Consider the following 136,209-nt stretch of genomic DNA (forward strand, 5'->3'; position numbering starts at 1 on the left):
TTGAATCTATAGATTGCTTTGGGTAGTATAGTCATTTTCACAATATTGATTGTTCCAATCCAAGAATATAATTTATCTCTCCATTTGTTGGTATCATCTTTAATTTCTTTCATCAGTGTCTTGTAGTTTTCTGCATACAGGTCTTTTGTCTCCCTAAGTAGGTTTATTCCTAGGTATTTTATTCTTTTTGTTGCAGCGGTAAATGGGAGTGTTTCCTTAATTTCTCTTTCACATTTTTCATCATTAGTGTATAGGAATGCAAGAGATTTCTGTGAATTAATTTTGTATCCTGCAACTTTACCAAATGTATTGATTAGCTCTAGTAGTTTTCTGGTGGCATTTTTAGCATTCTCTATGTATAGTATCATGTCATCTGCAAACAGTGACAGTTTTACTTCTTCTTTTCCAATTTGTATTCCTTTTATTTCTTTTTCTTCTCTGATTGCCGTGGTTAGGACTTCCAAAACTATGTTGAATAATAGTGGTGAGAGTGGGCATCCTTGTCTTGTTCTTGACCTTATAGGCATTGCTTTCAGTTTTTCACCATTGAGAATGATGTTAGCTGTGGGTTTGTCGTATATGGCCTTTATTATGTTGAGGTAGGTTCCCTCTATGCCCACTTTCTGGAGAGTTTTTATCATAAATGGGTGTTGAATTTTGTCAAAAGCTTTTTCTGCATCTATTGAGATGATCATATGCTTTTCATTCTTCAATTTGTTAATATGGTGTATCACATTGATTGATTTGCGTATATCGATGAATCCTTGCATCCCTGGGATAAGTCTCACTTGATCATGGTGTATGATTCTTTTAATGTGTTGTTGGATTCTGTTTGCTAGTATTTTGTTGAGGAGTTTTGCATCTATGTGTATCGGTGATATTGGTCTGTAATTTTCTTTTTTTCTAGTATCTTTGTCTGGTTTTGGTATCAGGGTGATGGTGGCCTCATAGAATGAATTTGGGAGTGTTCCTTCCTCTTCAATTTTTTGGAAGACTTTGAGAAGGATGGGTTTTAGCTCTTGTCTAAATGTTTGATAGAATTCACCTGTGAAGCCATCTGATCCTGGACTTTTGTTTGTTGGAAGATTTTTAATCACAGTTTCAATTTCATTACTTGTGATTGGTCTGTTCATATTTTTTATTTCTTCCTGGTTCAGTCTTGGAAGGTTATAACTTTCTAAGAATTTGTCTATTTCTTCCAGGTTGTCCATTTTGTTGGCATAGAGTTGCTTGTAGTAGTCTCTTAGGATGCTTTGTATTTATGCGGTGTCTGTTGTAACTTCTCCTTTTTCATTTCTAATTTTATTGATTTGAGTCCTCTCCCTCTTTTTATTGATGAGTCTGGCTAGTGGTTTATCAATTGTGTTTATCTTCTCAAAGAACCAGCTGTTAGTTTTATTGATCTTTGCTACTGTTTTTTTTTGTTTCTATTTCATTTATTTCTGCTCTGATCTTTATGATTTCTTTCCTTTTGCTAACTTTGGGTTTTGTTCTTCTTTCTTAGTTCCTTTAGGTGTAAGTTTAGATTGTTCATTTGAGATTTTCCTTGTTTCTTGAGGTAGGCTTGTATAGCTATAAACTTCCCTTTTAGAACTGCTTTTGCTGCACCTATAGGTTTTGGATCGTCATGTTTTCATTGTCATTTGTCTCTAGGTGTTTTTTGATTTCCTCTTTGATTTCTTCAGTGATCTCTTGGTTATTTAGTAACGTATTGTTTAGCCTCCATGTATTTGTGTTTTTTACGTTTTTTTCCGTGTAATTCATTTCTAATCTCATAGCGTTGTGGTCAGAAAAGATACTTGATATGATTTCAGTTTTCTTAAATTTACTGAGGCTTGATTTGTGATCCAAAATGTGATCTATCCTGGAGAATGTTCCATGCGCACTTGAGAAGAAAGTGTAATCTGCTGTTTTTGGATGGAATGTCCTATAGATATCAATTAAATCTATTTGGTCTATCGCATCATTTAAAGCTTGTGTTTCCTTATTAATTTTCTGTTTGAATGATCTGTCCATTGGTGTAAGTGAGGTGTTAAAGTCCCCCACTATTATTGTGTTACTGTCGATTTCCTCTTTTATAGCTGTTCACAGTTGCCTTATGTATTGAGGTGCTCCTATGTTGGGTGCATATATATTTATAATTGTTATATCTTCTTGTTGGATTGATCACTTGATCATTATGTAGTGTCCTTCCTTGTCTCTTGTAACTTTCTTTATTTTAAAGTCTATTTTATCTGATATGAGTATTGCTACTCCAGCTTTCTTTTGATTTCCATTTGCATGGAATGTCTTTTTCCATCCCCTCACTTTCAGTATGTATGTGTCCCTAGGTCTGAAGTGGGTCACTTTTAGACAGCGTATATATGGGTTTTGTTTTTGTATCCATTCAGTAAGCCTATGTCTTTTGGTTGGAACACTTAATTTATTCACATTTAAGGTAATTATTGATATGTATGTTCCTATGGGCATTTTATTAATTGTTTTGGGTTTGTTTTTGTAGATCCTTTTCTTCTCTTGTGTTTCCCACTTAGAGAAGTTCCTTTAGCATTTGTTGTAGAGCTGCTTTGGTGGTGCTGAATTCTCTTAGCTTTTGCTTGTCTGTAAAGCTTTTGATTTCTCCATTGAATCTGAATGAGATCCTTGCTGGATAGAGTAATCTTGGTTGTACGTTCTTCCCTTTCATCACTTTAAGTATATCATGCCACTCTCTTCTGGCTTGTAGAGTTTCTGCTGAGAAATCAGCTGCTATCCTTATGGGAGTTCCCTTGTATGTTATATGTTTTTCCCTTGCTTCTTTGCCATTTAATTACTATGTGTCTCAGCATGTTTCTCCTTGGGTTTATCCTGTATGGGACTCTCTGCACTTCCTGGTCTTGGGTGGCTATTTCCTTTCCCATGTTAAGGAAGTTTTCAACTATAATCTCTTCAAATATTTTCTCTGGGCCTTTCTCTCTCTTTTCTCCTTCTGAGACCCCTATAATGCGAATGTTGTTGTGTCTAATGTTGTCCCAGAGGTCTCTTAGGCTGTCTTCATTTCTTTTCATTCTTTTTTCTTTATTCTGTTCCACAGCAGTGAATTCCACCATTCTGTCTTCCAGGTCACTTATCCGTTTTTCTGCCTCAGTTATTCTGCTATTGATTCCTTCTACTGTAGTTTTCATTTCAGTTATTGTATTGTTCATCTCTGTTTGTTTGCTCTTTAATTCTTTAGGTCTTTGTCAAACATTTCTTGCATCTTCTCGATCTTTGCCTCCATTCTTTTTCCGAGGTCCTGAATCATCTTCACTATCATTATTCTGAATTGTTTTTCTGGAAGGTTGCCTATCTCCACTTCATTTAGTTGTTTTCCTGGGGTTTTATCCTGTTCCTTCAGCTGGTACATAGCCCTCTGCCATTTCATCTAGTCTACCTTTCTGTGAATGTGGTTTTTGTTCCACAGGCTGCAGGATTGTAGTTCTTCTTGCTTCTGCTGTCTGCCCTCAGGTGTATGAGGCTATCTAAGAGGCTTGAGCAAGTTTTCAGATAGGAGGGACTGGTAGTGGGTAGAGCTGACTGTTGCTCTGGTGGGCAGAGCTCAGTAAAACTTTAATCTGCTTGTCTGCTGATGTGTGGGGCTGGGTTCCCTCCCTGTTGGTTGTTTGGCCTGAGGCAACCCAACACTGGAGCCTACCTGGGCTCTTTGGTGGAGCTAATGACAGACACTGGGAGGGCTCATTCCAAGGAGTACTTCCAAGAACTTCTGCTACCGGTGTCCTTGTCCCCACAGTGAGCCACAGCCACCCCTACCTCTGCAGGAGACCCTCCAACACTAGCAGGTAGGTCTGTTTTAGTTTCCCCTGGGGTCACTGCTCCTTCACCTGGGTCCCGATGCGCACACTACTTTGTATGTGCCCTCCAAGAGTGGAGTCTCTGTTTCCCCCATTCCTGTCAGAGTCCTGCAATCAAATCCCACTAGGCTTCAAATTCTGGTTCTCTAGGAATTCCTCCTCCCGTTGCCAGGCCCCCACGTTGGGAAGCCTGACGTGGGACTCAGAATCTTTACTCCAGTGCGTGGACTTCTGTGGTATAAGTGTTCTCCAGTTTGTGAGTCACCCACCCTGCTGTATGAGATTTGATTTTATTGTGATTGCGCCCCTCCTACCACCTCACTGTGACTTCTCCCTTGTCTTTGGACGTTGGGTATCTTTTTTGGTGAGTTCTAGTGTCTTCCTGTTGATGATTGTTCAGCAGTTAGTTGTGATTCTGGTGTTCTCGCAAGAGGGAGTAAGAGCACGTCCTTCTACTCCACCATCTTGGTTCTCCTCGCACTTGACAACATCTAACATCCCTCCGGATAAAAGCTTGCGCTGAACTAGATATAGGTGAGAATTTCCTCAACTTGATGAAAGGTAGCAATCAAAAATCTACAGTTAACATCACACTTAATGGTGAAAGACTTAAATGTTATCTTCCTAATATCAGAAATGAGACAGAGTTGTCCTCTCACCACTTCTATCGAATATTGTACTTCAAATTCTTGGTAGCACAGCAAAGTAAAACCAAAGAAATAATAAAGGCATGCAAACTGGAAAAGAAGAAGTAAATCTATGTTTATTCATTGATGACATGATTATCTGTACGGAAAATCCACGTTTGCACGTGGAATGTGCAAAAAAGTTATTGTAACTAATAAATGAATTTAGCAACAGTTCCAGGGTATTAGATTAACATACGGAAATTGATGGTATTTCTTTATACCAGCAAAGAAAAGTCAGATATTGAAAAATTTTATAAATACTGTATATAGTAATATCAAGATTATCAAATGTTTATATAAATCTGACAAAAGCTGAGCTGTAACTGTGCAACAAAAACTACCAACATAATGTTGACAGATGTTAAAGAAGACTGAATAAATGGAGAGATATATTGTGTTACTGGATTCAAAGATCAGTATTTTTAAGATGTCTATTCTCTCCAAATTATTCTATAGATCCAGTGCATTTGAATAAAAATCTCACAGACTTTATTTGTAGAAACTGACAGACTTATTCTAAACTTCAAATGGAAATGCAAATGATATAGAAAAGCCAAAGCAACTTTGAAAAAGAAAATTAATGTTTGAGGATTAATGATGTATTTTAAGATTATAGCTAGAATAATGAAGATACTGAAAAAATTCTGTACCGGTACACAAATAGATCAATGGAACATAATAGAGATTACAAAAATAGAACCATTCATATATAGACAACTGATTTTCAACAAAGTTGCAAAAGAAATTCAGTGTAGAAAGAAGTCTTTTTAACAAATGGTGCTGGAATAGATATCAGTATACCCAAAAAATGAAGTTAAATTCATACCCTGCACTGTATAAATTATTAACTCAAATGGATCATAAATATAAATATAAAACCTAAAACTCGTATTTGTCAAGTAGAAAGTATAGGAGGAAACTTTTTTTGTGAAACCTCAGGCAAAAGACTTTTAAATGGGGTGTAAAAGGCATGAACCATAAAAGAAAAAAATGATAAATAAGACTTAAACAGAATAAAGTACTTTGAAAGACATTCTTAAGAAATCTGAGGGGGAAAAGCAGACAAACTGAAGCCCAGGAGAAAATATTTGCAAAGCACATATTGATAAGGACCTTTTATCCAGAATATATATAAAAAGAGCTCTCAAAACTCTATAAGAAAACAAAAAAACCATGCAAAATAGGCAAATGATTTGGATAGACATTTAAGCTGTATGAAGGCAAATTAGCACTTGAAAAGTAGCTCATTATTACTCATTAGGGATATAGAGTCAAAACCACAGTGAGATATTTCTACACAGATATTAGAATGTCTGAAATGAAAATGTTTTAGCTTACTAAGTGTTGATCAGGCTGTAGAGCAACTGAAACTCTCATTCACTGTTAATGAGAATAAAAAGTTGTCCTAGCACTTTGGAAAACATTTTGGGAGTTTCTTTCAAAGTTAGATAGATCCTTACCCTATGACTCAGCTATTCTATCCCCAGCTATTTATTCAAGAAAATTGAAAGAATATGTCCAGGCAAATATTTGTACAATAATGTTCATAGCAGCTTTACTTATAATGACCAAACACTGGGAAAACACTAAAATTTCATTAAAAGGTGTGTGGATAAACAAGTTGTAGTATATCCATTCAATGTAATACTACTTATCAATATAAAGAAATAAACCCTTTCTTTTTGTTTTTAATTGGGGTATAGTTCTTTTACAATGTTGTGTTAGTTTCTACTGTACAGCCAAGTGGAGTTCCCTGTGCTATACACCAGGTTCTCATTAGTTATCTATTTTATACATATTAGTGTATATATGTCAATCCCAAGCCATTTCTACTTGCAGCAAAATAAGTTAATCTAAAAATAATTATGCTGAGTGAAAGAAAACAGACCAAACAAAAGTGCACATTATATGATTCATTTACATGGAATTCTAAAAAATGCAAATTAATATATAATGATAGAAGGAACTGTCAGGATTTGCTTGGGGACAGGGGTAGGGCAGGTGTGGTGGGGAGTGGCAGGAATGAGGGATTCAAAGGAGGACACTTTGAGGGTTGATGATGTGTTCATTATCTTGACTGTGGTGATGATTTCTTAGGCATATACATATGTCAAGACATTAAATTTTATACTTTGAGTTTGTACTGTTTCTAATTATTATATATTATACTTCAGTAAAGTTGTTTGAAAAATAAGATATTCTCAAGAAACTCTCTGAGTCACCTAAAGAGCATTTAAATTTGACTAATAATAATATTTATTATTGATATTAGACAGTGAAAGAATATACATACATGCATATATATATGTGTGTGTGTATATATATATATATATGTATATATATATATATATATATATATACACATAAGCTAATTCTGAATTATTTACCTTGTCATGAAGTAAGAAGAAACAAAAAGGACCCATATATTACTTGTGAATGCCTCAGTTGTAGATATTTCTGTATATGCATGTTGACGAACCTCTATTTTTAGTCTAGTAAATAAGCATGCTTTTACTTTTTTTTCCAAAATCTTCTGCAACCAAGTCTGAGCAGGTGTCAAACAGTTCATGAAAGCACATCAGAAAACAATCTACTGGCTTTGCTTAAAGCAGAAGAGGAGCTGCTGAAGCAAGTAGGATAGTAAATGGGTGGGTTAGCCTTTGACCGGTGGTTTAAATAAACCCTAGCAAGAAAATAATTTGTATTTTCTAGTCCTTTTATTCTATCTTCTAAAATCTGTTGAACCAATCTTTTAACCCTCAAATGCATTTTTAAATAATTAAGTTGCTTTAAGAAAAAAATCCTCATTCGTATTTACTAATCCCTTCCTCATTCTGGCTCCATAATGAAGCTCCAGTAATCCCTATATTTACTCCACCCTTCTCCTAATCTAGTGTGAGGAAATATACCAAGCATTGAGCCTGGGAAGAAAAATGTTGGACTCTTTGAAAAGTTTCCATTTTGCTAAATGAGGTCCCTGCCTCCTCCTGCACCTTCCCCTGCTCCACTTGACCCTGTGCTAATGCTCCTGTTTTATATAAAAAGGATGGATTGACCTTTAAATTCTATTTGCAGCTTAATGTTGCCCTGCTCCCGCAATTGGGTCTGCCCCTTCCCTGCCTCTGGCAGCAATACTGCTGGATTAATTGTCTTACACACATTCTAGTATTTGTCTGACAGCCTCTGGAAGGTACAAGGGCAAGCTTGAGGTATTGGTAGCAATACAGGGAGATGCAAAAGGCAAAACAAAACAAAACAAAAACAAAAACCTGAAACATTAAAGAACTTCTCAATAGCTCAGCAAATCATCTTTTAGTAAATTAAATATTGGTGAATGTGTCACTCATCAAATTGACCTTTAGCACATTGGTAGTTTAAGGATCCATCAAATGTAAGAGTCAGTGGGGGATGGCCAGTTGCAGGAGTTGAAAGACCCACCTACCAACCTGCTGATGTTAGAGCCTGAGGACTTCTAGGGGAGAGGCCCAGCAGTGAGTCCCAGCAGTGACATTTCTGTCACATGTGAGCTGAGGGTCCCTCAGATATCAGGCAGAATCACTCATCAGTCTTCCAGTAGGTGCTCTCTGTTAAAGGAGGGCAGGCTGGTCCCCTTGGTGTTCTGCTGATTAAATGAAGCCAAGGAACTACTCAAGTTTCTTATATGCTTGAGGTGGGCCTACATCCCTCCCATTCCACCTGATACTACAATTGACCATTGTGGTTATGTGAATACAGGATTATCACATCATATATCCTAATCCTTTAGTCTTAATATTGAGGCTAGTGAAGGAGACGTGCAACCAGTTAGGACTCTGTGGGGTAGTGATGGGAGGGAATGGTGCAGGCCAGGGTTCAGTCTTGGGAGAAAGGAAAAGAAGGCAGAAGTTTTCCTGGGGTATTAGCTTGGTCTCTAAGCATCACCCAAGGAAACTCTTCTTTATTTAATGGAAGGTCCAGGTAGGATGGTTATGGAGATGTGAGAGATATTGCTTATGCCTACCAAGACTCCCTGATGTGTATGGACCTGGAGAATGTATGCCTTATTGGCTATGGTTATCTATTTCTGATTTACCTACTTTGAGCCCTTTTGTTTGCCATGCAGCTTCTCTAAATCTTGGCCTGCTATTAGAATAGCCTCAATGACATTGAAAAGGATAAAAAAATGTTACAATGAAGAATATGTACTTAGTAAATGCCTGGAGAGAATTAGACTATGCTAACTTTGTCCCACTGAGGTAAATAATACACTAGGTGATACAGCACTGAGGTACCCCTCAGTTTACAATTTTCTCTGCATTTGTTATTGGCGTAGGAGGGGGTACCATTTAGAGCTGTATAAGTACATGGAATTTTTGAAAAGGGCCCACCAAGAGAAGAATATGAATTAGAATTCTTTAGTCTTATCATGTGATCTTGGAAGCCAGAGAACATAAAGACCTAAGTGTGACAATCTGAGGTTTTTTCATATCAGGGGGTTGAATTGGGCAACCTTTGCTCATATGAGTGTAAAGACTTATATGTAAGACTGCTGAGACCAGATTCCAGTGTACTTGGGGTTGAAGAGCAGGTAAGAAAACTATTTAGTTCACTTGGTCTAGATGACAAGGTCAGGTGGGTATCGCCAGGTGACCCTGAAGCCCAGATTGTATGCTTAATTTCACTGGTGATCTACCAATACTATGCCAGGGCGCAGGGAGAGCGCCATTCATAAGCTTCCCTGGTGAGAAATGACTTAATTAACATTCCCTCTAGAGCCTTGTCAAAGATGGTCCTGAGTTGCATGAGGCACTCCTGTGCCTAAGCTTTGACAAATTATGTGGTCAGATGGCAGCAGCGAAGCTAACCGTGCTTCTGCCCTCCCCTGGGTAAATCCTCTAGCCAGAGGTTCTGTCAGCGTGTCATTGCTAGAACTCGTGTCTCTCGTATTCTGATCTTTATACAAGGGTGTCAGTCACTGTGTTTATTCTGGTTCTCATTTTGTTGAAACAGAGCCACAGAAACTGGCATTGACTGTCTGTTGGAAACTCACAGCTGTGATGGAGTAGCAGGCTTTCTACATCTGTTATTGGGTATCTTTCATTAACAGTAAAATACATAATCAAATCTGTATTCTATTCATGAAATTTCCACATTGAGAAAGGTCCATATTAGGCCTTTTGTAATCTTTCTAAGGGTTCAAAAGCTGATTTAAAAAGTCGACAGGTTTTTCCTGTTGGCATGCATCAGAAATTCCTTGTCTGTAATCTTTAGGTTTTCATTTGGTATTATATTATGCAGTTCATGGATATCAACTAGTAAACAAGGCAAAATTTGTATGTACCTCCTGTAGCAAATAAGAACACACATTCTTATAATAATTTGGAGAACAGTATCTCTTTGAAGTGTGGCCTGGATTTAGAGGCCACGTTGCTGCCATATTTCTCAACTCTGAAAAGGTCTGTTAATTTGATTTAGCTTTTGTTTTAAATATGTTTTTCTAATTTACTGTATGATATAGGCTGGAAAGTCAGTATCATCAAAATCATAAAACAGATGAATTTTGAATTAAATAGTATCTTGTAAAGTAAAAGGAAAATTTACATTTGATAGGCATGAAACACTTCAATAATAGCGTTACAAAACAGAACAAAAACCTTTACAATATATAACGTGAACTAACTTGTACATATTTGTGTAAATATTATACGTATTCCCTGATATTTCCAATTTAATGAATGTCGTTAGTAACTGCTTTTGTACTTCCCAGATAATTTCATACACTGATGGTGAACATGCCAATGATACAGCTGATATGGAGGGTAAATTGGCAATATCTAGAAAAATCACAGATATGTTTACTCTTTCACTCAGCAATCTCATTTCTAGGAAGCTATCCCAAAGTTACACTGGCAAAAGTATATACTATTTGCACGTGCTCATTAACTGTAACAATATTTGTAATGGCAAAAGACTGAAAACAAACCCCTCAGCAGAGAGTGAGTTGAGTAGGTTGTGATAATAGCACACAACGGAGTATATGCAACCACACACACAAAAAATGAGGATTTCTGCATAATGACAGATTGTAATCACAGGGACACATTAGGTGGAGGAAGCAAGGTGCCGATCAGTGTATACGGTAAGCTACATTTCATCATCAATAGTGATGTTCTATTTCGGGACAACTAGGTATTATGTTTATCTGGTACTACAACCTAAAGTACATAGAATCACCTATAGTCTCCCCCAGAATGTTTAACCTGAGCCTCATCAAGTCCTTAAGTCTAATTCCCAGTTTATTTGGAATACAGGGGACAAAGGAACATGTTAAAGGAGACATGGGGAAGCATCAGACCAGTGCAGAAGTTGGGACACTCTGCAAGACCACTGGCCTTTAACTAGAAAATGTCTTGGGAAAAGATACAGCGGTTGTGATAAGGTCTATTCAGATTAAAAGAGAAAGAGCTTGAGTTGATTCTGGTTTAGACCAACCAACTCTAAAAAACATTTTGGAAGGAATCAACGTTGGACTAAGTATTAGATAGTACTAAAGAATTATTGTTAGTTTTATCTGATGTAATTATTGTATGGTGAGTAGGTAGGGAAACATCCTTTTTTCAGAGGTACCCAGAGGTATTTAGGGTAGAAATACTCTATGTTGTCTGTAATTTAAATACTTCAGGAAAAAAATAGTTGAAAAAATTGGGCAGAATGTTAACAATCATGAAACCTAGATGATGAGTATATGGGATGGATATTGTGAAACCAAGTCCCCTAAAACCAAGTTCCCTTGCCAAGTCTGTGATGAACCTTTCAATCAAAAACTTTATTTTCGGGCTCCCCTGGTGACGCAGTGGTTGAGAGTCTGCCTGCTGATGCAGGGGACGCGGGTTCGTGCCCCGGTCCGGGAAGATCCCACATGCCGCGGAGCGGCTGGGCCCGTGAGCCGTGGCTGCTGAGCCTCCGCGACCGGAGCCTGTGCTCTGCAACGGGAGAGGCCACAACAGTGAGAGGCCCGCGTACCACAAACAAAACAAAACAAAACTTTATTTTCTTTCTTGCCCTGCCCTTGTTCCTCTCAGGATTGAGGAGTAGCAAAGAAAAGGGAGGATTGAAACTAAGTAGAACCCTGCAGGGCCTTCCTGGGTAAAAAAGCCCCTCCATGTCCCCTCTATATTTGTAGAAAAAGGCTTTGGTCTTCTAGGCCTTCCCCAAGTTCCAAAGAGCAGACTCAAGCAGTTACTAATTAGAGAAGTGGGGGAATGCAGAAACAAAGGAAAAGCAGTTAAGCAAGAAAAGTATGATAGCTTGAAAAATAGTTGAACAATGAAAGAGTCCTAGTTCCTCCTGAAGGGATATGTATAATAATCTGATACATATCTTTGAGTTGTTCTGTAGAACCTAAGACCCTCACCCAGGTAGAGGATGGGGACTACACACTCACCACGGGCAGTAGACACCAGACTGATCGGAATCAGAAGGCTGATAATTGAGATTTGCAAAACATCACCCTGTTACCTCACCACCAGCCCATCAAAGAAAGTCCATGAGCTGATCAGGTACCCTACAACCCTCACCCCTAAGGTCGACATTAAAAACCCTTCCCTGAGAGTCATCAGGGAGTTTGGGTCTTTTGAGCATGTTCTCCTTGCTTGGCGTCCTGCAATAAATACTGAAATTTGTTTCACCTCAACCAGGTGTCAGTAGATTGGCTTTGCTGCATTTGGGCAAGTGGACCCAAGTTTGGTTTGGAAGCAATATTTGTATTATTTCTATCTTTATGTATGTTTGAAACTTTTCACTTAATAAAAAGCTAAAAAATGAAACCTAAACAAAGAAACACCAACTGAGGTGTTGCCTGGTCCCCTCCTCTCTCGGTCGATGACTGGGTACAGGCAAGAGCTGTAGCAGCTGCCTTGCTTTTCTAAGTGGAAGGCACAGGTTGAAGTCTGCAGAGTCATGCCAGCTCTGGACCACCTACCTGCCCAGGGAGAAATGATTATTATAATTAAGGCATTGGTGTAAATTTTTAATTTTAAGTGTTATAAATTTGCAGGATGTGTCAAGAAATAAGATACACACTCTGAATCTCAGAAGTCCCACTCTCCCTGCCCATACCTTCTACCTTATCAGATATGCAAAAATAGGGGCCCATGGAACAACTCACTGCAATATTCAGTACATTGTTAATTCCTAGTAAAAGCTGCCAAAGAGTTTCTTCGATTTATCTCATTAATGATCAGATGACCTGCCTCCACATAGGTGGCTTATAAAATAGAAATGAGGCTTACACTGAGGACTCAGAGTCAGTGATAAAACTTTATATAAACATCTTTTCCAAATAGTACATGTCACCAGCACTGAGGAAGGGGAAGTTATCATAAACAGAAGTATCCAGATGTATGCAAACTGTTTTTAAAAGCCGTGAATAAAATATGAGTGTAAAATGTCTTGGCAGAATTCTGACTGGCATGACTTTCTAGGCATAGTTTGTATTCTGTGGCAAAAATGATAATTATATATTTAATTTGTTTGGGAATTGTTCCCCAGACCATTATTACTGAATCACTTATTTGGTGCTATAAAATTTTTATATTTCAGGAAGTGTTTGGTGTATCTAAGACATGTGGTAATGTTAATACCACCCAACTCTCTAACAGGAAGCCTCATCTTTAATGTCGAGTTCACTTCATGAGTCCTTGTGAGGAATACTATCGTGGGCAATAATTGTTCATTAATACAAACAAACAGATTGTAGGATGAGTAAGCTTCCCATTAAAAACCGAACTCCGATCAGAGAGTAAAACAGTAATTAAAACCTGAAAAAAACCCTGTTCTTGGACAGAATTTTAAAGTGGATGAGTCTTACTTACATTCAGCATTTCTCACTCTCATTTCACCATCTCTCTTCCTCATATATTCCACTCAACCCCAACCCCTTCCCCAAGTGCCAGCTGCAGTGTAGGAACTCAGTGCTTCTTGGCCCAGTGCAAACACCTGTTATGGTATTTTGGTGCCAATGTAGCATCATCTGGGGCTTTCTAAACCTCTACCTTCTTCCCCAAACCTCCCATAATCCAAAATGTGACTGCTGTAGGATTTCATCAGAAAACATAATGGACACAAGTAACTGATCTCCACAAAGTAAAAATTTTCAACTTACAGTGCTAAAATCCTATGGGCATAAGTCATGGCTCATCATATGATGCTTTGTTTCAGTTTTACTTTGATCTACTCATCAAACAATTCATCCCCAACGTAACTGAGGGTAAAGAGTGGGGTGGGAGTGGGTTAGAGAGGAAAGTCAAATCGGAAATGGGAAAGGGGTAGAGTAGAGCATATTTGGACTGAAAATAAAGCAAGATTTGTCTTTTACATGGGGCTAATGTAGGAATACACACAATACTTCTAGCTGTGCCAAGATGATCATTGATTCCTTCTTTGTGGTGAGATTTCAGGCATGGAATTGGCCTTAGCCAATATAAATTTTTGGCAACATATGTTTTTAGTTCTCCTAATAAATCAAACTGTCTCACATTTATGGTGCCAAATATTTTCTTAGCTCACTTATATCAATAGTTGCTAAAAATTTTGTTCCATGACCTGGGATGATGTTAGGAGGTCCGTGATATGAAAAATCAGTGTAACACATGAGTTTTTCATGAAGTTAATTTTATTTATTCTCAAAGACTGTCTTTTATTATAATGGTATTCCCTTCCTTCTTTAATGCTGAAATAAATTCTTCCCTTTATGAAATAGTGGTGACAGTAGATGGTAATTGTTTTAATGTGTGCTTAATGTTTTTAATTTTACACATTAAAAAGATGGCAAACCTATGTTTTGTTACTCATTTTCCAGTAGAGGTGGACAGATTTTACTTGTATTGGAATTCAAAAGTCTGAGACCAACTGCTCCATATTCTATTCTCTGCTTCAAATATTGTTTTCTTGGAGGTGACTGATTCAGACTAGATCTAGGAGAGAAAAGCATAGAATGTCAAAGATGCTTTTCAAGCTGTAAACTAACTTCTCAGTTGTAAACTACTGGGTACTAATACTTTTCTTTAAATGGAAAGGTGTTTCTGAATTGAAAAGCCCAGAGTTTCCAAATAAATTTAGAAAGCATTTTCTTGATCTACACAAAAGGGTTTTAAGGGCTTGTCTTTCTTTTGGGCTCTTCACTGTGACTTCAAAGTAATCATTTTCAGATTATTAAACCAGTCTGCCTTGGAGTTATCAGTCTTTTCTTTATGAGGAAATCTGAGGTTAGCTAGAACCCAGTTGCAGAACATAAGACTGAAGGAGGAAAAGCTGACAAAGTGAGGCAATGCTTAATCATTTCAATATGTGCAATTAACCATTTATACACTTCTTAAAAGCAGAGAGCTGGGATGGTGGTATGTGAAAGAAAAAAATGTGTAATTAAACACCCCTCAGTTTATCTTCAGTAAAATTTCACCATTGTCTAAAATTTATTGTTATTTGCAATTACCTGTTTCAGCTCCTCTTTGCCTTCCCCCCTTTTGGAATCCTTAGTTTGAAGTTCTGTTCATTTTTTAAATTATTTCAGTGGAAAAAAATTATTTTATGCTTTTAAAAAATATATGGATGTGGGTATGGACTTAAGCTCCCACATCAATCAGTACTGGAAAATTTTATAAAAAGCACTATCAGGGCTTCCCTGGTGGCGCAGTGGTTGAGAGTCCGCCTGCTGATGCAGGGGACACGGGTTCGTGCCCCGGTCTGGGAGGATCCCACAAGCCGCGGAGCGGCTGGGCCTGTGAGCCATGGCCGCTGAGCCTGCGCGTCTGGAGCCTGTGCTCCGCAACGGGAGAGGCCACAGCAGTGAGAGGCCCTCGTACCGGAAAAAAAAAAAAAAAAAAGCACTATCAAGGCACTCTAAGGATAGAATTCTAGTATAAATGTCAATACCAACCTACTGATATAAGTTTTCACAAATACTTTTTGTAGAACGGCAAACCAACTTTGTGATGTTTCATGAACAAAGAGTTCAAATATTCCTTGATCTGTCCAATTCATAAATATCTTTTTTGTTGTTGCCTGTCTCCCTGTTCCCTGCCTCCCCCCTGCCCCCTACGGCAGTTTGGGGGTTTTTTCTTTAATTCTTCCCCTCGCCTCTCTAGCCTAGTTTCCTTTATTGACTATTTATTGAATGAATGAAGTCCCCGACCCTGTTCCAGCAGCCTAGTTCCCCTCGACCCCATGCCATGCGACTTTCCCTCCTGGGAGTCCGATCGCAGCACCCTCGCCGGGGGGCTGGACGTGACGTGCGCCAAGGGAGGAGCCGGCGAGGGGGCCAGAGTCGCTCAAGCGGCCGCGGTCTGAGCAGGGGTTGGCTGGGAGCCTGGAGGCGGGCGGGAGGCGGGCAACAGCTCCGCCGTGGCTCGGAGGAGAGATACACCGGCTCCAGAACTCTCGGAGCGGAGCCGCGGCCGGCGTAGAAGGCAACTCTTCCAGCGGGCGCGGCGGTCACCTGGGAGCCCCGCGGGGACCCGACGTGCCCGAGGGGAGCTCCCGGGCGCTGGGCTGCGGCTGCGGCGCGAGGCGGCGCTGCGGGGCCCGGATCCCACGAGACCTGGGACACCCGGGACGGAGGTGTGGCCGCGTCACCCTACGCGGTTTGTGGTTGATCAAGCCGAGAAGCCGGTGCGTTTCTGAGCAGTCGCCACCCCAGCTTCTCTCAGCTCGAATTCAGCCTCCAAGTTGCAGGCACCGGAAAGACTACCTCGACGAGGAGGGCATCTATCTGCCCTTGACCGTGGTGGGGTTTGCTCAGGGGCTTAGAAGGCACCGGGGACTGACCCAACCAGCCCGGGGAGGGCTGGCAGGCGCCTGAGAAAGCCGCAGGGCGTGGGCCGCCGTCGGGGTTCAGAGGCGAGGGGGCTGTGCTTGATTCATAGATCCCGAGGCCCTGAGCTTATCTCACGGGCTGTCTGCTCATCCACCAGGTGTCCCACGCCTGATCCCCGGCACTCCTTGGGGCGACTTTTGTGCAAACTTCTGATTCTGTTTCGCAAGATTCCCTTCTTCCCGGAAAGGTTGGGACGAGCTGCAGGTGCTAGCCTTGCACGTTGCGGACCAGTTGTCTCCGAGGAGAGGTGCACCTAGAAGAGGACAATGGCAGGGCCGGGATCAGAGCTGCCTTCTGGCCCTGTGGCCCCCATGCTCTTGTCATGGCTAACAGGACTAGGGGCTGGAATGGTCTTCCTGAGCTTCATGCAGAAACTCCTGTACCCTTACTTCTGGGACGACTTCTGGTACCTGCTGAAGGTGGCACGCTGTGGACTTCGGATGGAGATGTACAGACTGAAAGGGGAGCTGGTCACTGTCCTGGATAAATTCCTGTTGCATGCCAGGAAGCAGCCTCAGAAACCTTTCATCATCTATGAGGGAGACATCTACACCTATCAGGATGTGGACAAGAGGAGTAGTAGAGTGGCCCATGTCTTCCTGAACCATTCCACGCTGAAAAGGGGCGATACCGTGGCTCTGCTGATGAGCAATGAGCCCGATTTCATTCACGTGTGGTTCGGCCTGGCCAAGCTGGGCTGCGTGGTGGCCTTCCTCAACTCCAACATTCGCTACGTCTCCCTCCTGCATTGCATCCGCAGCTGTGAGCCCAGGGCCCTCGTGGTGGGTGCAGGTAGAGTATGGGGTGTGGTCGGCTTGTGCAGAATGGCAACCCTGCCTCCTACCCCTGCCCCCTCATTTTTTTGTTAGAACCAGTTCACAACTAATATTCTGGGTGTGTGATGAAGTGTGCATGTTAAGGGTACAAAATAGTTTCATAATTCTATGCCAATGGTTTAATTCCCCCTCTCCCATTTCAATCACTTTCTCTGTTGTAAATTACTAATTATTAGCACAGCTTTTGAAGAATTCTGAAATCTCTGCTGTTTATTTTAGCGAAGGCGTGGGGGGGGGCGGCGGGGAGGGGTAAGGGCGCGCATTTTACCTTTCTTGATACCTTCAGTGAGTGCAAGAACGCAGAGATATAGAGTTTGGTAAGTTCTAAATTTTGTCAGATCTGACAAGATTATTTGACGAGGAGGAAAGTGATCCTGATTTCATTGTGGAATACCTACTGCCTCGAATAGTAACATTATCCGGGTTGACTGCCTTTGCAGAAAAAACATGTTTAATCGCAAGTGCATGAATGCCAGTCTTCATGTCTGCTCTTATTCTGCACTGCCTGCAAGCTAGGATTTGCCTGGCAAGGTTGGGCTCCCACCTCCCAGCCAGTGGTGGGCTCTTGGCAGACTCTCAGCTTCTTTCTCTCCCTTCTCCCACCCCAACCTGTGCATCATTTTCTTTATTTCAGTAAGTGCTAACCTTCTTCCCGCTCCCCTTCGATTTAGGCTTTGCATAAATATACTGACAGTGAACTACAAAGAAAAGTCTTTGGTTGAGTGCCTAACTAATGAAGGACCTAGTAAGATGGGTTGCATAACAAAGTGGAAGTGCAGTATGAAAACTGATGCTTTGGTTTAATCTAAATGGTTTATGCTTATGCTTCTTGCATGGGGGTAGGAAGGTGGAGCATGAGGAGGATCATGGCAAGGACCTTAGTGAAAATATTCAAGTATTTTAGGTTAATAGATATATACTGACACCTCATATAGAAGTTTTAGATTCACAGAGAAATATGGGGGGGGGGGAATCTACATTTCTACCAGTGGTGTCTAAAGTACAGTACCTTCCGTGTAACCTTTATTATATAATAATTGCACATCACATGAAAATGAATTAGGCAGTATATAGTAGAAAAGTTAGTTATTCAAGGCTTTCGCTTTTGCTTGTTCCAGTTGTCCTTCCAGCTCAGTTTGTGACCTGATGAAATAGCTAAAATGCTTACTCTTTTTATTTAATGATGATATTTTTTTCATAGAAAGGCATTTTATTTTAAATATAGCAGTGTGTACATGTCAATCCCAAACTCCCAATCTATCCCTTATTACTCTTAAGCACTGATTTTATCTTATGTTATAGGAGTGGAGAAGCCAGAAGGCCTCTATTGTGTATTTTTGTTCTTTTTTTTTTTTCCATTCAACGGTAATATCCTCCAAGATTGAAATTCAGCTCCTCTTCACCTTGGAAGGAAGTTAACTAGTAAGATAAAATTTCTCTGAACTGTAGCAATAAGTAGGATAAAGGAGTCACACAGAATTTTGATAACATGGTGAAGCAATATTTACCTCTAGTGCAGGGGCAGTGATAATATGAATGCAGCAGGGAAAACTATCACAGTGCATCTCTGGATATATTCTGACATTTTAGTTGCTCATTCTAATTTAGATTGCAGTTTCTGGAGCAAATCTAAACCTTAAATTGTGCAAAAAATTAGTAAAGCCATAAAGTCCCTTTAGAAGAGCAAACTAGAAGGGCCACGATATCTCTGAAAAGATTTCTGTGGCCATGATGTTGAGGCCAACCTGAGAAACGTCCCATATCCTGAGGGACTCGGCTTGAAGTGCATAGGGCTGGTTACCTCTCAAAACAGAGTTTTCAAACTTTTTTCTTGACCATGTTTTTGCCTAATTAGGACCAATTAATTTTGCAGTTTTACTTGCGCCAGTTTTTGCTTTGCTTGCCAATAACTAATTGCATAGTTTCCTTGTTTTTGTTTTTACCACTACCAGTCAGGTTTTGTTGGAATTTTAAGCCAAAAACATTTAATTGCTTTGCTCAGTAAGTAGGTACCTGGAGAAATCAACTTCAAATCCTAGTAACAGTTCTTTTTAGCATACCTCCAAAATACATAAACTGCTTATGTTTTTCAAAGGTAGGACAGTTCTATTTTTATTAGTTACTAGTTTTGTTTTGTTTTGTAAAACAGCACAGCTTAGATCACGGTCACTTTTTTGTATTTAAAGCTCTTACCCTGAAAACTGTATTCTTGGCATCTTGCGTCTCATCCATGAACAATTTATATATATAGCTTTTAGAACTTTCCATTTCAGAGGTCTTAAATTCTCATTGGATGTTTCTAATGGAGATGTATTATGAAATCATTATATTCCCAGGGAGAGTGTATCAGGTGGAAAGACCAGTCAAGTGGTTTAGATCAAGATAAGCCAGACAGTCCCAGGTTTCACTTCTGATCTGCCACTTCTTAGCTGTGTGATTGAAGATAAGATTATCAGCTGCCCTGAGTCTCGCTTTACTCAGCTGTAAAATGATGATAATACCATCTCCTTCACAGTGTAATTCTGAGGATTAAATGACAGCTTTTGTAAAGTGACTAGCTGAGTGCCTAGTATGTACGAAGTAAATCCCTGGTGAATTAACATAATTGCTGTTATCATTATAGGTTCATGGAGGCTTTTACTAAGGGATCTCATTTGGATTTTGCTGCTGCATTCTAATTTGGTGTTAGCTGTAAGAAAGACTAGTAAGTCGGACTATCTGTTTGGGATAGGACCTTTAACGTTTCACTTTGCTGTGTTTTAGCAAAATGTTATTTTTCATAAATTATATAAAAACAGTGTCAAACAGGTTTTATAGGCAGGCCAGATATTGTCCAAGGTGGTCCATGGTGATAGGTGACGTTTTAATCATGGCAGGTGTCTTGATAGTTCTGTCTGTATCAACTAAGCCAACAGGGAAATAGATGTTATTCTTGCTCTAATTGTCATTAACAGAAATACGAATGTTGCCATTTACTCAAGGCTGACTGTGTAAAAGGTACTCCCAGTGATTCTGAGAGGCAGGCACAGAGCTATATTTTGGAAACTGAAAGGGAAAGAAATTCATCTAGGGTGTCTAGGATGACGCAGCTTAGTAGGTACAGAGCAGACTCAAAACCTGCTATCTGATGTTAAGACTCTGCTGTATTATATACACTATAGCCCAATGGTTTCTGGCTCTGTTAATCCCCTTTTGATATAACCATGAAAAAAATTGCATTCCAGTTATATAAAAATAGTAAAATTAAAGTTGCCAATATTAAGACATCAGGTTTTTCATGCACAGATAACTAGAAAAAATTTAAATGTTTATAAAACTATTATTCCTATTTCTCATTCTGAAGATTCAAAAATAGTTGCAAAAAAGCTTTATATCTGTATAGTTTCATTTAGAAGATGTATCAGGTGGCATCCCAACATTCCCTGGAAAATTTCAGCACTTACTGAAAATTAAATAGTCTTGTATTAAACCTAGTTCTTTCCGCCCAATATTTCAACTCTGATACTGCAAATAGTGCCTGCTGCCAAGATTATCATCCACCTAGATATGCTCTTCTCTTTACTTGGAACAAACAGAAAAATGTTGAGATGTTTGTGTATGGCTTTTAAAAGTTTTTGTAATTATATCCTTTGACATATTTAGCAATAATAAGAATAATGCTAATAATAAATAATAATCTCTTCCATTTTTAAAGTACTGTGTAAATAACAAGCTGCTTTTTAGACACATTATCTTATGTCATCCTCACCACAGCCATAGCCTGGTTTTAAAGATGAGGGAAGCATGGTTGGGAGTGGGCAGGTAATCTTGTTAAGCTCCTACTTCTAGGAGAGGCAGTATGGGAACTGGAGCCTGGATTTTCTGATGCTAAATCTCAAAACCTGTTGGGTATACCTTTGTCTTTGTTCTCATTCATCTTTTCCTTTCCTCTTCCCTTCACTTTCCACCCCTCCCTCTGCCCTGCTCCTTTTCCTTCTCTCTCTGTCATTTTCCATCCATTCGTCTGCTTTGTTTCATCACTTTCCCACCAATCCTCTGGCCTCAGTCACTGTATGCTGTGGCTATCCCAGTGACTCAATGGAATGGTAAAGATCTGTTTGCCAATTCACGTATAGATATTTGTGTGGCTCTGAGGAATAGGTCAAGAACTCAGATGTAAGCTCTTAGAGAAGGAAGTTTGTTTTGTTTGCTGCTAAATTCTCAGAACTTAGTGTAAAGGAGATGCTCAATAAATATTTATTGCCTAGATGAATGAATAGGTGATTGAATGATCTAATGAAAAACTGTAAGGTACATCTGGGCATTCATTAACTGTTTACTTACTTGCCTATTTTTGCCCATGAATTGTCCCTCTGCTGTTCTTTTGATAGCTGATTTTGGCAGTAGATATATCAATGGAATTTCTGGTTGTGTTATTTTATATCAATGTCACTAAATGTTAGAATCATGACTCCCCAAAAGTCAAAGCATTTTAGACTTTGTAGTCTTTAGTGTTTAGACTAAACATCCACAGAATCTCAGATTTCCTTGCATGTGTGTATTTTGCACTCTCTCCTTTCTCAATATATCACATATTAAATCATTATAATTATAAGTGGATAACTAAAAAATATATATTGATATTATCCAGAACCTTTTTACTTTATATTCAGTAGTAGTTTGTGTCTCCACATTCTCAGAAGGGTTTTGTGTTTCTCTTCACAAGAAGCACAATCCTATGTCAGCTCTCTAAACTCACAGTAATGCATGCAGCATTGCCCTGTTCGTTGCATTCAGACTGTGCAGGGCAAATATTCCAGTTAACAATCAAGCCGTTGTAATTCTCCAAATGACTTTCAACCATAAAGGCATCTTCTTTTCAAAGACCGAAAGGAAGAGGTAGAGGAAAAATAAGACCCTTTAAATTCTGGAGAAAGTTCTATAGAAAGTGATACATATTCGGATAGATAAGACATGGCTCATGTGAACCTGTAGTATTGTATCCATGTACTATGATAGCCTCACATATCTATTTTAATTTTTATGTGTAGTGGAATGAATGGCTGTTTTGCAATTTTTTTTCCCGTTTTAGACTCAGCTCTGTCAAGGATTACCTCCATTCCAAAAGAAAATAACTGATTTTGATTGGAAGTTTAAGTGGCTTCCTGGTTTACTAGTTGGAAACGGTAGTATTCTAGGCATGTGTTATTTTCTTCAGTGATCATGAGGATACCGACCCTGGGATTCTTATGTACAGTATATGTTGAACATGTGTTTACTGTGAGGGAATGGTGCTTGAATACTGACAGGAGCAAAAACAATTTAAAGAGGGATTGTGCCTCCTCAGAGAAGTGGCAAGGCTGAATGGGAGAAACACACATCTGAGTAATAATTATTTACTGGCAATAGGAGATGTGTTGGAAATAATGTCAAATGAAGTATTCTACTTTTTATTTTCTTGCACAATTTTGCCAATAATAAATACACTGTCTACTCCCCAAAAGATGTGGGGACAGCTGAAAGTGAAAACCCATAAACCCATTTACAAACTTGTGTGCTCGTATTCAGGGCAGTTAATAAAGGTGCTTCAGGGAAGAATATGTTATCACAGTTGAAAGGCTTATGCCCCAGTGTACTTTCTAGGATTATCAATAAACTAATATTTGTAAAAATAGCTGGCACATTGTTGATGATGAAATTAGTTTCTGGCCTGATAAGAAGTATTGTTACCTACATCATGATATACGTTGCTTTAGGACATTGCTTACTTAAGCATCAGTTTTCTTAGACACCATAGCCTACCCACTTGTTCTTTGAGAAACCTGTTGAGCTGCTCTTAAGCAGTAGGATGGTAACTATGAGCATGTGATGAGATCTATAACTTCACTTTGGTTTCTGTGTGAATATTGCTTTGCATTATGGAAAGCTCAAGTGAACCCTGTGCAGATGAATTTCACATTAGTTGTATTAACACATAAAAGTTTAAAGTTAAATGTTTGCCAGTGTTTTAAGAGCTACAAGCAATACCTTTGAGATACCTATTAGTTTGTTTTATGTAGAATAAGATAATTTAAAAATAATTTGTGTAAGTCAGAGAAACACAAACATCATATGATATTACTTATATGTGGAATCTAAAAAAATGATACAAATGGACTTATTTACAAAACAGAAACAGACTCACAGACATAGAAAACAAACTTATGGTTACCAAAGGGGAAAGGGGGGAGGGACATATTAGGAGTTTTGGATTAGCAGATACACACTACTATATATAAAATAGCTGAACAGCAAGGTCACAGGAAACTACATTCAATGTCTTATAATAACCTATAATGAAAAAGAATATATAGGTATGTATAACTGCATCGCTTCTCTGTACACCAGAAACTAACACAACATTGTAAATCAACTATACCTCAATTTTTAAAAAAAAGTTTTGTTTGTTTTTTTTTGCGGTTCGCAGGCCTCTCACTGTTGTGGCCTCTCCTGTTGCAGAGCACAGGCTCCGGACGCGCAGGCTCAGTGGCCATGGCTCATGGGCCTAGCCGCTCCGCGGCATGTGGGATCCTCCTGGACCGGGGCACGAACCCGTGTCCCCTGCATTGGCAGGTGGACTCTCAACCAGTGCGCCACCAGGGAAGCCCCAAAAAAGGAGTATTTAATGCAGAATGAATAACATAATTCACACTAATGGCATATTAGAGGAATATATTACATTTTTACTCATTGATTTCATAGTCTTAGAAATGTGAATAAGAGGCATAATAATGGTGTAGAAACAAGAAATTAATTAGTACAAACAGAACTAATAGATTGTAAGCAGAGATCATAATTTACCTCTTTTTATGCTTGCAACCCCTCCTAACACAGTGCCTTGCATATGCATATTTCCTGGAAGAATCTATTGCTTTGAAAAGAGAGATTCAGTCTTCTGTAGTGCAGACTTTGTTAAATCTCGTATAATTGTCGTCTGTCTCATTTTCTTATGGTAATTTACTGATAAGACCTGCACCTACAGTGGATCCCTTGGACAGAGCTCCATTCCATATCCAGCACCTGGTGTGTGTGCCAGGCACAGTCAGTGGAAGGATGGAGTAGGACAGGCATCATTTTGAGATGCTTACAGTTCTATGGGTTTCAATGGTAGGACACTTCACTAAAGAGTAAATCTTCCTGAAACACAAACACGTTTCCATGAAGTATTTAAACACATGCTATTTTGTGGTGGGACTTAATATTTAAAATTAACTTGCAAAATGACACTAAAACTTTCCATTTGATTAAGAAAGATTGACAGTGATAAGTAAATAATGATTCTTTATCCCGTACAAGACTTTTCAAATTTTTATTTCAATTTTCACTATCCTCATCCACACTTCCTACCACTATTGAAGAAATAATTTGGTTAGATAAAATTCTATTTGATAATTCTAAATGTCTCAGCTAAGTCAATTTAATTGTAATGTATGAAGGAGATTAAATTGTATCTCCTCTGATTCCTAGGAAATCCACTCACTTCCTTTTTCTTGTAAAAGTCATCACTCTAAGTACTCTGATTTTTTGGACTCTACAATTCTAACAAAGATTTGGGACCACAGTTAATCATATTGTAACTTTCTTTGTACTTATTTTGCCAATTTTGACACACATATTATTAAGAATACATGAAGTTTGTGCTGTGAATTTACAATTCCAGGTGAGAAATTTGAAATTAAGGTAATGAAATGGGTCAAGTCAGAGACTTAACCTTATATGTTCAGAATGCCCAGGAGAATCATTTAAACAAAATCTAGTGCTAAAAGTTAAAAGAAGATACAAAGTACAGATCATGTGCTTGTCCTGCTTTTTCATTTATTTATGACTCGTCCTTCCCCTGGCATTCCTTGTAATTTTTCACTTCTCCTTCTCGCCAAAACAATCTGTATACAGCAGCATGCTGTGTATGCTCAGTACAAATAGATTTTTCTCTGGAATCTTACAGGTTATTTTATTTGAATTTGTTAAAGAAATAAAAATTAACTCAAAAAATTTCAAGCCCCAGTTTGCCTCCCCAACCCTGATATTTCAACTCCTTATCATTTTTCTGTGTTTTTGCAGTTTTCTTGCAGGTTTTCTTGTGAATTTCCTAGTCCTATTTGATGTATTTCTCTTGCCGCTTCTTTGTGAACAATTTGGGTTATAGATTTTGAGGAGGTAAATCATGAGTTTTTTTCAAATGTTTTATATTATAGTAGAACTAAGGGCTGACAGATGGCTTTTTGAAATAACGAGACAGTGATTTACATTTCCGGGAAGATGTTTAATGCAGCACCCTGAATTCAGCTTCAAAATAGAATATATCTGGTGATTATTTTTTATTTTTTGTTTAAAAATTATTTTAAAATGTAATTATTTAGATGGACAGGTTTTATTTATATGGACCTTATCATTCTGACCAGGGTATATTTTACATTTAATAATATTTTTTATCATTGATTTCTTTAATGAGGTAATATATAGATTTTAGAGTTAGGTTAGACTAACAGTTCTGTCCACCAACTTGTGACCTTGGTTGAATTAGTTTCCTAGGGCTGGTGTAATAAAATAACACAAACTGGGTAGCTTAAAATGACAGAAATTCATCCCCTCACAGATCTGGGGGCTAAAAGTACAAAATCAAAGTATCTGCAGGGCCATGCTCCCTCTGAAGAGTCTAAGAAAGAATCTTTCCTCACCTCTTCCTAGCTTCTGGTGGTTGCTGGTAATCTTTGGCATTCCTTACATTAACTCTAAAAGGCCACTGCTTAATATCCCCGTGGATGTTAATGTAGATTTTAAGATAAATAATATAGCACTCAGAAATCGCTTTTATCTTAGAAAAGTGTGATGTATTATAATACGATAATAAAACTGGAGCACCCATGTAGAACTTGAAAGTGGATCTTCACTGTTAAAGATCCATGTTAAAGGAAAGGAGTGTTACATATTAAAAGAACTTAAAGAATATAAATAACTGTTTGTCTCTCTACTCTGGAAAAAAAAAATGATGCCTCGATCGCTTCCACCTCATCCAAGGAATGCCAATGCTCTGCTTCTTTTGTACCCCATAGAGTGCTAGATACCTTCACGCTGAATATTTCCTTCTCCAGGACCTGCACCCACTCTCCATCTCCCTCCTTCTCTACTACCCTCCTCCTGGACAGACGACAGTTTCTCCTACATTAAAGATCAAATTAAGAAGGTCTAATTCAATCTCCCAGAGTGACTCAACACAGTCTCCCTTCCACAGTTGCTCGTTTGTTAATGTGTACAGTAGATGCTTCCTGAGAGAAGTATCCCTTTTCCTTTCTCCAGTCTGAATTTCAACCCAGACCCTTGACCTTGTGAGCACCCCTAAGCTCTCCATGCCTGAAGACACCCGTGTTTCTGGCTTTTCTACTCCTCTGCCTTCTTTTTTGCTTGATGTGGGTTCTAGCCAGGCCTTGGATCCCACTGCTGCTGACACAGGCTCTGCTTTCACCAGCCCGCTCTCACCTGCCATTGTCATAGCCTGCTGTGCACTGTGGATTCTACTGCCTTTTCTGGAAGGTGTTCTTTTTCTCCTTTTGCTTTCAAAGACCTTTTACCTTCAATTATTCTAATCCAGAGGAAAGAGCATCTCTGAATCTCCTCATTTAACTTTTCACTCTGAAATGGTCTCTAAGCCATAATCTTGTGAATCCAGTCAGGTGTTTCTCCTGGATCATTACATTATAGTAGAACTAAACAGTGACAGACAGATGACTTTTTGGAATAATGAGCTACTGAGTTGTATTTCAAGGAGAATGTTTAGTGCAGTGTCCTGAATTTAAATGTAAAGCAAAGTATGAAAATAGAGTTTTATTTAAAAGTTGGGAAAAAAACACAATCCGGATAATGGAATCTCCAAAGTTCAATTTGAATTGGGCTATTTGCATTGATTAAATCAGGTAATAACTACATTTTCCTTTCTGTTGGCCATGTTGAAACATACTCATAAAATGGCTGGGATGTTACTTATCCAACATGAAAAGGAAGTAAGCGTTGTATTTACATATCATCCCTGTTCCAACATGCAAAAGAACACACAAGGTGAGTGCTTTGAGATTTATGTCTTATTTACTTACTCCTAACCCTTTGGCTTTCAGATTTGCTTGAAACTATAGAAGAGATCCTTCCGAGCCTCCCAGCAGATATCAGTGTTTGGGCAATGAAAGAGTCTGTTCCACAAGGCATAATTTCACTCAAAGAAAAGCTGAGCACAGCATCTGACAGTCAGGTGCCACATAGCCACCATGTTGCCTCAAACCTCAAGACTCCTTATCTTTATATTTTCACTTCTGGAACAACAGGTAAGATACATCTGTTCTTGAAACTTAAGAAGAATGCAGCGTATTTGCAAAGCAGCAGTTTCAGGCAAATCTCTGCCATGTGTAGTTGTAGCTGAGCAAAGAACTCATGTGCCCTTGACACAGAAAGCCAAACTCTGACAGTGGGAGTCTGTAGCCCAGTAAGGATTTATTGCAGGGTGCCCAGCCTCAGATCCACTCCAGCTTGATCTTTGAGTCAGGGGTTTCTTAAAGGGGAAGAACAAAGAAGCTAGGGTTAATCATCAGCTTGTGACATTTCTGTGACAGTTTCCGGGGAGTCAGGCTGTCTCTGGTTTACAACTCTCTGACCAGGTGGTTCATGGCCTGAGGGTCTGTGAGCTCATCTCACCCTGGAGAAACAACCCGAGTTTACACGTTAATGATATGTATAATAGCTACTTTAGTTAATGATATGTATAATAGCTACTTTAGTACATTAACAATGTTATCCGCAAGAGCAATTTTAGTCATCGGACTCTGGTTGATTATTGTTCAGTTAGCCCACAATTGAGATCAGAGGGGACAAGAAAGGGAACAAAGCTTTGGATGTAGAGAGATTAATCATAAAGTTGGTAAGAGAACTTGGTTTTAGGGGGGCTCGGTTTCATAGTCACCAGACATCTCAGAATGCATGCATCCAAGAAGGCCTGGGGTTCTTAGATCTTTGAACTCCCAAACTTGGATGAAAAAGGTAATTGTTTTAACTTTAACTTGACGAGTCACCATGTTCACTTGGCCATTGTCTCATGTGGAAAGATTTTCTTCAAGTTTGGTAATACAAATGGCACAGGAATGTGTGAAGACTTGACCCAACCCGGTTGCTCAGAGTGTGGAATTTGGCCAGCTTCTTTGGCAGGATCTTTGCTAGCTTCCCTTAGATGCCTAATGTATAAAATGAAAAGATTAGTTTAAGTAGTTTCTAATTATCCTGCTGGATTAAAAAAATCCATTAGTCTACTTGAAAGCAGTTTTCTTCATTCTTGTATAAAATGTTAAATCTTAAGCACAATCCAAGTGTAGCTGCAATTTAAGCACCTGTAGCTGGCTCTCCTCGTTTTGCATAAGTTGATTGGAACATGTGAGAAACAGGAAATCTTGAAGGCATTGCAGGTTTGAGGAAGGATACAGAATAGAATCAAGTCACTAAACTTTCCCTGTTTTAGGTAAACAACAACACACACACACAAAGAATGTGAAACTACCTGAGAATTCAAAAGAAATGTTAAACTTAATTGATTCTTAAGAAAAATTGAATGATATCTTTGGTAGTCTAAGTAAGCTTTTGTAATTAATTTGAAGATGACTGGAAGTTTGAAATAGAGGCATATTAAAAATATTGGTACTAATTTCTTACGCACAGGTAGTATTGTAAGCAAAACTACTATTGCATTAGTAAAATTTTCTTACTTTTTTCTTTTCCTTTTTCCTATTTGGAGGCTAACAATGATCTCTATGCTGGAGAGTAGACTATGGTTTTCTTTTTGACTTTGTTTGCAACAGCTTTGATAAATGAACTAGGAAATGCTAATAGGTATCAGGTCGCCAGCATAAATTCAGACTGACTTTGGACTTTGAAAGAGACAATAAAATTTTGGAAATTATATGCTTTGAAAACTTCCAACGGAAGGTACTTGACAAATTTGTTTTTATTGTGTTTTCTTGTAAAAATAGAAAGTGACTCTGCTCTTCAAAACAATCTTTACCTCTCCCCACTCCCTCCGACCCCCCTCCCCACCCCAAAAGAGAATAGTGTGGAGCAGACTATTAACATCTTTTGTTCTTGAAGATTAAAACCAGAGTGTTTGATACATTTGCACAACAGGCTGAAAGCAAAAGCGCTATTAATTTCTTCTGTTTGATATTTATTTGTATTAAAGTTATACAGCACAGAGATGAAAAATTCTAATAGTTTTAAAAATTTTAGAGAAAAGTACCCTGCTTACCCCTCTATTTCTCCATCCTGAAACCAATTACATTCAGTATTTTTTAGATCTTTCCTTCTGTAATCACCTCCATTTATCTAAATAGATTTATTAATAGTATTTTACTGGATACTTAATAGATACCTACTAAAAAGTACGTACTGCTTTTCCGCAATGGAAGGTGAGGATTTTATCTTCTTTCTTTACCACTCTCTCCCTCCACTCATTTCTTTCTCTCTGGTGCAGATACTTTCTTTCCCCAATATCACCCTAATATTGTTTCATCATACATTTTTGTTTGATTGGTATCAGTATCATAACTTAGTAAATACTATTTCTTGCTGAGCTCTATAGTATAACAAAATTATATTTATTTCCTTTCATGTAAAACTCTCCCCAGCCTTGGATTAATCATTTGGTTTTGTTAGTTTGCTTGCTTAGTTTTCTATACACCTATAAATGGTTCGTACCCAACCCTGTATCAAAAAGTAACTCACCTTTAGATGTTGAAAAGCTGGTCTGTATTCTGTCAAGGCCACGTTCTTGGCTGCACCCTTCCCAGAGCTTTCCTCCCTATGATTCCAGTCTTGACATGTTGCTGTCTTACTGTCCTGGGTTCATTCCTCACCATCACCCTGAGAATTCCCTTCAACTCTTTTCTTTTTTTCTGATCCCCTGATTCTTAGATTCTAAATTCATTTCCTTAGTTTGCTTTTCATTTTATCACTGCACTGCTTTCATTAGCTGCTTGATAAAGAGTATTTAGCAGGTATGTTTTAAGTCCTTATATGCCTGAAAGTGTCTTTTTCTACCCTTACACTGCTTTGTATAGAATTCTAGATTAGAAATGATATTGATGCAGGGGCTTGAAGGCATTGCTTTTTTATCTTCTGTCTTCCAATACACATATTGAGAAGTCTTTTTCTTTCTGATTTCTAATACTTTACTTGCAACCTGGTATTGTTTTTCTTTCTTTCTTTTTGGGGATTTTTAGAATCTTTTATTAGCCTTCAGTAGTCTGATATCATGATTATTTGTACTGGAACCAGTCTTACTTATCCATTTTGCTGGTAAATTTGTAAGCCTTTTAAATCTAGAAACTCATGTCTTGCAAGTCTAGGTACTTGAATTTTTTTTTTTAAAGGTGTCTACATATTCTTCTTTTTCCTTCTTTATTTCCATTCTTTCTGCCCATTCCCTCCTTCTATTATATTTGTTTGCTTGTTCGTTCTTTTATCTTTGGAACTCTAACTTTTTAAAGATTGGCCTCCTTGCACTTAGTTATTAATTTTCTAATCTTTTATATCCTATTTTCCTTCTCTTACCTTTTGATTTACTTTTTTTTAAGTGCAAAACAATGAATTTTTATTTGTTCACAGTTAAACACAAGCAACTGCCTTGACATTTTAGAGCACTCTAGGAAGGACAGCAAACCCTTTTGATTCCAGTTCCCATTCACTAAGATTGTACCGTTTCCTCTTGCAGTTCACGTTTATGGCATCTGATGTGGATTGTTTGACATGCTTTTAAAACCAACATGGGAAGGTGTAAACCTTTTGACAAGAGATGACTTTCTATAATTTAGCTTTTAGCAGTCAGCCAAAAAAAAAAATCTGTTTTTCACTGATGGGACCCCTTGATTTACTTTTTGAGAGATTTATCTTTTAACCCTTGTGTTCTCTTACTATTTCTCATTTTGTAGCATGTTATTTTTGTATTATTGATACTTCATCGTCTCATATCTCTCAGAATATTAATATTTTTTGAAAATTTCTCCTCTCTACCCTGTCTCTATTTTCTCTGACATCCTTTTATCTTTTGTTTTATGTTGCTCTCTGTTCTTTACCCTAGAGGATTTTCTCAAGTATCTGGTGACCTTTGGCTGTGCATATTTAAAATGCAGCCACCAAAACACACACACACAAAAACAAGCCAAATCCTAACTAGAAGCTCTGTGTGATTGAGTGGGATTGTGGGCTGGTTAGTTTCATTGCTCACGACATTTTGTTGGGAGATTCGTGACTGTCAGTTTTTACTTCTGGGCGCCTTAGATTCCTCAGATAAAAATCCTGAAGGGAAAACTAGTCAAGTGTGAAAAGGGAGCTGGAGAAGGATGCAGACTTTGTTTTATTCTCCCTACTTGTTCAACCTCTCTTCTTCCTGGTGTTTCCAGAGGCTCATCTTTTTCCAGAGAATACACATCAGATCTTATACCAGTGTGGAGGAAGCAATCTGGGGCTGTCATTTTATTTTATTTTATTTTTTGCATTTTAAAATATCAAAAGCATTTCTTGACATTCTTCCAAATTTGGATTGTGAATGATCTTATACAGGGAAATTTATACAGATAGCCTCTCCTGTTAGCTTAAAGTTCTGAGCAACATGGGGTCTTGTAGAGATCAGAGCAGAGCAACATACAGAATTAGGCATATAGTAGATGTCATGCTTTAGAAATACAAAGCTATCAAAGAATGTAACAAAATCACATTTTTTTACTGACTAGGGCCCTTGGACTCTTTAATCAATAGAAATTGATTAGGTTCTACTCAACAGAAATTGATAAGAGGTCAGATGAGGGATTCATGCTAGGCTTTACTGGGACTCATGCTGCACATGAGGAAGTGAAAACAAGTTAACAGGTGCCCTTACTCCCTGAGGAGGGACTGGTTCCTTAAATGGGGTGAGGGTGGGGGTGGGTGGGTTGGGCTGGAGGGTGGCTTAGGTGTTCTGCCCACCCCCTTGGTGGTACTTCGTGCAGGGATCACATGCAGTACCCTGCTTTTGCTCCGGGCACCTCAGAAATGGCAGTTGATCTGTGGCCTTTTTGTATTTTATTGTTCATAATTGCCTCAACTGTGCATGCACTATAAGTTTTAGTCCCTTATAGTTTCTTTGTATTCTGTTGCTCAAGGTGAAGCAACTCCAATAAAGGATCCCAGGCGCCAGCTCCCAGCCTGTCTCACGTTGAGCCTTGTTAGAGGCTTCATTGACATTTTTTATTAAAAGCATCTCTCTTGTTCTCTGTCTCTAATATAAGCTGATGTTTTGCAACTCAAAACCCAGAGCTGAATTAAGTGATGATAATTGTAATGAACATGAGAATTAATATTACTATGTCACCTATTATCATAAAAATCACTTGATTCTCACATAAAAATCTTATAATGTTGATAACGATGAAGGTGTTGGTGCAAGTTACGAAGTGATGTAAAGAAATGAGACTTGGAAAAGTTAGATGACGGCAGTAGAGTTTGCTCATAGGCCCTTTCAGGCAGGTTATAAGGGATCATTTTGGATTATATTGAATCTTGCCTAATCATTTTACTACTGTGAAGTCCTGTTTGCCCAAGCTCACCAAAATATTATATCCATGGACCCAGGAACAGACTTAGAATGTCTCTGAGAAAGGAAAGGATTGAGGTCAGTTTTTATACCATTCACATGTCTTTGACCTGGGAGATTCTGTGAGATCTTGATGAACAAGGGGTGATTCCCTTATCTATGACTCTGATGGAATTGCTTCTTAAACATAACTCCCACTTAGCTCCCTCTTTATAGTTCCATATTGATATTCCACCTGGGGGGGGTACCTGGTCATCAAGTTTCTGAGCCTCGCTGGGGTTCTGTGGGAGCAAACCAACTTTCTTCAAGGCTTCAGCTTCGGTTTCATCTTCTTGGGTCTGCTGTGTCAGTCACCAGTTGTCCATCTGCCTTTCTTTTTTTTTTTCTTCCTTCCTTCCTTCCTTCCTTCCTTCCTTCCTTCCCTCCCTCCCTCCCTCCCTCCCTCCCTGCGCTGGGTCTTAGTTGTGGCATGTGAATTCTTAGTTGCGGTATGCATGTGGGATCTAGTTCCCCGATGAACCCGGACCCCCTGTGTTGGGAGTGCAGAGTCTTACCCACTGGACCACCAGGGAAGTCCCCATCTGCCTTTCTAAAATTGTGTTGCTGTCATCTCCAATTCCATTCTTTTGGCCTATGTATGTGTTCAGTCTGCCAACTTCTGGTTCTGTTGTTGCTCACTGAAATTGGTTAGGTGCCTGAAGATCTCTAGGAAAGGCTATTTAAGCCTGGTCAGAGCAGCCTTGCCTTCAGCCACTCCGGTAAGTAGTGAGAGGGGGAAAAAGACAGAACTGCCTTCCACGCTGTGCCTGGGGCCAGTTGCTATCACCATCTACGTCTCTATTTACTTTTGTCTCTCCTTCTCCTTAATCTTATGGATTTTTTCCTTTTTCCAAAATTATCCCCAAATTCCCCAGATTTTTTTCATCCCTGCCCCTAAATTGATTTTCTCTTGATATCATCTGTTCCTCCTTCTTCCTGCTAATCCCCAATTCACTGGACACAGCCTCACTCCCACCTTTACGCCTGGACCTTATCCCAGTGGTCTCCTCACATCTGCGGACATGTGGGGAGTTTCAATGCTAGGGATTCATAGAAGGTTAGAAGAACAAAGGACTTCAGAGACCATCTAAGGTAGCATTTCTCCAAGCATGTGGCACAGCATGTCCCTTCATGTCTACAAAGAAGGGAAATAAAAGTTGTAAAGGGGCTTTATGACCACATGAGCTTGAGAAACATCATTGAAAAAATAGTAACATTTCTGTACTGTTGGGCTTGTCGAAAGCTTTAATATGTTAATGTGCTTTCTAACTCTTCCAAGAAGGGACTCTAACTTGCAGTTTTAACACGCTTCATTTATTCTGTTGGTTCTTCTTTCCTTCTTTAAAACTTTAAACTCCATGAACCTTTGATCACTTTCATTTGTTGGATAAGCTCCTATCTGTTGTCTCATTTATCAAAAAGTCTGAGTACCTTGAATGGTTTAATAATAAATTAATGAGATCATTATTCATTTAAAGCTAACCAAATTAGGAACGAAAACATGACTAATTTGCTCACTAAAGTGCTTTACAGGAGTGACATAAGCACACAGGTGGAAAATAACTAGATAAAGCATCCTTCTTTTTTCGACATACCTCCAACTGAAAAGTTATTTTTAAGGCTGGGTTGCCATGAGGTCAGGAACAATATGGAAAGTAGGGAATATGGTGACTGAAGAGCAGTAGGTGGGAACTTCTCGGAAGCAGAAAATGCATAAATATTTGATTCTCTCAATGAAGAAGAGAAAGGCATTGCATTATCAAGAATCAAGGATGCTAGTCTCACTCAAAATCTTTATACATGGCTTTGAGAAGAAATTTTGGAGGGATTCCCAGTACATGTGGATGACAATAAACTCTTTTAGGGTGTGAGATGCCACTCTATCAGGAAAAGCCACAGAAACTTCTTTTGAAAAAATGTAATAAATGAATTTTGGTTAGGATGGTAGGCAAGATCATGCCAATTTTGTGTATGAGATCTTCCAGTTAATGGAAATGGAGCACAAACCCTGTCAGAAAATATCAAAGCAGGTGCAGCAGCAAGGCGGACTTGAGGCTCACCCTGGTGAGTGTCTGGAAGTCACTGTAGACTGGGGTTCATAGCTACATGTGCTGCTGTCACCAAAAACCCATGACAACTTGGGCTTTATTCGGTAAATATGTTGAACCAGAGAAAGAATGATATATTTTTGGCATCTTTATAGCAGATATGGCTCTTTGAACCTTACAAGATCTCAAACTCTGTGTAATTTTATAGTTTTAATCCTTCTGGGTAGATCTAAGATTCTAGAGATTAATTACAGTTGTAGCTGACACTTGTATGGCCCCTTTTACCAAGGATATAGACCATTTTGATGTATTTTTTTCTCAACTGCTGTTGTAGTTGATACCAGCATAGTATCTATTCTATTCCTTCTTTCTTTCTTTCTTTTCTTCTAGGTCTCCCAAAAGCAGCTGTGATTTGTCAGCTGCAGGCTATGAAGAGTTCTGCTGGATTATGGGCTTTTGGTTGTACTTCCAATGACATCATTTATATATCCCTTCCTCTGTATCACAGTGCAGGATCTCTCCTGGGAATTGGTGGATGTATTGAGTTAGGTAAGCTTTTGTTTTCTGTTTCATAAGTTCTCAAAATGCCTAATAATTGGAACTTGCCTTCATTAAAGTGCAAAACTCTCTATCAGTAGAATTCAGAGTGATCGTGTGCATGTTATACAATTATAAAAAAAATATTTATTAAAAGGACACAATTTCATCACATACTTCAGTGTATGCCTGAAGTGGAAAGAGCAGTAATTTGGCCTTGTGGTTGGATCTGGCTGTAGACAGGGCTTCCCTCTCCATGTGGTCGCTCACCCTTGAGTGGTTGCTGCCCCTGCCCTTAAATGGTGGTAGGAGCCTTCCCAGAGGGTGAACTCAGAAGCTGTGTAGCTCTTAAGTCTTAGCCTCCTCGGAAGTAACATGGATCATTTCACCTGCACTTTGTTGATCAAAGCAAGTCACAAGCCAGTTTAAATTCAAGATTTGAAGAGTGGGGAAAGAGACCCCACTCCTTGAAGGGAAGGGTGGCAAATTCACACTGCAAAGGTAAGGGCGTAGGAGAAATTGTTGAGGCTATCTTTGCAAACAGTGTACCCCAGATACCCAAGAAGTCAGTTGGTAGAGCTGGTGACTCAGTAGATTCCATTCATAACCATGCTGAGATTATGTGTCTGTTACTGGTTAGTCCAGAAATAATATACAGAGATAATTCACCATTATTTATGTCTGTCTAAAATACTATAAAGTGATCTTATAGAATAGTATATTTAAAATATGGTCAATGTCCACAATAAATAAAGATGAGGGTCAAGACATTAGCATTTTCCTTGGAACATATTCATATGACTTACATTGTTATTAAAATTAGGTTGTTAAAATTAGCAGTCATCAATGAACCTTTTTGTTGGTGCTTTCATCCTAACTCTACCTTACCAGCTCTCAATCTCAAACTATATTGAGACTGCTTAAAAGTTTTTAAAAATGAATACTATGTATATATTCAACGTTGAAAGTAAGTGAATATTCTTGGTTTCTGTGAGCAAGGATGACCTTATCTATATTTATGCTCTAATACTTGTAATTCTCCTACATATTTTGACTGCTTCTTTCATCCCATATATTGCAAAAAGTATATCTACGGTCAAAATATAAAATTACAACATGAATATTTTTAAAAGACTTATTGGACTGTCAGATTAATGTTTTCAAATGAGCTTGATATAAATGGCCACTGATGGTTTATAAAAGCCTTGAAAGTGAGCAAAAGTGTTCTAGACAGAGCAACATCATTTGTGTTTTATGTTAATTCTGCCCTTGAATTTTTTTTCCCTTTTGCCTTTTTATACCTTTTCTTGTAGGTGCTACTTGTGTGTTAAAGAAGAAATTTTCAGCAAGCCAATTTTGGAACGACTGCAAAAAGTATAATGTGACTGTGTTTCAGTACATTGGAGAACTTTGTCGCTACCTTTGCAAACAACCTAAGGTAAGAGTAATCGTTGTCAGAGAGAAAACGTAACTTCAGAAAGAAAAAGAAAATAATTGAGAGAAAATAGTTTTTCTTTGCTTATACTCCACTTTCTTCCAGAACATAGTTTAACTGACTTACAAAGATGTATGCAAAACCCCAAGATAAAATGAGTACAAAACAAGTCAGAGAAAATAAAAGGAAGATATCAGGAATGTACTAATGTGTTTTATATTGAGGCAGGAGAAGACAGACTGGCAATCCAGTCCACTTCATGTTTAGACGGATTAAAATTTCTGTAAACATAGCATGCATCTGATTATGAAATTATTTTGTGTTTACAGAAAGCAGTTATTCCAAGGGTTGAATTAGATCATCTTTTAAAATGCTGGTCTTTAAATAACACACAAAAACTAATAACAATGATTATACTTGTTTCTCTATTTGTTTTCTTTTGAATAAGTGATTACATCAGAATATCTTTTTGTTTGGTTTTGCTGTAAACTTAAAAAGAAACTTTGCTTTGATTTGCACTTGTCTCCCCACCACCTCAAGCAATCATTTCCATGAATTTTTGATAAATTGCCCCCTTCTGAAAATAGACCCGCAGAGACAGTTGCATTAGCCTAAAGCTTGTCTTTATTAGTTCGTTTGCTTTTTTGCCCTCAGAAGTTGTTGTCCTTTTCCTGGTCTCATTTGTATTTTGAGAAGCTTATTTTTTCACTGTCTGATTGTCTAAGCATTCTTGAGGCTACAAGGAAGTTTCTCAGCCTGTAATCAAATCAAAACCAGCCGCCCTTGAAGGATGGTGACAGAGGTTGCCTTTCTTTACCCACAGCACAACTGAGACGAGGCTGGAGGCATTTAAATAAGACTTTATTAAAGATATGGAATTACACAGGAGAGATAACACTGAGAAGAATCTGAAACTGGATAATCTTATTTACAAAATGCTTGTAAATTTAAGCTTGGAGTTTGCCATGGAGAGACCTTCCATCTAACTCCTGACCTGCCTCCTTGTGGGAGAAGCCATCCTTCCTCTTTCTTTGGTCAGGAGTACTTCAAATAGCTAAAGATTCCCGACATCCATAGCTAAGACAAGGAGTCCCAGAAAGACCTTTATTTTCCTCCAGGAGATTTTGCCAGTATCAAAGTTGTGGTCTTACCTGAGGATTCCCAGTAGAATAATTATAATGCCACAAGCTACATATTTTCTCTTATAGTTTTCATTGTATTCTTTGATGATATGATATCTGGACTATGTAATTTAAGGAATTAATGCCCTCCAGTAAAATGAAAGCCTCCTTCAGTATAGGACATAGTAAGCACTACCTAATGAACTTCTTCATGGCTTTTCTAGACCATGCCCCCAGCCATTCTTATTTCCTCTCATCCTTTATTAGCAACATTAACTTTTGCAAGATCATTTGCTCTGTAAGTATCTATTGAATGGTTGGATTCATGCATTAATTTTTTTCTGTAGGGCCTCAGAAGTGAAGGTAGTCAAAGGGCATGGGTATTTTGGTGATTTTTTTATGGCGTATTTCCAGACTGCTGTTCAGAGTGGTGGATGTGATTTAGAATCTCATCGACAATGTGGGAGTATGCCCACTGCACAGTCTCTTATTGATACTGAGTGGTATTAAAAATAGTGGTCTTCCAGTGTCCTTCATGGAAAACTAGACACTAGTTGTTTTTGTTTGTTTGTTTGTTTGTTTTGCTGTACGCGGGCCTTTCACTGTTGTGGCGTCTCCCGTTGTGGAGCACAGGCTCCGGACGCGCAGGCTCAGTGGCCATGGCTCACGGGCCCAGACGCTCCGCGGCATGTGGGATCTTCCCGGACCAGGGCACGAACCCGTGTCCCCTGCATCGGCAGGCGGACTCGCAACCACTGCGCCACCAGGGAAGCCCGACACTAGTTGTTTTTGTTGTTGTTGTTGTCAGTCAGTAACGCTTACATTTTACTTACGTGGGTAACACCTAAAACACGTTATGCTTTTTAAGCTTCCTCAAAAGTCGCTGTAGGATGGAGAACAGGGAGAATAGGCCAGTTTCCATGGCCCACCCTGTCAAATACGGTTGATGAAACCCAACTTGCTTGGGCTTCATAGTGATATTCTGTTTGAACAAAGAATGTCCTATTTTTTAAAAAAAAAATGAGGAAAAGATTTCTAATTTTATTTATAATTTTATAGACTAGAAACAAACATTTTAAATTTCTTTGTTAAGATTACTGGCAAGGTGGGATAGTTTTCTAGCTGTATTTCCCTTTTAAAATACCTCTTCTGAGTCTTTTACTCATTTATCTCCTTGGCACATAATGTTTTATCTTATTCGTTTGAGCTCTCATTTCATATAATAAAGGAATTAACAGTTTGTCATATTTGCTACAAGTCTTTTTTCAAGGTGTTTTCCTTTGACATTTTTAAATGAAATGAAATAGTCTTTTCACCTCTCTGAATTTGTAATGCACTGATTTGGGGGAAATACTATAGCTGCAGAGAATTTGAGAGAACTGAGAATTGAAAGCAGAACTCCTGTTTGCTTTTAGTTATTAAGTATTCTAACTCTTAATTAAAGTTCTTTGAGGAAAGACTAGTGTTTGTGTAATAATCTCTAACCACTTACCTGAAGACAAGTTGAGGAGGAGAGAGAGAAATAAATATAGATTTGCCAGAGGAAAACTGAATGATTTTTTTTAGCAGAGATGCGTTGTATTACCTAATCCTCTTTGTTGATTTCTCACAGAAAGAGTACAAACAGTTCTTGGCATTAAAGATTGGGAAAGGGAGAAAGTCATTTTGTTATGACATCTTATCCCTTCAAGGAGATCTTGCTTTCTTGCTGTCCAGTGTTCATTCCTTTCAGTGAACTTCCCCTGAAAGGAAGTGTCAGTGTCTGCTGTGCAGCCAACATAGCAGGGGTTCAAGTAGGGCCACGGAGTGAACAAGTGACATGGTCCACATCCTCAAAGAAATTAAATTGCGTGTCTCATGAGTCATGGTTTGAAGCCCCATAGATATTTACTATAAATCTTTAAAAGAAAGCGAAGCCACATATTCCCTAAGTATATCCAGAGTTGTTGTCAATCTCAGGTAAGTAATATATTCCAAAGGACATTTACCTGCAGGCAGAAGCCACAGTCTGAGTTGAGTGTTTGTATATAGCTGTATAAAAACATCCTAGGGTTGGTTTTCCCTGGCTGGAAGCACTTAGCACCCCCCACCCAACCCCATCTTTTTTCTCTTTTTAAAAACTCCAGTTACAAAATTTCCTTTCGCATAAACACTGGATGTGCCTCAAACTGCTGGCAGCCGCACTGTCCTTAAGAAAAAAGAAGCTGAGGTACTGGCTTCTCTTAGTCATGGAGTGTTGGGGTAATTATCCTCTTCCCCTGAGACTAGGAAGGCAGCTCTTTCCCCACTTGCCAATCTTCTATATTTTCTACATTACTGAAGACCATCATACATTTTATGATTGGGTCTAGCTCTACATTTTCTTAATGCTGCATTTAATATCAATAGGTGAGGAATGTGGTGGAACTCTAGACATCAGTGATCCTCTGGGGGACTCTTGCTGCACAGTTTATCTTATTTAAATAACTCTGCCATACCTAGGGATTTACCTAGGAATAGGATCATGTCACTCATTCATTCATGCAGGTAATGTTGTAGGTTTGAGTTGAAAGGGGCACAGAAGACAAACAAGACCCCTTTTCTCACGTAACTTACACTCTGGTTTGAGGAGAGAGAAAATAAGCCAGCAAACACATGAAGAAAAGTGATTACAGATAATGACAAATATTATGAAGAAACAAAACCAGCTGAAGTGATGGAGACCAATGAGTGGCGAGAGTGGGGCATTGCTAATTATAATAGATTGAATGGTCAGGGAAGACTTCAATTGACATGGTGACCTGCGAGCTGAGGAATCGTTATGACAGGTGGGATCCAGCCATGGAAAAGCTGGGGGACTGCAGTCTGCATGGAATAAACTGAAAACGGAGCAACCCACAGAGGACATAGCCTGAGTGTTTAAAGAGAAGGAGCTGGGTCATCCATAGACCAGATCTTATGGGGCTCAGTAGACCCTGGAGGAGAAATTTGATTTTGTTCCCATCAGAGTATTTGGAAAAAGATGAAGGCAAACTGGAAAATACTATACCAATTTGGGATCTATTTTGAAGGAAAGATAACAAGACTTGTTAGTTCAAGAATAGGGAGTGAAGAGTGAAGAAATGGATAGAATCAAGGATGCGTCCCAGGTTTCTGGTTCAAATGTCTAGGCAAATTGCAAACCATTTGCTGAGATAAGGAAAACTGAGATTTGGGGAATGAAAATTAAATTTCTTTTGGACCTGTTAAGTTTGGTTTGTTAATTAGACATCCAGGGTAAGAAGTAAAATAGGCAGTTGGATGCAAGAATCTGGAGCCCAAAGAGTGCAAGGGACGGGACCTAGCTAGCAAAGACCTATGTTATAATGCATAAGTATGATGCCTGTTTTTCAAGTTAACATTATAGTTTATCATTTACACTATATAGTTTGTCTATAGCTCTCAATGTGGAATACCCACGTTTTGACATTCTCAAGGCATAGCTTATATTCTTTAGTATATATTTGTATATATGTTTTCTATTAATTATATCCTGTTTCTTTATTCTATTTTCTTAAAATCTAAGATATTTATTGGGAGCCAGAAAGTATACTTATGATTCTGGATACTGTAGTGAAAATATATTAAAACTTCGACAAAATGGATTATGCTCAACTCCCATCATGAAAAGAGACATTTTTAAACACCTGAATGTTTGATGAATATTTATTAAATATTTTTCATTAAATATTGTTCATTAAATTCCATATGGATTGTACTAAATTTGTCACTAGTAATGTTTAGACAGTCCTGCAGTGAACCCCTAAGTGTTTTTTGAGGGTAAAAAAATGAAAATGTTGAAATTGATGACGTGAGATTGTTTTCAGACTTCAACATGAAAGGACACCTACTTTATTTTCTCCAAAGAAAGTCTATCATTTCTTTCAAGCTTTAAGAGGTTTCCTTGTTATATTTAGATAAGATGTAAGGATGAAGGCAATGCAACAGTACCAGAGAATAAAATTCCAGTAGGGGAGACTAAATGATGCTGACTTAACCTAAATCTCTTGAATTTGTTGTTTATTTGTTTTACCAGTTATGTTTTGAATGGGTCTGAAGACAGGTAAAGGCTAAGTGCATTGGCATTACCTTGTCCCTGATTCAGGGCATTACCATTTATTCTTTTCTAATTGAAAATGGATATTTTTAAAGCATTTGTTCTTTTTATCGTGTTTTCATTTTCTTAGTTTCTATATAACTTCAAGTGTTTCACCATTATGTTTTCCCCATTTCACATCTTGTGAAAGATGTAGTTTCTCAAAGCATTAAGCTGTGGAAACTTTTTCATCACACATAGTAACCTCTAAGGAATGCTGTTTTAAAACTATTATGAATTTTAGTTGTTATTAAGGTGTTCTGATTTAGTTTCATTACCATTGTTTTCTCGACAACACTCAAAACAATTGATTTTACCTCCAAGACCTAGTCGTTTAAAGATATTTTTAAATTTTTTCTTTTCCCCAAATATTTGAAGCATATTATTACATGGTTGAGAAAATCAACTCTCTTTTAAAACCCAGTTTTTCTTAAATAAATCAAAGATGTGTTTACTATTCTCACACTAAATATGAAAGCATTTAGAAAAGTCAGCAAGGAACCAGAACTTTCTTTTCTGCTTAGAAACTGCAAATATAGAAATATGAGGGATGACAGAGGAGAAGGCCATGTGAAGACAGAGGTAGAGGTTGGAGTGATGCAGCCACAAGCCAAGGTCGCCTGGAGCTACCAGAAGCTGGAAGAGGCAAGCAAGGATTCTCCACTAGGACCTTCAGAGGGAAGATGGCCCTGCCAACAATCTTGATTTAAGACTTCTGGCCTTCAGAACTTTGCTGATCATCTGAGCTGTGATCCTCAAACATGGTTCTTTGTCCCTCCTAACATCAAACAGTGAATTTCCTTGCTGCAGAGAGGAAATTGCACCTTTAAAGAGAAAATATCACAGGCTGCTTTCCACAATGCAGTTGCTGTGGTTATCTACAATAACAAATCCAAAGAGGAGCCAGTCACCATGACTCATCCAGGCACTTGACATATTATTGCTGTCATGATTACAGAATTGAGGGGTAAGGATATTTTGAGTTACCTGGAGAAAAACATCTCTACAAATGACAATAGCGGTTGGAACTCGAACACTGCCAAAGAACTTCAGCTGTGGCTCTCTAGTCTTCATGTCAATATCCTTCATTATTTTGACGATTATTTCTTCAGCATGGCTTATATTCTACTTCATTCAGAATATCAGGTACACAAATGCCTGGGACAGGAACCAGAAGAATTCCAACTAATAAATGATGAAGGGGACTTCCCTGGTGGTGCAGTGGTTAAGGATCAGCCTGCCAATGCAGGGGACACAGGTTCATTCCCTGGTCCAGTAAGATCCCACATGCCATGGAACAGCTAAGCCTGTGTACCACAACTAGTGAGCCTGTGCTCTAGAGCCCGTGAGCCACAACTACTGAGCCTGCGCACCACAACTCCTGAAACCCGCGCGCTCTAGGGCCAGTGTGCCGCAACTACTGGGCCTGCGTGCTGCAACTACTGGAGCCTGCGCGCCTAGAGCCCATCTTCCTCCACCACAAGAAAATCCACTGCAACAAGAAGCCCACGCACCACTCCCGCTCGCTGCAGCTAGAGAAAGCCTGAGCGCAGCAACAAAGACCCAACGCAGCCAAATAAATAAATAAAGGCAGAAGGAAAAAAACAAAAAGAAATATGAGGGAGTAAGATAAAAAAAAAAAAAGCTATTAGCAACCTAAATGTCAGTAGAATTAGGAGGGAATTAATGTTTTGGAAAGTTTTAGAACTGCGTATATATTAAAGACTTTTTATAAGTGCTAATTTTAATACTTAATGATTCGTAGTTCATGGGTAGTGGTACATTTAAGTATACATATCTTTTTCTGTCTATCTGCTTATACCTTTCCTGCTGTCATTTCCATTAAGAATACATATATCCTTTATTTATTAAATTTCCCTACAAATTTAGCTTTATGTGGGAAGCCATCAGATAGTGTGTTGGCTGTAGAATCAAAAGACAGGCTCAGTTTCAAGCTCTTGTTGTATGACTCTGCTGGTCTTTTCTCTTTGAGCCATAGTTCCTGTCTTTATATAAATACCTACATCTCCTAATTCGGCCTTTGATTCTCACCATCTGGTTATGAGATATATGTGAAAAAATGTAAACTGGTAAGCCAATACAAATGGAAGGATTTTATTTTTATGCAGAACATGGTAATGTTTTCCATGAATGTCATTATAAAATTAGAGTAATTTTTGTGGCGTTAAAAAATAATTGGCCTTTGACTAACAAAAATCATACAACATTGATTGTAAAAGTCAATTTAGATCATGATTATTTTAAAATAAAACTTTTTAATAATGTTAAAATATTAACAATTTTATATTATACTTGTCACACAAAAACATTAGAAATAAAAATAAAATAAAAAACCCTGAAAACATTATACCTGTTTCCCCTTGGGGTATATCCTGCTGTTACTGTAAATGTGGTATGTTAGTAAGGTTTTCCTACATTGCAGACTGATTTAACATTTAAAAATTTACCTTCAAGATTATTTATTTTATTGTTTATTTGCTGTTTTTCACATTGCCTATTCCTTTAATTGTGTGTTCCTGATACTCATGCTACAGACATAGGAAGTCAAGGTCAGAAATGGTTGATCTTTGCCCTTCCAGTAAGGCTTACCAGCAAATACAAGAATCTTTAGCAAATTATTACCAACTAGAATTTTCCAAAAGATTATTTTATTCCCAATGAAAAAAAGTAACAATGAATTTAAAGATGAGAGTTTTTTTTTCAGTACTCGGGCCTCTCACTGTTGCGGCCTCTCCCGTTGCAGAGCACAGGCTCCGGATGCGCAGGCCCAGCGGCCATGGCTCATGGGCCCAGCCACTCCGCGGCACGTGGGATCTTCCCGGACCGGGGCACGAAGCCGTGTCCCCTGCATCGGCAGGCGGACTCTCAACCACTGCGCCACCAGGGAAGCCCAATATGAGGGTTTTAATTCCATCTTTTCCATTAATTCATCATGCGACATCAGGCAAAGCCTTTAATTTCTTTGCCCCCTAGAGCTGGGGAGCTTGAAGTTCAAGCCTGTCTTCCCTGTCTTACAAGCTCTGTGATCTTGGACAAATTTTTGCTTTTCTGAGCAGCCTCCACCCCAGTTTTCTCATCTATAAAATGAGTGTAATAACAATTACATCCAGAGCTGACATAAGGATGAATGAGTTAAGTACTGAAGTACAAATGAAAACAGATTGACCGTAATGCTGGGGGCTCTCTGGAAGAGGAGACAGCCTTCTCCCAAGAGGCCTTGCAAGACAGTTTTGTTATCATAGTAGATGTGCCAAAATTGTTCTAGCTTCCAGCCTGACAGGTTCAGAACTGCATTTATCAGTACCTGTCTTTACATTAGACTCATATAAACCAGGTTCAGGAATGCCAGTTTATAGCTTTAAGTTGTCTCCATTGCTGGGTCTTCCTCAATCTTCCTGACCTCTAATTGTTAGTGTGTCCAGGACTCTCAATCAAGCTTTTCCCTTTTCTCTCTGGACATGTTCCCAGCTGCAAATACCATCTACAACTTAACTCTCAAATTTATATCTGTAGCCCTGTCTTCTCCCTTGATGTCAACTTTTATGTGTCTAGATTCCTACTTGGCATCTCCACTTAGAAATCTGATTGACATCTCGTCTCAAAAGTGGCGAACTTTGGGCTTCCCTGGTGGCGCAGTGGTTGAGAGTCCGCCTGCCGATGCAGGGGACACAGGTTCGTGCCCCGGTCCGGGAAGATCCCACGTGCCGCGGAGCGGCTGGGCCCGTGAGCCATGGCCACTGAGCCTGCTTGTCCGGAGCCTGTGCTCCGCAACGGGAGAGGCCACAACAGTGAGAGGCCCGCGTACCGCAAAAAAAAAAAAAAAAAAAAAAGTGGCGAACTTTGTCAGCACCTCCCACCTCAGCATGTACTCCTTGCTTCCATCTTGACTGTCTCAGTCAATGACAACTCCATTCTTCCAGGTACTCAGTCACAAACACTCTAGAATGTCCCTTGCAGCTTCTCTTTTTCTCATACCTCCTGTCCAATCCATGAGCCCATCCTGCAGTTTCAACCTTTAAATATATCCAGACTCAAACCTCCTCTTACCACCTGACCTGCTGCTGTCATCTCCATCAGCACTACTTCTCCCCTGAAATTCCAGCAATGGCCTCTTCTTAATTCCATTTTGCCCCCCTAACTTCAATTCTTACGTAGCAATTGGAATGATTCTGTTAAAATGTAAGTCAGATTATGTTACTTCACTACTCAAATCCTTCTGATAGTTTACTTGGAGGAAAAGTCCAGATTCCCTTGGCATGGGTCACATAGCTCTATGTGATCTGCTTCCCCTGCTGGGACCTCCTCCCCTATCCGCTCCGTCACCCCACCAGACTACTTGTTTACTCCACCCCAGCCTCACTGGCCTCCTCTCTTTTTCTTCAATGTGCCAGGGCTCTCAGTTTCCTCCCACTGAGTGTTCCCCCCCGTATATTTGCATGCCTCACTCCCTGATCCATTGAAATCCCGTCCTCCTCCTGTTTGGAGAGCGTTTCTCTGGCGACAACCCCTATAAACGTCTGGTATGGTCACCTTCCCAACTCTAGTGGACCCCGTACCCGAAATCTGGTTCAAATGTGGAGACTGATGACGATGCCACACATGCAGTAAGAGAATATGAACAGGTTTATCACTCCTATGATGGGGCTTTCTGAGGAGAGTAGGGCAGGGGCCCAAGCAGGCCAAAAACTGGCTTGAGAAAGCAGGGGAAAGAGACAGGTTCAGCTTTTATTGTGATAAGAGGCTAGCACTAGGCTGAGGGGCCTTGTGCATGCAGGGTTGCTCATGCGCTTTGAATTTCCTGTTGCTGCCAAAGGAAGGAGCCCTGGGCTTTCTCAAGAGCTTGCCCAGATATAGGGCAGAAGAGGAAAGGGGATTGGGGGTGGTTTGAAAGCTCTCAGCAGTCAAACATCAAGAATAGAGTCAGAAAAAAAAAAAAAAAAAGAATAGAGTCAGCTCTTTATTACAGTGTCTCTGAGTCTTCTTTCCCTGCTCTATTTTCCTCATAGAACTTATTACCCCATTACATATTTTATAGATAATTTTTATTTGTTGTCACTTAATCTCCCCACCCTATTATATAAGTTCCAGGAAAGCGGGGAGTTTATCATTTTCATCTCTAGTTATATCCTCAGTACTCAGAATGGTGCCTGCCATAGTAGTGCTCAATAAAAATTTGTTGAATTATTTTAAAAATTAAAGTAACAAATGTAATGAGACCAGTTGCTGGGACACCTATGTGTTCATGATGGGCACAATCTTTGCCTAGTCCAGACCTGAAAGGAAAGCTCAACTGTAATGAGAAAGTCAGAGTTCCTGGGGAGGACAGAGTTCAGGGAGACATTTTGGAAAAATCAAAGTCAGCATCATTGCGGGAAGGGTGTCAGGCCATTGCTGCTTCCAGCTCACAGCAGAAATTATCCTGCACTTTTAATGGGCCCCTGAACTTTTCAGAACATTCATTAGTGACTTGTGGTAGCTGTGGCTCAGGTGACCTCTTTCTGGGTTTCCCGGGAAGATCATCCTCCCTTTACAACTGCACAGCCTTTTCTTAGGTGAGTGAAAACAGTCATTTGGGTCAGAGGTGAGTCCTGCAGACTCCTGGAGCTGGTCTTTCTCTACAAGGCAACTGTGCAATGCCTCTGGTCTGAAGCATTGATTTCCTCCCATTTTCAGTTCTCACCAGTGCTGCCAGGATAGAAAGCACCTGTGCAGAGTGAGTGGTCTGCAAATGGTAATCTCAATTACTTATTATTTCTAGAAAATGAATTGGAAATAAGTCCACTATGTGGTACATCTTTCTGCTGTAACATTTGCAATCACAGAGGTCTTTTCTAGCTGTTATTTGTGACTTAAAATGGTTTGTTGAACTGATGACTGTTATCTCTGAAACTGTGGCCTGCCCGTAACCAGACTGGAAAGGCAGCTACACCAAGACTTGGGCAGCTGAGCCCACGCTATCTTAGCCTTGGGGGCCTCTCCTTTTAAATCCTCTTATGTCCTTTCTCAAAAGAGTCCCCTGCCCTCTCCCCTCCACCATGCCTTTCCTGCTTCAGTATAAGAAACTGCTGTTTTGTGCCTATTTTCTTAACAGGATTCTCTCGTATCCTGTTTGCATTTAAGGTTTCTTTGTCCCTGCTCTGTGATACCCACTGGGCTTGCTGCCTATATTTTTCCAGTGAGTAGTAGTAGAGTGTCCATGAAAGAAGCAAACTGTTGGAATGTGTAGTTATTCTGCTTATTACAGGGATGTGTGGTTGTGATACATGTGCGTATGTGATTATCAGTGGGTGTTAGGGGAAAGAGGTCTTCTGTTAAATAGAATCATGATGGAAGAATCATAATCCCTAACACATGTTGTTAATATGTTTTAATAAAGGAATTAGACCATACTTTTGTTTTGTGCATTAAGCTGCTAGTTATCCAGGGCTGAAGGCAGAAATGATTTATCCCTTTTTTTCCACTTTGAGTTTATGTTTCTCTTCTGTCTCTCCATGAGTTTATGTTTCTTTTCTGTCTCTCCATCTATCAACCGTCTTTGTTTCCTGAGAAGTCAGGGTTGATACACAAAATTACCTGTATTGAAACAGAGCCTCCAGAGTTTCACTTTTCACAGGCATACAAAGAGCCTCTTCAGCCTGGGTGTGTTATAGATTCACTGAGTAGGATTAAGCACATGGTCTGGAACAAAGAGGTTTTGTTTCTAAGAGGTGTTGTTAGAGACCTGCATATTTGGCAAGTGAATAAATCTGTGACTGGGTAGGAGGTAACTGTAGTTCAACCACTGCCTCAAATATAGCAGCTCAACAGACACTCCTGGAAAACAGCTCTCAAAGGATGTTTTGAAGAAACAAGAGCCTTGGTACAAAATAACGTGACTCCTTCACTGCTATCCGCACACCATTGTGATGCGTGGTACTGAAAGCCAGAGGGACTGTCTACTGCAATCCATAACCCTGGGGTCGCTACATTAAAAGCTCTGACCCATTCAGTAAATTCTCTCTTAAATTTCAAATGGGATTTTAAAGGGCTGACAATAAAATGAGTCCTTTCTGTGTACTGTAAAATGGCTTACTGTGTGTGTGTGCCAGTGTGTAAACATTTAAGCACTTACTGCTGAATTAGAAACCCAGGTTTCAATTGCTTCCTATTACTGAAATCACGCGGAAAGGCTTGGAAAAATAGAGCAGGGGCTGTTAAGGGTTTTTGAGCTGGTTTTCTCCCTCTGCCCCTTTTTCCTTCTTTCCTTCTTTCCTCTCATCCCTCGTTCCTTCCCTCCCTCTCTGCCCACAGAGCACTTACACTTTGATGAGTTCAAATTCTATCTTTGTTTATCTGGTGTATGACTTTGGACCTGAACTTCATTATCCCAATGTGCAAAATGGGGATAATGCTGCTTATTTCATGAGGTTGTCATGGTGATTAAAATGAGATAATATAATAACCTGGTCATGGAGGTACAGACATATTTCACTCCCTTGCTTCTTCTGATACGGCTGCAGACGTGTCTTTTGTTCCCGTCCCACTCTCTCTGGATTTCTGCTTTTCCCCCTTTCTTGGACTCTGCTTGCCTTGATTTCTGTTTGTAAGTCTCTTTATTTGCATGTATCTCTTTCCGTGTGTCTCAATACTGATGTCTCTGTGAGCAGCTGTGTGTCTTTATGTGTGTGCCTCTCTGCCTTCTGGTATATGTGTCTAGTTTATATCATTTTTTTTTTTTGCTCTGTGTGTGTGTGTATGTGTGTGTTTGTGTGTGGGTGAGAGAGAGAGTGACAGAGAATATCCCTCTGTGTGCATGCTTCTTTGTCACTGTCTTTCACTTCGTGTGTGTTGTGGATCTCTGTGCTGTGTGAATGTGTGTCACTTTGCATCTCTGTGTGTGTGTGTGTCCAGCTCTCTGAGTGTCTCTGTGTTTCTCTCACATGCAGTGGGTCTCTTTCTGCCTCTGCATATGTCACTCTGTTTCTGTTTCTGTGTATCTCTTTTTCACTCTGTCCCTTTCTCTGTTTTGTTCATATTCTCTCTCTCTCTCTTTTACTTTCACTCTCTGCCCTTCCTGCTTTCTATCTGTCTTTTTGTCTCTCATGTACTCTCTCAGACTCTCCATCTCTGTCTCTCTGTATCTTAGTCTCTGCCACTCTGTGACTTTCTCTTGTGTATGTACATATGAAGGTGCTATGTGTTCATTAGTTCATTTAATCGTACATGTATTTATGCATGCTCTTCTCATACTGTCCTCAACACAGCTTAGATATCCAGTGACAGTTAGGTAGTAACTTCATAACTCAGGAAGAAGTGAAAGGAATGAGAATTTGTTCTAAAGAAGCCTTCAGGGACTTTCCTCGTGGTGCAGTGGTTAAGAATCCATCTGCCAATGCAGGGGACATGGGTTCGAGCCCTGGTCCGGGAAGATCCCACATGCCGCGGAGCAACTAAGCCCATGCGCCACAACTACTGAGCTCATGCACCACAACTACTGAAGCCTTTATGCCTAGAGCCTGTGCTCCACAACAAGAGGAGACACCGCAGTGAGAAACCCACACACTGCAACAAAGGATAGCCCCTGGTCGCCACAACTAGAGAAAGCCCGCATGCAGTAACAAAGACCCAACACAGCCAAAAATAAATAAATAAATAAATAAATTTATAAAAAAAATAAAAAATTAAATTAAAGAAGCCTTCAGGAGACTTATGGACAGAGAGGAGATTCTTTTTTTTTTTTTTTTTTTTTTTTAAACATCTTTATTGGGGTATAATTGCTTTACAATGGTGTGTTAGTTTCTGCTTTATAACAAAGTGAATCAGCTATACATATACATATGTTCCCATATGTCTTCCCTCTTGCGTCTCCCTCCCTCCCACTCTCCCCATCCCACCCTTCCAGGCTGTCACAAAGCACCGAGCTAATATCCCTGTGCCTTGCGGCTGCTTCCCCCCAGCTATCTACCTTACTACGTTTGTTAGTGTGTACATGTCCATGACTCTCTCTCGCCCTGTCAAAACTCACCCCTCCCCCTCCCCATACCCTCAAGTCCGTTCTCCAGTAGGTCTGCGTCTTTATTCCTATCTTACCCCTAGGTTCTTCATGACATTTTTTTCCCTTAAATTCCATATATATGTGTTAGCATACGGTATTTGTCTTTTTCTTTCTGACTTACTTCACTCTGTATGACAGACTCTAGGTCTATCCATCTCATTACAAATAGCTCAATTTCATTTCTTTTTAAGGCTGAGTAATATTCCATTGTGTATATGTGCCACATCTTCTTTATCCATTCATCCGATGATGGGCGCTTAGGTTGTTTCCATGTCCTGGCTATTGTAAATAGAGCTGCAATGAACATTTTGGTACATGACTCTTTTTGAATTTTGGTTTTCTCAGGGTATATGCCAAGTAGTGGGATTGCTGGGTCATATGGTAATTCTATTTGTAGTTTTTTAAGGAACCTCCATACTGTTCTCCACAGTGGCTGAACCAATTCACATTCCCACCAGCAGTGCAAGAGTGTCCCCTTTTCTCCACACCCTCTCCAGCATTTATTGTTTCTAGATTTTTTGATGATGGCCATTCTGACTGGTGTGAGATGATATCTCATTGTAGTTTTGATTTGCATTTCTCTAATGACTAATGATGTTGAGCATTCTTTCATGTGTTTGTTGGCACTCTGTATATCTTCTTTGGAGAAATGTCTATTTAGGTCTTCTGCCCATTTTTGGATGGGGTTGTTTGTTTTTTTGTTATTGAGCTGCATGAGCTGCTTGTAAATTTTGGAGATTAATCCTTTGTCAGTTGCTTCATTTGCAAATGTTTTCTCCCATTCTGAGGGTTGTCTTTTGGTCTTGGTTATGGTTTCCTTTGCTGTGCAAAAGCTTTGAAGTTTCATTAGGTCCCATTTGTTTATTTTTGTTTTTATTTCCATTACTCTAGGAGGTGGGTCAGAAAGGATCTTGCTGTGATTTATGTCATAGAGTGTTCTTCCTATGTTTTCTTCTAAGAGTTTGATAGTTTCTGGCCTTACATTTAGGTCTTTAATCCATTTTGAGCTTATTTTTGTGTATGGTGTTAGGGAGTGATCTAATCTCATACTTTTACATGTACCTGTCCAGTTTTCCCAGCACCATTTATTGAAGAGGCTGTCCTTTCTCCACTGTACATTCCTGCCTCCTTTATCAAAGATAAGGTGTCCATATACTGTTGCTTTGTAATATAGTCTGAAGTCAGGGAGCCTGATTCCTCCAGCTCCTTTTTTTGTTCTCAAGATTGCTTTGGCTATTCGGGGTCTTTTGTGTTTCCATACAAATTGCGAAATTTTTTGTTCTAGTTCTGTGAAAAATGCCAGTGGTAGTTTGATAGGGATTGCATTGAATCTGTAGATTGCTTTGGGTAGTAGAGTCATTTTCACAATGTTGATTCTTCCCATCCAAGAACATGGTATATCTCTCCATCTATTTGTATCATCTTTAATTTCTTTCATCAGTGTCTTATAATTTTCTGCATACAGGTCTTTCGTATCCTTAGGTAGGTTTATTCCTAGATATTTTATTCTTTTTGTTGCAATGGTAAATGGGAGTGTTTTCTTGATTTCACTTTCAGATTTTTCATCATTAGTATATAGGAATGCCAGAGATTTCTGTGCATTAATTTTGTATCCTGCTACTTTACCAAATTCATTGATTAGCTCTAGTAGTTTTCTGGTAGCATCTTTAGGATTCTCTATGTATAGTATCATGTCATCTGCAAACAGTGACAGCTTTACTTCTTCTTTTCCGATTTGGATTCCTTTTATTTCCTTTTCTTCTCTGATTGGTGTGGCTAAAACTTCCAAAACTATGTTGAATAAGAGTGGTGAGAGTGGGCAACCTTGTCTTGTTCCTGATCTTAGTGGAAATGCTTTCAGTTTTTCACCATTGAGGATGATGTTTGCTGTGGGCTTGTCATATATGGCTTTTATTATGTTTAGGAAAGTTCCCTCTATGCCTACTTTCTGGAGGGTTTTTATCATAAATGGGTGTTGAATTTTGTCGAAAGCTTTCTCTGCATCTATTGAGATGATCATATGGTTTTTCTCCTTCAATTTGTTAATATGGTGTATCACATTGATAGATTTGCGTATATTGAAGAATCCTTGCATTCCTGGAATAAACCCCACTTGATCATGGTGTATGATCCTTTTAATGTGCTGTTGGATTCTGTTTGCTAGTATTTTGTTGAGGATTTTTGCATCTATGTTCATCAGTGATATTGGCCTGTAGTTTTCTTTCTTTGTGACATCCTTGTCTGGTTTTGGTATCAAGGTGATGGTGGCTTCGTAGAAGGAATTTGGGAGTGTTCCTCCCTCTGCTATATTTTGGAAGAGTTTGAGAAGGATAGGTGTTAGCTCTTCTCTAAACGTTTGATAGAATTCACCTGTGAAGCCATCTGGTCCTGGGCTTTTGTTTGTTGGAAGGTTTTTAATCACAGTTTCAATTTCAGTGCTTGTGATTGGTCTGTTCATATTTTCTATTTCTTCCTGATTCAGTCTTGGCAGGTTGTGCATTTCTAAGAATTTGTCCATTTCTTCCAGATTGTCCATTTTATTGGCATAGAGTTGCTTGTAGTAATCTCTCATGATTTTTTTTATTTCTGCAGTGTCAGTTGTTACTTCTCCTTTTTCATTTCTAATTCTATTGGTTTGAGTCTTGTCCCTTTTTTTCTTGATGAGTCTGGCTAGTGGTTTATCTATTTTGTTTATCTTCTCAAAGAACCAGCTTTTAGTTTTATTGATCTTTGCTATTGTTTCCTTCATTTCTTTTTCATTTATTTCTGATCTGATTTTTATGATTTCTTTCCTTCTGCTAGCTTTGGGGTTTTTTTTGTTCTTCTTTCTCTAATTGCTTGAGGTGCAAGGTTAGGTTGTTTATTCGAGATGTTTCCTGCTTCTTAAGGTGGGCTTGTATTGCTATAAACTTCCCCCTTAGAACTGCTTTTGCTGCATCCCATAGGTTTTGGGTCGTTGTGTCTCCATTGTCATTTGTTTCTAGGTATTTTTTTATTTCCTCTTTGATTTCTTCAGTGATCACTTCATTATTAAGTAGTGTATTGTTTAGCCTCCATGTGTTTGTATTTTTTAAAGATCTTTTCCTGTAATTGATATCTAGTCTCATGGCGTTGTGGTCGGAAAAGATACTTGATACAATTTCAGTTTTTTTAAATTTACCAAGGCTTGATTTGTGACCCAAGATATGATCTATCCTGGAGAATGTTCCATGAGCACTTGAGAAAAATGTGTATTCTGTTGTTTTTGGATGGAGTGTCCTATAAATATCAATTAAGTCCATCTTGTTTAACGTATCATTTAAAGCTTGTGTTTCCTTATTTATTTTCATTTTGGATGATCTGTCCATGGGTAAAAGTGGGGTGTTAAAGTCGCCTACTATGAATGTGTTACTGTTGATCTCCCCTTCTATGGTTGTTAGTATTTGCCTTATGTATTGAGGTGCTCCTATGTTGGGTGCATAAATATTTACAATTGTTATATCTTCTTCTTGGATCGATCCCTTGATCATTATGTAGTGTCCTTCTTTGTCCCTTTTAATAGTCCTTATTTTAAAGTCTATTTTGTCTGATATGAGAATTGCTACTCCAGCTTTCTTTTGGTTTCCATTTGCATGGAATATCTTTTTCCATCCCCTTACTTTCAGTCTGTATGTGTCTCTAGTTCTGAGGTGGGTCTCTTGTAGACAGCATATATAAGGGTCTTGTTTTTGTATCCATTCAGCCAATCTGTGTCTCTTGGTGGGAGCATTTAGTCCATTTACATTTAAGGTAATTATCGATATGTATGTTCCTATTTCCATTTTATATATTGTTTTGGGTTCGCTACTATAGGTCATTTCCTTCTCTTGTGTTTCGTGTCTAGAGAAGTTCCTTTAGCATTTGTTGTAAAGCTGGTTTGGTGGTGCTGAACTCTCTCAGCTTTTGCTTGTCTGTAAAGGTTTTAATTTCTCCATCAAATGTGAATGAGATCCTTGCTGGGTAGAGTAGTCTTGGTTGCAGGCTACTCTCCTTCATCACTTTCAGTATGTCCTGCCACTCCCTTCTGGCTTGTAGGGTTTCTGCTGAGAGATCAGCTGTTAACCTTATGGGGATTCCCTTGTGTGTTATTTGTTGTTTTTCCCTTGCTGCTTTTAATATGCTTTTTTGTATTTAATTTTTGACAGTTTGATTAATATGTGTCTTGGCGTGTTTCTCCTTGTATTTATCCTGTATGGGACCCTCTGTGCTTCCTGGACTTGATTAACTATTTCCTTTCCCATATTAGGGAAGTTTTCAACTATAATCTCTTCAAATATTTTCTCAGTCCCTTTCTTTCTTTCTTCTTCTTCTGGAACCCCTATAATTCGAATGTTGGTGCGTTTCATGTTGTCCCAGAGGTCTCTGAGACTGTCCTCAGTTCTTTTCATTCTTTTTTCTTTATTCTGCTCTGCAGTAGTTATTTCCACTACTTTATCTTCCAGGTCACTTATCCGTTCTTCTGCCTCAGTTATTCTGCTATTGATCCTATCTAGAGTGATTTTAATTTCATTTATTGCATTGTTCATCGTTGCTTGTTTCATCTTTAGTTCTTGTAGGTCCTTGTTAACTGTTTCTTGCATTTTGTCCATTCTACTTCCAAGATTTCGGATCATCCTTACTATCATTATTCTGAATTCTTTTTCAGGTAGATTGCCTATTTCCTCTTCATTTGTTAGGTCTGGTGGGTTTTTATCTTGCTCCTTCATCTGCTGTGTGTTTTTCTGTCTTCTCATTTTGCTTATCTTACTGTGTTTGGGGTCTCCTTTTTGCAGGCTGCACTGTCGTAGTTCCCGTTGTTTTTGATGTCTGTCTCCAGTGGCTAAGGTTGTTTCAGTGGGTTGTGTAGGCTTCCTGGTGGAGGGGACTAGTGCCTGTGTTGTGCTGGATGAGGCTGGATCTTGTCTCTCTAGTGGCCAGGTTCACGTCTGGTGGTGTGTTTTGGGGTGTCTGTGGCCTTATTATGATTTTAGGCAGCCTCTCTGCTAATGGGTGGGGTTGTGTTCCTGTTTTGCTAGTTGTTTGGCATAGGTTGTCCAGCACTGTGGCTTGCTGGTCGTTGAGTGAAGCTGGGTGCTGGTGTTAAGATGGAGGTCTCTGGGATATTTCCACCGTTTAATATTATGTGGAGCTGGGAGGTCTCTTGTTGACCAGTGTCCTGAAGTTGGCTCTCCTACCTCAGAGGCAGAGCCCTGACTCCTGGCTGGAGCACCAAGAGCCTTTCATCCACACAGCTCAGAATAAAAGGGAGAAAAAGTAGGGAGAATTAGTAGAAGTATGAGTAAAGAAAGAAGGAAAGGAGGAAAGGAAGGAAGGAAGAAAGAAGCAAAGAAGGAAAGAAAGGAGGGAGGGAGGGAGGGAGGGAGGAAGGAAGGAAGGAGGGAAAGAAGGAAAAAAGACAGAAAGAAAGATGATACAGTAAAAATAAAATAAAGTATAATATAGTTATTGAATTAAAAAATATTTAGAAAAAAAAAAAAAGGGACGGATAGAACCTTAGGACAAATGTTGGAAGCAAAGCTATACAGAGAAAATCTTACACAGAAGCATACACATACACCTTCACAAAAAGAGGTAAAGGGGGAAAAATCATAAATCCTGCTCCCTGAGACCACCTCCTCAATTTGGGGTGATTCGTTGTCTAAAGGAGGGAAGGAAGGAAGGAAAGAAAGAAAGAACGAAGGTAAAGTATAATAAAGTTATTACAATTAAACTTAATTATTAAGAAAAAGAAATTTTAAAAAAAAGTCATGGACGGATAGAGCCCTAGGACAAATGGTGGAAGCAAGAGTATACAGACCAGATCTCACACAGAAGCATACACGTACACATTCACAAAAAGAGGAAAAGGGAAAAAAATCATAGATCTCGCTCCTAAATTCCACCTCTTCAATTTGGGATCATTCCTTGTCGATTCAGGTATTCCACAGATGCAGGGTATATCAAGTTGATTGTGGAGCTTTAATCCGCTGCTTCTGTGGCTGCTGGGAGAGATTTCCCTTTCTCTTCTCTGTTCTCACAGCTCACAGGAGCTCAGCTTTGGATTTGGCCCTGCCTCTGCGTGTAGGTCGCTGGAGGGCGTCTGTTTTTTCGCTCAGACAGGACGGGGTTAAAGGAGCCGCTGATTCGGGGCCTCCGGCTCACTCAGGCCGGGGGTTGGGGGATGGGGGAAGGAGGGGCACTGCGTGCGGGGCCGGCCTGCGGCGGCAGAGGCAGCGTGACGTTGCGGCAGAGGCCGGCGTGATGTTGCACCAGCCTGAGGCCCGCCGTGCGCTGTCCCGGGGAAGTTGTCCCTGGATCCCGGGAACCTGGCAGTGGCGGGCTGCACAGGCTCCGCGGAAGAGGGGTGTGGAGAGTGACCTGTGCTCGCACACAGGCCCCTTGGTGGCGGCAGCAGCAGCCTTAGCGTCTCCCGCCCGTCTCTGGGGTCCGCGGTTTTAGCCGCGGCTCGCGCCCGTCTCTGGGGTTTGCGCTTTCAGCCGCGGCTCGCGCCCGTCTCGGGGGCTCGCGCCCTCAGCCGCGGCTCGCGCCTGTCTCTGGGGTTCGCGCTTTTAGCCGCGGCTCGCGCCCGTCTCTGGAGTTCCTTTAAGCAGCGCTCTTAAACCCCTCTCCTCGCGCACCAGGAAACAAAGAGGGAAGAAAAAGTCTCTTGCCTCTTCGGCCGGTGCAGGCTTTTCCCCGAACTCCCTCCCGGCTAGTCGTGGTGCACTAACCCCTTCAGGCTATGTTCAAGCCGCCAACCCCAGTCCTCTCCCTGAGCTCCGTCCAAAACCGAAACCCGAGCCTCAGCTCGCAGCCCCGCCCGCCCCGGCGGGTGAGCAGACAAGCCTCTCGGGTTGGTGAGTGCTGGTCAGCACCGATCGTCTGTGCAGGAATCTCCCCGCTTTGCCCTCCGCACCCGTCGCTGTGCACTACTCCGCGGTCCCGAAACTCCCCCCTCTGCCTCCCGCAGTCTCCGCCCGCGGAGGGGCTTCCTAGTGTGTGGAAACTTTTCCTCCTTCACAGCTCCCTCCCATTGGTGCAGGTGCCGTCCTTATTCTTTTGTCTCTGTTTTTTCTTTTGCCCTACCCAGTTACGTGGGGAGTTTCTTGCCTTTTGGGAGGTCTGAGGTCTTCTGCCAGCCTTCAGTAGGAGTTCTGTAGGAGTTGTTCCACGTGTGGATGTATTTCTGGTGTATCCGTGGGGAGGAAGGCGATCTCCGCGTCTTACTCTTCCGACATCTTCAAGGTCCCCCCCGAGAGGAGATTCTTTAAATTATAGATGGGCATTAGGAAGATTTGGTTGTATTTTAGATGATTTACCACTAATTTCACAAATCACCTTCAAAATGGACGCATATAAGACCAAATATAATTAGCAAACCTCAGACCCTCCTCTTAATTTCCATAAACTCCAGGGTGACGTTTGAAGGCTCCCTTTGCCAATCTTGATGATTTTTTTTCTTCCATACATTTGTCGTTCTGCTGACCCTCCTTTTCCATTTCCCTGACCATAATCTGGGTTCCTCCTCTAATCATCTTTTATCTGGACCACTTTAGCTGCTATCTCTGACTCCTGCCAACCTCCCAGTCCATCGTGCCAGTTGATGCTGGGTTAATGTTGCTATTACTTCAGGCTCTGCTTGATCCCTTCCCTTGGCTTCCAGTCATCTTCCAGGGTTACCAAGAGAGCTTCACAACATCACTACCTGGGTAGGATTTTTAAAAAGGCTCATCTGAACAATATTTTGCCCTCCTACCAAAATGCTCAATGAGTATAAGAAACTCTACACCTGCTTTACAAATAAAACCAACTCGCAGTTATTTCCAATGAGATAAAGCATTTCTTAAGAAGACATAGAATGAACTTAAATGGGAATCTGGATGAGGAAGCTTCACCAATTTGTAGCACCAGTGTGTTGTCCAGTTTACCTGGTGGTGCTTAACGCGTGTAAATATTAAGTTGATTTTTTTTTTACTTTTTTTTTTTATAATTTAGGGCAGAGGTCAGCAAGCTTTATCTGTAAAGCACTAGATTAGTAAACATTTTAGGCTTTGTGAATCATGCTGTCTCTGTTACAACTACTTAATTCTACCTCTGTATTGCAAAAGCAGGATAGAAAATCCATATAAATGGGTGTAATTGTGTTCTAATAAAACTTTATTTACAAAAACAGGAAGTAGGGACTTCCCTGGTGGCACAATGGGTAAGACTCTGCACTCCCAATACAGGGGGCCTGGGTTTGATCCCCAGTCAGGGAACTGGATCCCACATGCATGCTGCAACTAAGAGTTCATATGCCACAGCTAAGAAGCCAGTGAGCTGCAACTAAGAAGCCCGTGAACCGCAGCTAAGGAGCCCACCTGCCACAACTAAGACCCAGTGCAACCAAAAAAAAACAGGAAGTAGGCTGGATTTAGCCCCTGCTAACCCTTGATAACATTTATGATAACACCTTATTGTGTATTATATATCTTTTAGGTAAAGTTTCCATTCCTGGGCAAACTAGTTTTTTTAAAACTTCTGTTTATCTCTCTCTCTCTCCATTATGTATATACATGTGATTGTGTGTGTGCCAAAAATAACTATAGGCATGTACTGTATGTGGAGCAGTGTACAGTGAAGCAGAGGCAGAGCGGCTCCGCGAGCTCCTCTCTCTCCACTTTGCCATAGAGAACCCCTGACTGGCCGCTGAGGGCGAGCCACACATACGCCGTCATGCCCGGCAAACCCGTGAGGTCACTATCATTTGACAAAGGCTTTGCTGCAGTTCATCTTCCTCCCTGTATACTTTCCGTTTGCCTTCCTGGAATTCTGCTGCATCACAGAAGCTGGAAGTTCTGATGTTCCATTGAAATCACAATGGAAACTCTCGATTTGACTGGCTCTTCGTACTGCAGCCAGGAGTCAGTGCTGTGCCTCTCAGGTGGGAGAGCCAACTTCAGGACATGCTCCACAAGAGACCTCTCAGTTCCATGTAATATCAAATGGCGAAAATCTCCCAGAGATCTCCATCTCAACACCGGCACCCAGGTTCACTCAACGACAAGCAAGCTACAGTGCTGGACACCCTATGCCAAGCAACTAGCAAGACAGGAACACAACCCCACCCATTAGCAGAGAGGCTGCCTAAAATCATAATAAGTCCACAGACACCGCAAAACACACCACCAGACATGGACCTGCCCACCAGAAAGACAAGATCCAGCCTCATCCACCAGAACACACCTCCACCAGGAGGTCTACACAACCCACTGAACCAACCTTAGCCACTGGGGACAGACACCAAAAACAACGGGAATTACGAACCTGCAGCCTATAAAAAGGAGACCCCAAACACAGTACGATAAGCAAAATGAAAAGACAGAAAAACACACAGCAAATGAAGGAGCAAGATAAAAACCCACCAGACCTAACAAATGAAGAGGAAATAGGCAGTCTACCTGAAAAAGAATTCAGAATAATGGTAGTAAAGATGATCCAAAATCTTGGAAATAGAATAGACAAAATGCAAGAAACATTTAACAAGGACCTAGAAGAACTACAGATGAAACAAGCAACGATGAACAACACAATAAATGAAATTAAAAATAATCTAGAGGGGATCAATAGCAGAATAACTGTGGCAGAAGAACGGATAAGTGACCTGGAAGATAAAATAGTGGAAATAACTACTGCAGAGCAGAATAAAGAAAAAAGAATGAAAAGAACTGAGGAAAGTCTCAGAGACCTCTGGGACAACATTAAACGCACCAACATTCGAATTATAGGTGTTCCAGAAGTAGAAGAGAAAAAGAAAGGGACTGAAAAAATATTTGAAGAGATTATAGTTGAAAACTTCCCTAATATGGGAAAGGAAATAGTTAATCAAGTCATGGAAGCACAGAGCGTCCCATACAGGATAAATCCAAAGAGAAACACGCCAAGACACATATGAATCAAACTGTCAAAAATTAAATACAAAGAAAACATATTAAAAGCAGCAAGGAAAAAACAACAAATAACACACAAGGGAATCCCCATAAGGTTAACAGTTGAACTTTCAGCAGAAACTCTGCAAGCCAGAAGGGACTGGCAGGACATATTTAAAGTGAAGAAGGAGAAAAAGCTGCAACCAAGATTACTCTAGGCAACAAGGATCTCATTTAGATTTGATGGAGAAATTAAAACCTTTACAGACAAGCAAAAACTGACAGAGTTCAGCACCGCCAAACCAGCTTTACAACAAATGCTAAAGAAACTTCTCTAGGCAAGACACAAAGAGAAGGAAAGACCTACAATAACGAACCCAAAACAATTAAGAAAATGGAAATCAGAACATACATATCGATAATTATCTTAAATGTAAATGGACTAAATGCTTGCACCAAAAGACACAGGTTGGCTGAATGGATACAAAAACAGGACCCATATATATGCTATCTACAAGATACCCACTTCAGACCTAGAGACACATACAGACTGAAAGTAAGGGGATGGAAAAAGATATTCCATGCAAATGGAAACCAAAAGAAAGCGGGAGCAGCAATTCTCATATCAGACAAAATAGACTTTAAAATAAAGGCTATTAGAAGAGACAAAGAAGGACACTACATAATGATCAAGGGATCGATCCAAGAAGAAGAAGATATAACAATTGTAAATATTTATGCACCCAACATAGGAGCACCTCAATACATAAGGCAGATACTAACAGCCATAAAAGGGGAAATCGACAGTAACACATTCATAGTAGGGGACTTTAACACCCCACTTTCACCAATGGAAAGACCATCCAAAATGAAAATAAATAAGGAAACACAAGCTTTAAGTGATACGTTAAACAAGATGGACTTAATTGATATTTATAGGACACTCCATTCAAAAACAACAGAATACACATTTTTCTCAAGTGCTCATGGAACATTCTCCAGGATAGATCATATCTTGGGTCACAAATCAAGCCTTGGTAAATTTAAGAAAATTGAAATTGTATCAAGTATCTTTTCCGAGCACAATGTCATGAGACTAGATATCAATTACAGGAAGAGATCTGTAAAAAATACAAACACATGGAGGCTAAACAATACACTACTTAATAATGAAGTGATCACTGAAGAAATCAAAGAGGAAATTAAAAAATACCTAGAAAGAAATGACAATGGAGACACGATGACCCAAAACCCATGGGATGCAGCAAAAGCAGTTCTAAGAGGGAAGTTTATAGCAATACAATCCTACCTTAAGAAACAGGAAACATCTCGAATAAACAACCCAACCTTGCACCTAACGCAATTAGAGAAAGAAGAACAACAAAACCCCAACGTTAGCGGAAGGAAAGAAATCATAAAAATCAGATCAGAAATTAATGAAAAAGAAATGAAGGAAACGATAGCAAAGATCAATAAAACTAAAAGCTGGTTCTTTGAGAAGATAAACAAAATTGATAAACCATTAGCCAGACTCATCAAGAAGAAAAGGGAGAAGACTCAAATCAATAGAATTAGAAATGAAAAAGGAGAAGTAACAACTGACACTGCAGAAATACAAAAGATCATGAGAGGTTACTACAAGCAAATCTATGCCAATAAAATGGACAACCTGGAAGAAATGGACAAATTCTTAGAAAGGCACAACCTGCCAAGACTGAATCAGGAAGAAATAGAAAATATGAACAGACCAATCACAAGCACTGAAATTGAAACTGTGATTAAAAATCTTGCAACAAACAAAAGCCCAGGACCAGATGGCTTCACAGGTGAATTCTATCAAACATTTAGAGAAGAGCTAACATCTCTCCTTCTCAAACTCTTCCAAAATATAGCAGAGGGAGGAACACTCCCAAACTCATTCTACGAGGCCACCATCACCCTGATACCAAAACCAGACAGGGATGTCACAAAGAAAGAAAACTACAGGCCAATATCACTGATGAACACAGATGCAAAAATCCTCAACAAAATACTAGCAAACAGAATCCAACAGCACATTAAAAGGATCATACACCATGATCAAGTGGGGTTTATTCCAGGAATGCAAGGATTCTTCAATATACACAAATCAATCAACGTGATACACCATATTAACAAATTGAAGAAGAAAAACCATATGATCATCTCAATAGATGCAGAGAAAGCTTTCGACAAAATTCAACACACATTTATGATAAAAACCCTGCAGAAAGTAGGCATAGAGGGAACTTTCTTCAACATAATAAAGGCCATATATGACAAACCCACAGCCAACATTGTCCTCAATGGTGAAAAACTGAAAGCATTTTCACTAAGTCAGGAACAAGACAAGGTTGTCCACTCTCACCACTGTTGTTCAACATAGTTTTGGAAGTTTTAGCCACAGCAATCAGAGAAGAAAAGGAAATAAAAGGAATCCAAATCGGAAAAGGAGAAGTAAAGCTGTCACTGTTTGCAGATGACATGATACTATACATAGAGAATCCTAAAGATGCTACCAGAAAACTACTAGAGCTAATCAATGAATTTGGTAAAGTAGCAGGATACACAATTAATGCATAGAAATCTTTGGCATTCCTACACACTAATGATGAAAAATCTGAAAGTGAAATCAAGAAAACATTCCCATTTACCATTGCAGCAAAAAGAATAAAATATCTAGGAATAAACCTACCTAAGGAGACAAAAGACCTGTATGCAGGAAATTATAAGACACTGATGAGAGAAATTAAAAATGATACAAATAGATGGAGAGATATACCATGTTCTTGGATTGGAAGAATCAACATTGTGAAAATGACTCTACTACCCAAAGCAATCTACAGGTTCAATGCAATCCCTATCAAACTACCACTGGCATTTTTCACAGAACGAGAACAAAAAAATTCACAATTTGTATGGAAACACAAAAGACCCCGAATAGCCAAAGCAATCTTGAGAACGAAAAATGGAGCTGGAGGATCAGGCTCCCAGACTTCAGACTATACTACAAAGCTACAGTAATCAAGACAGTATGGTACTGGCACAAAAACAGAAAGATAGATCAATGGAACAGGATAGAAAGCCCAGAGATAAACCCATGCACATATGGTCACCTTATCTTTGATAAAGGAGGCAGGGATGTACAGTGGAGAAAGGACAGCCTCTTCAATATGTGGTGCTGGGAAAGCTGGACAGGTACATGTAAAAGTATGAGATTAGATCACTCCCTGACACCATACACAAAAATAAGCTCAAAATGGATTAAAGACCTAAATGTAAGGCCAGACACTATCAATCTCTTAGAGGAAAACATGGGCAGATCACTGTATGACATAAATCACAGCAGGATCCTTTTTGACCCACCTCCTAGAGAAATGGAAATAAAAGCGAAAATAAACAAATGGGACCTAATGAAACTTCAAAGCTTTTGCACAGCAAGGGAAACCATAAACAAGACCAAAAGACAACCTCAGAATGGGAGAAAATATTTGCAAATGAAGCAACTGACAAATGATTAATCTCCAACATTTATAAGCAGCTCATGCAGCTCAATAACAAAAAAACAAACAACCCAATCCAAAAATGGGCAGAAGACCTAAATAGACATTTCTCCAAGAAAGATATACAGACTGCCAACAAATACATGAAAGAATGCTCAACATTATTAAGCATTAGAGAAATGCAAATCAAAACTATAGTGAGATATCATCTCACACCAGTCAGAATGGCCATCATCAAAAAATCTAGAAACAGTAAATGCTGGAGAGGGTGTGGAGAAAAGGGAACACTCTTGCATTGCTGGTGGGAATGTGAATTGGTACAGCCACTATGGAGAACAGTATGCAGGTTCCTTAAAAAATTACACATAGAACTACCATACGACCCAGCAATCCCGCTACTGGGCATATACCCTGAGAAAACCATAATTCAAAAAGAGTCATGTACCAAAATATTCATTGCAGCTCTATTTACAGTAGCCTGGAGATGGAAACAACCTAAGTGTCCATGAACAGATGAATGGATAAAGAAGATGTGGCACATATATACAATGGAATATTACTCAGCCATAAAAAAAACGAAATTGAGCTATCTGTAATGAGGTGGATGGACCTAGAGTCTGTCATACAGAGTGAAATAAGTCAGAAAGAGAAAGACAAATACCGTATGCTAACACTTATATATGGAATTTCAGAAAAAAAATATGTCATGAAGAACCTAGGGGTAAGACAGGAATAAAGACACAGACCTACTAGAGAATGGACTTGAGGATATGGGCAGGGGGAAGAGTAAGCTGTGACAAAGTGAGAGAGTGGCATGGACATATATACACTACCAAACATAAAATAGATAGCTAGTGGGAAGCAGCCGCATAGCACAGAGAGATCAGCTCAGTGCTTTGTGACCACCTAGAGCGGTGGGATAGGGAGGGTGGGAGGGAGGGAGATGCAAGAGGGATGAGATATGGGAACATATTTATATTTATATGTTTAACTGATTCACTTTGTTATAAAGCAGAAACTAACACACCATTGTAAAGCAATTTTGCTCCAGTAAAAAAATATAAAAAATAAGTATATCTGTATATTTTGATCTTGCTACAGAGCTTCATATAATTTTTATATGATTATTATAGATAAAGGAATCATATTATTTTCATATATATATATTTCCATGCTCCTGATTTTAATCTGGTAAACAAAAATCTGAATAATGTCACTGAAACTAGATTATATCTCAATAAACTGAAAATAACTAATTTATATCTCTTATATCAATTGTCATTTGTATTTTACTGTTTTAGGAGTGCATGCATATCAACAACAGAAGAAATATGCATTTTCTTTTTTCCCACAACACTAAGTAATGAATCTGTTGATCTTTCTTCATACTCCTCAAAGCATGATATTCTGGGCTTTCTTTTAAATGAAAGGAAAATAGAATAAATATTTAAATACTTTAAATAAATACATATCTTGAGAATTAAATGCATGACTTTGAAATTTCTAGACAAAAACCTTATCCTAGTTTTGATGATTTTATTTTCTATATCAGTTGAATGACTCTGGATGAATATTATTATTTAGTAAGCTGGTATAGCTATATATCCCACACAGGTTAAAGTCTATGGAATTTGGTTTGTAAACCACCTTCTTATTGGTTTTCCAGAGTGTGCCAATTCATTTTATAAATAATACTTGCTAAAACTCATCTCTAACCTGAAAAGCATCCAAGAATCATGCCATATAAAAGATTGTTCTTTGGACTTCCCTGGTGGTGCAGTGGTTAAGAATCTGCCTGCCAATGCAGGGTTTGATCCCTGGTCCAGGAAGATCCCACACGCTGCGGAGCAACTAAGCCCGTGCACCACAACTACTGAGCCTGTGCTCTAGAGCCCATGAGCCACAACTACTGAGCCCACGTGCTGCAACTACTGAAGCCAACGCTCCTAGAGCCCATGCTCAGCAACAAGAGGAGCCACCGCAATGAGAAGCCGCAACAAAGAGTAGCCCCTGCTTGCCACAGCTAGAGAAAGCCTGCGCGCAGCATTGAAGACCCAATGCAGCCAAAAAAACTTAATTAAAAGAATAATAAATAAAAATAAAAGATTGTTCTCTGTTAAAGCAGAATAAATACTTAGATTTTCAACACTACTGTTTTATATATGAAAATGGCAGTGAAAAATCCAAGAGCTAGTTCCATGCCAGGTCGGCAATACTGGACATGCCCATGGGAGTTGGAACCAGGACAGAATTGCTCCTGGTAGTATTTAGTGGTAGAAAATAATCCTCTGTCTTGGAAGTAGCTACTTTGATTGAGTGAGGTTTTTTGTTTGTTTGTTTTGTTTGTTTGTTTTTTTCTATCAGTGGAATATTTACCTTAAACCCTTAAGGGTTTAAGGGCCTAATTAAATCCACAAGTCAGATTCTGATGTATCCACACCTCGGCTCTTATTTTATTTTTTTAATTTAATTTTTATTTTGTTAAATTAGTACTTTTACAATTCTGAAAAATCAAATAGTACTCTCAGGAAAACAATACCCCCTCCTATCAATACTTGACCTCTAGAGGTAAACATATTTAATTATTTTAAGATATTTTGGTTTTTATTTACTTCCATATTTCTTAATAAAACATATATGTTACTATTTCTTGATTTTTCAGTCTTAACTATCATCTACCTGGCTTTTTACTCACATATTCACACACATATGTTTCTTCTCCCTCTATGGCACCAATCTAATTATGATCATTTTAAAATACTTTGATAATAAGTTTTTTCATTATAAAAATTATATATATATTATTCATAGCTGACACATAATGTATTTAAAATATAATAACAATTTTTAACTTTTTATTACTGAAAATAATTGACTTTTTAAATTTTGCTTTCTAAATGCCTGTTACTAATTCATCTCTCCATCATAACCCAAATTTCTGAATATGATTTAACAACACTTCAAGTATTTTTAATCAATTTTATTTGTTTTCTTCTTGAAGATATTCCTCCTGGTTGTCATCAAAAAATCAGTCATTGTCCTACCAAATGTGAACAATATTCTGATTTCTACCTCTGTAGATTAGTTTGGCTCTGAGATCTCACCATTTAGTATTCAGGCTTGCATTGAACTTACTGTTTTCAGTAGATTCCTGCATCTGAAATGGTGTCTGGTTGGGCTTCTCCAGAGAGTGTCTCCAGTATTTGACCAGTGTGCAGAGGTGAGACTCCCAGATGTATTATCTGAATCAGGGTGTCTAGGGGTACAGATGCTTCTTAAACAAATTTCCAACCAAGTCTTCTGCCTTGCTCATTTTTTTGTTGTTTCCTTGACACTCTTAGGAGCATGTGTTGCATTCCCAACTGTGGGCTTAGATTTCAGAATTAACTACTCTGCTTAGTCTCATGCCTTTTATCTATTCACCTTTCAGTTTGTAAAATTACCTTTCTTTCACATTCTCTTTTTTCTTGAGAGTTAATAGATTAAAATCTCCTTTAAGACGGAAAAGGAACTAAGGTAAAGAATGTTCATTGGACCATTTTTAACTGTGTCAGGGACAATTGATTTCTCTATTATTGTTGCCTATTTATTGTTATTTCTTGTTGTTTTGTATTACTTTTGTAAGGTTGGAGGTACTTCAGAAGGAATCATGGATTTACCATGACTAAGCTGATATTATATTCTTACTCTAATTTTTTAATTGAGGTATAACTGACATAAAACATACAGTTTCAGGTGTACAATGTAATGCTTCAATATACTGTATATATTGCAAATTGATCACCAATATAAGTCTAATTAACATTCAACACCATACATAGTTGCAAATTTTCTTTTTCTTGTGATGAGAACTTTAAGATTTACAGTTGACCCTTGAATAGCATGGGTTTGAGCTGTGCCTGTCCACTTATATGCAGTTTTTTTTCAGTAGTAAATATCACAGTACTACATGATCTGCAGTTGGTTGAATCTGTGGATGTGGAACCGGTGATACTGAGAACCAACTAGAAATTCCATTTGGATTTTCTACTTCATGGAGGGTCCTTGTCCCTAATCCCTGGTTGTTCAAGGGTCAACTCTACTCTCTTAGCAACTTTCAGATATGCAATTCAGTATTGTTAATTATAGTCACCACGCTGTACAGTACATCCCCAGGACTTATTTATTTTATAACTAGAAATTTGTACCTTTTGACCCCCTTTACCCATTTTTGCCCACTCCTCACCCTGCCCCTGGCAACCACCAATCTGTTCTCTGCTCAGGGTTTTGGGTTTTTGTTTTGGCTGTTGTTTGTTTTTTTTAGATGCCACATATATGTGAGATCATACAGAATTTGTCTTTCTTTGTCTGACTTATTTCACTTAGCATAATGCCCTCAAGGTCCATCCATGTTGTCACAAATGGTAAGATTTCATTCTTCTTTATGACCGAATAATATTCCATTGTGTATATACCACATTTTCTTCATTCATCTATTGATGGGCATTTAGGTTGCTTCCATGTCTTGGCTATTGTAAATAATGCTGCAATGAACATGGGGTGCAGTATCTTTTTGAATTAGAGTTTTTGTTTTCTTCAGATAAATACCCAGGAGTGGAATTGTTGGACCATATGGTAGTTCTACTTTTAATTTTTTGAGGAACCTCCATTCTGGTAAGGAAGAAAGCATATTTCAGGAAAAATAAGACTTCAGCATCTCAAATTTAGGAAGCGATTTTGCCAGATATAGGGAAATAAAGCTGTATTACTCTGGACCAGTGTTAGTTTCATTAGCTATTGGACTTAGTTCTGCCATGGACTTACATGATATTTTTTTTACTCCTTTGCATTATTGCACACATGCAACTTACTTCTGGATGGTTCTTATTTAAGTAATAGCAATGAAAGAAAAAACTGGGAACTGGAAATAATAAATTACTAGTAAAATCTTTTCTTCTAACAGAGAGAAGGCGAAAAAGATCATCGGGTACGTTTGGCAGTTGGAAATGGCATGCGGAGTGACGTATGGAGAGAATTTTTAGACAGATTTGGAAATATTAAGATGTGTGAGCTTTATGGAGCTACTGAAGGAAACATTTGTTTCATGAATCACACTGGGAAAATTGGATCAGTTGGGAGAGTGAATTTCCTTCACAAAGTAAGTAAAATATTTTCTTTACAAAAGAAATATATTGAGATCTGCTAACCTCTCCTCTAGACTTTGTGCTTGTAAATTATGCTAAATATTATCACCTTTTTTAAAATTTGAGAACATCTATAAATAACATAGTGGCCTCTAGATGAACTGTGGTGCCATAGACTGTGAAAACCTCAATTATCTCCCATCTTTTCCCCCTGTCATATGGGAATAATGATAGTTAGTTCTTTTGTTCAGTTTTCAAATTTAATGATATAATGTATAAACAAGCATAGGTCCCAATATATATTAATTTGACTCCATTTTCTGTGTTTTCAATCCACTATTTCTACTTTCCATTCATTTTTATATCACTCAAAAATTATATGTAGGCTTCTAATACATGGTTTCCTTAAAAATATGTCAAGATATCACTAAAATTTTTAAAGTAGCCAAAAAATTACCTTCTTAGGAGTAAAAGACAGCTAATTTCTCAATAGCAACCATGGAAGACAAAATATAGTGGACAGATATCTTCAACTTGTTTGGAGGAAATAATTATCAAAATAGAATTCATATTCAACAATAATATTTTTAAATAATAAAAATGAAAATTTTAAAAAAGTATCAAAATTTATATAACCTCAAGGGGAAATAAACAAATCCAGAATCATAGTAGAATATTTTATTTTAGCTCTTTACTATTTGATAGAACATGCAAAAAGTTTTTTCAATGACATAGTATATTAGAATAATACAATAACTAAACTATTTGAACTAATGAACATATATAGGACACTGCATTTAAAAACTGCAGAATATCCATTATTTTTAAGCGTTTATCACACATTCACAAAAGTTACAGGACTACATAGGGAATTCCAGCAAATTTCATAGGCTTGAGTATATATGGATTATGTTCTCTGACCATAGTTTAATTAAGATAGAAATGTTTAAAATAACAGCTAGATCATCTCCTATATATTTGGAGATGAAACATCTCTAAATTTCTGAGTCAAAGAAAAAAATCATAATAGAAAAATAGAAATAGAAAATAATTTAAGCTGAATCATAATGAAAATGTTACACTTCAAAGCTCAGATAAGAATAGCTGAAAATTAGTGAGCTAAATATCCATTTCTGTAAGTTAATTTTAAAAAACAACTAAAATAAACTCAAAGAGTATAAAAGGTAGGAAGTAATAAAAGCATAATTTAAAAAAGTAAAAAGAAACATTTAGTGAGGATTATCAAAAGAGATAAAAGTATAATTTTTAAAGAGTAAAGAAATAGATTCAAAGCTGGTATAAATTGCCCTAATGTTTGAAACTTAAAGAAGGTACAAACTATTTTTATAATGTGTTTTATGGGACTGTGAGGGTCTTGTTGACATTTCAGAAATACATGTGTGTTGCGAACAAAAATAATTGGGGGAAAGTAAGTGCTGATATTACCGAGTATTATTACATTCTTTACAGTTAATTTTCTCAATGGATTGCACTGGTTCCATTAAAAATTTGGTATTCATAATTAAAGCTTTTTGGTGAAGCTGAGTCATTCCTAAGTAATCATGTAATAGGAATACAATGAAGATTTATATTTTGTATTACTGGCTTGACCTCATTATAATTTTCTAATATCTTAAAGTCCCTGTCAGACTGTTATAATGTCCATAATGCAGGAAGTTATGATTGTCTCCAATTTATTTGGGCAACTTCTGATTTTTTTTTCTGTTTTTTTTTTTTTTCAGTTTGAAAATGAAAAAAAAGTACCCAATGTCATATGAATTCTAGTCTTTTATCATTTCATTTGCATGTTGTTTCATCACATAGCAGGTAATCAGAAAAAAATTGGACCAATAACTGTTTCATAACTATGTGAGGAGATTTAAGTGCGTCTCTCAAAAATTTAAACTTATTGGAGGCTTACACTTACCATCTGAGAGAGGAATCAGCCTCTAAATGGAGATAGGATGTTAAAACTGAAAGAAAAAGATGAAGCAGCAACAGAGTTCCTCTGACCCAAATGTCCTTCTTCTGTGCTATGCTTACTATTTAAATGCATGAAACTGAAGGGAGGTGTGTCCCATATACGCCCCCAAAGCAAAAAATATAAAAAATTTAGTGACAGTGCATTTGAGAGACAAATCCAAGTAAAAATTGGGGACTGTCATCTCCTTTTCTATGCCCAGTAATAATAATTGGGAAGGAACAAACATGAACTCCATAGAGGAAATAAAACTTGAAAGAAAGGGAGAAAATGAATCTAAATAAAAAGCAGCTAAAAATATATGGATGAATATCAAAATAATAAGTCCCCCCAAATGGCCAGAAAATGTTTAGAAAAACAATATCCCATAGGTTCAAAAAATTGTAATAATATTCTCTTTAAACATAAGAGCTCAAAGGAAAATGCAAGGAAATCATAGATCAACAAATGGAGTTGGAAAGTAGACACGCTCAACCCAAAGGAAAAAGAATAAAAGGGAAAAATGAAAATATTACAGAGTTGAACACCACACTGAAGGACTTAAAAATAAACAGGACTGAAAACATTGTTAGCAAGATGGATGGGATTAAGGAGTCACACAGATGTAAAGAATAAGCAAATAATAATATAAAATAAATTAAAAAGGTAAAATTTGAAAGCATAGACAATGATCTGACATGTGCTTCATTCATGTTCTGGTAGAAGAAAACAAATCAAAGTGAAAAAAACTATTTGAAACCTAATAGAAGAAAACTTCCTGAAAATAAAGATTTGAATCTTTAGCAAAAGAGCACATTATGTTCCAGGGGGAAAAAATATGGTACAGAATGATCATCAGGAAATATATATATTCTGGTGAAATTACTGAACGTAAATTGAAGAACCATAAGAAGATGCTAAGGCAGAAAAAGCAAAAGATGTACAAAGTATACGGTGAAGATGGGAAATGTCTCAGGCATCTTTCAAAACAAAAACATTACACTCAGTGCCCCCCCAGAAAGAACGTAATGTTTTCACCTAAGAATATTAGTTCTAACAAACTTGTCCTACAAGTCCAAAGGCAACAAAGTAGTGTTCTCAAACTTTTAAGAAATCAGAGAATATAATTCCCATGTACTTACAGGAATATACTACTTCTTTATATTCACTGAATGAAAAATTCTAGTGAACCTGAAGATAAAGCAGTTTAGAAATTGAAGGAACCACCTTCAGTTGAAAGGTTTGCTTGAATCCACTTAAATATAGAGGATTGAAAAGCTCTGAATTATGTTTGTAGATCGAATGGAAGTATAAATCCTGACAATATAAAAATACTTAGAACTAAAAAAATGAGAATTGTTTGGGAGGAGAGAAGAAGGTATAAGTATTGATTATCTCATCTTTTATGGTGGTAAATCCATAGATACAAAGTAAAGATAAAGTATGAGACTTAATAAAAAGGCTCCTTTTGCTCACATTTGTATAAACATTTTTTATTGTCTTAAAGTAGGCATCTTTTAGAGACTAAGAAATTTAGCCAACTGTGAAGTTAGAAAACAGTTCACGTGGGACCGCCTTCACATCTAACATCAGTTGCAGTTTGGGAGTCCCTAAGACCACCTTTAAGTTTGATAATTCACTGGAAGGAACACAAAACTCACCAAAAGCTGTATAATAGTTACAGTTTATTACACCTAAAGAATATAGATTAACATCAGTCAAGGGAAGGAACAGTAGGGTAGAATCCAGGAGGGTACCAAATGCAAGGCTTCCAGTTGTCCTCTCCTGTGAAGTCAGGAGGATATGACTCTCCTGGAATTGATGTGTGACAATACATGGAGTATTGCCAACTCAGGAAGCTCACCCAGCCTTGATGTCCAGAGTCTTTTGCGGGAGCTCAATCTTTTAAATCTAGTTGGCTGCCTCTGTGGTCAGCCTCCACCTCCAGTCCCTCAGGAGGTCAAGCTGGGTGACCCAAAGCCCCAACTCTACATAACATTATTGGCATGGCTCAGAGACCCACTCTCAATCATAGAGTTACTATCTGGTTGCCCAAGGTCCTTAGGCAAATAAAAAGTCCTGTCCCTCATGACATTGTGAGAGATTATCTCCCAGAAGCTGAGAGCAAAGGCCAGGTCTCTAATTAAATTTGTGGTTAAAGTTAAATTCTTTGACCCCATAGGGACTGGTATCTCTTATGCTAAACACACATTTTAGTTTAACTTTGGTTCCATTTTCTTTTGTTAAATTCAAGACAATTTAAATTGATTGCATTTACTAGAATGGTGTGGTTTCATTTTTCATAAATTATTTTACTAATCAGTTTCATACCTTTCCCTCTTGATTTAAGTGCATTTGTAATGATGTTCATCAAATGACTTTCTTTATATATATTTATAAATTTCCAGTGTGCCTGACACAAGTGAGCACAGTGAACAAAACGCACATAAATTCCTGCCCATGTGCAGGTCATGTTCTATTAAGGAAGACAGAAAACAGACAAGATCAATAAATAAAATACAGTCTATAGCACATACTCATTAGTGCAAAAGAGGAAAATTAAACAGGGAAGGGAGATTGTGTGTACGTGCATGTGTACTGGGAGGCGTTTTTGAAAATTTTAGGTAGAATGGCCAGGGATCACTTTATATTGAGAATATATTACACCATGTTAAGAATGGTTTACTTTTGGTTAAAATTTGGGGAAATTTAACTTTTTCTTCTTATTTTTCTGTTTTACTTGATTTTTTAAAAATGATTATTTTTTAAATACAAGTCTGCGAACCATTCAGAAAACTATGCTGTTGCATAACAGTGCATCCTAGAAATGAGTATTCATAATGTCCCAACTTTATATAATATTACGTTACTATAGGTGTATAAATGTATACTTATGATAGAGAGAGAGATGATAAGTTTATGAGTGTGTGTGTGTGTGTTTGTATCTTTTAAGGGTCTTCTGTTTAAGGAAACAGAGAAACCACCCTTTATCTATGGTGTGGGATAAATGAGCCTGTACTGTATAGGTCAAAGCAATGTAGTATAACGCTGAGGCAGAAAATCCTGAGTTGGAATCACTGTACCTACGGCTCTAGTTCCAGCTCTGCCACTACTTGACTTTTTGACTTTGACAAGTCACTTTCTTCTGGATTCAAAGTCTACTCATTTATTTATAGAGGAAATAATTTTTGTGTTCCCTTTCTAACTTCTAAATTTACAAATCTCAATATGCAAAAGCGTACAGGTATGTGTGGAAACTCCAAGGGCCAGTGTGCACAGTCACATAGATATACGCTGTACAGTTCTGGGGACCCATTTGTCTAGACTGTTACAAATGAGACCCCCTGCAGCTGTGTTCTGGCCATGTATACCTCTTCCTATACCTATACCTGTACATGTATGTATAGTATACATTTAGGAGATACTGAAGTGTGGCATCTGTTTATTTGTGTTATTATAACATAATCATTTTTGTAACCTCATGGGTCCTCTTGAAGGCAGGAAAAAAAAATAGAAATCCGTCTAGCTGAAACTTAATGCTCTGATCCAGGCTACTTCTAGAAGGTGCAGTGATATATTTAAATTTCATTTGTATTATAAAATTACTCAATTTCTGACCATCAAGTCCCCTCTATCTGATAACAGGCACACTGAACAGTGATTTGGTGTGGAATTAATCTTACCCATGTGTGTGGTTGCCAAATTGATCTAAAAGAAATAATGTTAAAGATGATATTACCAGTTGCTGGGCAAATTTTTCAAAATATAAAGCATGTTAAAACACGAGAGAGTAATAAACAGGACTCTGTTCTAGTTTGGCCGAAATGATAAATGCAGTTCTGGAACCTCTGGAATCTTTCTTTTGACCAGTCATTAGGCAAGTAGCCAATATCCTATTAGCCCAATTACAGACAAAGACCAACAAGATGCAAGCTTGCATTTTAATAAGAATCTTTATGTCAAGAGTAACAATGTTTTTGTTTTGCTGTCTCTTTCATTGGCCCTCATCTTAAAATAGGATAATATTAATTTCTACCTTATAGGGTTTTTGATGATTAAATTAAAAGCTCTTAGCACAGTGACTGAGACACAGTAAGTACTCAATCAATATTAGTTGCTCTCAGACTTCCCTGGTGGCGCAGTGGTTAAGAATCTGCCCATGAATGCAGGGGACACGGGTTCAATCCCTGATCCGGGAAGATCCCACATGCTGCAGAGCAACTAAGCCCGTGTGCCACAACTACTGAGCCTGTGCTCTGGAGCCCACGAGCCACAACTACTGAAACCTGAGCGCCTTAGAGCCTGTGCTCCACGTCAAGAGAAGCCATCTCAATGAGATGGCTCATCTCACCGCAACAAAGAGTAGCCCCCATTGCCCCAACTAGAGAAAGCCTACACGCAGCAATGAAGACCCAATACAGCCAAAAATAATAAATAAATAAGTAAATAAATAAATTTATAAAATATATATATTAGTTGCTCTCATTTGTATTTTAATTCAAAGAATGAATTGTGATTGTAGTTACATGCTGACTTTCCTGAGATGTTTGTTTAGTCTTTGATAATAAATTATACTACTACATTTATCTCATTAATTTTATTTGTATTTTCCCATTTGTTCTTTATTTGTTTCTCTCCTTCTCCTCATGCTCCTCCTTCTTCTCTCTTTTGTTTGTCCTTCCTAATTATTTTTTCTCACTTCATTTTATCACCTCCATTTTAGTTTACTATGTGCTGGTTCAGCTTAATAAGATTGCTTGTTTAATTGATTGGGAAAACCTCAATTTTCTTATGCATGAAATGAGGGAGTTGGATTGAACCAATCTGCAGTTCTCTCCCAGGGTCAGATTTTGAGGATCTGTGAATCTGCATGACATGGTAATATGAACATTACAAGAGCAGGGGAACTGGAAATATTGGGGGTCAAGGAGAGATGTCCAATTAGCTTGTTTCCTGATGTGATGAGGATGTTCCAACAAATTTCCATCTTACACCACAACTGTGTACAGAAGTACTGAGGGTTAGTTTAAGGACATTAAGTTGAAAGGCCTGGGGAAAAGGTCTAAGTAAGTGACAAAAACAAGTACTTTTGAGGCATCTAGTCCCTTTACAAGGGATGGTAAGTTAAAATACACAACACAATCCTTGCATTCACATAGTTGACGTTTTAGTTCTATTAAAACTTTCCATTTCAAGGGATGTTTGAAAGATTGCAAAAAAGAGAAGGCAAGAAAGTGTCCTCTTAACTATAGTTAGCAGAGTATGTGATTTCGTGCAGGGATTGCTTCCTGGTACTCAAATTAGGGGAGTTCCCTGGCTGTCCAGTGGCTAAGATTTTGATCCCTGGTCGGGGAGCTAAGATCCCACATGCCTCGGGGCCAGAAAACCAAAACATGAAACAGAAGCAATATTGTAACAGATTCAGTAAAGACTTTTAAAAGTGATCCACATCAAAAAAAAGAAAAAACTTAAAAAGAAAAGATTAGAATTAGTAAGGCTTTTCTAAGGTAAGGTGCAACATAAAAGAAGTGAAAGTAAATGCCAGTACATGAGCGCTGGTTACTAACACCTTCAGTTTTGATTTTTAAATATTTATTTAACTTTTTACCAGGAAAGCTTACTTGTTTTAATAAATCCACATTCTAATTCTGTATTTCAATTGACTGAGATTTAAATCTACTACCAGGAGATGTCATTGCACAAATAAATAACTAAATCTTGTTTTTGTTTCATTCTGTTTTTGCAGCTTTTTTTCACTTTTGACTTGATAAAGTATGATTTTCAGAAAGATGAACCCATTAGAAATGAACACAGCTGGTGTAGTCGTGTGAAAAAAGGTAAGATTCTTGTATTTGAAGATGTCTCCTCAGGCAAAGTTCTTGAATTTCTCTTTAATTACTGAATTTAGAAGAGAAAGAGTGGTTATTTCTAATAAGTGACTTATTTGGAATTTTAATGCAGGTAGAATGCTTTAATTATTAGAAGTTAGAGGCCCCACGTGGGTCACTCAGATGGTAATTACGAAAATTTTAAAGTGATTACTGTGGGCTTATAGTTCTCTTAATCCACCACTCTTACACTGGCATATGTCTGATGTCCTGTACCACCAAGATATAATACAAAAATGAATGGCAATTTATGATTCTATGTATAGTGGAAAGTGAGACAGACTTGGATTCAAATCTGGGCTCTCACACTTAGAAACTGTCCAACTTTGGGTAGGCCACTTAACCTGTCTGAGTCTCATTTTCTTCATATGCAGAGTAGAGGTAGCAGTGTTTCTTTCGGGAGGTGATTGTTGATAGTTTAATGAGATGATGTATGCAGAGCCCTCTGGAGGGCCTGTCATGTGGCCAGTTACCTCCCTCCCTTTCTCTTCTTCCTCCCACTCCCCCTCCACCAGGCTAGTCTTTCTCATAGTTTTGGGTTAGAAATTTTAATGAAAGCAAGTGCCCCAGTTAACATGCGGCTGCATATAATCAATCTAGAAAATTAAATGTAGAGATGTGCCCTTAGAATTGGTTTGAGATCCAGTCTGAAAGAATCAGGCCAAAGTTACTTTTTACTGCCTCAGAATATGTTTAAACTACATTTCAGAGATGACTTCAAATATGGAGATAAAGGTCACAGACCCGGGTTTCTTTGTTTTGGTTTTGGGGTTTGGGTTGTTTTCCTGGTAGCTGAAAGATTGGACAAAAATATAAGCCTTGTCTTTTAAAAAACAAATTTCCCAATCCTCTGAATTTCAAGAGCATTTATCAAATATATTTCTCTAATTCAACTCTATAGACAGCATCTAAGAAAAAAGTCACTTCTAAGGAGATTGCAAAGAACTTTATTTAAGCACTCTTTTCTAGTGTGTTTTATTTATTACAATTACAATAATATCTGATATTGGAACTTGAATCCCAGAACTGCTTATGCAACCTCAGGGTTTTTCAAAAACAGATTGTCCCCAAATATTTGCTTTACAATTTTGTAATTCTCATTATGGATTGCTCAATTTTATTTTACATTAAAGCATTGTGTCTTTCATAAAGTATGCCTGGGAGGGAAAGATAAGTATACACTCTGACCTTTTTAAGTATTTGTAATAATTAGTCAGTGAAGAAACTATCACCTGTGTCCTGAAGAAGAAAAATAAAGAACATAAATTTTAAGGGAAATATAAGAGGCTTAGAAAATTCTGAAATGTATATAGGGGCTGTAGATGGATGGGATATGCGAGGGAGGACAGCCTTTGGAGTCAGGTGGACCTGGTTAAAAACATTCCAACTTCAACATTTGGCAGCTGTGTAATATTGGGCAAATTACTTTTTCTTCCTCAATTTCACTTGTAAAATGAATACGATATGAGGCCCTGTCTTACAGGTTTGTGATGAGGATGAGATGGGATACATATGTAAAGTGCTCAGAATAGTGACCCAGAGAGTGCTCAATAAGTGTAACAATGGCAGTGATTATGCTAACGATGCTAATGATGGTGTCCGTGATGACAGTGACAGTGAGGGGTCCCTGCTGAGTCAGGGCAGGCTAGTTTTGGCCAGTGGTATGTGTGCCCTTGGAACCCATAATGTCCAGAGGAGTGGGAGCAATAAGAATTGAAAAGAGAGTGTTAAAATGACATAAATCGCTTTAGAGTTTGCTGGAATACAGCCTCATCTAACCCATCACATAGATGTTAGTTTTCTTCACAGTGGCCAAAACAAGTCAGCAATGGCCTTGAAATCTTCTGGGGAAGTGATTGCTGCTCCCCTTTGTCTTCTACTCTTAGTAGTTTTTTACCTTGTTGATTGCTGGGCAGTATCTTGATTAACTTGAATAAGTCTGATTAAAAATTATTTTAAATAATGTGTCTAAATGTAATTAAAACTAATAAATTTCGTGGCTTATCTCCTGTCCATTGAGGATTTCCAGAGTAACATTCCAGAGGAATAAAACATATTCTTAAGCTTCTAATAACATATTTATTAAATCAGAGATAATATTGTACAGAAAAATCATAGGGACTTGAATTTGAGTTCTAGATCCATTCCTTTTTATCTGTTGGAGTTTGCTAACATACTTCCTTCTTCTGTACCCTAGTGCCTTTCCTGTGAAATAGGGATTATAATGATCAATTTCAAAGGATTTCTTTGAAAAATTAATAAGGTGACAGTTGCATTTCTCTTGGGGCTTGCTCCATAGTAAGTGCCCAATAAATAAATATTGCTACCATCATAATCTTATTTAAAATTATTATTGTAGTTGTTATTTATATAGTTGTCATTATTATCAGTGTTAGAATCTACATAATCAAAAAAAGTGGCCATTGCTGTATCCACCCAGGATGTAAAATAAATTTAATATTCCTTTCTTTATATTCAGTTTCCTTTTTGTTAGCTTTTCCAAAGTGATTTGTGCTTTGGCAGTCCGTGAAATGGTGTTAGATTTAGACACCCAGAGTAATTGATGTCAAATATAATAAAAATAAGTTCAGAGGAAAGTAATATAAGCTACACTGGATGTGTTGGTCATATGTAACTTAGGTACATGCATGGTGTGTGTAATAATAGTTTTAATCAAATCACTGAAAATACCTCTCTCCCAGGGGAACCTGGACTTCTCATTTCTCCAGTGAATGCAAAGAATCCCTTCTTTGGCTATGCTGGAAATAGGAAGCAAACAGAAAAGAAATTGCTTTGTGATGTTTTTAAGAAGGGAGATGTTTACTTTAACACTGGAGATTTAATGGTCCAAGACCAGGAGAATTTCCTTTATTTTTGGGACCGTATTGGAGACACTTTCAGGTATGAAATAGCGTCGGTTGCAAAGCTTGCTCTGTGATTGTGAACCCTGCTCTGAGTGAGGCTCTGTGGAAACATACACCACCTGCTGCCTACCTTCAGGGAACGGAGAGCTTTTATCTCAGTAATGTCTACCAGTTTAAAAATTCACTGCCCATCTGTTTCTAGATTGAAACATAAGTTACATTTTGATGTCATTTTTGTAATTATCTTAACGAATCTTTTGGGTCCAAATCAGTGAGCTCCTTTTTTTTAGCATATGATACAGGCAGGCTGATGTGAAGTTTAAATGGTAGGGTTAAAACAGAAAACCAATTTAGTCAAATATGGTCTAATTCTTTACCTAATGGCAAAAATAGTGAAACAGCAAAATTTCCCTTTCTTATATTTGCTTTTTTAATTCCTTAGGGTTATTTTAGGCTTATGAATTTATTTTGCTTTACTAATCAATGACTATAGAACAGTAGAGGACAGACAGTAGACAGTCCAAAAACGTTGAATGAATAAATGAATTATATTTCCTCACCTTCTTTGTGTCATGTTAGGAGGTCACCTTATGTAAAATCATTTTTTTTTTTTTTTGCGGTACGCGGGCCTTTCACTGTTGTGGCCTCTCCCGTTGCCGAGCACAGGCTCCACACGCGCAGGCTCAGCAGCCATGGCTCACGGGCCCAGCCGCTCCGCGGCATGTGGGATCTTTCCGGACCGGGGCAAGAACCCGTGTCCCCTGCATAGGCAGGCGGACTCTCAACCATTGCGCCACCAGGGAAGCCCGTCAATTCATTTTAATTAAAACATTCATATGCATTAAAAGAGCCAAAGGGGTTAATTCCTAGAAATTAAAGGGGGTCAGTACACCAAAAGACAACTATAGCTTTCCTTTCAGTTTTTTCTGTCATTAGAGATAGAGAATGCTTTCTTTGTACTTCACTGTTATTATAGTACAAAACAAAGAGGGATTTGTTGTTATCTTATTTTTTATGACATATTAAAAAAAACCCTTTTACAGTAGCAGTTGATACCAATGAGACACTGATAATGTAATTGTAAATAAAAAACAGATACTGATGTAATTTTAAATAAAAAACAGATACCGACTTTGTTGACTTCTCAAAAAAGTTCTTCCTTAGAAATGTTTTTCATTTTGAAAACTGCCATTATTTTTTATTATTAGGTGCTTGCACAGAGCCAAATGCAAGACACTAAAACTTAAAGCTGGGCACCTCATTCTTCAAGTATAGGTAACTAACTGGAACTTGTTTTTTGTTTAGATGGAAAGGGGAAAATGTTGCAACCACAGAGGTTGCCGATATTGTTGGAATGTTGGATTTCATACAGGACACAAATGTCTATGGTGTGGCTGTACCAGGTATGAATATGTTTCAGGTTTGGAAATGGTTCTCAGAATGTGCCACTTTCCTTTCACTTTGCAACAATTTTATTAACTCAGCATTTCATTTTTCACATATTAAAATAAATATCTTAGTTTTGGCTTGGCAAGTAATGCCCTAGACCAAGCTAGCAAACTTCATGGTCACACCAGGGGAAAGGTACCCACTGCATTTTAATGTATGTGTGTATTTCTAAGCAGATCTTGAAAACTCTGATCAGTGACTCACTGCTAGAATATTTACAGCTTTTCAATGGTCTATTATTTTTCTCTTGATGACTAGAGTTTATACATACCACTAAATAGGAACATGTTCTAATTTAAATGTTTAATAACACTGACTTGTAGTTAAGTTGAATCTTTTTCAGAAATTATTTTAAAATGTGGTTGGCCTCATTTATCGTTATAAGTATGCCTATGAGGATTGTCTCACGTTGGTGAAAATGGCAAAGAAAAGTGACCAACTTGAAATCACAGGACAGCTATTCCCCTTTACTGCCTTTTTTTTTTTTAAACAAATGACAGTATTTTCCAATTAATGTTTGTAGGTGCAGGGGACACTGAGTGTGAGAATGTTTGGATAGGGGGGCAAAGAAAGAGGATATTAACTCTAATAGACAGGCACTGGGTGCTGGGAAAATGCTACAAGAGATTCCAAATCCCTGGAAAAAAGGTGGCATGATAAACAGCGATCTGTGGAATTAGTTGTGGAAATACCTGCCTCTAGTTTCTTAACTTGAATATATTGAATAATACCCTTTATTTTTTGCATTGATGCTTAACATGGACATTTCTCTAAAATATATTTGCCTTAAAAAATGTTTCCTCTTAATATTTTATAATAATAGTGGCAGGATGCATATTATGGGTCACTTATGGTGTTTTCTATTCCATCTATTTCGTTTCTGTAGTGTAAACAATTAAATATAGACTCTGTACTTCCTTTCTCCTAAATCATTTCTAGGGAGTAGATCATATGCTCGGAAAGACCCACTCATTTATGCTACTGTTGCATTGTTATTGCTGCAATAGATGTAATGTCTATATTTGTAACAATTAGTGTGTAATTAACTGGATTTTTTAAAAAGTTCACCTACCACTTGTAAAACTGATGCTATTACAAACTTTTTTTTTCAGATTATGAAGGAAAAGCAGGAATGGCTTCTATAACTTTAAAACCAAATATGTCTTTAGACTTGGAAAAAGTTTATGAACAAGTTGTAACATTTTTACCAGCTTATGCCTGCCCACAATTTTTAAGAATTCAGGTAATTTTACCTACCCATAAAATTTAAGACCAGGAATCTGGAGATGGTTTAGTTATAAAATAATATTTACCGCTTAGATAATAGGTGCATTTTATTTTTATTAGAAAATTTCAAGAACAATGAAAAGCATTGGGATGCTAATTTATGCCACATTTGAAGCCTAATTATAGAAGGGAGGACAATAAAATGCTAGGAAGTCTTTGTCGTTGTCCTACTTGTTGCTCTCCTCCTCTTCAATCAGATAGATGAGGGTCCCAGTGATGGTGGCAAGCCAAACCCATATCTTATACATGCCTTCATGCTTTGTGAAGACATTTGGTGCTGTGTACCTAAAATTAGGTTCCACCAAGCTGACATCAAAGTGTCTGCAGGATGTGTGTAGACCCTCAGGGCAATTGGCTTTAAGCAATTTTGCCTTTAATTTTTTGTTTGTTTTTTTGGTTTGTTTGTTTTTGCGGTACGCAGGCCTCTCACTGTTGTGGCCTTTCCCATTGTGGAACACAGGCTCCGGACATGCAGGCTCAGCAGCCATGGCTCATGGGCCCAGCCGCTCTGCGGCATGTGGGATCTTCCCGGACTGGGGCACGAACCCATGTCCCCTGCATCAGCAGGCGGACTCTCAAGCACTGCACCACCAGGGAAGCCCCTGCCTTTAATTTTTTATCTTCATTCTGTCCAGTCTCCTTCGGGGACCTTATATTTTGCAGGAATTCTGAACTCACTGGTTTTGAGAGGTGGGCTTTCTCTTGTTAGGCTGCTAGAGTAAAGTCCAATAAAAAGGAAACGAAATTTCTCAGCTCCTGGGTAACTCTGCCTTCTCATTTATCCAGCTATTTATTCATTTAATATTGTGCCTCAAATATAATTTCCCAAAGCTAGCCCTCATCATCTCTTAACATCCAATCACATAGAACTTTTCTGGATATGTTTGTCATATCACTGTTACATCCCTGATAGAGCAATAGCTGACTTAATATTCTTTTTTAAAGCATTTGCTGGGTAATCCTTGTGGCCAAGTCACTGCTTGGCCAATGAGACACATCATCTAAACTGTCATAAATACATATTACATTTACATAATATTTTAAGAGCTTTTACATATATTGTCTCATTATTTTCATAGCAGTCCTCTGAAATAATAAAGGTAGCTAAATATGAAAAAGAAGTAACATGGTTTTAATTGAAATTTTTGAAATAATTGTAGATTCACATGCATTTGTAAGAAATAATACAGAGAGATCCTGTGTAAATGATTACAAACAGGATATTGACATTGATACAATCCACTCATCTTATTAAAATTTCCTCTGTTTTACTTGTACTCATTTGTGTGTATGTGTGTATTAAGCTCTATACATTTGTATTACCTGTGTAGCTTCATGTATCAATGACCATAGTCAAGATATGGACAATTCCACCACCACAAGGCTCCCTCACATTACCCTTTTATAACCACACCCAGCTCCCTCCTGCCCCTCCCATCTTGCCCCAGAAAGAATGGATTTTAATTCTTAGTAGAGTAGAAAGTTGATGGATCAAATAATATTTTAAACATTTTCCTCCAAGGGCAACTTAAAATTCACTGTCGTTAAGCAGAAGAAATATTTTGTCACAGGACTCCTCTGTAAGATTAAATCAATCTTGTACAAATTTAGAAAATATTTTAGGATCATTAAACACCTAAAAGAACTTGGCCCATGAGTGTTATGTTTATTACAGTATTTACTATAGTTAGCACTATGAATGACACTTAGTTGGCACTAAAAGTATTATTATTTTTTTTAGAAGATGTTGGGGGTAGGAGTTTATTAATTAATTTATTTATTTTTGCTGTGTTGGGTCTTCATTTCTGTGCGAGGGCTTTCTCTAGTTGTGGCAAGTGGGGGCCACTCTTCATCGCGGTCCGCGGGCCTCTCACTATCGCGGCCTCTCTTGTTCCAGATGCGCAGGCTCAGCAGTTGTGGCTCACAGGCCTAGCTGCTCCACGGCATGTGGGATCCTCCCAGACCAGGGCTGGAACCCGTGTCCCCTGCATTAGCAGGCAGATTCTCAACCACTGTGCCACCAGGGAAGCCCCGGCACTAAAATTATTTAATGAATTATAATAAATGATCTGATATAAGCACTGCAAACATATAAGTTACTTCTGACAAAATGAATAAGACAACTATCTTATTAAAGATCTGTTTAGCACAAATTTAAAAAGGATTCTTTTCAGCAATAAATTTACAAAAAATTTTTAAATGTGATATTACTCAGTATGGCTGAGATGAAATTAAACTGGTCCTTTCATTTTGCTTCTGGGAACACAAATTGTTATCATCTCTCTTGAAAATAATTTGGTAAATATGTGATCACGCTCTTAGAATTTGCATATATTTTGATTTAGTAATTTCATTTCCAGAAATTTACCCTTAGGACATAATTAAAGATGAACAAATGTTATATATAAAGTGTTATTACTTATGTAGTAAAATTTTTTAATATTCTCTATATAAGTTCAAGAATAAGAGTAAGGTTAATTAACATATATAATTAGATGAGATCCTATGAAACCATTAAAAAGTGCCATTTTGATGAAAATTACCTAACCTGGAGAAACATACCAGGTTAATTTTTTTTTTTAAAGAAGGCAGACTGTCAAATTGTATAATGTGAACTAATTTTTTAAAAAGAGAAAAGAATATGTGTTTTTACACAGTTACATCTCATTCTGTGATGACAGTGTTGGGTAGAGGATGAGATCAGGGAAGAAGGTTCAAAGAAAAGTTGACTTAGTTGCATTCGTTCAGAAGGATGCATAAAAATGGCCAAACTATTCCTAGAACCTTGTATGGACCCTGCATGTCATCTGACTTAAAACAAGGTTGCTTCCCTATGCCTGAAACTACCACAGAGATAATATCCTTGTCTCCTTTAAATTTCTTAAAGCAAAGATTCTTAAACTTTCTCAGTTCATAACATCTTTAGTGTCTTAGTAGTTAATTCATGGCACTCTTGGGCCAAAACAAATACCTAAACATTCATTTATTCAGTACTTAGGGCAAAGCAAAATAACTATTTAGGTCTAATAAATTAGTTGCTGTTTGAAAAAATAATGCATATAAGTGGAAAGAAAAATGCTTTTATTTCATATTTAAATAACCACATGTATTAAGGAGATATAAGTTGGGCATTGCACAGCTCCTCAAATGTTGGAATTAGATTGTGCTGAACAGGGCCAGACTAATTCCATATTCCACCTTGATTTTTGGTTATACTTGCTTTTTATCATAGCAACCACCAAAAACCCTGTTTCTCAAAGATATGACATCATTGAAAACAAGGTATCATAAACTAATATTGAAACTGAACTACCTTGACCAAGTAGTTGGTAGTGTGACAACAGATGTCACTGGGTTTACCTTGAAAGTTTTAAATATCCTGTGGGGACTCTGTCAATTCACTGAGGTACTATGAGGCACCTCAGTGCATAGTTTGGGAACCCAAGTTTTAGATCATTCCTTACCCCCTCTGGTTCTTACAGTATTCTGCCTTATGGAATAGATTGCTGTCTTTTGTAGCTTTTATCTTCTCGCCGTCTAGTAGCATTCTTTGTACATAATATTGCCTTGACATTGGATTGAAGAGATAAACCTATATGTTTTAGACATATTTGTAATCAGTTATTAACTATATTCATAATTCTTATATGTTGAATGAAGCTCACAGGAAAATCAAGGTAAAGATTTAAATGTTCTAAAGAGCATTTTAAAATTTCTAATATTAAATTATTAGTAGTGAAAATAGAGATGGTCACTGGATATAAAAATGCTTTCATTAAATATTACAGTCTATATTGTTGAATATTTTATTTGTATATTATACATAATATTGACTGACTCCACTAATCCTGGTCACTGTTTTATAGGAAAAGATGGAAACAACAGGAACATTCAAACTACAGAAGTTTCGGTTGGTGGAAGAAGGATTTAGTCCTTTGAAAATTTCTGATCCACTTTACTTCATGGATAAGTTGAAAAAATCATACATTCCATTGACCAAAGAAATTTATGATCAGATAGTATTAGGGAAGATTAAACTTTAAGCTTTTTTATATATGGGATTTTCCTATGCTGCTTAGGAGAAATGAAAGGAGAGTATGTGATTCTTTAATATGAAATGGGGACAGGGAACTGACATTAAGCATGTGCTATATTTCCTTAACATGCAACAAGTTTTCTTTAATTAAGTACTAACTTTAATTTGTTTTAATTGATAACGAACTTTGGGTGATTATTCTTTTTACCTATTTGGGATTCAGTGCATAAGTAAATATCTGCCTTAAAGTTTTTAAATAATTAATAAGTGGTTAACAATTTAGACATCTGCTAAAAATTTACTTATTAATATTTAAAATTTCTAGTTTTGAGTAAAGGGTTAAATTTTAATCAAATATTTGATTTTTATGTGCCCTTTCCTATAACTCAATAAAACCATCTTTATTAATATGAGTTTTGAAGTTTTGTTTTGATGTTTTTAATTGTAAATATTCATTCAAAGGAAGGTAACTAACTAAATGTATGCGCTCCTGTCTCCCTTATCCTAAAATCACATTAAGATGCTAGAAGAAATGTAAAAATATGAAACAACAAAGCACGAAAACTGGTAAGCCCAAAGCATTTAGGAATTTTGGGAAGATATATAAATGGGATCAAATTGATGCTAAAATCCAACAGAGCTGTAGGAACCACTAATAATACAGGGAAAGAATAGACTAGACTAGGACCCATGTGTTAACACTAAGATCAGAGGCATAAAGGCTTTGAGTGTGAACAGTTTTTGAGTAGTTAACTGGGAAATGTATCATAAGGATAGTGTGATAAGCACAATGGTACTTATCTCCATGTGGAAGCAGCAGCCTCCAGTGTTTGCCTCAAGCCAAAAACATATAAGAGACTCTCTTACCAAAGTGAGCTAACTTCCATGGGAGGGGGTGGTGGAGTTGGACTAAGAAGCAGAGTAGGGGACAATGGTGACTGCACCAGCCTAAGTGGGCCTCCATTTTCAAGTGGTTTCTGTACGTTGCCGTGGGAGCCGCAGTCGTCTCAGACCTGATCGGTGGCGGCAGCTCGTGTGTGTGCTCCTGCCGTGTTCTGGATCGAGCGGCGGCGGCAAGACCTGGCAGGGTGAACCAGCGTCAGCTTGGCCTCTTTGCTCGCCTGGACCCTGCCCCTGGGCTAAGTCGTCAACATGAACGGCAACAACTTGGATGCGAATGACGAGTTTGATGAGCAGTTGCGAAGGCAAGAATTGTACGGAGACACCAAGGACTGTGATACGCAGAAAGATCCCAATGGAGAAACCAATTCTTTCGGGCAGCAGCCGACTGACACCCGTATGAATGGGACCTGGACAAGAAGGCTTGGTTCCCCAAGATCACTGAAGATTTTATTGCTACATATCAGGCCAATTATGGATTTTCTAATGATGGTGCATCTAGTTCTACTGCGAGTGTCCAAGATGTCAGTGCTAGGACTACAGAAGAACCTCTGCAAAGAAAAACTCCCAAACCCAGTTTCCCAAAAAGAGGGGAGAAAAGAGAAAGGCTGAATCAGGATGGTTTCATGTTGAAGACAGAAATACAAATGTATATGTGTCTGATTTGCCTCCAGACATTATAGTGGATGAATTTATACAGCTCATGTCCAAGTTGTGCATTATTATGAGAGATCTTCAAACAAGAATTTAAGGTCAAGCTTTACAAAGATAATCAAGGAAATCTTAAAGGAGATGGACTTTGCTGTTATTTGAAGAGAGAATCTGTGGATCTCGCATTAAAACTTTTGGATGAAGATGAAATTAGAGACTACAAATTACATATGGAGGTGGCAAAGTTTCAACTGAAAGGGGAATATGACACCTCAAAGAATAAGAAGAAGTGCAAAGACTACAAGAAAAGGTTGTCTATGCAACAAAAGCAGTTGGATTGGAGACCTGAGAGAAGAGCTGGCCCAGCCTGAATACACCACAAGCAAGTTGTCATCATCAAAAATATGTTCCATCGTATGGATTTTGAGCATGATCCACTGGTGCCAAACAAGATCAGAGAAGACCTTCAAGTAGAGTGTTCAAAGTTTGGACAAATTAGGAAGCTCCTGCTCTTTGATAGGCACCCTCATGGTGTGGCCTGTGTCCTATAGGGACCTGGAGGAAGTTGGTTATTGTGTTCAAACCCTCAATGGAATGTGGTTTGGTGGCCATCAAATCACTGCCCAAGTGTGTGATGGGACTACAGATTATCAGGTGGAGGAGACCACAAGAGAAAGGGAGGAAAGGCTGAGAGGATGGGAGGCTTTCCTCAACACTCCCGAGGCCAACAGAGGCCTTCAGCTTTCAAATTCCTTCTGTGCTCTAGAAGGGTGGGGCCTTCTAGAGTTAGGCATTTTTCAGAGCACCCTGGCACATCTCAAATGAATGTTCAAGAAGCTGCAACTGAAATGGCATTTGAAGAACTTATAGATGAAAAGAAGTTTGAAAAAACAGAAGATGGGGAGAAGATGAAGAAGCTGCTTCTGAAAAAGATGCTAAAAGAAGTGGCCCTGAAAAAGAGGCTGAAGAAGGCTGTCCCCAAAAAGAATCTGAAGAGAGCTGCCTCAAAAGAGACTTTGAGGAAGGCTGTCCCAAAAGAGAGTGTGAAGACTTCTCCAATGGAGAGTCCAGAGAAGGCAGCCCCGAGATGTAGCATGAAGAGGGTAGTCCTAAAAAAGAGTCAAAAGAGAATGGCCCTGAATGAGAGTCCAAAAAGAAGAGACCCAAAACGGATCCTGATGAGAATGGCCTTGAGCAGGAGTCTGAGGAGGAGGCCAGCCCCCAAAAGGCAGCTGAAGACAGCAGCTCAGAACAAGGGTCTGAAGAGTGCTCAGAAAAGCAATTTGAAGATGACTCCGAAAAAGAGTTAAAAGAGAACGGCCTTGAGAAATGTTTTGAGGAAGAGGGCTCTGAAAAGGAATTTAATGAAAACGTTTCTGAAGAAGAGTTAGAAGAAAATGACTCTGAAAAACCAGAATTCAAAGATGACAGCTCCAGGAAAGTGTGATGAAGAAGGCTCTGAGAAGGAATTTGACAAAGAGTCAGATGAGAAGGAAGAAACATATGAAAGAGTATTTGACGATGAGTCGGATGAAAAAGAGGACAAAGAAGATGCATAAGAAAAGGGGCTGGGAGATGCAAATGAAAAGAATGAAGAAGATGATGCAGATGAAAAGGTGTTTGAAGATTCAGATGGAAACGAAGATGAGGAAGATGTAGATGTAAAGGAAGATGAAGACATAGATGAAAAGATGTTCAAAGATGAAGATTCCAATGAGAAGTTGTTTGATGACAATTCCAGTGACAAGTTATTTGAAGATTCTGATGAGAGAGGGACTGCAGGTGGTTTAGGTAATGTTAAGGAGGAAGGGCCCCTGTCCACAGGCAGCAGCTTTGTCCTCAGTAGTGATGATGACGCTGTTTAATCCCTTAAACTTGCTTTGTGGGGCAATTCCTCCATCTCCATTTTGCCTCTGCTTCAGGGTAATTGCTAGTAGTGTTACATGAACGTGTGCCTAGAGGTAGGATGCTGTCAGATTAATGCAGTGAAGTGTTCATGGCTACCTGTACTTAACAGTTTTAAATATATGTGAATTGGCTGTTCAATTCAAACTTCATAGCATAATACAAGTCAACTGGATCCTTGCCCTTTGTCAAATTTGTTAAGCGCATGCAGAATAATATTTTTTAAAGTATTCTGATTGAAGTTTGTGATATTCAAAAATAAAAAGTAAGTTGTTAATATGAAAAAAAAAGGAAGAAGTAGAGTAGGACCCAGCAGCAAACTCCTTTGCCCATAAACCTAATTCTCTGTACAACCAGAAGGAAAGTTGACTTTGCGTCATGTTGCCTCCACATGCTAAAAAGTTTATTTTGGTGGGAAGAGAAGTTGCAGATAGTTCCTTTTTGTCATTGTTAGGAAAACATGTGTTATAAAGTTAAAACAGTTTTTAAATGTAAATATTAACCATAAGTAGCATAGAAATAAAAGGTCACACTTTCAAATGAAAAAAAAATGAAAGAGAAATAATATCCGTTTTGCAAAAATCTGTAATTTTAAGAGAAAGAAATTTTTTAAATGAATAGAAATAGAAAAAGTTAAATCTAAGGATATCCATGTTACCACTATATAAATGAGAATGGATTAATTGTCTTTATTAAAAAAGTATTAAGTAAATGAAGAAATTGGCATTTAATTTTTATATTGATGATCTGGCTCTTCTTTACCTTTCCCATTAAAAAACTGTTTTGCCTTTATATTTTTAATTTAGATTAAAATGCTATAACTCTGAATGAACTTTTTTTACTAATTCATAGCTCTTTAAAATCTCTGGAGACTAGATTGGGAGACAAGATTGTGGAGTAGAAGGACACAAGCTCACCTCTTCTTGCAGAAACACCAAAATCAAATTTAACTGCTGAAAACCATCAACAAAAGACACTGGAACCTACCAAAAAAAGATACCCTACATCCAAAGACAAAGGAGAAACTACAATGAGACTGTAAGAGGGGTGCAATCATGATAAAATCAAATTCCATACATGCCAGGTGGATGATCACAAACTGGAAAATAATTATACCACAGAAGTTCTCCCACAGGAGTAAAAGTTCTGAGCCACATGTCAGGCTCCCTAGCCTGGGGGTCTGGCAATTGGAGGAGGAACCCCCAGAGAATCTGGCTTTGAAGTCCAGCAGGGTTAGATCACAGGAATTCCACAGGACTGGGGTAAACAGAAACTCCACTCTTGGAGGGTCCACACAGGGTCTCATATGTACCAAAACCCAGGGATAAAAGCAGTGAACTCATAAGAGACAGGGCCAGACCTACCTGGTAGTACTGGAGGGTCTCCTGTGGAAGTGGGGGGGTGGCTGTGGTTAGCTGCAGGGACAAGGACTCTGGCAGCAGTAATTCTGGGGAATACTCACTGGTGTGAGCCCTCTCAGAGGCCACCATTTTCTCAGCAAGACCTAGCCCAACACAATAGCCTGTAGGCTCCAGTGTTGGGACACTTCAGGCCAAACAACCAACAGGGCAAGAACACAGCCCCACCCATCAGCAGACAGGCTGCTTAAAGTGTTCCTGAGCACACAGCTACCTGATAAACACACTCCATGACTTGGCCCTGCCCACCAGAGGGATAAGACCCAACTCCACCTACCAGTGGGCAGGAACCAGTCCCTCCCAAATGGAAGCCTGCACAAGCCTCTTAGACAGCCTCATCCACTAGGGGAAGACAAACTACAACCTTGCAGCCTGCATAATGGAAACCACAATCACAGAAAGCCAGACAAAATGAGACAGCAGAGGAATATATCCCAGATGAAGGAACAAGATAAAACTCCAGAAGAACAACTAAGTGAAGTGGAGATAGGCAATCTACTGGAAAAAGAATACAAAGTAATGATACTGAAGATGATCCAAGATCTCAGAAAAAGATAGAGGCACAGATAGAGAAAATATAAGAAATGTTTAACAAAGACCTAAAACAACTAAAGAACAAACAAACAGATGAACAATACAATAACTGAAATGAAAAATGCACTAGAAGGAATCAAAAGCAGATTAACTGAGGCAGAAGAATGGATAAGTGAGCTGGAAGACAGAATGGGGGAATTCACTCCATGGAACAGAATAAAGCAAAAAGAATGAAAAGAAATGGAGACAGTCTAAGAGATATCTGGGATAAACACACCAACAATTGCATGATAGGGGTCCCAGAAGGAGAAGAGTGGGAGAAAGGACCTGAGAAAATATTTAAAGAGATAATAACTGAAAACTTCCCTAACATGGGAAAGGAAACAGCCACCCAAGTCCAGAGAGAGTCCCAGGCAGGATAAACCCAAGGAGGAACACACTGAGACACATAGTAATCGAACTGACAAAAAATAAAGACAAAGAAAAAATATTGAAAGCAATAAGGGAAAAGCAAAATTAACATACAAGGGAACTCCCATAAGGTTATTGGCTAATTTCTCAGCAGAAACTCTGCACGCCAGTAGGGAACAGCACAATATAAAGTGATGAAGGGGTAGAATCTACAGCCAAGAATACTCTACCCAGCAAGGCTCTCATTCAGATTTGACAGAGAGATCAAAAGCTTTACAGACAAGCAAAAGCTAACAGAATTCAGCACCACCAGACCAGTTTTGCAACAAATACTAAAGGAAATTCTCTATGTGAAAAAGAAAAGGCCACAACTAGAAACAAGAAAATTATGAATAGAAAAGCTCACTGGTAAAGCCAACCATACAATAAAGGTAGAAAATCATTCACACACAAATATGATATCAAAATAAGCAATTGTGAGATGAGGAAAGCACAACGCAGGATATTGGAAATGCACTTGAAATTAAAAGACCAGCAACTGAAAACAATCTTGTGTATATATAGATGGCCACATCAAAACCTCATGGTAACTGCAAACCGAAAATCTATAATGGATGCACACACACAAAATAAAAGGGAATCCAAACACAACACTATAGTTAGTCATCAGATCACAAGAGAAGAGAACGAAAGAGGAAGGGAAGAAAAAAGACCTATAAAAACACACCCAAAACAATTAACAAAATGGCAATAAGAACATACATATCGATAATTACCTTAAATATACATGGATTAAATGCTCCAACCAAGAGATGTAGACTGGCTGAATGGATACAAAATATAAGACCAGTCTTATTTTGTACACTGTCTACAAGAGACCCACTTTAGATCTAGGGACACATCCAAACTGAAAGTGAGGGGATGGAGAAAGGTCTTCCATGCAAATGGAAACCAAAAGAAAGCTGGAATAGCAATACTCATATCAGACAAAATAGATTTGAAAATAAAGACTGTTACAAGAGACAAAGAAGGAAATTACATAATGATCAAGGGATCAATCCAAGAAGAAGCTATAACAATTGTTAATATATAGGCACCCAACATAAGAGTGCCTCAATACATAAGGCAGATACTAACAGCCATAAAAGGACAAAATGACAGCAGCACAATAATAGTGGGGGAGTTATAACACCCCAGTTAAATCAGTGGACATCTCATCCAGACAGAAAATCAATAAGGAAACACAAGCCTTAAATGACACTTTAGACCAAATGGAATTAATTGTTATTTAAAGAGCATTCCATCCAAAAGCAGAAAACATATTCTGCTTAAGTGCATATGGAACATTATCCAGGATTGATCAAATGCTGGTCCACAAAGCAAGCCTCAGTAAATTTAAGAAAATTGAAATCATATCAAGCATCTTTTCCTACCATAAGGCTATGAGATTAGAAATCAACTACAAGAAAAAAAAAAACTGTGAAAAACACAAACACGTGGAGGCTAAACAATATGCTACTAAACAACCAATGGATCACCGAAAAAATCAAAGAGGAAATCAGAAAATACCTAGAGACAGATGAAAATGAAGGCACAATGATCAAAAACCTATGGGATGCAGCAAATCAGTTCTAAGAGGGAAGTTTATAGTAATATAGTCTTACCTCAGGAAACAAGAAAAATCTCAAACAACCTAACATTACACCTAAAGCAAATAGAGAAAGAAGAACAAACAAAACCCATAGCTAGTAGAAGGAAAGAAATCATAAAGATCACAGCAGAAATAAATGAAATATAGATGAAGAAAATAATAGAAAAGAAAAATGAAACCAAAAGCTTGTTCTATGAAAAGATAAAATTGATAAACCTTTAGCCAGACTCATCAAGAGGATTATAAGAGACTACTACAAGCAACTATATGCCAATAAAATGGACAACCTAGAAAAAATGGACAAATTCTTAGAAAGGTACAATCTTCCAAGATTGAACTATGTAGAAATAGAAAATGTGAACAGGCCAATCACAAGTACTGAAATTGAAACTGTGATTAAAAAACTTGCAACAAAATAAAGTCCAAGACCACATGGCTTCACAGGCAAATTCTATCAAACAATCAGAGAAGAGTCAACACATAGACTTCTGAAACTATTCCAAAAAATTGCAGAGGAGCACTCTCAAACTCGTTTTATGAGGCCACCATCACCCGATACCAAAACCAGAAAAAGATATCACAAAAAATGAAAATTATAGACTGATATCACTGATGAACATAGATACAAAAACCCTGAACAAAATACTAGCAAACAGAATCCAACAACATATTAAAAGGATCATACACCATGATCAAGTGGGATGTATCCCAGGAATGCAAGGATTTTTTAATATACACAGATCAATCAATGTGATACACCATATTAACAAATTGAAGAATAAAAACCATATGATCATCTCAATAAATGCAGAAAAAGCTTTTGACAAAATTCAACACCCATTTATGGTAAAAACTCTCCTGAAAGTGGGCACAGAGAGAACCTACCTCAACATAATAAAGGCCATATATGACAAACCCACAGCAAACATCATACTCAATGGTGAAAAACTGAAAGCATTTCCACTAAGATCAGGAAGAAGACAAGGATGTCCACTCTCACCACTCTTATTCAACATAGTTTTGGAAGTCCTAGCCACGGCAATCAGAGAAGGAAAAGAAATAAAAGGAATCCAAATCAGAAAAGAAGAGGTAAAACTGTCACTGTTTGCAGATGACCTGATACTATACATAGAGAATCCTAAAGATGCTACCAGAAAAGTAATAGAGCTCATGAATGAATACAATAAAGTTGCAGGATACAAAATAAATGCACAGAAATCTGTTGCATTTCTATACACTAACAACAAAAGATCAGAAAGAAAAATTAAAGAAACAATCCCATTTATTATCACATCAAAAAAATAAAATACCTAGGAATAAACCTACCTAAGGAGGCAAAAGACCTGTACTCTGAAAACTGTAAGATGCTGATGAAAGAAATAGAAGATGACACAAACAGATGGAAAGAAATACCATGTTCTTGGATTGGAAGAATCAATATTGTCAAAATGTCTATACTACCCAAAGCAATCTACAGATGCAATGCAATGCCTATCAAATTACCAGTGGCATTTTTCACAGAACTAGAACAACAACAACATAAAATCTTAAAATGTGTATGGCAACACAAAAGACCCCAAATATCCAAAGCAATCTTGAGAAAGAAAAACAGCTGGAGGAATCAGGCTCCCTGACTTCAGACTATACTACAAAGCTACCATCATCAAAACAGTATGATACTGGCACAAAAACAGAAATACAGATCAATGGAACAGGATAGAAAGCCCAGAAATAAACCCATGCACCTATGGTCAATTAATCTACAACAAAGGAGGCAAGACTATAAAATGGAGAAAAGACAGTCTCTTCAATAAATGGTGCTGGAAAAACTGGACAGCTACATATTAAAAAATTAGAACATTCTTTAACACCATACACAAAAAATAAACACAAAATGGATTAAAGACCTAAATGTAAGACTGAACACTCTAAAACTCTTAGAGGAAAACATAGGAAGAACACTCTTTGACGTAAATCACAGCAAGATCTTTTTTGATCCACCTCCTAGAGTAATGGAAATAAAAACAAAAATATACAAATGGGACCTAATTAAACTCAAAATCTTTTGCACAGCAAAGGAAACCATAAACAAAACAAAAAGGCAACCCATAGAATGGGAGGAAATATTTGCAAACAATCCGACCGACAAGGGATTAATCTCCAAAATATACAAATAACTCATGTGGCTCGATATCACAAAAAAAACTTCGCAGAAGATCTAAATAGACTTTTCTCCAAAGATGACATACAGATGGCCAAGAGGCACATGAAAAGATGCTCAACATCACTAATTGTTAGAGAAATGCAAACCAAAATGACAATGAGATACTCCAATAAAGATGTTTAAAAAAATAAATAAGACAATGAGATATCACCTCACACCAGTCAGAATGACCATCATCAAAAAGTATGCAAACAGGGCTTCCCTGGTGGCGCAGTGGTTGGGAGTCTGCCTGCCGATGCTGGGGACACGGGTTTGTGCCCCAGTTTGGGAGGATCCCACATGCTGCGGAGTGGCTGGGCCCGTGAGCCATGGCCGCTGAGCCTGCGCATCCCGAGCCTGTGCTCCGCGACAGGAGAGGCCACGGCAGTGAGAGGCCTGCATACAGCAAAAAAAAAAAAAAAAAAGTCTGCAAACAATAAATGCTGGAGAGGGTGTGGAGAAGGGGACTCCTCCTTCACTGTTGGTGGGAATGTAAAGTAATACAGCCACTATGGAGAACAGTATGGGGGTTCCTTAAGAAACTAAAATAGAGCTACCATATGATCCAGCAATCCCACTCCTGAGTATATATCCAGAGAAAACCATTGTTCAAAAGTATACACACACCCCAATGTTCATTGCAGCGTTGTTTACAATAGCCAAGACATGGAAGCAACCTAAATGTCCATTAACAGATGAATCAATAAAGAAGATGTGGTACTTATATACAATAGAATATTAGCCGTTAAGAAGAATGAAATAGTGCCACTTGCAGCAACATGGATGAACCTGGAGATTATCATACTAAGTTAAGTATATCAGACAAAGACAAATATCATATGATACCATTTATATGCAGAATCTAAAAAAATGATACAAATTGAACTTATTTACAAAACAGAAACAGACTCACAAATTTAGACAACAAATTTATGGTTATGGGAGGGGAGATTGGGCGTTTGGGGTTGACTTGTACACACTGCTATGTTTAAAATAGATAACCAACAGGGACCTACTGTACAGCACAGGTTTGAGGGTTTGAGGGTTATTTTTGAAAGCAATCTTGGCAATAGACATAAAATTTTTTCAGTATACCAGAAGCTCAGCAAACCTCAAACTGAAAAAATGCAAAGAAAACCATACCTAGGCACATTATGATCACACTGCTGGAAACTACAGATAAAGAGAAATTCTTGACAGTCGTTAGAAAATAAAACAGCATGTTACATTAAAAATAATAATAAAGGACTTCCCTGGGGGCACAGTGGTTAAGAATTCTCCTGCCAATGCAGGGGACATGGGTTTGATCCCTGGTCTGGGAAGATCCCACATGCCATGGAGCAATGAAACCCGTGCACCACAGCTACTGAGCCTGTACTCTAGAGCCTGCAAGCCACAACTACTGAGCCCACGTGCCACAACTACTAAAGCTCATGCACCTAGAGCCCGTGCTCCACAACAAGAGAAGTCACCGCAATGAGCAGTCACCACAATGAGAAGCTTGTGCACCACAACGAAGAGTAGCCCCCTCTCTCTGCAACTAGAGAAAGCCCATGTGCAACAGCAAGACTCAATACAGCCAAAACTAAAGAAATAAAAATTAAAAAAAAAAAAAGAATAAACCACCAGTTTGAATTATGGCTGACTTCTCATTGAAACTATGAAAGACAGAAGAAAATGGAATAATATTTTTAAAATGATAAATAACTGAAGCCAGAATTCTATATGCTGGAAATGTATTCTTTAAGGATGAAAATGAAATAAAAGAAGTTTCAGATAAAAAAATTTATAACCAGGAATCATGTATTAGGAGAAATACGACGGTAGCTTCTATAGACCAAGGAAAAATAAGAGCAAGTAGAAACTCCTGTCTTCAGGAAGGAATGAAGAATATTGAAAATGGTTAATATGTGGGTAAATATAAAAGATTATGTTATTTCCTTGTTTAAAAAATATTATTTCTTTGTTTAAAGCATAATTTGTAATACTGTTTCGGGGGCTTATACTCTGTGTAGATGTAATGCAAATAATAATTATAGCATAGAGAATGTGAAATTCAATGGAAAAATTATAGATGTCTATGAAGCACTGGGGAAAGAAATCTTAAGATTCATTACAAATTAGGAAACTGTAACTTAAAAATAAGGATGAGATACTTTTTACCAATGAGATTTGAACAATTAAGAAGATTGGATCTGTCTAGCTCTGGCAACATACTAAAAATAGAACTCTTATAGGCATTGTTGGTGGACCTATAAGTGGGTTCAACTTTCTGGAGGATAGTACCTATCAGAATATAAAATGCATGTAACTTTGACCCAACAATTCTACTTCTAGGAATAAAAAGTTATTGATAGTGAGCCAGTATTTATGTCAGATTATATTCTGTTCAGGGCAACATTATTAATTGAAGAATTGAAGACAACCTAAAATATAGAAAAGTAAAATAAATATTAGTAGAATCCATATTTTATGTTGCTCTGCAATGATTACAAAGAGTGACTGAAAAGTCAGCATGTGCTGACATGGAATAATTTCCATGTTATATCAGTAAGAATGGAGGTTACAAAGGGTATTTATCATTCGTTAAAAATACATTGAGAAGTGTAAATATTTACAAGGACAGTTTCAGATAGTCTAATTAATTAAGTATAGAATTGGATGGGGAATGGGTGGGTTTTTACTTTTTACTCTTAACCTCTGTGTCATTTGAATTGAAAAACTGCCATACACTGCTTATGTATGCTTTTAAGACAATTTTAAAGTTAAGTATCTTGGCATCTTTAAGGAAAGCATAAGACAGATAGCAGAGAATTGAATTAAGTGTTATTACAGGGGGGAATTTAAGATACTCAACCTTTCTCAGTAGAAATAATTTTTAGGTTGTCATTTTCTCTCTCAATAAAATTCACTTCTCTGTAGATTGTACCACTTCTTGACGTATTTAAGATGAATTAAGATAGTTCAAGAGAAGAGGAAAAAGCATCTGATACTCTTTATAAGCTTCATACTGAGTGTTATCTTCTTGAGGAAGAACACTGGCTGTTAATTCTGCCTACATATCAGTAAATTTGTAAGTAAAATTTTAAATGTGTAACAAAAATCAAGTTTGAACCACATTCCTGATGATCTTTCATTGTTTGTTACATCTGCATTTTTACTAGTGAAAGGATTTATTATTGAGACTGTAGTTTTCAGACCAGAAAGCTCTGGGCAATGTCTTCACCAAATTAAAAGTCAAAGTTAAAATGCAGTACTAAAACTGTTTATGGAGTTTACTAACCTCTTGCAGTGCTTTCATTGTCTTTTCCTTAGTCAGAATTTTGGTCTCTTGATTTAATCTGACATTTAGTCTATGTAAACTATTTGACTCACATCCTTCTGGAGACAGGGACATAGCTGTATGATTACCATACAGCTGTGTACTCTGTCACATTTCAGCAGTGAGGTGAGAGAGTGAAAGTATGATTGCGTTTCTCAGTCAACACAACCTGACCTTGTGAAGAGTGATGCTTCCTCCTCTTCATCAAACTACTGCAGGAAGCTCTTATTGCCACAGTCCCCAGCCTCCAACAAGAGACATGGTTCTCAAGGCCAGAGTGAGTAACAATCATTTTTGCATCTTTTAATATTCAGATTCTCAGGTGCTACCCAACTCTACTGAATCAGAAATTCTGTTGGATATAGGCCCTGGGAACTTGCATTTTAACAACTCCCCTAAGATTCTGAGCTCTGGCTATGTATTGTGTTCCATTTCTTTATTTTCATTCTCTAACTCTCCCTGCTGCCCAGAGTTTCCTCTAGGCCCTCTTAGAACCCAGATCTGTGCATACCAAATCACCTGTAAACCCTCAATGTCTTATCAAACCCATCCTTCCAACTATTTGCCTTATTGGAAATGTGGCTTTCCCTGGAGGGTACCATTTCCCTTTGGTCCACTAAAGTGGAGGTTGTACATACTCATATACCCCAAATGTTGTGGTCCAGAGGTTATGCTCTGTGTACCTCATGGTCCATTCTGGACTATTATGATTCCTGGTCCTGTGAGGACCCTGCAATCTTGCTATAACATCCTCATGTTTTGGTACAGCCACCTCATCCTCTGAAAACTTCATCTAAGGGCTCACAGCCTTCTCTCTCTAATTCATGTCATCAGTCAATCCCAATCTTCATTAAACCAATTTGTTTCTCATGTTTTCTTCACCATATAATACTTCCTCATTCTTTCCCAATCTTCCATTCCTCATCCACCCCACTCCATTCAGCTGATAGCTCCCCTCACACTTAATTGAGAATACATAAGTCACCATATGGGAACACCATCATTTTTATAGCATTCAAAAAATGTAAGTCTATATGCTAATTACTTTCATTTTTCTAGCCATGAAATGAATGTTCCTTTTACTATCAAAAGCCATTCTTATTATATATGTTCTGGAACTCATCTTCTCTGCCCCACTTAAGAATTCTTCCTGATTATGTCCCTTTCTCCTCTGAATTTAACCTCTCCTCTCTATTTGATTATTTTCCTCAGTATATAAGTATGTTCTGTTATTTTCCATGTTTAAAAAGTCTTCCCTTTTCTAGAACTAGGCAAGGTGATTTTAAAGTATGTGTGGAAAAATATCTAAGATAATTTTGAAAATAGAAAAGCCATGAGGGCTAATGAGTCATATCTCATATTAAAACATATTATAAGGGCTTCCCTGGCGGCGCAGTGGTTAAGAATCTGCCTACCAATGCAGGGGACGTGGGTTCAATCCCTTGTCCAAGAAGAACCCACATGCCATAGAGCAACTAAGCCCATGTGCCACAATTACTGAGCCTGTGCTCTAGAGCCCGTGAGCCACAACTACTGAAGCCAGCAAGCCACAACTACTGAAGCCAATGAGCCACAACTACTGAAGCCCACACACTTAGAGCCCGTGCACCACAACGAGAGAAGCCACCACAATGAGAAGCCCGCATGCAGCAACAAAAACCCAATGCAGCCAAAAATAAATTAATTAATTTTAAAAATAAATAAATAAAACATATTATCAACTCTCAGCAATTAAAGTAGTGTGTCCCTGGTTCATGAATAGACAGGTAGGCCAATGGAAAATGATCAAAAGTTTGAAACAAAGACAAGAATTTAGTACACAGTATGACAGCAATAGGACAAAGATGAAATTTTAAATAAATCTTCTTGAAACAACAAGATTGCCATCTGGAAAAGATAAATTCATACCCCACACTGTATATGAGGATAACCTCTAAGCACTTGAAATATTTAAATGTGAAACACTGAAAGAAAATATGGACCAATTCCTTTATAACACTGGACAGGCAAAGGCCTTTCCAACTATAACTCAAAATTTGCAAATCAAAATGGAAAGATAAAGAAAGATATTTGACTATATAAAAGGAAGGACAGGAAAGAGAAGAGACTGAAAGGGGTGGGAGAGAGTGGGGAGGAAACATGAAAGAGAGAGAAGAAGAGAAGGAGGAGAAAGAGGAGGTGGAGAAAGAAAAAAAAAAGAAAAGAAAAAAAGAGAAATTTCTGCTTGGGGAAAAAATCACCACCAAATCAAATGACAAATGAAAAACTGGGGGAATATCTGCAACTTGTATCACAGATAAGAGATAATCTCTTAAATAAAGATCTCTTAGAAAAGATAAGTAACACAGTAAAAAAAAAAAAAAAAAGCAACCAAAAAACAACAACAACAAAAAACAAAGGTTATGAACATAAGCAGTTCAGAGAAAATAAGTGTGTAAAAAATGTTCAACCTTATTCATAATAAGGGAAACATGTACTGGAAATACACTTTGCTTCTATTTTTCACTTATCACATTGGCAAAATTCAAAAATTTCACAACAGTTGGCAAGGGAATAAGGAAACAGGCCCTCATATATTGCCAATGCAAGTGTAAAGTTATATAACCCCATAGAAATCAGTTTAGCAATATCTATTAACATTTTAAAACATGTATCTTTGGTCTGGTGATCTTATTTCTGGGACTTTATTCAAACAGATGCACCTGGCTGTATGCAGAAAGAAATATTTACAAGGTCATTGACTTGGGCGTTGTCTGTAGTAACACGGTACTGGGAACAATCCAAGAGTGCATGTCCCCACCAGTCTAGAGCTCAGTGGGTGGTCTGAGTTACAGATAAAATTTTGGAATTGCCACATAAATGTAAATGTTAAGGAGCTCAAGGACACCTTCTAGTAGCAGAATGAAAGATGACCCAAGACCAAGCCCAGAGAGCCTACGACCAACGTATAAGGAGAACCAACAGTTAGAGCTCAGATGGAAGTGGAAACACCGGAATGATCAGAGAAGTAGGAGGTAAGTGAGTGCTACAGTGTCACAGACCTAACAAGGTAATAGTCAATAGTGTAGAATGATACAGATTGATCTAGAAAGACAGGGCTAGAAAGAAAACTGTTACATGGGTTTGGCAAAATACGTATCATTAATGACTTCAGCAAGAGTACTGGTGGGGAGGCAATAAGACAGGTTCAAATAGGTTGAAGAGTGAATGGTAGGTGAGAAAGTGGAGATAATTTTATGAAATTTTGCATTAAATGGGGACATAGAAATAAAGAGCTTGAAGTGTATGTGGCGTCAAGAGAGAATTTAAATATTTTATTTGTATTTTCTTTTAAATAGACCATCTGGTTTTAAATAAAACAATACATAAAACAAGATGAAAAGATACATTGATAAGTCTTGATTCCATCCTGACTTGTCTCCTGCCCTTAGTAGAGAACCATTTTTATTCATTTCTTGTGAAAACTTTCAATGTGTCTTTATGAAGATATAATAAGTATAAATACATATTCTTATCTCTGTGCCCATTTCAAGCATATAAAATACTATTCTGTACCTCAAGTTTTCCATTTAATAATGTATATGGGAGATCTTTCCCAATTAGTATACAAAGAGCTTTCTCACTTTTTACAGTCGTTTTTGATGCCTATATCATACTTTATTTAAGCAGCCCCAGTGCCCCCCTCCTCCCCAAGTATCCTTAGCACACTCTCAAAAACTTAAGACCCAATGTCAAGAGAAATGATAGATGGAAGAGAAGCCAAAATTGCCTGAAATTAAGTGCTGCAATCTTGCCTTTTCAAATGAAAATTAGATTAATTCTGGCTTGAACTTAAATTCCCTAACTTTTGATTCTTGACAGAATTACAAAGAAGCCTCTCCACCGATAGATACTCAGAGGACTGTTCATTGACTGTGCTTCTGGGGGTCTTCTAGGTTGATTCACAATTGATGGCTATTTTACTCCTTTCTAGTTGTTTGTGAATTACATCTGGAATAGGAAGAGCAGCCAAGCAATTACTATGGCTTCATTTTGCACGATGAATGAGAACAAGGAATGCTTTATCAGTAATGGGTGGGTCAAAGATAAACTTGGGCTGACCCCGAGCTGCCAGATGTGGGAATGGAAATAGGTAACGCATTTGCTATCTTTTTATCTTGTGGCTCTTTGTGCTATTTCTTGAATGTACTATTATCTCTAACTGGACATCTGAGACCCAAAAATACCATTTTCTATAGATATATGCTTTATAAATTGTCAATAACTTAATGGAAAATTAAAGCAATTCTCCACATATTAAGAGCTGCAGTATTGAGACCAGATATTATATTCTCAGGAAGACAAGCTAAAAATATTGAAGATGATACATGAAAGCTTATGCCAAAAAGGCAATAACATAATGAACAAATTTCTGTCAGACTGAGGTAAGTAAACAAAAAGGCGATTCTTTTTTGATGGTGCCAAGAAAACCAGTAAGGGAGAAATATGAACTAATTGGTTTATATCAAAGCTAGTGATCAAACCTATGCCTGTAAATCCTGTGTCAGTCAAATATTTTGGTGATTGGTAAGCAAGCCAAACTATTAAGCTTAAAGAGGAAGTCCATGAATGGTCAGTTGTCTTTGATCTGCATCAAAATACCTGATTTAACTGTTTAATTACCTTCATAAACTATTTAAATCCAAAAAGAGAACGTTATTTGAAGCTGTTATGATCTAATTTTGTGCTGTATGAAAACATGAAAGATGTTTAGATCAAACGGAGTTTTGTAGTAAAATGAATCAATTTTTTACAGGACATGTGGGAAAGTTCTCTATATGAGAAGAGCAAAGCAATAATACAGATTTCTCATATGCTTTCCTTAGATGTTAGTTATTGACACTGGACTAAAAAAAGACAATATGTAGGCAATAACCTATAGACAACCCCAGTCTTATCATGAAAAAGAAATCAGACAAATCCCAGTTAAGAACATTCTACAAAATATCTGTCTTGTATTCTTTAAAGCTATCAAGGTCAGTAAAAACAAGGAGTTTAATTAAATAGCAATTAAATGAATGAATAGTATATAGTATATTTATTTACTTTTGTTTAGAAGACCCCCAAGGAGAGAGAATGTGCTTGATGGGGAAGGCTTGCAGGAGGGGCATGAGAAGGAAAGTTTTGGATATAAGAAATTTAGAAAAAGCCTGCTTGAAGCTGCATGCTTAGGGAATAGGTCCCTGGAGTGTAACTGTCAAGATGCAGGAGTGGGGGTCTCTAGTAGAAAAAATAAGTCCATAAATGACCAATATGTTTAATTTCCTAAACCTGTCTGAAATGCTGATTATAGTGATGGTGATGATAATGATGATTTTCTCCTTCCATTTATAAGATTTGTGTAATGATTTCATGGGCTAGAAGTGGTTGGTCTTGCTATTGCCTTTACCAGTGACTTGTTAAGAATAGAAATGAGCCTCATGTTCTAAATAATGAGACACCAGGGCAGATTTTCTGAGAAAGTCCTTCCTTACTTTTTTTTTTTTTTTTTTCGGTACGCGGGCCTCTCACTGTTGTGGCCTCTCCCGTTGCAGGGCACAGGCTCCAGACGCGCAGGCTCAGCGGCCATGGCTCACGGGCCCAGCCGCTCCGCGGCATGTGGGATCCTCCCAGACCGGGGCACGAACCCACGTCCCCTGCATCGGCAGGCAGACTTCTCAACCACCGCACCACCAGGGAAGCCCCCTTCCTTACTTTTAATGGGCAGCAATGGAAAGCCAGACTTTCCAGCCAGATGTGAATGAGGAGGCAGGTTGCCATAATTGGTGATGGCAGTTCTGTTACAATGATAAGGGGAATCAGCCAAAAAAAAAAAACCTGACACATACATACGGAAGCGCAGAGTTGACAACTGCAGAGAACTGGAGCAAAGGCCCTAACTGGACCATGCTACAATTTGTTCTTCATCTGGACTTTTATTTATGGGAGGCAATAAAGTCCCTTTAGTTAGCTGTCATTGAAAATATCCTGAGAGGGGCTTCCCTGGTGGTGCAGTGGTTAAGAATCTGCCTGCTAATGCAGGGGACACGGGTTCGAGCCCTGATCTGGGAAGATCCCGCATGCCGCCGAGCAACTAAGCCCATGTGCTGCAACTACTGAGCCTGCGCTCTAGAGCCCACGAGCCACAACTACCGAGCCTGTGTTCTAGAGCCTATGTGCCTAGAGCCCGTGCTCCGTGGCAAGAGAAGCCACCGCAATGAGAAAGCCCACACACAGCAATGAAGACCCAATGCAACCAAAAATAAATAAATAAAATAAATTTATTAAAAAAAAAATAAGCATCCTGAGAACCCTTCTATACTGTTGGTGGGAATGTAAATTGGTGTAGCCACTATGGAGAACAGTATGGAGGATCCTTAAGAAACTAAAAATAGAGCTACCATATGATCCAGCAATCCCACTCCTGGGCATGTACCTGGAGAAAAATATAGTCCGAAAGGATACATGCACCCCAGTGTTCATTGGAGGGCTGTTTACAATAGCTAAGACATGGAAGCAACCTAAATGTCCATCAGCAGAAGAATGGATAAAGAAGATATGGTATGATAAAGAAGATATACAATGGAATATTCCTCAGCCATTAAAAAGAATGAAATAGGGGCTTCCCTGGTGGTGCAGTGGTTGAGAGTCCGCCTGCCGATGCAGGGGACACAGGTTTGTGCCCCGGTCCAGGAAGATCCCACGTGCTGCGGAGTGGCTGGGCCCATGAGCCATGGCTGTTGAGCCTGGGTGTCCGGAGCCTGTGCTCCACAACGGGAGAGGCCACAACACTGAGAGACCCACATACCGCAAAAAAAAAAAAAAAAAAAAAAAAAGAAATAATGCCATTTGCAGCAACATGGATGGACCTAGAGATTTTCATACTGAGTGAAGTAAGTCGGACAGAGAAACAGAAATATTGTATGATATCGCTTGTATGCAGAATCTAAAAACATGATACAAATAAACTTATTTACAAAACAGAAACAGACTCACAGACTTAGAGAACAAACTTATGCTTACCAGGGTGGGAAGGGTGCTGGGAGGTATAGTTAGGGAGTTTGGGATCGACTTGTTCACACTGCTATGTTTAAAATGGATAACCAACAAGGACCTACTGTATAGCACAGGGAACTCCGCTCAATATTCTATAACAACCTAATGGGGAAAAGAATTTGAAAAAGAATAGATACATGTATACGTATAACTGAATCACTTTGTGGTACACCTGAAACTAACACCACATTATTAATCAACTATACTCCAATATAAAATAAAAAGTTATAAAAAGAAAGTATCCTGAGGTGCTCACTATCTATCAATACTAGGAAACACATCAGGGACTTTCAGGAGAGCAGCTAAGTCAGGTTCACATGTAAGTCAAGCACAAAGTCTAACAGTGTTAGCAGCAGTAATAAACCATAACCAGAAGGAAAAAAGGAGAATGAAATTAGAAGTGGCCGTTATTGTGCAAAAATCACTTATAAGAACATATTTTGCCACATATTACCTTGCATAAATGGTACTTTCAAAGATGGATGAAATAAACTTTCAAATGCCAAAATAGACAACCTGAGTAAAGATATCGGTATACTGCTTTGCTGCTCCCTGGTATCAGTAGCTGGCATCCTAGTTTCTGAGTGCCCAGTAATGGCTGGGGTTGGCCTGTGTGGCCCAGGCAAGCATGCCTAGGTTGCCAGTTTCAGACTGTTCCCTTTATGGAATTGTAGCTTTACATTCTCTGTAGAGCTAAGCAGATTGTGTACTTATACCAGGAGACTATAATGCTTTTATGGACTGGTGTCTGAATTCTTTTCCCATTCCTGTGTAAAATAAAATTTACATTGTCATTTGAAAAATACAATCATCTAGCAAGAACACAAGTATTACTTTAGTAACAATACAAAAATATACATTTAAGAAAAAGAGAAAGAGAACTCCATCCCATAATATTTGGTAGCATCTGAGATTTAGGATTGAATGTCTTCAATAAGAAGGGGAAAGGATGTTGAGAACTCTGGTTTTTTTTTTCAATTTTTCCTGAGTTAAATTTTGTTATCACCATGTGACCAGAAGAGAACAGGCTATAAAAATGAGTGAATTTTCTGCCCCAGCACGTTCCATTTCTCATAGCATTTAAAAAACTTACATTTTAACTTATTTCAAGAAAAATTACAATTAGTAAAATTATACACACATTTAAAAACTAACTAATTAACTAGCACTTTTCTCTCTCTTCCCTGAACAGATAAAATTCTTTCCTAGCCTGGATTTAACTCTAATCCCATTCCCTTTCAAGTAGAGCCATTTACACTTCACAACTCTTCTAATATCAATAATTCCACATAATTGAAGAGCTTCCTCTCCAAACATCCACTCTCATAGTTGTCCTTTTCCTAGTCTATATGAGTTTGAGACTAAGACTGCACTATGAATCCACCTCTTCGTTATCCAAGAACCACCCTTTCACCCCTCTCCCTTCCCTCCTCGCCACCCTCTTAAAGAGCTAGGGCAAGAGGCACCTGTTCCATCAAAGTGGGCCTATTAATTATAGCAGAACACAGAACAAAGAAGTCAGTACTTAGCTTCTGTGCTTCAGAATTGCAAGCTGCGAAGTCAGTCAGAGCCACTGTTTCTTGTCTCTGGAGATAATATTCGAGTTTGCTAGACTGGAAAGGGGATGGGCAGTTACAAAAGGGTTGGATATTGGTGTGATTCCCAGAGAATGGGCTCTGTGCCTTGGCTGATGTCTGAGGCCAAGTACCAGGGAAGTGAAGAACAATAGAAACCCTAATTAGAACAGTGGGGCATCTGAACCCCAGTTCAAGTAAAGCCCCGGGAGGCAGCAAGACATCAAGAGCCGCTTTATCCAACCTGGTGTGGTGTGGGTAGGAATTACCTGTTGCACGTTTAGGCAAAAATGGTCTGAGATAGCATGGGAGAATTTCTTCTTGTGCCAGCATGGCTTGGGAGCACAGCAAAGTATTTTCCCAAGCTTATAAGAGGGGCATGATAGTAATGAAAGAATTGGAATAAAAAGCTATGAAGTTGGGGAGAAGGACAACTCAGCTGCCACTGATGTGCCACAGGTCTGATCTGCAGATCAGATGGGCTAATGGAATGACGGACAACTCAGCAGGTGAAGTGAAGTGAAGTGCAGTGATCAAAAGTTAACCAGAACTAGTTTCACTTCCTGTGCACCTGAGTTTGTGACCTGATACATTCACCAGTCACTGCTCATGTTTTCCCATCTTCTTCTGTGTTTACTTTACTGGAGAGGAATTAATTACTTCTTTGTCATAAAACTTTTAACACAAATAGCATCTGCTCACTTACGTATCAACTTGGAATTTTAAGAATATGTGTATATCTGAAATATAATAATAAAACAGAGATTTGAGTCTCTGGAAAAAGTTGAGACAATTTAGAGTGTCACCTACATAATCATTTGCTTAAAAATTATCTTTTATTTTAAAATATCTCCTTTACTACTCTTATTGCAGCATAAAATTGCAATATATTAAAAGTTTAGTTAAAAATAATAGAATTAGGGCTTCCCTGGTGGCGCAGTGGTTGAGAGTCCGCCTGCCGATGCAGGGGACGTGGGTTCGTGCCCCGGTCCGGGAAGATCCCACATGACGTGGAGCGGCTGGGCCCGTGAGCCATGGCCGCTGAGCCTGTGCGTCCGGAACCTGTGCTCCGCAACGGGAGAGGCCACAGCAGTGAGACGCCCGCGTACCGCAAAAAAAATAAATAAATAAATAAATAAATAATTATAATAGAATTAAAATTCTATAAATGATTACAGTTCATGGTGAGAGATATTTGGGAGGAATATAAGCAAAATTAAAACAGGAAACAATTTTCAAACTGTTGATGATGTTTGAACATTTTGAAAAACAGATGGCTTAAAATCATAATATTGCATTATGTAGATGATAATAAACATTTTAAAGTGCATTTTTGCTAATAAATCTTTATGATCAGTTGTAATAATTCAGAAAAAATTGTTGCACAAAGATTTTATTGAGTTTAAAGTTTAAGCGTTTTCCTATAACGGTAATGTCATTTTTTTATCCAGGTTATATTAACCTAACTTTTTCTTTTTTTTTAAATGAAGACAGAGTAGCAGTACAAAGTGGAGAGTATCTCCATTGTCTAGCATAGTACTTGGCACATAGATGCTTTCAAAATGATCTTTTATGAATGAATGAATGTTATCCCCTTTTCTAAATATAGTACTATTAATGCAGCTTAAAATTGCATTATCTTAAAAAAACTCGTATTGATCACGGAGTCAGCTAAAAAAACTATAACAGTTTATTTTTGACAATATTTCTGTGAAGTCATGTCTTTCTCATTGCATGTTCATGGTGTTTTTTACACTTTAAGTGCAAGAGCTTTGATTGATTACATTGTACTTTTAAGATAAGCTGCCCACTACTTTGTTCTTTTTCTTCTTTAAAAAATAAATTTATTTATTTAAATAAATTTTTATTTATTTTATTTTATTTTTGGCTGCCTTGGGTCTTCGTTGCTGCACGTGGGCTTTTCTCTGGTTGCAGTGAGCGGGGGCTACTCTTCGTTGTGGTGCGCAGGCTTCTCATTGTGGTGGCTTCTCTTGTTGGGAGCACGGGCTCTAGGTGTGTAGGCTTCAGTAGTTGTGGCACGTGGGCTCTAAAGCACAGGCTCAGTAGTTGTGGCGCACAGGGTTAGTTGCTCCGCGGCATGTGGTATCTTCCCGGACCAGGGATTGAACCCATGTCTCCTGCATTGGCAGGCAGATTCTTAACCACTGTGCCACCAGGGAAGCCCCTACTTTGTTCTTTTTCTATATTTTCTCAATTGATCTCAAAATATAGCATCATTAGACCATGTTTCCATAGTGTACAGGTTTTACATTAGAGAATTGGAAGCAAAATTATTAACTTGTGGCTACCAGCATATAATTTTAGAAGTTTTTCACAATTCATTGGAGAGGCTGTTGTTAGAAGTAATAACTTCTACTAAGTACTGTTAGAACTTCTAACTTCTACCAAATGTTAGAAGTAAGTTTAAGATATTAGCTGAAATCCACAGTTATTATTCATTTTATTTGACTGGTCTTGAAAGTAAAGGTAATCAAGCAAGAGCTAGTGCATGTTAGAAAGATGTAAATGAAATGAATCCTGGGGCAGAGAGAATAATGTCTCCCCCACATACACCCTAAGATTTCTATGTCCTAATTTCCACAACCTGTGAATATGCTACCTTAAGTACAAAAGGGACTTTACAGATACAATTTAGTTAAAGATATTGAGATGGGAGGTGTAGCCTAGCTTATCCGGGTGGGCCCAGTGTAATCACAGGAGGCCCTATAAAGGAAGAGAGGAAAGCAGAGGAATCAAAATCAAAGCCAGAGGCAGGAAGATGAAAGCAAAGAGATTTGAAGATGCTAAACTGCTGTCTGAGGATGGAGGCCCATGCCATAGACCAAAGAATGCTAGTGGTGTCTAGCAAGAATCTGGAAAAGGCAAGAAAACAGGTTCTCCGAGAACCTCCAGAAGGAAGGAAGCCCTGCCAACACTCTGATTTTAGGACTTTGGACTTCCAGAGGTATAAGATAAATCTGTGTTGTTTTAGGCCGCAAAGTTCATGGTAGTTTGTCCCAACAGCTGAAACTAATATAGATGCTGAGTTCTAGGACAAAAGAGGATTGAGTTAAAAACAGAGACTGGTCAGTAGGCGCCTGCCTTCTGATTTTGAAATCTTCTCAGATGTAGCCCATAGGATTGCGGGACTGCTCGTTCATCAGGAAGGGATCAACCTGAAGCACTGAGAGCCAGAGGTTCTGAATTTGGAAAACATAGATCCCGCAGGAGAGCTCTGTTTCCCCAATGAATTGGATGCACCGACCTGGGAAAAGGGGCCATAGCTTTCCTCAGTTTCTCAAAGTAAGTCTGGAACCCCCCCAAAATTTAAGAAGCACTAAATTAGAACGGTGGTTTACTGTTTAATTTTATTAAGGAGTCTTTAAAATCGCCAATTATCATTAAAATGCAGTCCTACGAGGATGTGAAATAACTGTCGCTTCAGTGACTGCCCACAAGTTCTTTCTGGCCTGCTGAGATGTCCGAGCTGTGCACGCTTACACAGGATGCTCTCGTTTACGCTCTTTGTCTCCTACAGGCATTGTGTTGGTAACAATGGACTTTTGGATTTGTGATCAGGCAGCTTGGTAGCCATTTAACTTAACATGTTCTAATTTAATTCTTACAAGAGCATCCTGAGGGTCACAAAGAGTCTCCTGAAGCACGTGGCTAATCGGGAGTGATCTGGGGTTTCAGTGCACACCTGAATTTTCATTGACTCTCAGAAGCCATGTGGTGGGGGGAAAATGAATGGGGATTTCCTCAAGTACCACACAAGGGAGAGGGTATTTTGTGCAGCTACCTAGAACTAGGCAGTGGTTCTCAGGTGTGGTTCTGGGGCAGCAGCAGCAGCACCTGGGAACCTTAGAAATGCAATTATCTGGCTCTTCTCCAAACCTATTGAATCAAACTCTGAAGGCAGGCCCAGCAATGTGTTTTAACAACCCTCCAGGTGTTTACAGTGTGAACGTTGGCAAATCATTGAGCTAAAGCATAAAATCCCTTACCTGCTTATTGAATATTTTGCATTGATTTTTGTATTCAAGAAACAATATTCAAATTATAAGTTAGTTTTCCAGGATGGGGAGGGAGATGGGGAAGGAAAAGAAGGAAGGCAATGCAAGTTAACAGGAAAAGAGGAGAAGTTAATTTGATCTTTCTTTTCTTTTTTCGCCCCTTTTCTCTCCTTAAAATAAAAATGTTAATACAATCCTTTCCTGATCACTTGTGGTGCCAAATAATTACTTCTATCTAGGGCACTGGCTCTTAACCTAGGAGACCCTGAGAAAGCTTCCAGGGGTTTATGAGCCTCTTAGGCATTTTTCCTGAGATTAGATTTTTACCATCAGGTCAATAGTTCAGCCTTAGCTAATTTCCTATAGTCTGAGCAGCTAAATTTATAATACCAAGCATAACAAGGTCAAATTAGATTAAAGCAAACTGCATTGGCTAGGAGTGGCTTAGGACAAACTCCAACAGGCATGGCCATCTGATTTAAATTTCTTGGCTCTCCTAACTTGGCATATTCACTCAACTCCAGCGTGATCTTTCTTAGTTTTAACATTCAGCTAGGAGTGCCTAAATCTAGGTTCTCCATATGACAAATGCTGAATAGAAAAGGAGGCTGGGACAACACTTGTAGACCAGGCAAACAAGGATGTGTGATCTCTATAAAAGATTACTAGGTGCAGTGAGTTGTAGTGAAAGCTTCAAAACGCCTTTTCTGAGCTCTTATGTTGTATCCTATCTTTAGGCATGTCCTCTTCTTTGATTTCTGCCGTCTCATATATTTGCTGTATCCTGACAACTGGCATTTTCTTTAGTTGACGGACTGGATGTCCTTGAAGTCTCAGGGTAGCCTAACTGACGAGAATGTAACCTTTGTGGAACATTAGCAACTCCCTTATATCCCATAATGGTCGTTCAACTTCAGTCTTGCATGCAAGATTTTTATGAAAATCTATTATTGGATTTGTTCGCCGTATAATTTATCTTATTTAGAGACTTCATTATGTGGATGACTATTACAAATTGTCATTCCTCATAATTATAACATTTATATTAAAATCAACTGAGTTTTCGGAGTGCGGCTTAATCAATGTATCTTGCTTGGTTTAGCGTCTGATCATGCATCATCTACACAACTAATCTTCTACAAACATGTTCACATCTGCATCTTCATTAAGCAGTTTCGCCTATCCTCAGTTGTTAAAAATGTCCTCTCCTGTTTACGGCCAACCACTTTCTATTACTTCCGATCAAGACTCCTCTTTCTCACTTGATATTTTCTCCATCAGTTATGAACTTTTTCTCTTCTATTTATCCTGTCACTCCCTTGGGTCTTTCGCAGTCTCTAAGTTTATTCCTTCTGGAGGAAAACAAACAAACAAACCCTCTGTCAATCTTGCACCTCTTTACAGCTACCATCCGTCTCACTATAACTAAGATAAAGTCTTGAAAGTCTACTCTGACCTTGTTATTTCCAGTTACTTACTTCCTTTGCATCTTAACTCAGTGATATCTTATTTTTGATGCCAAAATTGCTCTATAAAAGTACTTAATCAACTTATTATTAAATCCAATATTTATTTATTATTTATTGGGTAACAGTAAACAAAATTTATTGTTAAATTTTTTCTTTAGATATATAGGGTTTATTTGACATCTTTGAGTGCTTATTTCTTCTTGAAACTCTCGAATCTCTTGGCTTCTAATACACTACTTTCTCTGTTCTTTTTTTTTTTTTTTTTTTTTTTTTTGCGGTATGCGGGCCTCTCACTGTTGTGGCCTCTCCCGTTGCGGAGCACAGGCTCCAGACGCGCAGGCTCAGCGGCCATGGCTCACGGGCCCAACCGCTCCGCGGCATGTGGGATCTTCCCGGACCGGGGCACGAACCCGTGTCCCCTGAATCGGCAGGCAGACTGTCAACCACTGCGCCACCAGGGAAGCCCTCTCTGGGTTTTCTATGTTATCTCAAAGTGCTTTGCTTCTCTTTCTCAACTCAGTTCTTAAATATGGATGCATCTCAGTATTTCAACCTACTGCATTTCTGATAACAGTAAACGTGACCATTATCCACCCACCCAATTACTCAAGTCAGAAACTTTTGTCTTTTTAGAGTCAGAAATTGCTCCTTTGGTTCTCAAATAATGAGATCTTAAAATATATCTCTTAAATGTCTCCCCGCATCGATTGCCCTTCCCCCATGCCCTTTTCAACCTTTCTAATTCATACTCATTATTCAACAGTCATCAGAGACTTTGTCTTAACCAGGAAATCTTCCCTACTCCATAAGCAGTTTCTGAACAAATCTGCATTAAGCAAAACTTGAAGTATTAAAGTAACTGAGTCCATCTGTTGCCAACTGACTGCACATTGCTCATTCACACTAAGAAAAGCAGCTGAAAACCTTTGAGTTATTTAAGACTAACTTCTATTTATTTAAGTTCTGGTAGCTGTCTCATCCAGCCTGTTAACTGGCCATACAATCTGGCCTTGTTTTCATTATCAAGAATAACCAAGCATAAAGCTGTGAAACTGAGATGGGAGAAGGATTCATATGAGTCCACAGTTCAACATTATTTGCATACTAGGAGAACTGCCAGCTATTCTAGAACAGCTTCAAAGAGCCATAGCAGATCCTAGGAAAACTGAGAGAAAGTGGAATTTGTCTTCTGCACATATCTACCTTTATTTCTATCCTTTCTTTCAGCTTCATGGTACTTCTATCTCTCGTGTGTCTTCTAAGCTATAAATATTTGGAGTCTACTTTCCCCATGTCCCTAATATTATATCTATGTTCACTATGTTTTTCCTTAGAGTTAGCTAAGGTAAAGGAAATTGATGTTAAATGTGCTTGCATGAAACTTATGCCCATTTTAATATTGATAGAATTGGATATGGGGCATTGCATACCATGAATCTGTTAAACCCTTGGCTTATAAATATTAAATATAATATTAATGATTGAATTCTGAGATTCTGACTTTCAATGGATCTTATGCTATTCTATTAAAACTCTTATTTTTAATAAGTTTAAGAAATGAAGAAACCATTTTAACTAGATTAGAAAGAGATGAAATGACATGTAAAAAAAACGAAAGGGGAATTATCTTTACTGATAGTAGCAAACTAGGTAATTAAAACCACTCTTCTCACTGAGAACAGCTAGAAAACTTGCATAAAATTTGCTGTAAAACATTTACTTGAAGTGATCACTGTCCTAACAAGACAGTAAAAAATTAATGGATGAGAAGACAGAAATGCAGAGAATTAAATCTTGACACAAATGCAGAGAAATGCAGCATCCCTTTGGGGCTGCTTTGGCCCAGAGGTCTTTGGTCAACCCTGAAGTGGTGGTAGAGAAGCTGAGCAACACTACTGAAGAAATTAGGGGATATGGGAACAAAAGTTATCCTCCAGAGCCCACCAATTGTGGGGACCCTTATAAACACCCAATGCCATAGATTAAGGCTCAAAAAATTGCATTCTAGGAGTTAGCATAAACTGGGAATGAATCAGCTCTTGCAGAGACCTTAGAACAGCTTTAAGGCATCTGAGACGTTCTGAAAAATCCCAATCCTAGCACTTAGTAATTTACATTTAACGTAACTAGTACTTAAAATTATAACCAGTATCAATAGTATTTGAGTTAAACTTTACAATCTTGCTACTTGCTTTCTACATAGTCTATCTCTTTGCTTTTCCTTTCTCTATTTTTGTGACTTCTTTAACCATCTTCCTATTTGTCACTAACTTAAATTTTATCTTGATTAGAATTTGAGTTTCTTAAATCTAACGATTGAAGTCTTCCATTAGTTTTAGGAAATTCTTAGTTGTTATCTCTTCAAATACTCCTTCTGTCCCATTCTTTCTTTCTCTTTTTTTTCTTTCTGTAACTTTAGCTAAATGTATGTTAGACATTCAGAAAAACACAACTTACTTAAAGTGATACAAAAGAAGATAGTAAATCTGAATATTCTATTAAGTAAATTCAATCTTTAATTAAAGATCTATCATACAGTTAAAATACTTAATATATTATCATAGCATCACAAACAGAAAAATAAAAGAAAAAAGAAAATACAGAAACCATTAACATACCTGCGTACATATAGACATTTGACTTATGAAAACTAGCACTAGAGAGTGGTGGGAAAATTACATTGATTTCAAAATATTATGCTGTGAAAATTGGATATCCATGTGGGAAAATAATGAAGCCTGTTTCAGCATCATGCCACAAGCAAAAATCAATACAAATTGATTGCAAATCTCAATGTGAAAGCAAAAACAAGAAACTTTTTAGATGATGAGAGAATATGAACTCGGGAGGTGAAAAATTTTAAACAGAACCAAAACAGTAGCTATGAAGATGGCTAATGTCTCTAATTCAATTCAAATTAAGACTTTATGTTTTTCTAAATCTATCATTAAGAAGATGAAAATTCCAGCCACAGATTATGAGGGAACATGTACACACACAGAGAAAACTCACTTTTTATTGAAAAGAATATAACATTAGGTAAATGGCTAGAATAGCAAAAATCTATAATCCTATATTAAAATAAACTTATTTTTGCATTTTGCATTTTAGCCTCTATGTGCACAAATATTCTTATATTGTAATCATGGAATACATAAAATTTTGGATTACTTTAGAATAAATATGTTTTAATTTTCTATATTCCCTATTTTTAAAGCCTTCATAGATGTAAATAATAAGGTATTATGCATAATAAAAGCTGGTGTTAATGTATATTTACGTTTTAAAGCAAAGGAACTTTACTCATGAAAAACAGTCGGGCATAAGTGGATAACACATGGAAAATATTAAATAAATTAGTTTTATCACTTTATGTTTTATGGTTTTCATTATAAAAATTAAATAGATTAAAATAAATCAAGTATAAGAAAGCTTTCAGATTTAGAACTTTGTGATAACATTTAGTAAAATTTAAATTTCCCTGAGATAAAGCCTTAACATTCAAATTAGATTTAACCCATCTTATTTAGAAAGCAGAAGAGTAGCCCATAGTCATAAAATAACAAATATTAGAAATATATGATTATAAATAATGACAAATATTTTTAAACTGAAGATGAAATTTTTATTTATTAGTTTAAAATTCCAGAAGAACATGACCATAAAACCAAACCATTCAAGCTGTAACTTGATTCTTGTTTGAAATTCATCATGGAATACTGCTGTAATTAACCTTAATTAAAATATTTAAGCCTCAAAATTATTAGATATAATGTAAGATTATGATCAGGGGAACTAGATCCTATTCCATATTCTGCCACTTATATGTGATGTATACACTTAGCCATCGCTGTGTCCAAGTATCCTTTATTGTTTTTTAATATTTATTTATTTGGCCGCGTTGGGTCTTCGTTGCTGCGCACGGGTTTTCTCTAGTTGCGGTGAGCTGGGGCTACTGTTCTTTGTGGTGCGCGGGCTTCTCGTTGCGGTGGCTTCTCTTGTTGCGGAGTGCGGGCTCTAGGCACGCAGGCTTCAGTAGTTGTGGATCGCGGGCTCTAGAGCGCAGGCTCAGTAGTTGTGGTGCACGGGCTTAGTTGCTCCGCGGCATGTGAGATCTTCCTGGTCCAGGGCTCGAACCCGTGTCCCCTGCATTGGCAGGCGGATTCTTAATCACTGTGCCACCAGGGAAGTCCCAAGTATCCTTTATTATATAAAAATACTTAGTGACAAAGGTTATACTTTTATTTTATTATTATTATTTTTTAAATTTCATTTTATTTTTTTATACAGCAGGTTCTTATTAGTCACCCATTTTATACACATCAGTGTATACACGTCAATCCCAATCATCCGATTCATCACACCACCACCCCACGCCCCCGGATATACTTTTAAATTTATATAACAATTTTACATATTTGTATACATGATTTATGTATGTGTACATGGACAGGAATATGTAAATATACAAATGGTAAGAAATTCCTCTACTTAAAATTGTTTTTCAGATTTTATGTTATTGCTTAGCCATCCACATATACTTTATCTCAGCAATTATATTCTACACAGGAAAAGAAATACTTCTAGTCCAAAAGGGATAGTTTGATCTTAATAATAAATAGTCACTGATAACCAACTAGTTGTCAGGCATTGTGTTCGATGCTGCTTTCTGAAGGCAAGAACATATGAACAATTATATTTTTTCATTTTAATAACTTTTAATAATTATAATCTAGATGAGTGTCAACATTGAAACACACATGAATCACCAGATGATGAGGTTAAAATGCAGATTCTCATTCTGTAAATTTCAGGACCCAAGATTATGCATTTCTAACATATTCCCAGATTATCCCCATGTTGCTAGTGCAAAGGTCATGCTTTGACAGCAAGGGCAAGCCTCCTTCACTGACTTCTGTTTAAAAGTTCCCCAGGTTTTTTTCTTTTCAATTGTTTATTCCCCTTGGTGTTTGGCATTCTGTACTTGTTACAAGGTTATTTCCTTACTTCCTGGTGTTACTGCTCTTGAAGTGTAATCTACATATTAAAAGATACCCCATACTTTCTCATTTATCATTTATTTTTCAGCCAACTGTGCCATCAGTTAATGAAAACAGTTGCTCTGTGAAAGTTCCCCATCCTTGTGAAAAATATTCCCTCTCTTTTTATAGATCTATCTTCTGTAGGGGAAAACTCAGTTGGGACCAAACAAACTAGATGCCAGAAGCACAGATATGAGACTTCAGTCCAAATGAGCTCAGGGGCTGTAGACTGCACAGGCAGGACAACGGGAAGAAAATGAGGTAGAAATAGATGAGAAACGCATTTGCTAAAGGAGTCCTGGAGTTTAAATTTAGTTAGCCCACAAGGGAATTTAATTTTGCAGACCTAGAAACTGACAGACATCCCTGGGATAAAAGTAAATTGTGTCATATCCTGCTGCCTATCTATGTTTATACAGGCTACATAGGGTTTTAACTTCATCATATTAATTGGCAAAGCATTGGAAGCTCCTTCTGTCTATCCTTTCCAGGTATCACCCTAGGCCTAGTTTAGCATGAATAAAATGCCAGACTGCTTCCTGATCCTGCTCATTGATAAAAGTCACAGAAAAATCACCAAACTAGTATTTTTCAGCAGTTCTTAACTTCCTGAACTGGCCTCCTATTGCTTCCAGCATTAGCCTATGTATACCCTAATGTGTGTGTGTGTGTGTGTGTGTGTGTGTGTGTGCGTGTGTTGGAATTTAACTTGTTTTAGTTGGCAGGTCTCCATTTCTAGAGTAGCCACATCCAAATTTGAGGTAGAGACTGATGAATGTAATGCAGAAAGCCAAGGTATTGAGCTTAATGCCATGACAGAGTGGGATTTTTTTTTTTTTTTTTGGCTGTGCCATGTGGCATGGGGAATCTTTAGAACCTGAGCAGGGGTCAAACCCATGCCCCCTGCAGTGAAAGTTCACAGTCTTAACCACTGGACTGCCAGGGAAGTCCCATGAGTAGGATTTTTGGACTGTCTTTCTTGGAGTAGTGGTAGATGTATTCTCTTTGTGGGACAGAGAGTGAAGCAGTTGAACCACATTTGATAAACAGAATGATGGTTTTATATAGTCACTATGCTGTTTATCAAATATTTCCAATTTCTTTCCAGGCATATCATGGAAAGTCTATCAGTTCCCGTTGAAGTTATAGGTGGCCACGAGATTTGCTAGGGACAACCAAGTGTGGTCAGAAACGATATATATCAATTTGGAGAGAAAGCTCTGATGATCACAGAAGCTTTTACCTCCCAGATAATTACATTGGTCAGAGCCTTCTCTAACCCATGCTGAATATGTAATGTACTTAAGGAAAAATTATTTATTGGGTTAAGTCATTATATTAGGGTTTGTCTGTTATTGCTGTAGCATAAACTACCACCTATTCTGGCTAAAGTAGACTTAATTTGCTCAATCTCTGTTCTAATCTTTTCTGACTCTTCTTTCTCTCATCTCTCCCCTACCTCTCTCAAACTCTAGAGTTTCTTTCAGTCTGTACCTCATAATCTGTGATGAACGAGTAGGCTTTTTCAGAGTCTCCCAATAGTCAACAAATAAGGAGCCACCAATATCTACTTTTAAGGTCAAGCTTGGGAGATGCCACAGTAATCAAGCGGAATTCATATGGACGATATAAATGATCTCTTTATCATCTGGAAATGACTCACATTAGCTAATGTCTGGCCTTCCAAGTACTGGCCATATGTTTTTGTTGTAAATACTATTAACTGATGGACTGCAGCCATTATCTCAATTAGCAGATATTTAAGCCTGGATGAGCAGTACGAAAATCCTCGACAGTTGGCAGCATGTTTAGATTCTGTTATGTTTAGCTACAGGGAAGGTGAACTATAAGAAGTTCAGTGCTTGTCTTTCTTTGATCTGTGTAGAATCTATGTCCCAAGAAATTCCTTTAGTGAACTACATGTATTAATGACAATAAAAACAACTTGAAAATAATTATAATTTCCCACTAGAGTTAGCAAATATCAGTTTGACTTTTAGGTTAATTTGTCAAGCAATATATCAGACCACAAAATCAGCAATGACATTTGGGATGCTTATATTTTAAAATGAGTTGAGTTTTGAGAATATATATATATATATATATATATATATATATACACATACACATATAGAATGCTGGCAATCAATTAGTAAAAAATAAACACAAATAGCAAAGAATTAAAATAGGCAGTTATTAGATGAAATCTAAATGTCTAACAAAAATATAAGAATGTTTAACCTTATAATTAATCAATGAAAGGAAAATTAAAACCACAGAAATATCATTAAATGCTGTAAGACTGTCAAAAATAGAGAAAAAGTCAAAGAATTGGCCAAAAGGTATGGAAAATTGAATCTCATATTTTCCTAGTAGAATATGAACTCAATAAGAAACCAATTTGGCCATATTTAATAAACCTCCATATGATCCTAACCTGTGACCGACAAATTTCATTTCTGATAATATATTCTAGGGAATCTATCACAAGTTCACAAGGAGCATATAAAAGAATGTTCACTGCAATATTTCTTTGGAATAGCAAAATATTGAAGACCCCTAAATATCCATATATAGTGAATGAATGAAGGGATTATATTATATTCATTCATTGAAACACTATGGAAGTGTTGGAATAAATGAACTAGAGCTGCAGAATAAATGTGGATATATATTGAATAGATAATGTTACATGGAAAATAAATAAAAAATGGATACCATTCAAGTAATTTAAAAAATTCCAGTAATCATAGATTTTTATTCAAACATACTTGCATACCCAGAGTAAAATACTTGATCAGGAAAAATATACACCAACTCCAGAAAAGGTTTTCTCTGGGGTGAGGAGAGGGTTCTCAGGAGACATTGTAAAGGGATTTCAACTACATCTGTCATATTTTATTACTTAAAGGAACTTTTATGATAAGCAGACAAAAAAACCAAGGGAAAAGCAGTAAAATAATCACTAAAAATTTTAAATATAAAAAGTCAAAACAAAGTGAAAAATCATAGATAATATCAGTTAAAATTTTGTTGCATTAAAAATTTTTCCATAGATAAGAGTATTTTAACCTAATTAAATTTATTCTCTTTACAAATGTCTCTTGCTTTTAAATTTTTATATTTTAAATGTTTTCATATTGTATTGTATAGACTTTGCATCACTTTTACCAGTGGAAGGTGGGGGAAAGTGATATCTGTCACTTCTGGATTAAGGCTTTAAGTGAATATAGCTTCCCCGTGCTCTCTTGTCTCTTCTATTTTCCAGGTGCAGATGATGACATAGGGGATGGCAATGCTTTAGAAAGAAGCCTCCTCATCTTTAAATCAGGATGTCTAGGAAAGTCACCCTACCAGGGCTGTCACATGAGTGAGAAATAAACCTCTTTTGTGTTTAAACCAGTTTACATGTTTGGAAGCAGTTACAGCACCTTAACCTACAGCAATTTACACAATAGAATTCTTAGATCAAAGATCATTAATATGTTCAAGGTTTTTGATACATGATGTCAAGTTGTGTTTTAAAACGATTATATTAATTTACATGCTGACCGGAAATATATGAAAGATTGTCTTATTCCACCTACCAACATATATTATTTTTAAAAATATTTTTATATGATGTGGTATTATTCTTTGAATACATTTTTCCAGTATTTTGTAGAATAGCAATACCTGTGGTGTCTCAGAACTGGTGGGACAGCTTAAGGCTATACACTGAAGTGCACGTGAGCTCTTGTGCTAGTTTGGTCAAAGGAGAATGAGATTCTGTGGAAGGAAGATGTGGCCTTTGGGCCAAGTGACCTGACCCTAAGAGCGTGGTGATGTGAAGAACTATGAAATTTGCTTTGGTGAAACTGGGTGTATGGGGGAGAGAAATAGAAAATGATTTGGTTTGAATGGTGCTATAAAGAATGTAGACTTGGGAAAGGATATAAATATAGAGCTTCCTGGAAGAGAAAAGCTGATTGGTTAAAATAGCCTCACCTGAGCAAGAAAAGCAGAGATAGGTAGGTCAAAGACTTCAAAGGGCAAAGGCTATAGGTCTCCATAGCCCAAAGGTTACAGAATTGTCTACTAGAAGTGTGACACATTTGATACCATGGGATGTTTAGTCTAGAAAACCCTTCCCTGGATTCTATGGGTTACCGAAGAAGATTTAGGGCTGAAATATTGGGAGTACAGGGGTCTAGAAAGCTTTTCCAGAAGGGTCTGTCTTAAAAATTTTAAATGTTAAGGAGTATCTAGCTTATTTACTGCTTATTGCCAACAATGGTGTTCCTTTGATAGATTGGTTGAAAGTCCATTCATTCAGCAAATACTTCAACTGGATACAGTTTATATAGCATACTTTTCTCACATTATTCTAAAAACCCTGCACTTAAAGTGATTTTGTGTATATAAGATGATAAAGTACACAATAGAACAAAGAGTCCTGCCAAAGATGAGGAAGTGGGGAAATTCCATAACCTAGGAGTACTGCCTTTAAAGGAGAAACTTCTTTTCATTTGATTTCTATCTTGGCACATCAGTCTGGAGAATTCTTCTATAGGAATGATGGAACCTGGGTTCAAATCCAGACACTGCCATTTAATGACTATTTGATCTTGGATGAGTTGTATAATCTCTCTCTGTCTCAATTTCCTCACCAGTAAATGGAGATAATAACTATATTTCTCTCAATGGCTGTGTGATTAAGTGAATTATATGTGTAATGTGCTGTAGCGGTCTGAATCATGGCTCCCAAAGATATCTGGTCCTAATCCCTGGAACCTGTAAATGTCTCTTTATATGGTAAACAGTGACTTTGTAGATGTGATTAAGTAAAGGATCTTGAGATGCCGAGATTATCCAGGTGGACACTAGAAGTGATCACATGTATATAAATGTATCACAGGTATATATAAGAGGGAGGAAGATTTGACCACAGACAGACATAGAAGAAGGTGATGTGAAGATGGAGGTGGAGATTGGAATGATATGACCACAAGCCAAGGGATGCCAGTACCCACCCGAATCTGGAAGAGGAAAGAAGTAGATCCTCCTCCAGAGTCTCCAGAGAGAGCATGGCCTTGGTGACATTTTAATTTCAGCCCAATGATACTGAGTTTGGACATCTGGCCCCTAGGACTGTGACACAATATATTTCCTTTGTTTTAAGTCACTTAGTTTATGGTAATTTGATAAAGGCCACAGGAAACTAATATGAATGCTTAGACCCATGCTTGTAACATACTAAGGATTATAAAAGTATAGTATAAATACTGTATGCTATTAGTATTCTAAGAAAATGTCCATAAGGTCACACTCTGAAGTACAGAACTGGACAGCTCAAAGACCATTAACTGTGTATTTTCAAGGAACTTATTTGTGTCTGTTTGGGTACAAAAGTGAATTCAAGAAAGAAGCAAATTGTGACGTGGGAAGTGAATAGAACATTCCATGTGGCTCCTTCCACCAGAAGACCTTCCAATCAGGTGCAGCAAGGAAGAGGGACCTGTGGAACCTTAGAGGGAGACAGTGTCCATACTGCAATGCCCTCTCCTTCTGCTCAACTAAGAAGATATCCCATATGTATTCCAGGCGGCAAAATCACCTGGGAGGTATGTGAAGTATTTTTCAAAGCCTTGAAAACAGTGGCCCTGAATAGTATCTTGAGCTAAAATTTGCCTCCCAAATAACAATGCGAAACCCATTCAAGAGAAGGTGGTCTACTGCAGTGATTAAGAGTCTTTAGAGTGAAACTGACCTCTGACTGAACCCCTAATCTGTACTTACAAATTACATGACCTCATACAGCTGTCTCTCCTCTCTGGACCTCCATTTTCTCTGTAAACTTGGGGTTGGGGTGGGGAATTAAGGGAGAGGAAGACAACATTGCCTCATTGGATTATTATAGGAATCAAATTAAATAATGCATGTAAAATGCTTAGTCTTGGACTGGTACGCAGGAAATACTCAATAAATAGTCTCCAGAAAAGGTGAGGCCAAAGCAGCAATTCATTCAGAAACACTGAGGATTAAGTAGACAACTAAGTTCAATAAGGCTAAGGGATTGTAAAAAATCTGTGCACAAAAAGTCCCAATAGGTTTTTTCTTTACTTGTTTTAGCCCCGTATATTGTTTTTTTTTAACATGTTTATCAGAGTATAATTGCTTTACAATGGTATCAGTTTCTGCTTTATAACAAAGTGAATCAGTTATACATATGCAATGTCCCCATATCGCTTCCCTCTTGCATCTCCCTCCGTCCCACCCTCCCAATCCAACCCCTCTAGGTGGTCACAAAGCACTGAGCTGATCTCCCTTTGCTATGCGGCTGCTTCCCACTAGCTATCTATTTTACGTTTGGTAGTGTATATATGTCCATGCCACTCTCTCACTTTGTCCCAGCTTACCCTTCCCCCTCCCTGTATCCTCAAGTCCATTCTCTAGTAGGTCTGCATCTTTATTCCTGTCTTTCCCCTAGATTCTTCCGACCATTTTCTTTTCTTTTCTTTTTTTTTAGATTCCATATATATGTATTAGAATACGGTGTTTGTTTTTCTCTTTTTGACTTACTTCACTCTGTATGACAATCTCTAGGTCCATCCACCTCACTACAAATAACTCAGTTTCGTTCCTTTTTATGGCTGAGTAATATTCCATTGTATATATGTGCCACATCTTCTTTATCCATTCATCTGCTGATGGACACTTAGGTTGCTTCCATGTCCTGGCTATTGTAAATAGAGCTGCAATGAACATTTTGGTACATGACTCTTTTTGAATTATGGTTTTCTCAGAGTATATGCCCAGTAGTGAGATTGCTGGGTCGTATGGTAGTTCTATTTGTAGTTTTTTAAGGAACCTCCATACTGTTCTCCATAGTGGCTGTATCAATTTACATTCCCACCAGCAGTGCAAGAGGGTTCCCTTTTCTCCACACCCTCTTCAGCATTTACTGTTCGTAGATTTTTTGATGATGGCCATTCTGACTGGTGTGAGGTGATACCTCATTGTAGTTTTGATTTGCATTTCTCTAATGATTAATGATGTTGAGCATCTTTCATGTGTTTGTTGGCAATCTTATGTCTTCTTTGAAGAAATGTCTATTTAGGTCTTCTGCCCATTTTTGGATTGGATTGTTTGTTTTTTTGATATTCAGCTCCATGAGTTGCTTGTATGTATTGGAGATTAATCCTTTGTCAGTTGCTTCATTTGCAAATATTTTCTCCCATTCTGAAGGTTGTCTTATTGTCTTGTTTATGGTTTCCTTTGCTGTGCAAAAGCTTTTAAGTTTCATTAGGTCCCATTTGTTTATTTTTGTTGTTATTTCCATTTCCCTAGGAGGTGGGTCAAAAAGGATCTTTTTGTGATTTATGTCATAGAGTGTTCTGCCTATGTTTTCCTCTAAGAGTTTGATGGTGTCTGGCCCTACATTTAGGTCTTTAATCCTTTTTTTTTTTTTTTTTGTGGTACGCAGGCCTCTCACTGTTGGGGCCTCTCCGGTTGCGGAGCACAGGCTCTGGACGCGCAGGCTCAGGGACCATGGCTCACGGGCCCAGCTGCTCTGCGGCATGTGGGATCTTCCTGGACCAGGGCACGAACCGGTGTCCCCTGCATCGGCAGGTGGACTCTCAACCACTGTGCCATCAGGGAAGCCCTTTAATCCATTTTGAGTTTATTTTTGTGTATGGTGTTAGGGAGTGTTCTAATTTCATTCTTGTACATGTAGCTGTCCAGTTTTCCCAGCACCACTTATTGAAGAGGCTGTCTTTTCTCCACTGTATATTCTTGCCTCCTTTATCAAAGATAAGTTGACCATATGTGCGTGGGTTTATCTCTGGGCTTTCTATCCTGTTCCATTGATCTATATTTCTGTTTCTGTGCCAGTACCATACTGTCTTGATTACTGTAGCTTTGTAGTATAGTCTGAAGTCAGGGAGCCTGATGCCTCCAGCTCCATTTTTCTTTCTTGAGATTGCTTTGGCTATTTGGGGTCTTTTGTGTTTCCATACAAATTGTGAAATTTTTTGTTTTAGTTCTGTGAAAAATGCCAGTGGTAGTTTGATAGGGATTGCATTGAATCTGTAGATTGCTTTGGATAGTAGAGTCATTTTCACAATGTTGATTCTTCCAATCCAAGAACATGGTATATCTCTCCATCTATTTGTATCATCTTTGATTTTCTGCATACAGGTCTTTTGTCTCCTTAGGTAGGTTTATTCCTAGATATTTTATTCTTTTGTTTGCAATGGTAAATGGGAGTGTCTTCTTAATTTCACTTTCACATTTTTCATCATTAGTGTATAGAAACGCAAGAGATTTCTGTGCATTAATTTTGTATCTTGCGACGTTACCAAATTCATTGATTAGCTCCAGTAGTTTGCTGGTAGCATCTTTAGGATTCTCTATGTATAGTATCATGTCATCTGCAAACAATGACAATTTTACTTCTTTTCCAGTTTGGATTCCTTTTATTTCTTGTTCTTCTCTGATTGCCAGGGCTAGGACTGCCAAAACTGTGTTGAATAATAGTGGCAAGAGTGGACATCCTTGTCTTGTTCTTGATCTTAGTGGAACTGGTTTCAATTTTTCACCATTGAGGACGATGTTGGCTGTGGGTTTGTCATATATGGCCTTTATTATGTTGAGGAAAGTTCCCTCTATGCCTACTTTCTGGAGGGTTTTTATCATAAATGGATGTTGAATTTTGTCGAAAGCTTTCTCTGCATCTATTGAGATGATCATATGGTTTTTCTCCTTCAATTTGTTAATATGGTGTATCACGTTGATTGATTTGCATATATTGAAGAATCCTTGCCTTACTGGGATAGAACCCACTTGATCATAATGTATGATCCTTTTAATGTGCTGTTGGATTCTGTTTGCTAGTATTTTGTTGAGGATTTTTGCATCTATATTCATCACTGATATTGGCCTGTAGTTTTCTTTCTTTGTGACATCTTTGTATGGTTTTGGTATCAAGGTGATGGTGGCTTCATAGAATGAGTTTGGGAGTGTTCCTCCCTCTGCTATATTTTGGAAGAGTTTGAGAAGTATAGGTGTTAGCTCTTCTCTAAATGTTTGATAGAATTCGCCTGTGAAGACATCTGGTCCTGGGCTTTTGTTTGTTGGAAGATTTTTAATCATAGTTTCAATTTCAGTGCTTGTGATTGGTCTGTTCATATTTTCTATTTCTTCCTGGTTCAGTCTCGGAAGGTTGTGCATTTCTAAGAACTGGTCCATTTCTTCCAGGCTGTTCATTTTATTGGCATAGTGTTGCTTGTAGTAATCTCTCATGCTCCTTTGTATTTCTGCAGTGTCAGTTGTTACTTCTCCTTTTTCATTTCTAATTCTATTGATTTGAGTCTTCTCCCTTTTCTTCTTGATGAGTCTGGCTAATGGTTTATCAATTTTGTTTATCGTCTCAAAGAACCAGCTTTTAGTTTTATTTATTTTTGCTATCGTTTCCTTCATTTCTTTTTCATTTATTTCTGATCTGATCTTTATGATTTCTTTCCTTCTGCTAACTTGGGGCTTTTTTGTTCTTATTTCTCTAATTGCTTTAGGTGTAAGGTTAGGTTGTTTATTTGAGATGTTTCTTGTTTCTTAAGGTAGACTGTATAGCTATAAACTTCCCTCTTAGAACTGCTTTTGCTGCATCCCATAGGTTTTGAGTCATTGTGTTTTCATTCTCATTTGTTTCTAGGTATTTTTTAATTTCCTCTTTGATTTCTTCAGTGATCTCTTAGTTATTAAGTAGTGTGTTGTTTAGCCTCCATGTGTTTGTATTTCTTACAGATTTTTTCCTGTAATTGATATCTAGTCTTGTAGCATTGAGGTCGAAAAGATACTTGATACGATTTCAATTTTCTTAAATTTACCACGGTTTGTTTTGTGACCAAAGATATGATCTATCCTGGAGAATGTTCCATGAGCACTTGAGAAGAATGTGTATTCTGTTGTTTTTGGATGGAATGTCCTATAAATATCAATTAAGTCCATCTTGTTTAATGTATCATTTAAAGCTTGTGTTTCCTTATTTATTTTCATTTTGGATGATCTATCGATTGGTGAAAGTGGGGTGTTAAAGTCCCCTACTAGGACTGTGTTACTGTCGATTTCCCCTTTTAATGGCTGTTAGTATTTGCCCTATGTATTGAGGTGCTCCTATGTTGGGTGCATAAATATTTACAATTGTTATATCTTCTTCTTGGATCGATCCCTTGATCATTATGTAGTGTCCTTCTTTGTCTCTTGTTATAGTCTTTATTTTAAAGTCTATTTTGTCTGATATGCAAATTGCTACTCCAGCTTTCTTTTGATTTCCATTTGCATGGAATATCTTTTTCCATCCACTCACTTTCAGTCTGTATGTGTCCCTAGGTCTGAAGTGGGTCTCTTGTAGACAGCATATATACTGGTCTTGTTTTTGTATCCATTCAGCCAGTCTATGTCTTTTGGTTGGAGCATTTAATCCATTTACATTTAAGGTAATTATCAATATGTACGTTCCTATTACCATTTTCTTAATTGTTTTGTGTTTATTATTATAGGTCTTTTCCTTCTCTTGTGTTTCCTCCCTAGAGAAGTTCCTTTAGCATTTGTTGTAAAGCTGGTTTGGAGGTGCTGAATTCTTTTAGCTTTTGCTTGTCTGTAAAGCTTTTAATTTCTCCATCAAATCTGAATGAGATCCTTGCTGCCTAGAGTAATCTTGGTTGTAGGTTTTTCTCCTTCATCACTTTAAATATGTCCTGCCACTCCCTTCTGGTTTGCAGGGTTTCTGCTGAAAGATCAGCTGTTAACCTTATGGGGATTCCCTTATGTGTTACTTGTTGTTTTTCCCTTATTGCTTTTAATATGTTTTCTTTGTATTTAATTTTTGACAGTTTGATTAATATGTATCTTGGCATATTTCTCCTTGGATTTATCCTGTATGGGACTCTCTGTGCTTCCTGGACTTGATTAACTATTTCCTTTCCCATATTAGGGAAATTTTCAACTATAATCTCTTCAAATATTTTCTCAGTCCCTTTCTTTTTCTCTTCTTCTTCTGGGCCCCCTATAATTCAAATATTGGTGCATTTAATGTTGTCCCAGAGGTCTCTGAGACTGTCCTCAATTGTTTTCATTCTTTTTTCTTTATTCTGCTCTGTAGTAGTTATTTCCACTATTTTATCTTCCAGGTCACTTATCCGTTCCTCTGCCTCAGTTATTCTGCTATTGTTGCCTTCTAGAGCATTTTTAATTTCATTTATTGTGTTTTTCATCTCTGTTTGTTTGCTCTTTAGTTCTTCTAGGTCCTTATTAAATGTTTCTTGTATTTTCTCCATTCTATTTCCAAGATTTTGGATCATCTTTACTATCATTGTTCTGAATTATTTTTCAGGTAGACTGCCTATTTCCTTTTCATTTGTTAGGTCTGGTGGGTTTTCACCTTGCTCCTTCATCTGTGGGTGTTCCTCTGTCTTCTTATCATGCTTAACTTGCTGTGTTTGGGGTTTCCTTTATCGCAGGCTGCAGGTTCATAGTTTCCATTGTTTTTGGTGTCTGTCCCCTGGGACTAAGGTTGTTTTAGTGACTTGTGTATGCTTCCTGGTGGAGGGGACTAGTGCCTGTGTTCTGGTGGATGAGGCTGGATCTTGTCTTTCTGGTGGGCAGGTCCACGTCTGGTGGTGTGTTTTGGGGTGTCTGTGGACTTATTATGATTTTAGGCAGCCTCTCTGCTAATGGATGGGGTTGTGTTTCAGTCTTGCTAGTTGTTTGACATAGGGTGTCCTGCACTGTAGCTTGCTGGTCGTTTAGTGGAGCTGGGTCTTGGCGTTGAGATGGAGATCTCTGGGAGATTTTTGCCGTTTGATATTACGTGGAGCTGGGAGGTGTCTTGTGGACCAGTGTCCTGAACTTGGCTCTCCCACCTCAGAGGCACAGCATGATGCCTGGCTAGAGCACCAAGAACCTCTTCTCCACACTAGCCCCATATATTGTTTTCTTCACTCCTAAAGCTTACAAATCCAGTAGCACAATATCTGGGGGTATCAGAATAGGATTGGAGAGGTTGTTTCTGAAAAGGAAGGTAATAGGAGATAGTCCAGTCTTTCAGTAAGCTTAAATTGGGGGAAAGGCACTTTCCTGGTGGTGCAGTGGTTAAGAATCCACCTGCCAATGCAGGGGACACAGGTTGGAGCCCTGGCCCGGGAAGAAGAGCCCACGTGTAGCGCAGCAACTAAGCCCGTGCACCACATCTACCGAGCTGGTGTGCCTAGAACCCGTGCTCTGCAACAAGAGAAGCCACCACAATGAGAAGCCCACGTACCACAGCGAAGAGTAGCCCCTGCTCACAGCAACTAGAGAAAACCCACGCGCAGCAGCGAAGACCCAATGCAGCTAAAAAATAAATAATTGTTTTTAAAAATTGGGGGAAAATCCTGCCTATGAAAGTAGATGCTGGCTTCACAGCAATATTAATTATAGAAATTCTATTTTTGCCAAGTTGTAGCTCCAGAAAGGAAGTTATGAGAAATCACTTTAACTCTTCATAGCTTGATTTTAAAATTTAAGGAGATGACAGAATCGACAATTTAAAGTGGCCACAGAGCCCACATGTATTACCACAGTGAAGAAAGCACAAGGCCTCCCTGTCTGCTTCAATCACAGTGCTCATGTGTTGAAAACATTGCAGGTTTGCAAGTAGAGTAATGGAGTGGAACCTGGGGCAACTGCCATCTGCTGCCTTTGCTCAGCAAAGCCAAAGAGGGAAGGCTGAAATTTGGCTAAAGTTGTGATAGTTTATAGCCCTTATTCTTTATTGTCCACCAGAAGCTATTCCCTCCTTCCTCCTTAGTACCAAAATACCTACTTTTATTTCTACAGGTGGGTATGTGCCCCACTTCTGGCCAATGGCATGCCAGCACAAGTTTGCTCAGGGGTTTCTGGAAAAGATTTTTTCCTTCAGTAGTGGCAAGGGAGTGACAGAAAACTGTCTCTGCCTTGAGTTACGCTTGCTTCCAGGCACTGAATATAATTGTGTGGTGCTTGGAACTGCAGCACCTACCGTGGGACCAGGAGAGGAAAGGTGAGAGAATTAGATGCCAACCTTAAACTAGACATCACTGCAGCCACAAGCCTCCTCTGGACTTCTAGTTACATGCAAAATGTAAACTCTTTGCCTGGAATTCTATTTCTTGCAAGTAAAATGTAAACAATACATATAAATAAATTCAGATTGTCAGTAATTTAGGTTCAGAGACCTTGGAGCCCACCATGATGTAACTATACTACAACATCTTTGGGGAGAGAATGGGAAATGACTTTGAATTACTCAACCAGAGAACAGAAAGGAATGTTAAGGAGAATAGAAAAGAGTATTAAGGAGAAAGACTAATCAATTAAATTTAGTTATTCATTAGTTTGTTCGAGTATTTATTGAGTTGTATTTGACTGGTACTGTGCTACTGAGAATAATTTGATGAAAGAGGTGAACAAAGTATCTGCCTTTGTGTAGTGTGTACACTTCATAAATAGACTTATGGAAAAGATGAATACTGGATGGCAAGTGCTTAAAAGAAAAACAAAGATAATAATATGATGAGCGAGGGGGTTCCACTGCCGGAATCTACTCTAGATAGAATTGAAGGATGAGAAGGAGCCCAGTATGGTAAAATCTTGGGAAACAACCTTGCAAGCAGAGTAAGTACAAAGCTTTGAAGCAGGAAAATTCCTAGAGAATTCAGTGTGGCTGGGGCAGTGTGATATAAGCACAGACATGAGGTGAGCACAGAGAGGCAGCGCCTAAGTCCGACTTTGTGAGCCCTAGCAGACGAAGGTGAGGAAATGGATTTTATCTCACTTTAAATTGGAAGCTAATGAGGGTTTTTAAGGAGAGAAGTAGGATGTTCTCAATTATGTTTTCAACAGTTCACTTTGTCTGGAGCGAGGGCTAGGGGGCAAGAGTGGAATCAGGGAAACCACTTGGCAGTAATCCAATAAGAGCTGATGTGCTTCGACTAGGAGTGTTGCAACCTGAGAGTCAATAGTTGGTAGAAGCAATGGACTTTGCTCGTGAAATGAATGTTGTCGTGCTGGAGGGGGATAAGTCAAGAAGGACTCACATGTTTCTAGCTTGATCACTGTGAAGCAGTGTCACTCTCTGAGTTAGTGCCACTTTCTAAGATGGGGAAGACTTAGAAAAAAACTATTTACAGAATGAAAATTAAAAGTTCTGCTTTGACCATGGTATGTTTGAGAAGTCCTGGAGACATGGGTGGAGGGGTCAAGCCGGCAGTTTGACACATGCGTCTGAAGGTCAAGGAGGAGTCGGCACTGGAGAAATAAATTTGGTTTTTGTAACATCTGGATGGCATGAAAATGATGGGAATAGATCATAATAATTTGAGGAAAGTGTGCAGAGAAGAAGAGAGGATCCAGGACTGAGGCCTGCTGTGTGCTAACATTTAAAAGTCAGATAATGAAAGAACAACATTAAAAAAAAAAAAAAAAGGCTGGTGAAAGCAGTCAGCAAGAAGGAAAATTAGGGGAATATAAAGTAATGGCAGCTACAACCTAAAAAGGTTTCAAAAAGCAGAGAGTGATCAGAGATGTGTTGAATATATTTGAAAAGTCTGGTAAGTTCAGGGCACAGATACGGTCCTTAGCCATAGGCATGGTCACAGGATTTGGCAAAAAGATCACTGCTGACCTTGACAAGAGTAGTGGACTGAGGAACGTAGAAGCCATAGCGGGGTGAGTTAAGGAGTAAATGGAAAGAGAATCGGAATTACCTCTTCCAAGAAGTTTTTCTATGGAGAGCAGAGAAATGGGTTCATATTAATAGGAGAAGAGGAAAAGAGTTAATTCATTATCACCTCACTTCATGTCTAATGAGAGAGATCAGTAGAGAGGGAGAAATTTTTCATGTAGAACAGCAGTGGGGATAATTGAAGAACAGAAGTCTCTGAGAGATGGAAGATCCAGAGCCCAAGTGGAGCACTTGGTAGGAGCAAGGGTGCTTCCTTCAGCTTCTGAGGAGGGAAGATGTGGATGGTAAATGCTGTGCTGACCTGAAAAGCTCTGCGTACTATGCCGTCTTACATAAGGGACTTCAGCATCCACAGGTTTTGGTATCTGAGGTGGGGGGTGTCTTGGAACTATTCCCCCATGGATACTAAGGGACAACTGTACTAACTTTTGTCAAAGAATGGCAAATCACAAAATTGCATTTGCCAAGCATGACACAGCCATCTGCAGCAGAGCAGTGAAGACAAGCAACAATGTGATTAAGGATTCCAAACCAGCCATAACCGAACTTGAGGAAATTAAAGCCATGCAAATTGTGATTAAAATTAATTGGGATTAGTGAGATGTTGCTAAACTGTCTTAGGTTGATGATTTCAAGATCTTAAGATAAATTTTGGACACAATAGGAGTTCTGGATTTAGGAAAGAGTTTATAATTCTGCTTTTTCCTTTCTACTCTAGGAACCCCTTTATTGAAAAATGAGCCAGACTCAGCAATGCACAGAAACTTCCTGATGAGATTTGTGGACATTCTAAAATACAAAGTAGAATAAATTATAAACACCTTTCTGTCTTCAAAATATGATCATGGTAAGGTGAATGTTTTAAAATAGAAATGTGACTCTGAAAGTATGTTCTTTGAAAAGAAAATAAGGAAAGACAGAGTTAGGAATACCTGACCGGGCCAAAATTATGACTACCTTTAATATAGTAATATATATCTAAATTATGCCAAGAAATAAGGATAATAGACATTTAAGACCTTGTTGTAAATAATACAAAAGAAAATATAATTAAGCAACTCCCTCATTTTCTTATTCCAAAATTATTAACCTGCCTGTATGTTTAACCAAATTTCATTCTCAATAGAACAACTGTCTCTGGTCCTACAAGAAGCCCGAACTCCCTTCAATCTTATTCACTGATTGAATAAATTGATGAAAAATTCAAACAATTCAATTTTATATTAATGTGAGTTTGAATAAGATTATGACTGGCACTCACAGCTGGATGCACCAGCAATTAACTGTAAGATCTTTGGTGATGTTGTGATCAAATAATAATAATAAATCCTAGCAATAAGGTTCTGCTAGATGTCTCTACTAAGTGATCTCTAAGGTCTCCTCTGGTCCTAAAATTTATCCGGTAGCTCTTCAAATCATTTGACTGTACCATAATCTATCTATGTATAAAATGACATCTTGACACGCTTCCCATTCCTTTGCAGAAAATTGTCAGAATTCTCCAGAGAGGAGAGTATAAAAGCTGTTTTGATATATGACTTTCTTTGCTTTCCTTACCACAAACTTTCCAGAAAACACAAATGGAGTCAGATAATCTTGTTTGGAGCCTGCTGAGAAATCCAATAATCCAATAATAGTTGTCTCAGGATTCATTTACAATGCAGACAGAGCAGTCACCTAGAAACAAATCCCCTTTGACTAAATATACCTTGGATTTGAAGTATGATAAGCTTGAAGACAAATTCAGTGTAACAACCCTTCACCAAATATTTGTAGAGAGCCTACTGTGTGCTGGGTTGTGATACAGCATGGAACAACACAAGCAAGTCTCTGCTCTCACAATCTATGCAAATGGTGATAAGTGTTAAGAAAGAGAAGAAATAATGAAGTAGGAAATGGGTATAGATTGTGATCACAGTAAGTGATATATTTTATATAAGATAGCAAGGGTAGATGGCTTTGATTTGAGGTCCTTATTTGAACACAGATCTAAATTAAATGAGGACGCCAAAACTCATATAGACTCATATAAAGCTCAGCGAGTGTGGCTGTCTGGGAGAATAGTTTTCAGGCAGAAAGAGCAGCAAGTACAAAGATT

The 136,209-nt window shown here is 38.1% G+C and overlaps 1 protein-coding gene and 1 pseudogene across 1 annotated transcript; both read left to right on the forward strand.

Annotated features, from left to right (window-relative positions):
- Window positions 1-16,274: 16,274 nt before the first annotated feature.
- Window positions 16,275-87,606, forward strand: SLC27A6 (solute carrier family 27 member 6). Its single transcript, XM_065873330.1, has 10 exons — window positions 16,275-17,159; window positions 27,331-27,534; window positions 35,294-35,452; window positions 36,754-36,878; window positions 69,534-69,728; window positions 77,421-77,511; window positions 80,265-80,463; window positions 81,732-81,829; window positions 82,988-83,118; window positions 87,029-87,606. The coding sequence occupies exons 1-10, from the start codon at window positions 16,634-16,636 to the stop codon at window positions 87,203-87,205; spliced, it is 1,905 nt and encodes a 634-aa protein (XP_065729402.1). The 5' UTR covers window positions 16,275-16,633; the 3' UTR covers window positions 87,206-87,606.
- A 744-nt stretch (window positions 87,607-88,350) lies between these two features.
- On the forward strand, window positions 88,351-90,614 carry LOC136120237 (17S U2 SnRNP complex component HTATSF1 pseudogene; annotated as a pseudogene).
- The last annotated feature ends 45,595 nt before the right edge of the window (window positions 90,615-136,209 follow it).

The sequence above is a fragment of the Phocoena phocoena genome, chromosome 3 (genome assembly GCF_963924675.1).
Source record: "Phocoena phocoena chromosome 3, mPhoPho1.1, whole genome shotgun sequence".
NCBI classification, from domain to species: domain Eukaryota; kingdom Metazoa; phylum Chordata; class Mammalia; order Artiodactyla; family Phocoenidae; genus Phocoena; species Phocoena phocoena.

Excerpts from the sequence above, each read along its gene's own strand:
- SLC27A6 (XM_065873330.1), top strand. The coding sequence starts at position 16,634 with ATGGCAGGGCCGGGATCAGAGCTGCCTTCTGGCCCTGTGGCCCCCATG. Across the intron at positions 69,729-77,420 it reads GAGTGAATTTCCTTCACAAA|CTTTTTTTCACTTTTGACTT; the intron begins GTAAGTAAAATA and ends CTGTTTTTGCAG. Across the intron at positions 77,512-80,264 it reads GTGTAGTCGTGTGAAAAAAG|GGGAACCTGGACTTCTCATT; the intron begins GTAAGATTCTTG and ends CCTCTCTCCCAG.